The sequence below is a fragment of the Schistosoma haematobium genome, chromosome ZW, assembly GCF_000699445.3.
Source record: "Schistosoma haematobium chromosome ZW, whole genome shotgun sequence".
Classification (NCBI taxonomy): Eukaryota; Metazoa; Platyhelminthes; class Trematoda; order Strigeidida; family Schistosomatidae; genus Schistosoma; species Schistosoma haematobium.
The window spans coordinates 71,172,172-71,301,997 of NC_067195.1; the positions used below are offsets into that span (position 1 = coordinate 71,172,172).

Here is a 129,826-nt window from a genome sequence, read left to right on the forward strand (position 1 = left end):
TACCCGAGCCGTCTATTTCATGTCAGGGATCGAATTTCGGGCTCAGATTTTTTGGTCGATACAGGAGCCGAAATCAGCATTATCCCATTACAGCTCTCTCAACGACGGCACCCTCAGAGTACTAAATTGTCTCTAGTCGCAGCCAATAACACAGTCATTAAAACTTATGGCGAGCAATCACTTATTTTAGATCTCGGTCTCCGGAGACGTTTCACATGGGTTTTCATCGTAGCTGAAATCAAACAACCCATTATCGGGGCCGATTTTCTCGGTGCTTACAACCTACTTGTAGATATGGCAAAAAAGAAACTAATCGACAAAAACACAAGCTTACAGGTCAGTGGCACAACTATCTCCAGTTACGAAATTCATGGAGTCCGTATGTTAAGACCTGAAAACAAAATTTTCACCGATATCCTATCGAATTATGAAAGTATAACCAGAGCCGATTACCAAAACGAATGCTCCACACATCGTGTCCAACACAGTATTACTACTACAGGACCACCTATTCGCGCCAGGGCGAGAAGACTCCCTCCAAACAAGTTGCAGTTCGCTAAGAGAGAATTCGAACATATGATGCAACTTGGGATAATCAGACAATCTAACAGTCCTTGGGCCTCGCCGCTGCATATGGTTCCCAAGAAAGATCAAGACTGGCGCCCATGTGGAGATTATCGCCGATTGAATAACCAGACTATCCCAGACCGGTATCCGATCCCTCACCTGCATGATTTTTCTTTAAATCTACATGGAAAACAGATTTTTTCAAAGTTAGATCTAATCCGAGCATACCATCAAATACCGATGGCACCTGAGGATATCGAGAAAACAGCTGTAATCACACCTTTTGGCTTGTTTGAATTCTTGAGGATGCCTTTCGGACTAAAAAACGCCGCTCAAACCTTCCAGAGATTTATGGACGAAGTAACTAGAGGTCTGGATTTCGTATTTGTCTATATCGACGATGTTTTAATCGCTAGTTCTTCCATTGACGAACATGTTCAACACCTACACACGCTTTTTGAACGTTTCAAAAGTTATAGTGTTGTAATCAACCCTTCGAAGTGTATATTTGGCGCCTCATCTCTGGAATTCCTGGGACACCACATTGATTCCCAAGGAATTAAACCACTTGAAAAGAAAGTCAAAGCCATCTCCAGCTATCCAGAACCAACCTCAGTAAAATCACTACGCCGTTTTCTTGGAACATGTAATTTTTATCGACGATTTCTACCAAATTGTGCCGATGTACTACAGCCATTGACAGATTTACTGAAAAACGATAAATCAGGTACCAAGAAAGAAAATAACCAAATATTCAAGTTACCTTCCGATGCCAAAGTAGCATTTGAAAAAGCTAAATCCATGATTGCTAATGCTACCATGCTCCAACACCTAAATACTGACCCCACAACACTGTTGATCCTATGCACGGATGCTTCACAAAAAGCCGTAGGGGCAGTATTACAACAGCGGGTAAACAACACGATTACCCCCATTGCCTTTTTCTCCAAGAGATTATCGCCAGCACAAGAACGTTATAGTACTTTTGGACGCGAACTCTTAGCTATGTATTTAGCAGTAAAACATTTCAACTTTTTGCTACAGGGTCGTGATTTCATCATTATGACAGATCATAAACCCCTTTGCCATTCTTTTAGCACATCGTATGACAAACACTCCCCACGAGAAGCAAGACAACTTGATTATATCTCACAATTTACCACAGACATCAGGTTTATCAAAGGTCACTCGAACATTGTTGCAGACGCACTATCTAGGAGGGATATCAATACGATGGTACTCAATCATGACATCAGCCTTAAAACCTTGGCTAAATTACAAGCAGACGATGCAGAATTAAGTCTGCAAAGAAAAGTCTAGCTTAGACCTCAAACCTGTACCTATTCCCCTTTCAGACGAATTCATCATGTGCGACACTTCAACAGGCAACAATCGTCCGTTTGTCCCACATGCTTGCCGACGAAAAATATTCCAGCATTTGCATGGTCTTTCACATCCAGGCATCAGAGCAACAACAAAGCTCATTACCGAACGTTTTGTGTGGCCTAAAATCAACTCGGATGTTAAACGTTGGACACGTAACTGTCTCCAGTGCCAACGCAGTAAGACGCAAAAACACACCTACAGTCCAATTGGGAAGTTCCCTATCCCTGACAAACGCTTCCAGCACGTGCATTTAGATTTAGTTGGGCCTCTGCCACCATCAAACTCTTTCACACATATCCTCACCGCAATAGATAGGTTCACAAGATGGGCCATAGCATGTCCCATTAAAGACACATCGGCAGAGACAGTGGCTTCAGTTTTCCTCGACCGCTGGATATTCAACTTTGGCGTACCATCAACAATCACAACAGATCGCGGTCCCCAATTCCAATCCGTTCTATTTAACGAGTTCACTAAACTTCTTGGAGTAAATCATGTTAAAACGACAGCTTATCATCCGGCAGCTAATGGCATGGTTGAAAGATTCCATCGCCAACTAAAAAGCTCTCTGATGGCACAACCGGACCCTTCAAAATGGAGCGATGCTTTACCACTCGTTCTCCTTGGGATTCGCTCGTCTGTAAAGGAAGACATCGGATGCACGGCCGCTGAACTAGTCTATGGCACGACATTAACGTTACCAGGACAACTGGTCAAGAATGAAACCACAACACCAGGAGACCCTTCTCGTTTTGTAAGCAGATTACTACAAATGATGCAGAGCATCAGAGCAATACCACCTCGAGAATACGACAACCGAGTCCATCTCGATAAACATTTAGAAACGTGCAAATTTGTTTTTGTCCGAGTAGACGCGGTGAAAAAGCCACTGACACCACCATATGAAGGCCCTTATAAAGTAATAAAACGCACTGACAAATATTTCATTATCAACAAAAATGGGAACCATGAGACAATTTCTATAGACCGAATAAAACCAGCTTCCTACGAAGTCCCTCATGACACAGAAGACAATACTGCGAACAAACAATCACTCCCATCTATTGCTAAGAAACAAGAGGAAGAGGAAAAACTTAGCACTACACCCTCTTGTTTAACACGTTCTGGGAGACTTATAAAAAAACCAAAGCGTTACGTACATTTTGCCATATAAAAAAAACTGAAACAATCAAAGCAAACAATTATCGAGGACCTACACTATCAATCCCATCTAAAAAAAATTTTTTTTAACAGTGTATATGATTGATCACATCTTCCCACAATTATTCGTTTTGTCACTTTTTCAAAAAAAAAATTTTGTCACAAAAATAAACGGTTCAATTTTGTTTGTGTGTGTGTGGGTCATTAACAGTTTTACACATTATCATTGTTAGCTAAACAAGACATTAAATGACAGTATATTCTTTTTTTTGTGTTTGTTATTCTGTGACATCACTGTTATTTTTTTAACTTGATAACACACGGTATGTCTCACTAATATACATATCATACGCATCTCCACATCTTTGTTGGTTATAACTGTAAATATTATTTTTTTTATATACATATCATATTCTCACATTTTTGTTGTTATTATAACCAGTGTTACCTCCGGACACTCTGGGGGGAGCTATGTGGAGATAACTCTAACAAGCTTATTTTGTAAATAGTTTTTAATATTATTTGTATTTATTTTGTCAATTTTTCACCGTATGTACATTCATCATTAAATGACTGTACGTGTTGTTCTAGTCATTGACCTTGAAGACACTTTCCGTTGAGCTACTACATAGCGTGACATATTCGTGCTGGTTAACAAATACATTACTACTCACGCATTCCTCGTTCTATCTTCATTTGTGATTGAGTTAATGGAAGTTTAAATCAAATACTATCTACATTTATAGACTATAATCGGAATATATCACATCCTACGTTGGACTATATCGCTAGAGAGTTCACCAACCTGCTCAGAGTCATCAAGCATTTATAATTGTGGATTTACATTACTGGACTTAATCAGAACACGCAACGTTTGGGCAATTTAAGTAACGTCCTTAATTATTATTGTATTTGTAACATTTAACTTATATATATTAATATTACTATTGATTGTTATTAACTTTGTTGATACCTTTTGCGTTTATATATTGTCTGGTCCACCACAATCGTTAGAAAAATCAGCATCTATCCAAACCACATCAGGTTTTCGATCATGATTAGGTTCATTTAACATATTTTCCTCAGAATTGCAAGTAATTTCATTAGAAATATGTGAATCATTAGGAAGTCATACCTGGTACAATACCATGAGAATTCTGATAAATCGGTTGATTAGGAACTGTTGTTTCACAAGAATTCTGGATTTCATTTAACTCTGAACTACTTTGTGACTCTACATTGTCTATTGCAATCGTTGATAAAGATAAATCATCATTATAAATACTCGACTCAGTAGAATCAGAATTGCAAGTCTTAATATTAGTTGCAATAAGATGAATATTAGTATTACGGACTGACTGAATATGTCCAATATCACGACATTTGAAGCACTTAGAATTACGAAATTGACATGAATTAAAAGAGTGGAGCTTGCAACAGGACAAACACTGACCAAACTTGTCCCCATCCTCGTGAACTGCATCCAAACTTAATGAATTGTCTGCATAACATTGAGTATGCACTGGGTTGGGATGACGTAGTAATGTAGTGGTGTTTTTTATATCCTTATGAATCATTTTACGAGATCGTCCTCCTTTACCGCATTCGAAATTTGTATAATTAACATAGTCTAGCGGCAGTTCCTTGAGAGTTGTATAAGGAAGCGAGATAGGCTTTTCCAGCATAGTCGGAATTCTTAATAAGCTGTATGCTTTGTTTCCAATGAATGTGAGGAAGTGTGCCACAATATTAACATCCTCATCATCTTCCTTGGTCATAGCCCAGATTTAGAACCTTTCAAAGTAATCTTCAAAAGCTTCCGAAGTTGAATGAATATCTAACTTTTCCATTACAGGCTCCATCGCGACGCCAATATAATATTCAAATTACTGTATGAACTAGGAATTCCAGGATTAACGCAATTCAATTAAGAAGACACAGGCACAAACGAATGTATTGTATTTAGAATTCGAAATCAAGCATTCGACCAGTACAAAGGTATCATTAGTCCATTCAAACACCACACAGGAATATTCATGCATTCAACCAGATACCATGGCTCAGCCTCGCATACGTGGTTATTCCGTACAACTTGTCTTTATTCACATTAAATATATTATACAATCTTCAAGCTTCATATTGTTAATTGTTACGATACGAGGAGTCGGCGTAGACAATGATGTGACTTACAAGTAAGTAGGTGGGTAGGAAGTTGTCACATTTATGACAAATCTAGAATTTTAAGATTACGTCCATCATTATAGCAGTACTAATAAAGAACTTAGACCATAATCCTACAGAATAATAAAAGTAACCAAACAAAAAGCGCGGCGAATTGTAACAGGTCTGAAGTAACAGAAGAATAGCGGATGTTGCACGCCTTACCGATTTCCAGTGTGCCTACAAGTACCGTGTTACAAACCAATCAGACAGCTAGAACACTTATCATGTGCTAAATGTTCATGTAGTTGACTAAAGTCATAAAATATAAGATTACGACCATATAATTAATAATTTGAGAAGGCGTATGTAAAAACAGTGGACCATGACTAATCACGAAAAGTGTGTGATTGTGTGTGATTGCGATTTTAAAGTAAGTAGAAATCAAAAAGAATATATAGCCTCATTGAAAAAGTGGTTCAAACTCAAACGGACGTGAGGATAGGAACAGTCGATCAAGAACTTAAACCATTGGGTTTAGTGAGGGAGAACCATTGTGTATCCCATCACATATTTAAATAAAAACAGAAAAGCCACATATTCATGAAGTCACTAGTTTGCCAATGAATTAAATTGGACGATAAGCGGTCCGTCAAGAAGATTTCCTGGATTGAATGAGAAATCTAGGGAGGAAATTAACAAAGCCTCTTACAATCTGATAACCGGGTTATTATTATCCTTAAAAACTAGTGACAGAAGCACAATTACCTATAAATAGTGGAAACCTATTTCACAGAGAACTGCATCATAAAGGGAATATTATGTGAAGTACTAGTTTCTAACATTTAAAGTTGATAAGATAGACACACTGATGGATATCACAGCAATAGAATAGAAAAATCTCCATTCTCAAATCCATACCGACGGACTTTCGAAAAGCTTGGAATGACAGCGAAAAGATTGTGATAGCATTCTAGATTTGGAAAACGTTCATCGCTCAATCGACCCACAGTACTCTTTGATACACACATTTCTCAGAAGCGGCCGTATTTGGCATCCAGGTGGCAATTAGTGGCGAATCAATGTAAAAACCAACTAGGACACATACCTTTAACCGAACTTCCGCGACCGAACGGCTATCCTGACAGATATTATCATATCTCCTCAAAATGACGTCAACAAGGCGAAAAACTGGATTTATACAACTACTAAAAGCTTTTCTAAACCCGTTACAACAATCCTTGCTGTATTTATTTGTTGACGACGGAAAATATTTTCAACTTCCTAATCAGATCTTGCCATAAAATTACCAGCCGTATGAAACCTAGTGACAATTATGAAGATCACGTAACATTTCACTATGTAAATCATCAACAGTAAATATATAGATTATCGAATCTCTTTGAAAAGGATATTTAACGTCATGTTAAAATCTGTAGTCTAGAAATCAAGTGTTCGGACAGACATATTAAACAAACAGCTTATCGTTACCTGAGCTTCCATTCTGGAGAATAATAGAGTAGTGCGCTTTATGTGCTTCAGAGTGTTCATAAGAAAAAACGGATAGCCAATCACATATAGACAAGTGCATGTCCCACTGTATAATAAAAGTTACAATACTAAAATTAACGAGAAACAATGAACTTGGCAAGCCACTCATCTTTGTCGAAGAATAAATTTCGCAGTTCTAGTGGTTTTTTGTTTGTTACGGTAAATTTCAACTAGTGCTGAATTACTTACCTACTTACCATGAATTTGTTTTGATAGGTTAATTCATGACTTTTCTGCGCGAGTTCATGAACAGGACTTTTGAAATAGTCGTTCGTTTCCAATATGCTGGTTACCTGTATATCAGAAGATAAGAATAGTGTGAATATCCAGTTCGATCAGGATAAGGCTATTGAAGAAATTTGTGTTGCTTGCAACAAGTGTGTCTCAATAAAATTATTTTATTTGTTATTGAAGTGTTCAAGCTACTGTTCGATTCCTTACATATGAAGAAGTATCACATGGACTCACAGAAACGCTGGACTTCGTTTACAATTCCGACGTTCTAATTGTTGATATGAGTGACAAGGTTCGGAGAATGAATACGTAATTTCATTGTTTATACACAGACACAACAAGGACATTTGAATTATCAATTAGGAGTTAGAGAAAGTTTAAAACTGTTCGATAATATAGTAATCGTCAATCTTTCGAGTCATATTTTGCTTGATGACCTACGCGTATGTTTTAATCTTTACTTAACTGGTTTTAGAGTATTTTAAGTAGCAAAACGAAACTTCTTCCATATGTTATTAACGAAAATGGATTTGCTGTCTTAGTTGAAGATAAGTTCCTACAGAATGCCCTCATTGATAATGACATACTCAAAAATCAAATATGCGGCGATCTTGGGCGTTTGTCTGAAGAGCTAGAGGAAATACTTTCAGAAATGTGCAGTGGTGACCGGTAAGTTCTCCGAAAATAATTTTTAGACTAATTTTAGACTAGCGCGTGATAAAATTAGACTTAAAACATATATTATAGTCAGCAATAATACATTCATGCTTTCACAGCTCATGTCAAGCATACTCCTTACAGGAAATTGCTCATAATGTCTTTATACATAAGTTGATCATGCCTCTAGACATCGTGTCATTCATCAACTTGTATGCTGCAAAACAGATAACTCATACTTCAGAAAGGCACTTTGGTACCTTAAAGGTGGACAAAACTTAGCGAGTCGTGTCCACATACATCTTTCTCTAGTCAGACATTGCATGTTTACAATTATCATTATAAGTACATTCTATAAGTTCATGTTTTTAAATAGTAGACTGACCGAGATAACTCTTAATCTGAATCTTGAAGGAAGTTTATTATAATAAACAAACATGCCTTCACTTCAGTGTTTTTATTGCGAAAAAAATCAAACCGTCGATGAATTTGTAATAATGCTCGTGAAATGAAGGCGATTCAAACCCATCTTGCTAACTAATATTGGGAAAACATTTTTTCGAAACACAAAAATTCTGATAAATTCGACGTTTCCTCAACTCTCAAAAATTGATTCGACCGACTTACAGCTTATAAAATATATTGTGTCAAATTTGTACAAAAGACAGAAATCCTGACCATATTCTACATCTCCACCATAAAATAACACTAAATTACCTGTGACAGATATCCAGTTTTAAATAAATTGAACAAAAATTTTATCTATGATAGCTTGCCTATGAATTTATCAATACAACCAATAAATGTATAAAAAAAACTTTTCGTACAACTGCTATAAAAAAACCCGTTATGTAATGGTATTCGATAGCTGAACAACAACGTCTAGTTCACCGAAGATGTAAAAGGGCACACTCAACAATTTTAATTAAGTCTATAAGCGACAAGTTAAACAACTCAGTCACATACCAGTACGTTACATGTTTTTTGTTTGAAAATCGCTCTATAATTTTGCTAACTGAAAGCAAAAGGTCGTCTAAACTTTCTAACCACTAAAATACACTTATCATTAATATATTTATGAATAGCGAACATATAATGCCTTAATTTTTTGTGTTTTCAAGGGCTCCACTAAAAGATAAATTCATTGAGGATCTTCGAAGGGATCGCGATTTGTACAAAGGGCAAGAACTCAGAGAGGTTAGTGTATTGCTTACAGAAAAGAGTATTTTAATGGAAATACACAAACCACAATACTGAATAGGACTCGTTTGTAGTTTTAAGTTGTACAACAACTAGATGTTTACGTTAATCAAAAACCATTACTTTGAAGAACTAGGTCACCAAATATAACACAATTGCAGGTCATAATATATTTTAATCGGCAACAGGATGCAAATTAATATCATTGTATTTCATCCCCAATAATAAATGTAAGATCTCTTAAAATATAAATCAACCTATGTCTCTCTCAGGTAGAAAAACAATAACTGTCTGTGCATTTTCACCTTTTTATCAAATTCTTTGATATTCTCGTTGCTTCATCAAGCCTTGATCAGTAATAATTTGGCACTTCTTAACAGCACTTTAAAACGCTTCCTTTGATGTCTTAATGAAAAGAAATCTGCATAACAAACGTAGTTTTCAAGATGGACGTCTATCTCTCATAAACATTAGGGAAAAATTATGGACTTTAAATAAACCAATGAGTTTATAAATCACAGCTAGATGATAGTGGCTTTACTACAAGATACTGATTATAAAAGTTTGGTTACTAGTTATTTTAAACTTCGAGATGATCAACATACCTTTATATCAATGAAAGAATTAGGAAAGTTATTCGATAATTCATTTTTAGTCCGAATCGTTTGTTGCAATGAGACAAGCACAGATTTTATGCAACATTTGGCAAATTAAAAACTAAGTGTTCCCAGTGTTCTTCAAGAAAGAGATGATGGTTCATAAAACGTACAAGTAAAGTTGATCACGGAAATAACACTGGCGTGTGAATTTAAGAGAACATAGCATCGAAAAATTATTTGAAGCGCAGGAAACAATTTGTCTCATGCAAAGAAAAAATTGTTTTGTCTGAATTTGAGCGTAACATATTACTTACTTACTTCTGCTACCCCCACCATGGAGCATAGGCCGCCGACCAGCGTTCTCCAACCCACTTTGTTCTGAACCTCCCTTTCTAGTTCTATCCAACTGTTGTTCATTCTTCTCATGTTTGTCTCCATTTCTCGACGTAATGTGTTCTTTGGTCTTCCTCTTTTTCTTTGGCCTTGAGGTTTGTTCTCTCCCACAATAAGTTGCTGCTGATAATGTCTGGTCAACGAGTCAGAAGCATTTTGCGTAAATAACTATTAATAAACACTTGTATCTTCTGGATGATGACTCTCTTAGTTCTCCAGGTTTCCGCCCTATACAGTAGTACCGTCTTGACATTTGTATTGGAAATTCTGACTTTGGTATTGGTTGACAGTTGCTTTGAGTTCCAGATGTTCTCCAGTTGTGGATATGCTGCTCTTATTTTGCCGATTCGCGCCTTCACGTCTGCATCAGATCCACCGTGTTTATCAATGATGCTGCCCGAATATGTAAAGGTTTTTACATATCCCAAAAGTTCTCCGTCAAGTGTGATTGTTGCATGATGTGTTGTATCGGAGAATCTTGCTTTTTCCTTTGTGTATGTTGAGACGTACTGATACTGAGGCTGCTGCTACACTGGTTGTCTTTTCCTGCATTTGTTGTCGCGTGTGCGATAGAATTGTCAGATCATTCTTGAAGTCTAGATCATCCAGCCCCATCTTAGATGTCGACTATATCCCATGCTTCCCTCCAGATGTTGACGTTTTCATGATCTAGTCGATCACCTGACACCGGTCTTTACTTCAAACGAGTCTGTGAGCTGTAATCTATGCACGATTTTCCGTCGTTGGAATTCCGTATGACACTGACTATTTTCTCAGGCACGCCATAGTGTCGAAGAAGCTTCCATAGTGTTGTCCTGTTCACGCTATCAAATGCTTTCTCGTAGTCAATGACGTTGATGTAGAGTGATGAATTCCGTTCAATTGACTGTTCCACAATGATCCACAGTGTTGCCAAACCCTCCTTTATCCGAGCTTGGGACCGGCAGTAGCCTAAAAGGGGCTTTAGGCGGAATTGTGTGTAACATCAGCCTAGATTAAAAAATTTTTCTGAACCATAATTTGGAAAATATCGTACTCATTGGCTATTAATCATTTAACAGCACAAAAGAATGCTCAGGATTTTAGAGTATGAAAACGCAAAGATACATACATGTGAGCAATAGGATTATTAAACCTTACAGTGACTCAAAAACTGATAGAACTAATTTTTTTATTATCCTGTTATCATTGTAATCAGTAAGGTACTGAAAAAGTGTCTGAAAATACAACAGAAATAGACAATACCCATCGTTCAATATACTACAAATAATAAATTTATAACATATACACTCATCGCACAATGTAATTCACTAAGACTATGATTTGTACAGAAAAGGCAGACATGGATTAATAGGCGCTATACTATTAGGACTGTTTAGTATAATGTAGGCTGATTTCCCAAGCTGCAACAAATTATTCGTGTTTAGTATAGTGTGAAGGATTTATGCTAGTGAAGATTAAACAAATTAAAGGAGTCCATTATAGCTAATCAAATGAAAACAGATGATTATTGAGCCATAAATGAAATTTAAATGAGCTTACAGGTTCACTCAAGCCAAATGTATGAATGCAGCTGGTTTGTATTTACAAGCCATTTTTCTGAAGTAACTTGACTACATAAACAAAAATAAATAGACAATTATTACTAAAAATATTTAATATATAATAAATGTGAGTGCATACATGACCAAAAAACTGAATTAATTTTCACTCAAATTTTAGTGTCAAATCATCCGTTACATTTTATTCTATTTTAAAATTTATATCCACTAGTCATGTAGGAGAATTCATTGATTATATCACAGATATTTATAGTTTTATATTAAAGTCTAATGTGAGGTATAAAGTTGCTATTGAACAATGGAAAAACATGAGCTGCCTGACAGGTTTTCTCATGAGGTCTATAGCGACCGAACACCAAATAAATCTACTCATAATCTAAACTCTGTCACACTTCAGTCACCCTGAAAGGCGGTAATATCTACCTTAAATAATGTGAATAAGGGATTCCAACACGGACTTTATCTCTTATTTATTTTCATTACCAACAAATAAAACACTAATAAACTAAATTCACTTGATGTTGTTTTATTTACATCTTCCCATTGTTATTAGGACTACAATTGATCCGTCTCTTGTTGACATATACGCATCCTGTGCGGATTGCCTTGGTATAGACTACATCGAGGCAATCTGCATAAGAATGTGTGTGTCAGTCAATAATGTATTATTCAAAAGCTCTCTGATATTTGTTCATCGATGGGTCACTTAAAAACTGAAAGAATTCTGGCGTCGCGTTAAAATCCAGAAAATAAACACTTTCCACTTTTAGTATGTATCAAAGAGCCGACAGAATACAAACTTAATAAACTAGTGATTATTCCTATTATTATTCAAAGCCTTGTTTTTATAAATGGCTCCTAACTTTTCATGAATATTTTGGCAGTTTAGTTTATTTATGACTAACAATCTTAGTGTCTCAATCCACGTAGTTATTAGACAGATGACTTTAAAATCTATTTAATACCATTTATTCCCTTATGCAAAAACTTGAGTTTTACTTCAATGCTTTTACGCTTTATTATTTACACTGGTATGTTGAATGGCGTTCTGAAAATAACGTAACAGCAATTAAAAAAGTAATATAGCAAAATTAAATCAGCCCCAAGTCTCTGGTCACATCAGATTTATGGGTCAGACAATGTACTAACTTCGTATCTACGGGAATATTTGCTACTGTACATGACCACAGACAAAATAAAAGATTAAAAAATGATGGATTTATATCATATTCGTTGTTTAATACAACTATGCAACTTTTATGTATATAGTCGAACTATCAATATTAGGACTACTTTGTACAGTAAATGGCAGTTGATTATGAACATCACAAACTTAGTAACTCTTACTCCAAATAAGTCATTTTTGCAATGGTTACTTGGAACAATTGTTGCAAACGCAACGAAAATCATAGATATTATAAGAAATGAAAATCTCTAATACCGAAAATGTTTAGTATGATAAGCTAATAATCATATAATTATTTTACGTGAACAGCAATCAATCAGTAATAGATTAAGTTAATTAAATATATGCAGTCAATAAATCAGATTTTATGAAATTAGAACTGTGTGTTTAAAGGTAGTTGAAAATGCTGAAGAAACAAGTCAAAATTGGCGCTGGAAAGTTGCTAAGATTGCGACCCATTTAATTGATGACCTAGAACTACAAACTATTCTAAATTTTCCTTTCTTTCTCTTTAGTTATAGTTGCTGCGATACTGAATGAATTGATTTTGATATAGTCTAGATGTGTCTTGCTAAAGTGCCTAAAAAGATTAGTATGTATTTCATATCATATATGTATAAGGTACCATCTTAGTAGATTAAATCATATGTCTTTCTGTATGTCTCAGTATTCTAACCAAAATAATATTCAGTATTTAAGTACACCTAAATGTTTTTCATGACTTTTCCATTCCACTTTGTTAAAAACCTACTGAAAGACAAAAAAGGGTATGTCTGGTCAAGATTTCCTGTTACATTTTGTTCCCGAATACTAGATGTATTCATCATATGGCTCCACTACATCGCTATCCAAAATCTGGAAGCTGACTACATTTTCTAAAAAGTAAAATATTTATTTCAAAAACATTTTAATTAATATCTGAATTCTTTCATTTTACAGAGAAGTTTATGGTATGAAAATAAATTCACGACAAACAGGATAATTAACTTGAAATAGTGAAAACTTGATCAGTTTGAATGATATTAGTGAATACAATAATGCAAAACTAACAAGAGCAGATGGATGTGAATAACAGTTATTTAAAAAACTATTTGCACATAAACTGACGATACTAAGGTAATAATAGGCAGTGTTTATTACATAAAACGTAATAATTTATCTATGAGCTTTCGAACGAAAGTAAATCTATAAAACGTCAGTTGACTTTCATAGTAGACATGGGTTAGTACTGTAAAGTGAAAATTTAATAAACTTTATTCAAGAAGAATTTCTCATAAAATGAATGCTAAACGGAATAACTAATATAATCGCGATCTTGCAAAGTCTCATCAACTGATATATCTTTAAGTTACTGGGGGACGTCATAATCGATTTTCTGAGATTATTATTCTAAATTTTATAATAACTTATAGTAATCAGAAGTATACACATGAATAATATCTGTCAAATTTCAATTCGTGAGTTTTTATAATTTGATCCTATTCAAATAATTTTAAATGATCTCAGTAAATGACAATGAATCTTTTTCCTCCTTTATGTTAACTAAAACAAACAATTTTTAATTTACCTGTCTTTATTTCTTTCAGCGTCTTCGAGTAATGCGCCGTAGATTGGATTATCCAGGGATGCTTTCATCGGATGTTATTCTTAATCTGTTACTATCATACAGACAGTGCGAGGTATAAAAATTTAGAGAAATAAACAACTTAAATTAGAGAGAAAAAACTAACGAGTTGGTTTGCTTACTAGTCATACAATGTCAAATAAAACAGATAGTATGAGATTTAAAACATTTCTTTGAAATCTGTTTGTGAACGAACAAATAACATAATGTATTCAGCTCGCAAAATTGCAATTAAGCTGAATTATAAGTGGTTAAAACACGTAATAAACCAGGCCTTAAACGCAGTGTTTTCATTCGACTTAGTCTGTAATCTATCAACCACGTTTGGGAGATGTCTGATGAAGAAATGTAATTGATGTTCATATTGTTTCATCACATTGTCAAAATGGCAATATCTAATTCACTGTAGAATCTCAGCAGCAATAGGTCACAGAAATGACATTTTTATTGATATGCAATGTAATTGTGTAATAATATCGTTCTAAAGAAATGTTCTTTTTCAGTAAGCGGTGATTTGTACTATTAAGTAATAACACAATGTCTGAAACGACATTTCGGTATTCATTTGATCCATATATTTTGAATTTTGACTAAGCAGATTCCAGAAAATAGAACTACTGGCCAACTGACTTAATATATTATTAAGATATTAAGACATTCACTCATCCAAAGAGTTTAACCAAAGTAGTACAACCGAGTTACTTATCAGAAAGAAAATGATCATTTAGTGATGCATTAAAAGCATTAAATGATCTAAATCATATTCTCCCGTCTTATCATCTATTTCATTTGGTTTCACCAGTGTATTGTTGATGTGGCTAAAAACTTTGATTTTTATGATACACTCGTTATTCTAATTTTTGGTTGAAAATGAACTATTTTTTCATTTGATCACAGTTTGAGACAACAGTATTGTTTAAACTAGTGCCTAATTATATCTAAGTTTGTATTTTGGTGGTGAGTCACTAGAAAAGACCTAGAACAGACCTACCAATCATTTCGGGTTTATTCTCAGCTTAAGATTGAATGCTTTGTGAAAATATGATTATCCAGTATGATAATCTTTTTATATACAAAAATATAAGTGAGAATTTTTAATGTATTTGTTTTATTTGAATACTGATTCTACCTACAAAAAATTTTGAATCGTGTCCAAGTTAAAAGAGTAAGAATGTAGCATCATTTCATTCGTTAAAGTCTTTATCGGATTTATCTTGTTCATTTTATAGTCTAAAATATTCTTGGTTTATTAAAAATACCAAAAATGTTTTCATGCTTTATCAGTATGAATTACTATCAAAAATGATGATCAACCTTTTTAAAACTATTTCATTCATTTAATTATCACATTTTTCTAAAAGTTAAGTGTAACTTTTCTTCATTTTTTAGGATTTCGATGCTATGGTCACTTTAATAGAAGAGATAAGGGCTTTAAAATTAAATCAAGATATTTTGAATGTGTGCATGATCCAGTATCTATATGCTTTTGCTTTGCATAGACGGAATAAAAATGGTGATCGAGATGCTGCATTAGCTGTAACTGAAGAAGTAAGTCACATTTTTTGAAGATAATACAAATTTACTCTTTAGTGTTGAAATGAAATTAAGAAATAATGAGCATACTTTATTTGTGAACAATCCTAGTTAAAGACATTCTTAATTATTCTGGGATTATTTTATATCGCAATATGGAATTTACAGAAATATACAGGGAAAAGACCTCTTTAAGAAGGATAACTGCATTGGTTTTAAGTCTAAGTGAACAACTATTGTACTTATTCTTAAAATGATTCTCAAGACAAAATATCGAGAGTGTAATATACAAACCTAGATCAAAAGATTATCAATTAGTTTTTAAATCCTAAAGACTCTTAAATGAGGTGTCGCAGTAACACCACATGATATATATACATATATATATATATATATATATATATATATATATATATATATCAATGGATTATAGGATATGAAGAGAAAAAACATTTTAAGAGAATAATCCCATAACCTAATAGTTATGAGGATCTGCCACAATAGTGTCTTTATAAACACTTCAAAAAAGTGAGTTCAAAAAGATTTGTGAAAGATGAAGGTATATGCCGAAGCCCACGGAAGGTGGACGCTTAATATTGTCGGCTGACTGAAGTTACACTTATACGTTATTGGATGTCAACTCACTGATCTAGAGCATCTGCTAGCGAGACTGAAGGTTCTGTGTTCGCCTACGATAGTGTAGTCCTAGATGCTCACTGTTGAATACTTTCATATTGGGATGGGACGGTTATTCAGTCCTTCTAGGATTCGAATGATTGACCAAGATCGGTTCGTAATCTTAATAAAACTGAACACTCTCCATGACTAAAATTTTTTTATTCTTCCTAACAAGTTTACAAGGACTTTTATGCTTGGATTTTGATGCAGTCTCAACAGATATGTGATATTTTCATCTAATTAGTTCAGAAACTTGAAATCTATAATCAATAATATCTTAGACTAACAAAAGAAAAGTGTTTAGAGAAATGTAAACACTTTAGATTTAAATGTTTTCCAATGAAATATGTCTAAATCTTCAAAATAATGTGGAATTATTTCTTTAAAAAGATAAAATTGACGAGATTTTCCGTAGAAATATTTATTTAAAGAACAATAAGTCTTACAGAATTCACTTAGTTACAATGTGCATACATAAACTGGTATGATAGATTCTCATAAATAACAAATTATGAGCATGTGATTTAAAAAATTTTCACTTCAAATTCTCTAAATGATTTGCAAATGAAATTTATTCACCTAGACATTATGTAGTAATTGAAATATAACTAAGAGTAATACAATGGTAGCTCAATAAATTTTTTTTGGAATGCATTCATTGAAACATATTAAACAAGTTCAGTTAGGCTAAATGTTTGTTGGAGTTTTTAATATATATATATATATATATATATATATATATATATAATGTTTATGTGAATGAATATGTAAATATTGATCAGTCGAACGCTGGAAATCTATCTGAAATATTCTAATCCAAAATTCATTAAATACTATATCGAATGGTGGATAAGCTGTTACCCGTAATTGAAGTCAGACAAACTCCTGTATTTTTGAAAATAACAACAATTATTGCTATGGCTTTGTTTTATCTTTTTTTTGTCCTCTACACGTCTTTCATGTACACAATAATGTTATTAACAAAATATAGTTTTACTATTGGTTGTATACAGCAGTCACATATTGATTAGTTTAGTTTAGTTACAATAAGAGATAATGTAGTGTCAATATGTGACATCTTTTTTTAATTCTGAAGAAAACATTATGTGAAAGTGTTGTTTTTTATTTCTTAACACCATTCGCAATAAAATAATTCTTCATTCAGATGTAATTTTAGAGATAACTAACATTGATGTTATTGTTGAATTCCAGTATTGTGTATTCTTTACCATTTTCTTTGTTGCAAAATTATCGATCAAATGAAGTAATTGTCTTCTGTTTACATGTGCTTATCTTCACTGGTGAAATCTGTATTTATAAACCAAATACCAATTAAGTGTTCTGATTATTTTGTTTTGATATTAATCTTTCATAATGGTGGGTAAATTTTGTTTATTCCAAATGACACTTTTCACTTTCATTATCATCTAGATCTTGAAAACATGTGGAAAACCTTCTGCCGATATGTACGGTCTGTTTGGTCGTATTCAAAAAGATCGCTTTATGGATTCTCATGGTGAAGATAAAGAAGCTCTAGATTTAGCTATTCAAGGCTACCGAGAAGGCCTGAAGATTGATGCAAATGAATATCTATTAGTAAATGTTGCCACACTTTTAGTAATTAAAGGAATGGATCTGGAAACAAGTGCAGAGATGCGTAAAATTTGTAAGTTGATAAATATAAAATTTCTCAAGTTAATTTCTCAATTTCACAAAGCATATATTTTGAAGTGTTTAGTTATATATACTGAAGCTTATAACTCGGCAGTCAAAGTTTCTCATAATACACTGGAGAACTTTCTATTTAAAACAAACATTTACTTATTGTGTATTTTTTAAATGCCTTATAACCAGTTACTTAGGAAGATGTAAACTTACTGAATGTATGAGTAGTAGGAATTAAAGTATTATTTAAGCCTTTATAAACTATATACGATATGAGGAATCCCACAGTTTAATCCACGGTAAAATCTGCAGTAACAGTGAAAAGTACTGACGTATATTACACAACCTACTGTTTTGCTATCACATGCCAATGTATAATCAATAAATACCAGCAAACATGGTTACGATGGATATAACTAACTGGTTTACTTATTGATGCTGTAACCTTGAAATTTAACAACACTTTAAGTATTGACTGATCTTTGACTAAGATTCAATTCAGATGTCATGTATAAAGTTAAAATGAAACTTTAAAACAACAATCTAGTTACGTCATACAGAAGAATCAGTGTGATGTATGCTACTTATGTTGGCAGATATAAGTAGTATGAAACACCATCAGAAGTGCAATGCCTAGTAGCAGAATATTGAGAAGATAGAATTAAAGAGTACAGGAATGTAAGCAGAAAGTAATTTTAATAATAAGAGGATTGGAAGAATCATGAAGTATGTAAAGGATAACTGAAATAAAGATGCGAAAATAGTGTATTTAATGTATAGTTTTCGAATTTACTCAAAACACTTTGTAATTTTGTACTGAATAATAAAATGGTCCTTTCCGCTTGAGTTCTCGTTTACTGCAAGAGTACTAAAGAGAATAGTAGATATGACTAATTAAACTACCGGAATTTAAATTCTTTAATTACTTTTAGCCTTATAAAGTAGGCAGCAATAAGTTAGTTCCTCATTTTGAATTTGTTTTTTTTTACACTTTAAACAGAGATATAACTAAAATAAATTCCACATCACGGACGACCTAAAAATTTAAATGTTTAGGGGATTCTCATCTTCTAAATCAGCATAAATTTATCAGCTTTTAGTAATTTAGAAAAAAATAGTTGTCTATTTAAGTACAAATTACACGGAAAGGGTTAACAGTTGGATTAGTGCAATAAAATCTTAACCACTTAAAACTTCGTGAAGTAGTGCCAAGTCGACTGAAACCTAAATTCAATGTAAGCTAGCCACTTTCAGTAGTTCTAGAACCAGTCCAATCAAAAGATAGCTAATTATTTATTGAAACGTTTTTCTTTCTTACTATTTAGGTAATACACTGAATTTGCGTGTTGGCCAAAAAGGAAATATCTCCACAATCAATGACTATTGGGATGTTGCCACATTATTTGAGGTACGCGTAATAAGTGAAGACTATGCTGGTGCTGTTCAAGCTGTGGAACGAATGTATCTTTTAGATCCACCTGACTGGTATGTTTCATTAAATCAAATATTCCACCTAAAATATATCTTTATCATGTTTGCTACTTTCATTCAACGAAATAACTTGGAGAATGCGCAGAAAAAATTACTAATTCAATAAATAAAGATTTTGTATAAGTCGTTTATTGGTTCGGAATTCCACTTACTATCAGAATGAAAAACATCATAAAAATGTAGAATAGTTTGCTTTGTAAGATGTGAAGAGAGAAAAGTGAATAGCGAACCTAGTTTTGTCAGCGATGAGCCGGAGATAAAGTAATCTATGGTCTCCAAATGTTCGATAACTATAGGTAATTTCCATATACGCATATATATACTACCTAACTTGCATAGTTTCATCACTTTCAATTTTCCTCATGAATAACATGTATCATTTGTGATACATGTACAACCAAACTACTAATATCAGTAGTAAAGTTAAACAATTACCGTGAAGCAATTAATGTCCTTTAATTGCCAACATTGACCGCTGCTCAATGATCTATCAAGTGTAAGACTTTGAGTCCTACAGAAGGTTTATTAACAGTCGAATAACTTAGTGATGGCATTTGAGACGGTGAATCCAAGTAGGACCATCAGTTATTTCACGATATCAGGCATACTTCAATGACGAGTGCCAAATACCAGGTTCAAGGTTTCCTGTTGACTACCTACAATCATGTAGTACTAAGTTATTTGATTGTCCTAGATATAATTTTGTTATATTCTCAAACATTTATTTTTACCTTTCAAATCGTTTGCGAAATCACATGAAAACATCTTTAGATTTATTTATTAGGCTTTTAATAATCGCTTCATAAACATATTTGTACAGATGTATATATGCGCATCAAAAATTGATTGATTTCAAATATCATAAATTTTGACTATAAAAACATTTTTCTGATTCATATATACCGTACCATAAACAAAATATGGCAGTTGACACAATTGCACAATTTTATATACATAAGTATAAATAACGTAGAAATGTATTGTAAACCTGGGGAACAAAAAACAGCTTGTATTGGATATTGTTAGGAAGTTTCTAATCTTTAGGCTGAAGCATTGATCTTTGGAAGAATGTATGCTATTCTACTAAATAATGGATGTGTAATGGATAACATTTATCTAAATATTCAGTCATTACCTGTTTAGAGTAATTGAGTAATTTGATGAATAATATTTCCGAGAACTCAGTATGAACTTAAGTGCATTGATGAGATCAAAAGTAATTTGGTATTTTGATCAATACGATTGTGAATGTTTGTTTCTTCCACTTGATAACGTAATTATAAATTTGATCACCTTAATAATATCCATCTGGTTCACCGATTATTTTGCATGTTCTCAATACACAGAAGCATTTGTGTTATTTGGATTCCTAGAAATCGAAAAAAACTTAACTATGGTCCACGCTACTACTATATAAATGAAACAGCTGAAAAATGCTTGTCAATAAATGTTGTATTATTAGCAGTCCTGAAAATCATTTGGCAGATTAAAGCAACCAACATATATAAATTGAAATCTACTCCGTTTCACAAGCTAATGGTTATTTGCGCTCAGTATCTAAGTTGATAAGCCGATGGCATTTGAAGCATACTGGAGTGGCTGCGAATTCCAGCGTGAAAATTCACTCATGAATGCAAGAACATTCAGACGATAAGTTCGAAGTAGCATAAAATGCGCCTCCCATACTCTTCTCCAAGTCACTATTCATCTCTGCCTAAAGTTGTGTATGATGATAAAGATATACATCATGTACGGAAGCGTTTGTTGGCATTTTTTAAGCTAGGCAGTTTAACGATGATTTTAAAAAGCAAAACCGTGAAGTTTTCCATATTTTTTGGCACTTAGCTCATCTACCTCAGTGAACAAAACAGCTAAAATCGTAATTTACTTCATACAATTTCAAAAAAGAAAATGTAAAGTGGTAAATTACACTCAGACTAACATTTTATATCAAATGTTTGTAATAGTTTCAAGAAATATTACCCAACACTACAAATTTACTTATCTTTAGGTTTTTTAATTATCTTTTATAATGTCATGATTATTCCAATTTGATATTCATGTTGTCAAATTATATGAAAGAACTGTTTCATCTAGCACAAGAATATCTAGAATGGTATAACTATATCGATCATTCAAAGACTATTCATAAAGATTTATCTAAATATAATGAACGATATTTTATAAAGGTCTCTGTCTAACTTTCTGAGTATCTGTAGTTTAACAAATAAAGATAGTCTCATGATATTAGAACTTTGTAAATCATTTGATAAATCATCCTTGTACTTCACTCAGGTAATAAGATTTTTTATTTTGATCACAGATACTTATTGACTCTAAAATATTTTGATTTCTCTTGTAATTGGTTTAATTTTTTATAAATTGACCAGTTAATTAAACTAAGTTGTCTACATACAAAATATCATACTGAAGAGACATCAAATATTTAATAACTGTTCAGCTAACTAATGAAATATTGGGTAAAACATGGTAGATGTTGCAAATGAATACTACAGTAAAGGTTCATTAATCTATCCTATGTTCTTACAAATAGCTATTCGTTTTCTCAAAGGTTATTTGTAAAACTAAACAACGTGATTAGAATAATAAGAAAATGGACATAATATGTTTTATTAATTTACATAGTAAATAATGTAAGCGAATTGAAATACAAAGTTTTGTTTAACTCAAAGCACCTGTATATTTATTGGAATTATAGAACTATTTAACCAAATTGATTAATTTCCTCTAACGACTAACAGCTACTATCTGTTCATTAATTTTCTTCTATTGATTCTAAATTTTCTATAATATAAGACATTCTACGTTTACGATATTTAGATGCTGTTTTCAATTTCATTTCCAATTATTTTGATTCATATTTTTACCTAAATGTTACATATTTTGTTCAAAGTTAAGTAACTTCATTATTGAAGGGTTCATATGAATAAGTTAATTTTCATATTTACAATGTGGATTCAACGTGTAAAATAAAGTATACACTTTATTTAAACAGTTTTTTTCTTTTTCTATTTTCTCACTTCTTAAAATCATTTATAGGGAATTGGAATCTACATTGGGTAACATAAAAATGATCTGCAAATTTCGTAAACCACCAGAAGAGAACAAAATTGCAAAACCACAAAAAGTAAAAGAACAATCTTTTTCACAGTTTTCTTTTTCAAATGAACACAGAATTTTGGTGTGAAAGAAACAACAATGATTGATTATTTAATTTTAATTTATTCTGAGTAAAATACTTAAAGAATTTATTATTTCATAACTTACTAAAAACTCTAGAATACAATTGTTTCACTCAGCTTAAGGTTTGTACTTACAAGTGAAGTTATTATTTACAAACCACAGTCAATTATTATAACATGTCATACTATAACTATCTATTAGATAGCTATACCATTCTCAAAAAAGAACTCAGCTATCCCTCCAATTAAATGTTAGGTACCGATAGGCATTTTAGATTGATCATGTAACATAGCTTCAAGTAATATACCAAATAAAAACAAGGTTTAAACACTGATGGATAAAGATTGAAAGTGTATAACAAACATTAAAAAAATTATTCTTCCATTTTTGAGGACTTTTTTTAATATTTCTATGTTTCATTAAACTATTTAGCTAAATTATACTAGCTGTTTATCTTCTATATAATTTAACCTATAAGTAATCTCCAATATCATATTAATAAAATTCCCCATCTTGGAAAATGCTATATCCACGTAGAGACTACTAAAATAATATTAAAAATGATTTAAATAAATATCACTTTGTTATCTGGTTAAGATCAAAGCTAATTGATGTGTCCTGTACATAGAGAATAAAATTGAATAGTTTAAATTTTAGTCTCAATATACTTTTACATATTTACCAGGCTTATTTGTGCAATTAAATTAGTGTTACGGATTCATAAAACTCGTTTATTTTGTGCATTAATATTTTAATATTATTAATATATGTACGACTGAAATTGACACAAAATAAGCTATTGTATTACAAATAACCAACTTTAATACATGGATTGGAAGATTTTTTGAAAGATTGAAAGTTACCTGTTTCCATAGTAATAAGTAATGAACACGAATTACTAAATTACTTGACAATGAAAATTTACAGTTACTTTATTTGGTAAACAGTTTGACTTATATAACGAGTATAGAACTGTATGGAAGATAATAATGTCACAGTAAATTAAAGACGTAGTGAGTTTTAAAGGAACTGAACTTCTGATTTTTATTGAGTCGTTCATTTTTTTACACGTTCCTGAGAAAATAACTCAAACTAGTACTTGACGGTATTCAGCAGAAATAGGAACGCAGAAAAAATTAAGAAATCTTATTTGAAAATAATCTCATATTGTAAGTAACTACATTACAACTGAAAATTCTTTAAAAGATAACTAATTGCATTAATAGAATTTTATATAATTAATTATACAACCCTTAAAAACGAGACTAAAATTGCTCAGCGACTTTGTAAATGATCCTTATAAAAGGGGACAATGTGATTGTAATACTTTACTCAACTGTCAAGGAATAGTGACAACAGTACCTTATTTATTGGTTGTAAGGTTCTCTTCCAATAACATAACTCTCTTATTTCATACATCTTGATCTTTTGATAAATTTAAATAAAGCGAGAAGAACAAAAGTTCCACTTTTTTCTTATGTCGCTTCAAACTAAACTTCATTAATTATGGTATGTAATAAAAATTTTCCAAATCTTGTTTTAATCACTTTATTTAGACAAATCTCTCATTTCGTACGAAAAGCCTTAACTCACTATATTCTTCATACGATTTCCCGTCGTATTTGGATTTTTAAATCGACTTTAATTTATGAGACGACTACCTTTACATTATGATGAATAATCGAGCAAATTAAGCCGTATTGCAACATTCTAATTTTAAATAGAAACATTACTGATGACGTTTATGTGATAGTTTGCAAATCATAAGAAACAAACAATAAGTTACTGCAAACCAGTGGTTTGAAGCATGGATAGACTTTAGCTGGAAAATAAATGAATATTAAGATGTATTGTTTCATTTATGCCATTGTAAGTCTTAACAGCACCACCCACGACCAAAATAACTAAATCACGTTTTCAACTACCTAGTTTTCAATGCATGTCTGCCCAAAGTCCACAGTGACTTAAGTGATCTGCAAACGGAATAATATCCCCAAACATTCCATATAAATAACTGTATTTTATCAATTCTAAAAGTATTTATCTCTGTCATGAAGTCTACCATTAAAATATATGGATCATTTAGAAAAAGGAAATTCACGTAAACACCTAGTGGATACACTACGACATATGGTCAGAATTACTGTTTTTTACGACGTATATCCGTTTTTTTACACTACTTCTGTGTCTTTTTGTTACGTAATTGTGGATTGTTATCAACACATTTACTACAGAAATACTTAAATGCCAGAAACTTTATCAAAATCGATAGTATTCGGTTTATAACTGCTAATAAGTTTAAAGAAAAATGAATGAAATTGAATGTTTAAGTAAAATGTATTCTAGACGTAATTAATTACTGTTCTTACTGACAAATAGTGAAAAATCCTACATATATATTGCTTGCCTATTTAAACATAAATGACACAGATATTACATTAATTTGCTTGCATATCTTTGTCCAACTTTCAAATTAGTTTACAATTATTTTATCGTAAATTACAAAGTTCTTTCTCACATACTAACACCATAAATAAATTACTGATTAAAAGAATAAAGATATTTCTATCTAATTATTTGGCATAATAAACCACATAGTTTATGTATATTTGATAAATAATTAATAATTAGACAAATCAGAAATAATACTTCTTATTAATAAATAAAACTAATATATTTGTAATATCCTAATGAGTAGAAAAGTTAAGTTGAATTTTCTACTCATTGGGATATTACAAATATATTACTTTTTATTTATAACAATCTACTCAATCCTCAACTTATTTGAAATTATCAAGCTAAACCTTGGTGATGATATCTACTTCTAAGTAATGAAATAAATTATATTATTGAACAAAACATAAATAATTTATCACCAATAATTGTGTTTGGCGACAATAATAAGACTTCATATCAAAAATAGAAAAACAAATCTGTTTCTACACATATATGTCTACTGTTAAATGAATGTAATCAATACTATCATATCTATGTACACAGTAAACTTATTTGAAATAATTGTTTAGGTATTATGTTTACAAGTAGTAGTCAGTAGTATCATTTTTATTAGAAATTAATTAATGTTATGAATTATTTAAAAAATAAGCTTTAAAAATAATGTATTTGCCAAACATCTTTCATAATGCTACTTAATGCTTTCAAATAATGTGCTTTTTTACAATGGGTAATTATATACTTTAGTTTGTAGAGATCATAATGTGGTGTTTTAGAAATATTTCATTCAGTTTCTACCTTATGTGTTTGCATATATTTTATCTTTATGAAGTTATCATTGTACTAATTTTCATGCAAATTCCAAATAACACAACACTGCCGTTCAACATAATAAATATCTCATCAATAACATTGTGTAACAATTTAAATTTTAAAAGATATTCAGTTAACTTCTGTTTCAACATATTCAGATAAATCCTGGTTCTATAAACAAACTCATTTCCCTTAAAGAAATCAAACCACACAGCGATGATTATATATTCAAACATGTTACATTATTTTGTTGAATGTCTTAGACAGTGTTGTCAACTGATTATGATTTGATTCTGCAATATTACTAAACCAGGAAGACTTTATGCTAGTAAAATCATATACATGTGTACTGGAATTAAACTAAAGGGTTTGGTTTAAAACTGTTCACTCAAATAATTCTTGTATATTTCTTCAACCAGATACTGAATCTTTAGGTAACAAGGATAAAACCAAGTTATCTTTGATGAGTTTACCCACTCAACTTTAATACATTTGAAAAAGACTTTATTCGATATCATAATGACTATCTATTAATTGCTCTAACACGCAAGTCCAGAAATTCTTCATCTTAAAGCCACACATTTCATATAAGCAAAAAACATGATCTTTTTTTCTTGAAGATAGAAAAACAGAATGAAAAGAATAATAACCAACTTGTTGATACTTTATCAACTGGACTGACATTTTTTTTAATGTTGTAAGATGCTGATGAAACCTACCTCACTGAGTAAAATAAGCAGTTTGGGAAATCAAGTGGACAGAAATACAACATTCAAGGAATTGTGTATTCAATAAGTAGAATTTAAACGAAAAGTTTGGTAGATTATCGACAAGAACTGATTATAAGTAGCGAGTGAAATAACTCATTCCAACAGTCACTAGTATTATCAACCAGTAGCACATCATGGTTTAGTTGCTTTTTAAGATAACAGCCTCAAGTGACTATTTAGCTTATCATTAGACCGAGATGCCGAAAAGCTTTTAGTACATCCTAGTAAACAAGTTATTCAATCAAGAAAATTAAGTTTTTTCATAAAAGCTTCGATTCGTTAAAATCCTCATTATCAATATTGTGTAAATAAAAAAGATTCCTTTAACCCATACTGATGATATTCATAAACTTATGAATTCAATTATATTAAAAATACTTCACTAAAGACTTAACCAAGGTTACCAAAATTTCAAATTTTAAGTTGCCGCGAATAATATAACTTAGCATAATGACGAATTTTCCTCTGGTGACATCGTTAGAAATAGGTATCATAATTAACATAACACCGCTGCACTTTTATCTGTGATAGAAAAAAAGGAAAGAGATTGATTATCATTTCGTCTTCATGATTTTATGTGCTCGCTACACACGTTAATTTTAATTATCTCTTCATATTCCGTTCACTTTATAGTTATTTGACTTTTGGATGGAGTTTCTATCTACTGTGTGTGATACTGATGAGAGCGATTCATTTTTAATTGCATCGGGTAAGTTAATGTTGGAAATTTAACAGAATAATTATACCAAAAAATAAGAATATTGATTCGGCGTTATATCTGGGGGGCCTTTCTTTTATGTCTGACATGTCCTCGCTTCTATGTCTGTATAGATTCTGTTAGGTTCTCAGTCTTTCTGCTTATACGCCACGATCGGGAACTACTGCAGTTCTTCAATCCTACTGCTTATATTTTGAAACGGTAACCTCTGAAATTCCTATGATGCAGACTAAGAACACGAAAAACTGGAGCAATTAAGATTTGTCGACACTGCAAGAACATGTCCCTAACTAAGTTCCGAAAACCACATACAAAATCACAACATTACACATACCTAGAAATATCACATATTTGCGAAAATACTCTCAGTTAATGTTAAAACACACAGTGAACACAGTTAATCTGAATTGATACCGAGAATACGATTGTAATACTACATGGAAGTTTACACTTGTCATATTGAACGACGTTTATACTGTATTGATGCAAAAAACTTATTGACCTAAATACTGTCGTCTTTTCATCTTGTCATGTCAAGGAAGAACATTATTTTACTAGAAATTCAAAGATCTGGTCTAACCAGACCACACTATTTTCATATTGTTGAGTGCTTACATATTTGCTTAATCCTGTTACCCCTCGTGGAGAAGCATGGGCCGCCCATCAGCACTCGCCATCCAAACCCGTCCTGCACAATCCTTTCTAGTTGCTATTCATCCTTTTGATACCTGCTTCCATTTGCCGACGCAGTGTGTATTTTGGCCTTCCTCTTTTTCATTTCCCTTCCGGATTCCAAATTAGCGCTTGCGTCGTGATGCAGTTTGATGATTTCCGTAATGTATGTCCTATCCACTTCCAACATTTTCAGTCATTCTACAAGCGTTAAATCAAATTGTCCTCATAACCTGGTCCATGACTGGTTGTCCTTATTCGTCCTCGAATTCTTGCTGATAGACTCGTTCAGTTGACCTCCATCTATGTGACTGATTGACCACTTAGATATGTGTTAGTAAATTGAATCTGTGTCGATGTTTCTATTTATTGAAGATTTATCTAAACGATATTTTTCTAGTAATTCGCTGATATTGGTGGTATTTTCGGATCTATTGTAATCCAATTAGAATAATATAAACGACATATCATATCGCTTCACTGCTATTCTATGTTAACGTATGCATAGGTGAAGGAGGCGTTCACTATGTTTAAATAATATCAGCCAGTCAGTAACAACGTAGAACTTCGTATGTACGTACACCACTTCAAGTTGCCATACCACATTAGCACAGAGATGCAGTTGTCAATTCAAATCCCGTAGTGGTAGAGGTGGTAAGAGTATAAGCAGTAATCGGAAAGACTAGGGTCTGAAGATGTTATTCAAGGAGTAAAATGCAGTGAAATGAATTTGGAAAGAGGAAAAAAAGGGACATGAAGAATTCAGAAGATTAGAATTTGGGAGAACACAAAGTGTGGATGCACCTGCGCCATTACCAACGATTTTGAGCTATTTCATTCAAGGTATCTAACCAGCGGTTGCTATCATCTCACGGATCCCAACCAGCTAGTCTACACCTACCAACATGTCTCAGTCCACTTGTCAGTGACTTCATGGATTCGCGCCATGTTTTGGTCTAGCCACTCCTAGCTTTCTTCCGTTCTACATCTACACCATGAAACGTTGCACATCGGGGCAGTCGGTTGTTGAGCATACGTAACACATGTTCCAGCCATCTCAACTGATGAAGTTTCATTACTTCATCAATCCTTACCTAGTACTGTATTACTTACTCGGTGGTCCCAGGACATACGAGCAATGCTTCGAATACACCTATGATCGAATACTAGTAACCTACGAATATTTCCTACTCTTACCGGCCAAGTTTCACTGCCATAAAGTAGGACGGAACAAAGTGCTGCTCAGTGAACATCTCCTTTGGTTGGTAGATGGATCTCTTGCCTACGCAATAAATGACGGAAGTTGGCGAAAGGTAGTCGAGCCTTCTGTATCCGTGCTGAGATTTCGTCACACACCAGACCACAAGGACTGATGAGACTTCCAAGATAATTGAAGCGATCGACACGTTCAATTACTTCACTCCCTTTCATTCGTTCGGGTGTCGATGCAACCCAATCCTGAAGTACCATTTTGCATTTCGAGGTGGAGAATCGCATCCCGAACATGCTTGCATTGTTGCTTAGAGTGGTCAGAAGACTATACATTTTGTCAGCGTCTTCACCAAATAGAACTGTGTCATCGGCATATTCCAAGTCAACAAGTGAATCTCCCGGTAGAAGTTCAACCCCTGGAAATTTAGATGAAGAAAGTGTTACCTCTTAAAGCACGTCAACGACGAAGTTAAACAAGAATGGAGAGTGGGCAGCCCTGACGAATACCACTTGAGGTAATCAATTCTGATGACAGTTCGCCATAATCTCTGAATAATGTTTCTCCCAGCTGATGCAATTTGCTTTGTAGATAATGTTGCATCTGTTTACTTTTGCTGCTGTCTCATTCTGTCTGCATAAAATGTGATAAAATTATGGAGTTGGTTTATGAACGATATTAATTTTCAATAGTTTCAGATCCTATTTGATTGTGCTTGAGATGTTTTTCTTATGTGGAAGAACGATCTGTTTCTTGGTTCTCGGACTTGATCTTTTGATGATACGTGGATCCGCAGACACTTTTTGATTACGCTCCAGGGGTAGCCGTTCGACGGGTGATAGATAATGAGTTCATCTTTTTTTCCATGTAGTGATAGATCCTCAGCGAGTTTGACTCTTCTACATAATTATTCTGGACAGGTCTTCCTTTGATCTGTTAGACTGTTACTATTACAGTTTGTTATTTGGCCTATGTGGCTTGGCTTCCTATATGCTTGCGTTTCCAAAGTCGTTATGTCTGCTATGTTGAAAAGAATTTAACGATAGGATTGTTTTCTGATTCTTATTTTCCTATAAATTTGATCCCGTTAAAAAGGTTATTATTCATCTTATGAGTATTTTTGTGTTCACTGCTCTCTAAAATAACATGGCGTTTACATAACATATCCAAGACCTTGGTCCAGTTCCTGAATCTATGCATCTCAGCTGCACCGATTATTCCTGATATCGCTTGTCTCATTGTAGTTCTTTCTATCTGTTTAAAAATTTGACTGTCGACTTGAAAATATGTTGTAAGACATAGATCTGCGGGTTTTATCAAACTCAATAACTGTTTTTGAGTGTTCTATTCCGTTCCAATCCTTATTGAGTTGCTAAAATAAGATATCTTCGTAAAATTTGATTTCTGATGAAGTGAGTAGAGCCATGAGATCGAAATACATCATTATTTAGTATCTCCTTGGCTGTAAGTTTGTGGTTTTGAAAATATCTAAATCAATCGCATGAGCTGAAAATATTTTCCACCATTTCAATAATATTTAGTGGATGTCACAATGTAAGAAATGATCCCGATAACAGACAACGATGTTTCAAACATTTTAAAAACTTTTTTAGAATAGTTTGGAAACACGCCTTATTTCGTTTTAAAGATATTCATTTAAAGGCAGAAACTGTTAGAAATCTGAGTGTTCGCAGTCTTCTGACCATAATGTATCAAATGGATTATAAGATTGAAGTATTATTGTATTTGAACGTCGTGCTTCGAATAGTTGAAAATTTCAACAAAAGAACGTAAATTATTGTCAGTAAACTAATTCAAAATATCACCTTTTTGCTTATATACCAACTCAATAACTCCCAGTAACGTAAATCTATTACAAACATATATATAATTTTCGCAGTTTGAGTCGGAAACTAACTTTATCTAGACATCTATCGTAAACTTGGAGTCACTTAAAGGTCGTTTCGTTCCACCATGGGACTCCTCAGTAGCGTGCACTCACCATCGCTCGTACTGGAATAGAACGCAGAACCTTCAGTTCCGCCCACGAATCCCTAACCTCTAGACCAGTGAGCTGCTATCTGGTGTTAATTTATAACTCCAACTAATTCACGATTTTGTGCAATCCTCATTCATTGCCTCCAGTGTTAACTGGCTCAAATCCGACACAAATTGGACTCCAATGGTCACGGCTTTTCACTAAAACTCCAGGAGTCATGTCTTCGAAGTAGTTACTAATGAGTACATGATTATTAACAGTATGGGGGATTTGTGGAGTCTGTGAACTTTTGACAGTTTAAAGCACAAACTGTTCTTAGCCAGACCACCATTGAAAACCCATCCTGGGCAACATGACCATCTAGTTTTTCCGGGTTTTAAACGATGATTTAGCTATTGTCAATTCATAATTTAAACCACAAAAAAACTGCAGTCTCCGCAAACTCATGATGGTATATATATATGTATATCATTACCTTTTTCACCTTTCTAGTCCTTAAAAGACAACTGATTACAAATTACTTTCAGAAGTAAAATAGTTTCTTGTCATGATCTGATCTGTTAATCTTAAAGGTTACTGACTGTCATATCGATCATTTGAAAGAAAAAGACCATTAACAGTAAATTCATAATATAGATCAATTTTTAAACGTTTACTAAATATGATCAATACACTAACTGATAGTCATTAAAGATGTTTAGTTTATAGGATATCTGTACAAACGATTTACCTTTAAAATCACAACGCATATATCCATCACCTCAAATATCTTCTTATTTCCATCCAATAAATAAAAGTGTGAAAATTCCCATTTTGCCATTTGGTAATTAAAGAAGGAACGAATTGAGTGAAGAAATTTCTTTTCAATTAGTTTTTCATCATGGCTCTACACTAATATATATATATGGTTTGCAATAATGATATAATACTCATCGAGTGGATACGTTACGTAATAATTACATAATGACATTTAAATTAACATTGAGTAGTTGGAAGAAAGAGGATTATTAATATTCAAAGTAATTATTAAATCAAGAAGTTGCTACGTTGCGTAATATATGAAAAGAGAAGGAACAGAATTTTTTTTAATGGATGGACAATAGGATAGTAGTTACGTAAGAATCAAGAGATGAATGTTATAAAGTTCAAAAGCAACAGAAACAAAATTTTAAAAAAAAACAAGTGGAAGAAGTATGAAAAATAGTTCTTTTGAAGGAAATCTTATACTGATGGCCAGGGCAGAGAAAGTGGTTGTACGAATCTCTTTTGAATGCAAAGGTGAGGTTTGTGAACATGGATTGCGATGGCTTTCGCAACGTGCAAGAGGCGCGCTCGTATACCATGTGGCAAATTTGATGGGATATTGTAGATAACCTTAAAAGAATTATTCAATCCAACTTGATGACCTGTGTCAACCAAGTGAGAAAGAATAGAACTTTTAATCACTTTTACCTGTCCTTTGCTTAACCATGACGAATGATGTTCTGTAATACGATGACGGACTTGCCGAATTGTGTTACGGATATACACGAGGTTTAAGCGATGAAATTAGGCAATGTCAGTTACGTGAATCCGTTTCGTATTTACTTAAGACCCCTACGTTTTTAGATCAAATTAAAATGTCATAGCTTATTACTTGTAGTATATAATAAACGTTTTGCAAAACAAACACATTTCATTATTTCAATATTTGTTTTTTAGATGAAACAGAATATGACTCATTCATTAGACCATATGAAAGTTATACCAAACGAATAGTATATCCAGTCTTAGTAACTGAACAAAATTGTACCGTTATGAAACCAGCTAATATTCAAGTGAATATAAATGCTGTTCCAAGAAATCTCCGCGTTATCTTCTACGATCTAGACTATACAATATCTACAACCGTGCAATCAGTCGATTTACAAAATTGTGGAACTATGCGTCAACATTTTCCACGTTTCAATGAACATAGTCAAGAAGAAGATTTAATATTTAATGCCGAAGATATTATTGGTATAAGGTAAATGGAAATTCAATATATTATTCATTTGATTTATACATACTGGATTAATTTGTCAACTAATTTGTTTTTGAAGTAGGTAAAGTATTATCACTATTCAACTGTCTAATTTGGAATGTATCTCACCAAAAACAATTAACATTTATCAATTAATTTCACAGGTTGAAATCATAAGTCAATTGAAGCTAGACCACCATGGAAAACCTGGAAGCACTGGATGGCCGTTTCGTCCTAGTATGGAACTCCTCAGCAGTGCACGGGTTCGTGGATGCGCACTGCTGAGGAGTTCCATACTAGGACGAAACGGCCGTCCAGTGCTTCCAGGTTTTCCATGGTGGTCTAGCTTCAATTGACTCATGATTTCAACCTGTGAAATTTCCTAAAATCTCCACAAAACTCATTTATCAGTTAAGACAATAAATGTAACCAATAATTGCTTGTAATTGGAAAGGCAGTTATGGAGTATATTTTGTGATATGGGCATATCCAAAGAAGATCGTTACAAGTTAAAAGATTACAAATATTTCTTAGAAAGATCTTTGGTTTTCCAGTGATTATCACACTAATAATAGAGTGTTTTAAAATTCCAAACACCTTGGATATGATATTTGATTAGATTGGTAAAATATATAATGTTCCATCCATTCTTTATATTCGCTTTATTCAGTCATTAGTATATAATTCATAATACACCATTACATAAATAACAATAGGTTTCTTTAATAAAAAACCAAGTCTTTTTTTGTCATAAGCCTTTGAGTTTAAATTAATAAATATATCAGATAATTCTATTGCTGTACATCTTCAAATTAACTCCAAACTATTTGGATGTCATCTATACTTTGTTTTACTATTTAAAAACTTATGAATTTCTCTCAATTTCCAACATAATAACTATTAGATTTTATTATTCTTTTTAGCATGACAGAAAATAATAGTCGCAGTGTTTATTTATACACTACCTGTTCTTTACCAAACTACCGCATATCATTTTCCTGTGAAAAAGTTAAAATGCAGTAAGTATTAATTATTGATCTTACCTTAATTACTTTAACTCAAAAAAATTTTTTTTAATTCCCTGACTTTCATTCGGTGAACCAGTAATTTGATATGTAGCTATATAGACGCTAATATGATGACAAACAATCGAAGCAATGTACAAGCACTTAAACAATTGCTCTTGGATTCAAACAATGTCGAAACATGATTCATTAAGTTTAAATGTAGTAAACTGAATGTTTAAATTGCACTTATTTACACCGAACGGTTATGAAATCAATAATCTCCGTAAGCTTTAGGGACTCTACTAACTATATAATACAAACACATAAAAATGTTATGATTTCATTGCATATTTGAGCTCGACAACCTTTCAGTTAACTGACTGATAAAATCACTCGATTATATTAGGATTATAAAAATGGCCATTAATATTTTGACAAGTATCTCGTTATGGAGATTAATAAAAATCAGTTAGAAAGAGGAAATATTATTGTACTTGTTAAACATAGAGTACCAACCGAACTACTTTGAGTTGTTAGTCATCTTAGCTAATTTATTGATTGCTTATGATTTCCACATTAAAGCTGATGTCAGTTTGCGATGAAAACCCTTACTATAATACCCTAATCCTCTAACACTAACACTTAACCATGTTTTAATATACGCGTCATAACCTTTCTCGTTCTGAATTGCTTCACTGTATACTTTAGGTTAATTTTGTATTTTATTTGGATATCCTTTGACTTAGAAATAGCCATATGCTGTATTGACTTCCAAAATCCTAGAGTTTTATGGGATATCGTGAGCAGTGTACTAGTGGTATCAGTTAAAATGCCAAAGATTACAAATCTTATCAATGCTGATCCCTTTAATGATAGATATTTTTGTAAAAAACTTACCTAGGTAATCTATCTAAATCGTTAGGTTAAATATGTTCAATACCATACATTAATCCAATAGTGCTCACAACAAATATCACATTTTTTTCAAACACATCTGCATCCCCACTAACGGACAAAAACATCTTTTGGAGAATAACCTTCGACTTAGATATCCTATTCACAGATGTCTGCTTGACCTTCTTTGTTCCATATACTATTTAAGCTAACATTGACTTTAAAAAGGTGGTTCTTTATAAAAACGACTTTCAGTGAGTCGTTAAACATCAGAAATTCAACTTCCTTTGCACTCAGATACTACAAAAACATGTTATTATTTTCATCATTATAACCTATCCATCTAGTAATCCGCTTAATAGAACTTATTAATCCAACTGTTGATAATAATATTTACAAACTTTCATAAAATTCTGATCTTATCAATCTCAATTTCAAGCTTGTTAATTAAAAATCTAATTTCATTCATTCTTTTGTTTGCAAAATTTAAATAAACCAGTAATGACAAGATTTGCAGCATAAAATTCATTTATTCTATTTTATGACTTTTCATATTATGTTATTAAAAAAGAATTTTCCATATCTTAGTCCGTGCAGTTTATCTCGAAATAACACAGAAAAATATTAGAAACAGGAAAAAGATAAAACATATTTAACATTATTGTAAACAATGACTAGTACTTGAATGTTCAAAATGAAATCATATAAAGTAATGTCGAGAATAATAATGAAAGAACAAAATGAAAGACATTTTTTTAATAAATGAGTGATTATGTAATGAGGCCATCTTGTTATTATATATGAAATTAAATTAATCCATACAAGTGAATCTCAGTGCAATGGCAAAAATGTATAGAATGAAATAAAGAGATCATCTAATTGACCTTTATATCACTATAAACATTGAACCATAGCAATGTGGGGTTTACTATATTGTCTTTCTGTATACAAAGGTCAAGTTGAGAAGGCTTGACAGCATTGACAAAAGAGAGTAGATGAGGCGTTCATAACTTGTTGGTTATTTTTTTATGTTCTCAATACGTTAACTGCCCATTAGGTCCCGGGTAATCGCATTAGTAAAAACTTCCTTTAAAACTCAGTTGTGAATGGATATGGATATGTAAATGCCTTTCTTTTAGTCCTTCCTATAAACTTGGCATCATAAGTATACATAAATTCAAAGACATATTTGAAGATAATCTCAAAAACATATTGAACATTTTTCTGATTGGTTTAAAAAACATTTGGTATTGGATACTAAAAGAAAGTTGGGCTATGAAGAAGTTCCTTAATAGCATCGTCTTAATACAGATGCAAATAGATTTTTTAACAATTAGATTATTGGGTCATTTTGTAAACACTTTTCAATAATTCGTGACAAATTTCTGTGGACATTTAATTTCTTTAATGCGAACAGTTTCTTGCTGGTTCATATCAACAGAATACAAAGCATAATCTCAGTTAAAAAAGGTTTTCATCAAAATAATGTTTATAACTAACAAAATAAAAACTTCAGTATTTCAAGCATTGTCACGTTCATTTTTCTTTTCTGAATATAATCCAATATTTTTTTCGAAAACTTTGTTCTTTATCTATTAATAAAGTTTGCTTAATATGTCAATTTTTTCAATTATTCCATTTTTTATTCAAAGGTTTTATACGGTCTTACGTGATTGTCTTTTTTCAGAAGAGGAAAATTCTGGTTTATTACTAGACGAACATTCTTCTGAACCATTTAAAGTATATTTTGATTTTAAAAAGTTGTTTACTTCATTTATTTTTAATTTGATAATTAGAAAATAATCTAGTTCAACCCACAACATAATTTGTCATGAATATAAAATGTATCTATAGATCAACTGACACACAGTACACTTCAAATTCTCATTTCATTCAAACACTGTCTAGGTCATCCAAATAATTCAGAAAAAAAACATGTTTGTTTGGATGAACATATAACTTTGTTTATGTAATCCGTGCATAAATAATGAAATATGTATAAGTAAATGTTCATTAATAGAATTAACTGAATTAAGCAAAGAATGTGAATTATACAGAGAATATATATGACCTAGTATTAAACTTCAGTGATTGTAAATAGAATGTTGATCTTACTTCATAAGAACATTACACATCTTATCATAAAGATAATAAAGAATAAGTATCCAACTCAGCTACATTTCATTACAGTGTTTTCCAACGAAACAGTTCTAATCGTTCTTGTTAATAGGTAGTATAAGTTATTACACTGTAAACATCAGTAAAAGGAATTGTTTTCTGGTCTCAATAAGTTTACCTTAAAAAACAGGTTTAAATAGGCATTCACATCGAACTAAACACGTGTTGATATTAGTTTGTGTATAAAATAATAAAATCTGCGTACATTAACCCTTCTTGAGTTAAACCTACAACTAAATATCAATCAGAATGATTACAAAAACAACATGATACAAAATAAAATTTAGATGTAATTCATCGACCAGATCTTGGAAAAACGGAGTCAAAACAGTTTAATACAAATAAATGTTTACAGTTACATTTCAGACTTCTTTAGTTACCAAATACTATTGTGTTTAATATTTTAAAACTAAATCACTAGCTGTCCTTATGCTGATTTGCTCAAAATTTGATGAAAATCATCATACTATTGTACTTGCGGTTTATATTTTCCTGCTGTTTATGTGAGGAGTTAAAATTTGTCAGTACTTATTATTGTGTATTTGTCATGAGAAAAGAATTCTAGTCCTACATACAATTTGACATGATAGAATAGTATACTTCACAAAAACTAATGACATTTATTTATGATTTCAATTGTGGCACATTATAATACAATTGATAATTCCATTGAATTTGTTCTTTTTAATTTATATATTTATAGTGGACATATGATTTGAATGATCGTAATGAACGTGAAATTCTAGGTAGAGGGAGTTTCGGCGTGGTTTATACAGGTTGGGACCTCACAAAGCAAATTAAAATGGCTATCAAAGAAATTGATGCAGTGAATATAAGGTATGATAAATTATTATTGCATCATCTCATTTATTTAATAGATAATGTATTTTCTTCGAGTTCCAGGTTATGCATAGATACATGTAGATCCAGATACATATTTTAAAATCCATGTTTCAAACCCATGGCCTTTTAATGAGTATTTCTTTCATGAACAGGTGGAAAACCCATTTAACATCATATTACTACATCATTACTTGTAAAATAAGTGTATTGTATTGCTAGTAAATTGATTTTTTTTGCGGTGTGGTGTATGTCACTTAGCTACTTATTATATAAGTAGTGTGTAGCAGCAGTCGGAAGTGGAATACCTAGCAGCAGAAGATTGTAATGTAGAGAAAAGGAAGGAAATTGGAGAGCGATCGAGATAACAACAGAAATAAAAGAATAATGAGACATATAAAGGCAACGCAAAGAAAATGTACAAATGATGTACTTAATTTATGATTTTCATATTTTGCTAATCGACTGTGCATTTATTCATTAAACATAAAACTGGTTTACCCCACCTGAGTTCTCGTTCTCTTCAATGGTAATCTACATGAATGAGATTTTTACACACAACGTTTGTGATATTAATTACTTTCAAACAATCATGATGAACAGATGTTAATTACATCTAGAAATCAACAGTTTTCAGATTACACAGATCTTTCTTTATGCAACTCTATCTAAAGTAATCATTACAAAACATCAGTTTATGATAACAATTGTTGATATTTGTCGAATCAATTTTCAATTAAAGAATAACTACTACCTACAAACTACTATATAATCATGAAAAACGTATATTACACTATCAATAAATAGATTTTATTCTCCTTTTTAAATGTTTATTTGTTCATTTATTCAAGTGTTTTTACCTCTAAACTTCTACTATAATCTCTTTTACAAAATATAACTGCCTAAATGCAGTAGAATAGTACTAAATAACAGCGATATGAAAAAAGATGGTAAATTGTTTTCACTAAGAAAATAATTTGTTTATACCACGTGAAAATAGAATAAAATTGTTTAATATTTTGATTTTAAACGTATGTAGAAAATATAAGAATTTTAACTAAATTATAAGATAACCTTTGTTGGCTACAAGTAATCATTTATTTGTTTACAAACATAAAGACAAGATCAATTGGAACAAAATATATGTGAACGTTTCACAGACAATGAAGTCAATACACATTTAACCTTCATAACTAAAAACAAACGAAATAAACAAACAGAATTAAACGTTTCTTGAACAAATTCCAGATAAAATGTATATGACAAAAAGAGGTTTTTCATAAACGTGATGAAGAGTATCTAAGACTAGAGAAATATCTTTTTATTAAAGTATAATTTATTATTTTAAGGTGTGATAGATTGGTTAATGAATAAATAAGCATGAATAAACTATCTAATATTGTCATTTATGACCTGATCTATTTAAACATGATTTATCATGCTTAGTATAGAAACTGTGTATTTTAGTTGACAGATTTATGTTTATCATAGATGGAAACAAAAAGATAGATAGGAAGTTGAAATTTCTTAACTTATGCGTTACGTTACTATAAGCAAGTTATTTGACGTTTGTCATTAGACAGTAACCAAATCATTATGTGATTGAAGTCTTTTTCCACCTTACCCTTCCAAAGTCCAATGAAGTCATTTTTTCTTTTAAAAAAAGTTATTTCTGTCAGAATAGATCTATATAACTGTTGTTATGGACTCAATTATCAACAAATTATTGTACTTAATCAAGCCACTTAAAATGTTCATGAGAAATCACCTTAGTTTCTTAATAATATCAGTGTATTTTGTTATTATTAACCACTGGGGCGATGTATATATATATATATATATATATATATCACTTCAGCAGATAACTTCACTAGAAACTCACCTTTTCATATATCCTGGAGTTGAAGATAACAGATATGTTTGCTAAATGAGCATAACGTTAAGAAATTTTGTTTTATGTAAATATATGTCAATACTATTGCCTATATTAATCGTTTTTGGTTTTTCTCTACGGAATACGTTAGTACTTGTAATTTTGATGCAAACATTTCGCTAAATAAAGTAATTTGCTTCATAGCGTTGAACAACTAAACGATTCTTCTATATTTTCGTTTTCATTCAGGGAATTTCAACCGCTACATGATGAAATTCGATTACATTCAAGACTTCATCATAAAAACATTGTACAGTACTTTGGATCTGTGGATCATGAAGGAGTGTTTATGATATTTATGGAACTGGTTCCTGGCGGTACGTCTTGTCCAGTGTAATTGTAACTACTTTATTCTAATTAATTTAGAACCCTAACTAAATTGACCTTATAACTCTCTCTGTTTCATATGCTTATCAGCATTGATCAAAAAGCTTAACGCTATATTTAATATTCACGATTATGGTTGAATGATAGATACATTTCTTTAAATGTTTCCGCCTCAATAACTCTTTTTAATTTGATATCACTAACGAATTGAACATTTTTTTGTGAAATGAGTAATCGAATGGTCATTTCAAGTGTTGAATTGATACTCTTTTCTTTGTAGCGTCATTAACATCACTTGTCTCAAAATATGGTGCTTTGAAAGAGGAAACAGTGGCAAATTATTCAAAACAAATATTGGAAGGTCTACAGTATTTAGTGAGTATTTTTTACTAAAACTATGTAATAAGATTCACAATATGCCTTGAATTTAACTTACAAGGAATCATCCTCTACGAACTAAAATATACTCCCACCTCAAGGTAGGTCGCATAAAACAGTTTTTCGTGATCAAACGCAGCTTCAAATCATTAGTTTTACGTATTTAGTGTATTCTGAGACATTCCGAGTTAGCTAACGCATTTATAAGTCAGGATCTGTAAGTTTGAATGCCTAATGTGATATAGACGCTTGGCTATTGCCTATATCCGATATTCAGTATCATATAAAGTTAGTATTGTATGGATTCAGCTCATGACCACTTGTTAAACTTAAAAGAAACACTCGAAATTAATAATTTTTAATTCAATTTGAATAGGTTTTTACGTAGTTAACTAATAAAACAAAACGACAGGTACATCTTAACACAGTTAATAATGGGATATATTTACTCACTGTCGATATCAAAAATTAAAAACATTATATCTACCAGATCGCTCTAATGTTTACCTATTTTAATAATGATTCTTTCATTTTTCATTCGTCCATTGATTTTCTCTACAAGTAATATTTATTTATGTAGCTAAATAAAATGACAAACTAATGTATAAATTCTATAATCCCGAAGTTTTCTAGTATGATATATAACTTCTCAGTACAGTCTGTTTGAGAAATTCCATTATTTTCTAAGCATACTCATTACTTTTCAGTAGTCTGTATCAGAAATAAAAAGAACTGTGTAGTAATTATTAATACAAATAGCACTGCTTAGCCGAAAATCTCAAATAATTAGTTGACTTTCAGCCCCAAACGGTGGACGCAATTTAAGAAAGAATAAAATTGTTCATGTTCATTAATTACCTGTTCTAACAATTATAAGTAATTCAGATGATAAAACAGCTCAATCAACAAACTATTGTGAAAAAATGTCACCACCAGTAAATCAATGAACATTGGTGTCTGATTTTTCATGTTACGATCTACCTCGATACAGTTTTTGCCTTATTTATTCATCTGTTAATACAGAATAATTGAATAAGAAAACTTACATTCATATATCAGTGAAACTTAATATCTATTTTACTAGTGTTACCTAAATACATTTTATTACTTTAATCATATCAATATAGCATAAACGGTCTTATTCAACTATTCAACCAACTTTATTATTTTTAGCTTGTAATAAAATATATTTATACCGCTCATTTTCACTACTAATGATTATCACCATATTATATTTTATTAAAAAAGCATGCAAATCGAATTATTCATAGAGATATTAAAGGAGATAATATTCTCGTTAATATGTATAAAGGTGAACTGAAAATAACAGATTTTGGAGCATCAAAAAGACTAGCAGGTTTGATTCCACGAGCTCAAACATTTAAAGGTAGGTAAATTTCATGCCATAAATATTTGACAAAAATTTCATTGAAATAATGAATGTACTGACAAAATTAATGTCACTGAAATTTCAACCTTATTAGAATGCTTTCTTAGTATATGCACTTGTATTCAGACTAACAGTCTCTTAAATTATATTTTATACTAATTTGTTCAGAAATTTGTTTATTCCACGGATGAACCTTACCAATAAAATTCAGAAAGTACTAAACAGCTATTTTATCCTAGTATGGGACTAAGTAGTGCTTATCTACGACCAGCGACTGGAATCAGGACTTCCCGACTTCATGACGAGCGCTTAAACTTTATATCTATTGGGTTACATTGTTAGCTTTATTCAATTTAGCATAATAACCCATTATGTATTTTGCAAAATACAATTTATGATACAAATAATGATGGCATACTATAAACTATAAAGAAAACAAACCGCAGCCTCTTGATTATCAGTAGATTAATGAAAGCAGCTATTCAGGGAGTAATGAATGTGTTCACAATTAAAATTATTGACAAGCGAGCTATTATACTACAACAAAATTATCAAAGAAATTAGTGATAGGAATTATGTTCTTGAAGTTTTACAACCCCCAATTTATTCAATCACCCACTTGTCGATCAAATTCGCCAAGTTTAATATTGAAATATTTTTAATCATAGAACTATGTGCCTTTTGGTAAATCAAAAATTTCACTATGTATTTGATGAGCCACAGAAAAACTATATCATTTATTAAGAGAATAATCAAGTTTTACTATCTGTGAATTTATTATATCTATTGACAACAGAATAAAAACAGATAAACAGGGATCTTGAATCATCATCATCATCATCATCATCATCATATGATGTGAATAACTATGGAGAGAAAAAACTTATCTAATAATTAATTCAAATGTAATTTATCAATCAGCTGTTCGAAAATAATTTAATCAATCGTTTGTCATTCCATTAAAACGAAAAACATTTAAAAATGATTTTGCTGACATAAATTTTAATATTAACCAAATTTCTGAATCATTGTTCTTTATTTTATTCACTATTTGAAAAAAAGCCAAAGTAAATTCATTTTCTAGGTATCAGCTTCTTGAAAATTATTCGTATTGATAACCAATAATCAACAATGCTAAACAATTAATTAAGGTGACAAAGTTTATCAATTAGTACGTGTATATACTTACATATCCATATGTAAGATCATTGGAATGTATATCAAGAAAACAGGTTAAAGTATTATATACCGATAGCTTTGAGTTAACCATTCGGAATTAAGATAATAGCTCGATTATTTTGCTCAAAGTTTTAAGTGCAGAGATAGACGGAGTTTGTGTTATTATAAATGAAGTGAAAATCAACAATATTTGGTTTTTGGAATATTTTAAATCAATTAAAATATCTATGATACAACGATAAAATGAATTTTAAATGGTGCTTAAATTACATGATATACCTGCTTCTATGGCAAATTATGCTTTTACCAGAACTTACTTACTTACATATGCCTGCCAACCACCCCCTCAAGGAGCATAGGCCGCCGACCAGCATTCTCCAACCCACTCTGTCCTGGGCCTTCCGTTCTAGTTCCACCCAATGATTGTTCATTCTTCTCATGTCTGTCTCGACGTAATGTGCTCTTTGGTTATCCTCTTCTCCTTTGGCCTTGAGGGTTCCAGGTGAGGATTTGCCTTGTGACGCAGTTGGGTGCTTTCCTCAATATGTGTCCTATCCACTCCCAGCGCTTTTTCCTGATTTCTTCCTCCACTGGGATCTGGTTTGTTCTCTCCCACAGTAGGTTGTTACTGATAGTGTCTGGCCAACGGATCCGAAGTATTTTGCGTAGACAACTGTTAATAAACACTTGTATCTTCTGGACGATGGCTTTCGTAGTTCTCCATATAGTAGAACTGTCTTCACATTTGTGTTGAAAATTCTGACTTTGGTATTACTTTTACCAGAAACAAATTAAGTAAAAAGTTTATTATTTAAAATTCGAAAATTAATAGTAGTTGTTGAGTAGTTACAAAAGATATGAGTTTACATAAGTTATGGATGATTGATAATCACCCGATGAACAAAAGATTAGTTTCAAATCGGACAACAATAATTGATAAAGACTGTCTGATTAGGGTTCTCGCGACTTTCGTAACCAATAGTTAGCAACGTTGAATGATAAGTTTCAGAGTCAGTCACAACGATGTCGATCAGTTTACTCTTTGTCATATCTTCGATCCTGAGCTTCTACTTCTTGAATTCATTCTTTCTTCCCGAATCATATAGTCTATGACTAATTATTCCTACAACCACTGTCGTGTATGCTGCTTATGCTGACAGATATAAGTAGTACGTAGCAGCAATAGAAAGCAGAATATTAAGACGGGAAGAAAAGGGTGAATAGGAAAGCAATCAAAAGAGCAACAGAATTATATAAAGGATAATGCACAAAAGCAGTACAAATGTATGATTTTCATATTTTAGTAGGCTATTGTGTGATTTTGCATTGGACAATAATTCGGTTTACCTTACATGAGTTTCGTTCATTACATTAATATAACTACTGTTACTATTTCTACTACTAATACTACTCTGTAATTTGTCTTAGTGATTTAGTCTTGCTTTAGTGACGTGGTATGGGTACATAAGGCAATGCATTTGCGAACTGGATTGACTGAATACTTGATGATTTTGTGCTCAGGAAAATCACTTGGTAATAAATCGATGACTGTTTCTTTCTGGACGCATAAGTTTAAGCTTATTACTACTTAGCACTTTAACGAAGAGCATTTGAGTTGTTTCTATCTATAAATTATTTTGAAAGTATCATAACCGTCTACAACACAATTCAATAACTCTAGTTTGCGTTCAGAATAACCCTGTCTATGTTGTCGTAATTGACATATTTTACTGTTTTTAATGTCCATTATTTAAGGTACTATGCGCTACATGGCACCAGAACTTATCAGGGGTTGTTGTGGATTTCCAGCTGATATATGGAGTTTTGGATGTACTGTTGTAGAAATGTTGACAGGAAAACAGCCGTTCAGTGAGGTAATAATATGTAAACAAATATTCTGAATCAATTTATAATTTGATGAAGATAAAAGTCTTTCCAAGCCAACACATAAACCAAGGGTATAATTCAACTTATTCAATATTTGCTGTGATTAGTAAGGTTTACTCACAGCTTGTATGAACAAGTTCAACATGGCGAAATTCCAAGATCTCATTAACATTTATAGTTTATATACAATCAGATAATGACAATTTTTAACTAACATTTCTTTGAAACTGTTCACTTCTGATCAGGTATATTCAGCCCATAAAGATTAAATTTGTAACCACAGCGCACAAAACTAGTTACAATACACTACTTACTGAATGTGATTAGAAGTAAAGCTTTAAGTAGGCGTTCTGTACTTTTGTTTACTTAACAGACAAATGTTCTAGTCCCTCCCATCAGTGTATAGAACGTAAAGCATTGTTGGAAATCTCCCTTAGTATGAGTACTCCGACTAGGCGTCAAGAATGTTTAGTACAAACCGAATACGTGAAAATTTACATCACATAGTACCATTCAAAAAAGTAGTGTGCTCCAAAGTGAAAGGTCTTTCATACTAAGAATAGGCGGTGTATGCTCGTCAGCGGATTGGTTATACCATTATACAACCTTTGTTTAAAGAATAAGTAGTTTAACGTATAAAGCTGTAAAACCAGTGGTGATATAAACCAAATGAATGGTATTAGTACAGATCTACATACCCTCTGATTTTCTATTAATGTTAAATCCAAAAGTGATTAATGTTTATTTCTTCCTTGGTAGCTATCGTCAATCATTTTTACTTAACAATTTATTCCCTTCTGAGTTTTCTTCTGTTTGACTCTGAAGTGAAGTCGTAACTTCTTGTTTTGTCGTTTTTAAGACTTCTTTAAATAACAGTTGGTTTCTGCTATGGTCTCATCTGTAAGGATATTGGTAATCAGTACATTTACAGGTGACAATTAATAGATTGACTCCCTTTAGATCATAAACTGCGTATCATTTAAAGTTCTATGGTTGAAATTGCATCACTAGTTTCCATGTCATTTGGTTATGTTCTGGTCTTCTTTGTGATGTTTCTATAGATTAAGCTCATAACATAATCTAAAGATAACGTCAATTCAATTCGTAACGTGTAGTTTCTAACGAAATATATCCAAAAATCTACTACTTCAAGCCATACAGTAGGATGTTAAAGTAATCTTACAAACACATAAATGAGATGTACAGGTAATCAAATAATATCCGTAATACCAAAGAACAACTCTACTTAATCCTACTTAGTTCTCCGGTCAAACATTACGTTCCAACTGAATCAAATGGCAGATGTTAGGTAGCAATTAACCGTTTCTATACTTACGTAAACGTTAAAACTTATAGAAACTTTATTTATAAGAAAGTAGCATTTTTGTTTTAAGTAACCCATCGACTTCTATGAAACTCATACTTAAAACAAGATCCTGATTTTGTTAATCAACTGTTCAATTTCAACCATAAAAATGTAGTGAATGTGATCAATTTTTGTGCTTAAGACTGCATAACTATTTTTCTATAAACTTTCACATCTTTTATAATTACTACTTGTATATAGAATAACGAAAGGAAATCTGGATCTCAATATTTTACTTCTATGTGCGCTTTTGGTTTAAATCTGTTGAAGTTACATATAAACACAATTGTGAATCCATCACTCATACTAATTCCCATGCTTGTTTCAGCATCGCTGCTTGAAAATGTGGGTTAACTTTATCTTCTCATCTATAATCGAGTTAACATTAAGTCTACATATTCGACTAAACAAATATGAAGAAGAAATAACATGACAATTTAAACACCACTTATCCAAAACTGAAAGCACATAATTTTCATAGTCATTCCACTTACTTTGAATGTCTTTCTTTGGTTTATGTACATTATTTATAATTTCATCCACTGAAGACCAAGTTTTCAAGTAATCTCAATGATAGGAAATAAATTTAACAAGTGCATAAAAAATAAAACAAGTGAACATGATGTTACAATATGATGAATACGTACTAGTGTACTAAAAAGTAATATGGACTACCGGAAAAAGAACACCGATTGTCCATAATTTAGAATAGTTTGTCACTAATAGTACAATAAAAATAGATTACCAAAGATCAAATATATGAACCCGATGAGATCTCTGTTCACCAACGAAAAACCGGATGTAACGACAATAGACTGTCTTACTATACAGAAGTAATGTTTGATCTTTTACATTATTAGGCTAAAGGAATCCAGTAGCATATATATTCAATGCATTCCACACTTATGATGAGACCAGAAAAACAATTTATATCTAGAGTTTTTCAAAACCATATCAATATAGCTGTTAATGGACTTAAATAACATTGATGACTGAAGTAACGCTGAAGTAATCACCTCCATTTGTTGAAGTAGATCTTAATAAGTTCGATAATTTATGCATCTTCATATTCTGCTTTCTTTCGTGGATTTGGTGGGCTTTATTGATACAACTGTTACTAGCTCCAATTTGCCGATCAGTCAATATTCGACATCTAGACCAGTTGTCTCATATTTTTCCCTGAGTTCACACAGTTTATCTATTATATTCAATTATGTTTCTTAGTGTGAATTTTTGCATTATCATCCTGAAATAATACTTGATTCATTCATACATACATATTTTGAATAGTCTTGAAAATTAACGGAATTTGCTCCCTTTTAGTTTTGTAGGAATTTTCAATACTTCTCTCTATTTCACTTCTTCGACTGTCTTTCGTTTTTTGTTCAAATTAGCTTGGGAATGCAATGACTGCTCTCTATCGAGTTGGTATGGATTTGCAACACCCCAAGATCCCTGATGGAGTTTCAGTAGCTTGCAAAAACTTCATACTGAAAACATTTATCATAGAACCATCCAATCGTGCTAGCGCTAATGAACTGTTATCAGATCAATTTATCCTAAGGTAATGGAAATTTTCTCAATATAAACCGAACTAGATTCTCATCAACGATTTATTAACACTACATTTGAAACATTAAGCATGTTGTTATATATTCTATCTACAAGTAAAGTATTTTGAAATTTTAACAATATCATTTTATTATATACATATATATAATACCATCTCAGTTTATAAAGCTGGCAATTAATTTCATACAACATCTCACCACTCTATGATCATTTATTTATATATAAGAGATGTGACAAAAAAGAGGTAACATTTAAAGCAACATGATTTCTGATCAATATTATGCAGAAATTATGTTCTGAATTTGTCTGTTCTTTTATTGACCTAATTCAATATGTTTCATATGTTTGATATTTGCATTAGATTATCTTTGCTATATTTCGTGTGCCAAGATTTCCTTGTTTTTAGTTTGGCTAGCATGTTTAAATCTTTGTTATATTTGTTATGTATGTGAACAGCTACATTGTGTTATCGTAACTACTAGATTGATCCCTGATTAATTTGAAGTGTTTGGTTTTGAGCAACCTGAGACTTCGACCGAATGATAATCAATAGAATAGTTATTTCGTGAACTAAGTAGATAGCTACTGCATGTTTTCCTAGAAAGCTGTATAATATTTTCAAGGTTTTTTAACTGATTTTGAAGTGGTTGAGCGCGTTTACCACTTCTCTTATCTTAGAATTTTCACCAGCTCTGTTGGGTTGGTGTCTAAAAGAAACTCAGGATCTATTTCTCAAATCCCGCATGGCTTTTACAAACTTATATCACTTGCATTATGAGTCCGATATCCGCCTGACAACAAGTATGCCTATAGGCTTCACAGAAGTCTTCTCTGTGTTACTCTGTAGCTTATAAACATGGTCTATGACATGTAATGACATGCATAGGCTGAAGATTCTCGATCATAAGTATCTTTGAAAAATTATTCGCGTTTCCTGGAACGAGCGAGTGGGCAATAATGAAGTTAAGCATAGAGCACTAGGCGATGGCGATAAATCTGTTGATGAGGTAAAGAATGTTCATTTACGGAGATGCCTATGACAAATGCCACGTATGCCTGACCACCTCCTTCCTCAATAAGCGGCGCCCATCAGTGCAGAAGTAGGTTTAAAGAAATCTATGAGAGGCCAAACTATGTCAGCATTAATCCATGTACACATTGACTGTTAAGTTGAGCTATGTTGGTATACAAAGACTAATTTGGTTGATTCTTCTCCATATATAGAATCAGCTGATAATTTGGTTCATTTCTTCAAATAATTTCCATAATCTAACCACTTTTTATTAAATTTAAGACAATTAGTCGCTTTTAATTGATAACATTAGAAACAATTATCTTTTCATTGTTATAGATGAACGTCATTATTTCTAACTGTAATGCGTTTCTAATTGTTTGTAGTAGCTTGAGCACAAATCCCCTTATACTAAGCATGTGTTTCTAAAATCTACCATAGATCCTAATATATATAATATGTGTTTAATCTTTTGTAGTATCACATTCATTCAGAGTAAACATTTATAAAACCAAAAACCAATATAAGTTTGTTTTATTTAAGTAGCTTAACAATGAACTAATTAGTTTTTGTTGTTTTTATTTGTATTGGAATAATCTTTTGATTAGAGTTCCTTGTTCTTTTGTTAGCAGGATTCTCCTTGAAAATTCTCCTTTTAAATAACAGTAGGAACCATAAACGTTTATGTTTTTTTAAGTCGTTATCTTATTTCTGATCTTTTTATAAAATATCCACTTAGTTTTTGAATAGTTTGTTTAAAATTATCTTCAGCTACCTCCCGTGATTGTTCATCGCATACTTCCACTACTGCCTCTTCAGACTATATGATACTCAGGATTTTCCGAAAACAATCTTGTACGTATGACAATTTTTCATGTATATAGAAATTAGTTATATTGTTCGTGATTGTATTCGATCACAGGTTGAAGACATTACCCTATGTTGCACCTTATATATCTAAATGGTTATTGTTCGACAAAACTATGCGTTACTCATTAAACCCATACATACTGACATACAAGACTCAATCATCACGTTAATTATCTCAATTAAATATAAATTCACAGGTTTTTCAAATAAAAAAGGAGAAAACTTACGTAGCTGAACTAATGTTGTTATAATGAAAGCATATACCTTAAAATAATAAATCGTATTATAGTACAGGGATGCTTCCATGATTCATCTAACTGTTGTACACAATAATCCGTTTAAGCACTAAAGTTTATACATAATCAGCATTGACATTTCTATTCTTTAAAATATGCCAAATTTTTGAAAATTAACTGTAAATTTTAGCTATGACATAAATATCCCTATTCACCTCATCTACTTACGAGTAGTAAAATTAGTTAATTGTAATAATTGAGTCACAATTCTTTATTTCTGGTCGTCGCGAACATTGTACCTTCAATTTGATGTCGAGGATTCATGTCTCAGATTAAAGTGCAAACTGCTAATATTTTAAGTTGTATTTGGATAAAATTAGGTATGCTTGGTGGTTATCAAAGGTTGTCTTTTCATTCACTGATAAAATCTTTGTTCTTGCTCTTTTCAATATGCCTGATTACTTCGAATAATTATTTTTCGCAAACATTATGTACTAAGTTGGCTCTAAATGACTAACAAAAAGTCACTGATTCAACTAATGACTCTAAAAGCCTTTGAAAATCTCTGATATATCAATATGGGTTACAAGATATAGGTGTCAATTAATTCACTTGAATCATTTCAGAAAATGCCTATATTTTATTAAATAGTTTTGTCACAGACATCCTACTAGAAGTAACATTTTAATGGGATAAAAGAAAAATAATTCTACTTGAAATGATACTCTATCGATTTCTTATCGTTTGCAGAAATAGTTCTACTAAATCGAACTTCCAAACAAATGCGACCAACTTAACACTGTGTAACAATGGGAATTTCACATCCATTCTTACCAGTATATGTGTTCCTCGTTATTCTGTAGTAATACTGCACCTCATGTGGATGGAAATAATTAAATTTGTTTATATTTGCACACTATACGTAATATGTTTCTCGTAATCAGATTGTTGAGCTCCTAAAGAAATATTTAAAAATCATATATTAACAAACTTATATCAGGTATTCATCTCTAAATGATAGAAAACATTTTCAAAAGTTTTTTCTATAGACTCTACGTTTTTCAGGAGAAGTAAAAATAGATATTTTACTTATTTCATGAGTTGAAATTCGTAGGAGATATTGAGACTAGCGTAAATATTGATCATTATTACGTAGACTTGATGTCACCTCAATCAACATAGTTGCATCCATTCTCTAGTTTTGTCTTGAATCCTAATTCATTTGTATTTTTCATTACTTGTTTTTTTAATTACAGTTCGGTAATTTTGTTTGACATTTTGAAAACCTCCAGCATAATTGTTCGTATTCTTCTCTTAAAAATCCTTTGTTGTCTTCTTTTGATCAAGTTTTTAAACTTGTATTTGTGTCCAACTCAATATATATTGATAAGTACATCCTTAAAATAAAATTTACCATGTCTAAATACTAAAATATTTCAGTGTAATCTTTATAACTTATTATTACATTATGATCAATAAATTAACTTTTCTCCAACCGCTTGGTTAATTATATTTACAGTTTTACAAAATTAAGACGACGTAAACCAGTGGGACTAACACACTCTTCAGGTAGGTAGTTCGTTTACTGCTCTAATATACTATAGTGATCATAACTGTATTTAGTTATATTTTTAGGCTTTTTCTTATATTGGTCAGTATTTTATTCTGACAGCGACTCAATAATCTAAGTAATACCACTTCGAAACTTCAACTAAAACTACTGTTTAGAACTTTGGACAATATTGCATTTACAGGTTGCCATTATTTACAAGAAGTAAACTTCCCCAATTCTGTTGACATTATATAAGAAGTATATATATATATAAGGAGTATATAATTAGTTCATATAAGGGTTTCTAAGAATTCCCTAATTAACCAATCTCCCAATTAAAAAAGATGAAAATTTTTTAACTCTAAATCAATGAAAATGTTTGTAGTTAAAAAATACATTTGCTCTCAGTGAATATGAATGAAAACATTACAATAATCATCTAATAATGATTTGAAAACTATGCGTAAAATTTTAACTCAAATTACAATAATAATTTAATAAGAATTTAAGTCAAATAGCTAAACTTGAAAATAAAACCTTTGAATAATTTATTTTAATGATGAGAAATGGAAGTTCAAAAGCAACCTGTCAATGAGAAACTAGTCAAGCAAAAGTACTTTATTTGTTGTTGTTTTTTTAATTTCAATATGTAACGTTTGAATTAATACTACTGATTAACTGCTAATGGTAATACATTCATTAAATATAGATTTTTTGTAATCAACAGTAAGCCACATTTCGTGAGGGTTAATAATATCGCCTAAATGATCACATAAACATATAAGGCAATGCTTAAATACGCAATCTACAGATTATTTACTAAACCATCGTTTTATTGTTCTATTTATAAACTGATTATAAACTAAAAGCTAGGTTTAAACTTCTTGACAAAAAATCAAAACTGGCAAAGACAAATAACTGATTGAAATTGAAAAAAGATATCGGTTTCAACTTACTATTTAAAGATTGGTGTTTTTAAAAGTAGTTATGTTTCTTACCTTAGTAAATTGATGATGTTCCATGCATTTAAAAAAAATTAACACTATATTTCAGTAGAAAATTCTTATTTCCTGAGAACTTGTCAGCATCGACATTAGTATAATTTTTAAATTTTAAAGCTATCAGGACAAAATAAGCCAATTGTTGGAGTCATTAGGAAGAAGATCGTGTATTAAACTATGTTTTCTTTTATTTGATATTTGTTAAGAATGAATATCTACGAGTGTAACATGACCAATAGAGAGATACTTTAGCATAGAGCTATTCAGGGTATGGTTAACCTCCTCCAAGACTATTATAGTAACACCAATTCATTCCTCAGCAGTAACCAATATCAAACCACTTAGAGTACATATACGTTAAGACTGGATTCCTAGAATTTAATTTCACTAAAGACTTCACAATTGATATATATATATCACTACTCAGATATTAATTAGTAAGAAGTAAGTATTACGACTACAACAAACGTCAACTAAAAAAAATTAAGATAATAAATTTCATTCATCACAAAGAAAAAAACACAGTAATTCCAGTTGAGTGCTGTTCATTAGAAATTTACTAATTCACAACTGAACTATCAGTTTCTAGAATGATGATGTTAGAAACTGTGTGAAACAGTTGACTTCATCTTAAAACCATTTTGTTGCTTTTTATAACAGAATTTTGTATTATATTATTAGATAGTTGTATATTTATACATTTTGTTTTACTTAATACTTCAGACAGGTTCCGGCCGTCAAATAAATTCTATCAACCTAACTGTAAATCATCTGAAGCAGTTCTAAGGTAATTAGTTTTAAATGTCAATATTTATTAACCAAAAGCAAATAATTCCCCTCTTTTTATTCACATGCCATAAACCGGTTTAATTTGATGAACAACAGGAGTATTACAAATATTTCAGTATCTGTTTAGGAAATAACTGAAAATGTTATCTTATATAAAGTACACTATTATTTCGTATGTAAACCTTAAGAGTTAATTTTCACAAACGGATGTTTATTTAAGCAATCATAGAGTACTAAACATCTGATTTTCTATTTGACTCTTTCAAAACCAACACTATTAATTAATTCTTTAAGAAAATCTAAATTACCTCTTCATATAGTACTTTCTCCAAGTAAACTGACTACAAAGTATACCTCATTTAGTATTGTATATATTTATTCAGTGCTTTCTAAATTGTTAAAACAGATATATTGATAATCTTATTGCATAAATCTTAAACATATAATAATCTCATTTATTAAATATAAGTAATATATAATTATATTTATCGATTATTGAGCATCAAAATGGAATCAGAAATTTATTATTCAATCTTATCTCAAACTAGTAATTAGAAGTACAAGTGTTTTAGTTCTATTTTATATTACTTCATACAATTAAGTAAACTGTGAACTAGTTGATATTATCTAATCAAAGTAGAATAAAACTTATCTAAATAGTTTAATAACAAACTACCTTAAGATAATAAAATAATATAATAATAGTTCAGAAAATTACTATTGAACTTAATAGGTAGATCAATAAATAAAGTAAAAATGACTATGTGCATTTGGAATAAGTCCATTTATGAAATATTTTCTTAAATACAGTTAAACAGTTTGTAAATTATTTACGTAATGCATAGGTTTATACCTGTGTTTTTCTTCAGTGGATAACTAATTGTTACAGTTTATATCATGGATTAATATTAGTTAAACAGAAAGCATTGAACACCTGTTTCATCTTATTGTGAAACTTCTGAGCAATACACATCTACGATTCTACCACAAAAGTAGAGTCCACGATGTTTGGTCTCGTTCTAACGCGCTTAAGCTCTAGACCACTGAGACGACATCCAGCGATTTTCATGTCTAATTTAGATCAGTTCTCGACATTAAGCAACCATCTTTCATTACTTGTAGTCGACAACCATCTCACACACAACATAGCTCAGCTACATTGAAAGGAACATTTAACTCTGTGAATAGGATATTTTACATGAAGCAACACTAATCAATGTAGCTTCATTCTCATAACCATGTCATTTAATCACTAGAATTTAGACCGAAAAATACAAGTGGATTTGTTTTTTTTTTATCATAAACAACAAATAACAAGTTAATCAAACATACATAATCATAATCCTAAATATGGCATACTCTAATTTCAGATCTTTGTCAAATATATCAAATCAGTCAACTTCTCCAGTGATTATATCTGGTTCGGGTAAGTTATGTAATGTAATATATTATTCAGTATGAACACTGAAGCAAGATACTAACAAACTTGGATAAACTACATCCATTTATTTGTTCCTAGCAAAAGTTTAAGTGTTTTGTTGTATTTGTAAATAGAATAATATATAAATAAACTGAAAAGTAACTTTTGCTCACCAGCTTCAACCGTATGAACAAACACTGAAAACAGGAATCACTAAATTGTCGACCATTGTCCCGATTCAATTTTATTCTTCAACTTCTATCCATAATGCCCTATTCGATATAACCATGGAACCTTATAGTTAATAATGATAAGTTCCATTAAGTTCAGTATTAATGGTCAACACTTATCTTTATTTTGTTTTATAAAGTTATAGGGCAAACATCTCAATCTATCATCATTAAAATAATCATTTCTTCAGAATATCAATGTGAAATAATTCAACTTGTTAACTTTTGAATAAAAAACAGTATTACAAAATATTGATATTTTAGTAGTAAACCAAGAACATTTTATAAATTCATGCTGTGATATTTATGTGTTAATAGTCATTGAGACTTATATAAAACTAGATTATGTCTGTATACAAATACAAAAATGTGCCAACATTGTTTATAAGTACCAGCATTCGTATAATGTCATTATAATTGTAATTTATCTCTTTGTTTAGTTACAAAATTCATAAAGAATCTACTTATTAAAACCAATTTATAACTGCCTGTTATAAATTCAAGATTTTCCATTGAACTTGGCTATCCATTTGAAACATTAATTTGAATTTAGAACCTGATCAGAATTTTTTGGAAAGGAAATTCTTCATTCAGTTTGTGATTTTATTTAGCTAAAGAATGCCATACAAACTAAGTCAGAATCAGTAATCATGAGAATAAATGAGTTGACTTACGAAAAAGAATGTTTTGAGCAGGCATATAAAATATACTGTTTCGATTACATTTATCAGTATAACGGTCTTTTACACTTAGTTTTCATTCAGGAAAAGTAATAGAATAATATTACTATGATAATTACGGACTTGTAAATTCATTTTTTAACTATTTTATTGTCTTATCAAGTTTTAGTAAAAGCACATAATTTGCATAATGCACCACACATTAGTTTTTATTCACATTGAATTGAGTTGTTCCACAACTTTTAGTTGTTAATTATTCGAAAAGTTAACATGTTAGTTTAAAATGTCTCTTACAGTATTCATGAGAATATTAACTAATACCCAAAATGCAAGTTTGAGAACATAGCGATTTCAACACAACATATCTGTTGGTTAAATAAGAAATGACCATATTAATTCACCTGTATTAATTAATATTACGCTTTAAGTAAACTACAATATTATGTATATCTAGTTTTCCTAATAATATTTTTAGGACGAAACGAGGAAATGTTATTTTATAGCTTCTCATCAGCTGCAAACAGTCTATAACTACAACAGATAATAAAAATAAGAGTAGAGGCTTGATATACTCCTTGGTTGATGAATTTGAGGCGAGAGCTTGAAGAAAGACAGCAAACAGGAAGAATATAACAAAATTCAACCGTTCACACTAATGAGATTAACACATACCTGCAGAGTTAGGCAAGTGAATTCATAAATATTAATAATAGGGAACTTCAACTCTATTACAAGTTGATATTCATTTAAAATCATTAAGTCATATCAGAAACCATGGAAAAGAGATCATGTTTGTGGTTTATCAATAATTCATAGTTTTTCATTATAAAAGCTGCAGATCATGAGCTAATCCATACATAGTGGTAGTTAACTCGAAACAGTTCAACGTTACAGAGCTTTCTTTAGTGTTATAAATTTTCAATTAATATTAGTCACTCCTGAGTTGGATGCTACACATTTTGAGTATGTCCACCCATCACCTACTCCGGGTTATCATATTCACTGGAATGTCAAGCAGCTTACAAAGCGATTAGGGGATCCCATAATTAAATAAGGGATCAATTAATTCAGCTGTCGATCAATAAATTAAACTACGTTTGGAGTTCCAAACTTCCTGGTTCTGATTCAAAAGGCGATCTTGAGTAACTGTTAGTAACCTTGGGTAATATATTCCAAAATCAGTTTCTAATTTTCGTCCTTATCATTATTTTTATTATTCATACTCCTTCATCCCATTAATTTACTATCAGATTAAATTCCTATGTTTATTTTTCTACTATCATTGATACTTTTTCGATTCCTTTACATTTCTCCTTGTTGATTTCTTCTATAAATGTATTGGTGAAAGTTGTAAAAACTTGGTCTGATACAAGATATTATCAAATCCTGTATGTTTTTTAATTGTTTATTAAGTCACTGATGAATACTATCAATTGAATTTTTACATATTACCTTATTGAATAATTACTTTGTTTTTAAAATCAAAATAGTAAGATTCTCTATAGTGAGTTAAGAAGATATTTTCTTCTTTGATATGTGTATCACAGAAGTTTCCAACATAAATAGTCATGCAAATGCTCATTCTGAATAATCAAGTTCTAGGCTACAAATACACCTAATTTATAGGCTCAAATAAATTATAATCTATTACAATTTAAAGTATATTAAGTTAAAGAAATATATATTTGACTAATTTTTTTTATCGGTATTTTTCCCCTGTATTTAATTTGTAAAGTTTTAAAAATATGTCTTACATTAACTGTCCTACTCTATTTTTTCATCTTAAGGCTCATGGGGAAGTAAAAGTAATCGTTTGCTAAATGTAATTCACAACAGTAATTCAATTTTGTCAGAAAGTGAAAAATCTGACAATGATGCCTCTTCCGTATTTTCAAATGAATCCTTCCATCAGTTTAACTTAAAAAGTAAGTCATTATTTATAAAAAAAAATATTGTATTATAAGATCAAATTATAGATCAAGCAGAGAATAGAAATACTGATGGAGAGAAACATTCCACAGAATCAGTAAATCATATTTCAATTTTACCTGTCAAAGTAGAAAAACTGAAAATACCAGGTGTATATATAACAAAGGATGAAAAACGCAAAGCTCCTGTAAACAGTGCTAGTTTTGGGAATTCAGAAGATCCATTCAATTTTATTAAACAGGTATTGTTGGAACAAATTGTGTTTGCTGTGTTTTTTTCTATATTTCATACACGAGGTCGTTTAAAATACTCAGAGAGCTTAACAAAACTGAACACTGAAAGTTTCTAAACAAGTAATCAAATAACATTTAGCAATGAGTTTAGATTCTAATTTTAATTCAAGAATATCTGAGAAAAGCTATTCGATTAAGGAATTTGCAAGACTTCATTTAAAATGGTCAGGATATGTTAAGCCCATACATTTACTACCCACCGTTAAGTCCTGTGATCCAAGTTGTATAAAAGTACATTACTTTTCACAATTATAAACGACAGTCATAACTTTAATAAAACATTTATTAATACCAGTTCAACTGATGCGAATGCATCATCACTTCATCTTCCGAATAAACATTTAATGACTGTGTCTCCTTTTTTCTATCTATGATCTTATATTACAATTTACATGTTGTTTGGCAAATGATGCGTGACCCTTGTATTTTTGCTTTTGAGTTATTGTAGCTTTAAAGCACAAACTGTGGGTATTTTATACCTTTTTGTTATTCTTTTTTTCTACAAAATCTGCAGTTGCTTACTTTAATATTTCTCCATTAGTTTGTTTACTAATAATAATTTTGTTATGAATTAAAAGTTTAAACAAATGCTAATCTTCAAAACTATCATATAATTTTATTACTGTTATTTAATCTTACCAAGATGCTACGGTATTTCGAAGAAAGCCAAGATATTGTACTATAGTGACACCTCAACGTTTTAAAACTGTATATAAAAGCATTTAAATTGCTTTATCGATAGCCAGACTTGTGTAAAAACCTGTTATTAGTGTACTCATTGCTTATATCTTGGAATGTTTAAAGAATGTTAGTTATCTAGTTATAATGGCGACTTATGATAAATGAGACTGATGAAGTTAATCACTTCCCGATAAAATTATACGCTGTAAAATCAGATTTCAAGGGTATCTGACAAAATAATTCATGATATAGCTTCAATAATAACACTTTCTGAAGACTGCACAACACTGAATAACACATTACATATATTTATGAGTGACCCAATCTCAAATGATCCATACTCTGAAACGTTTTTTTTATTTTAAGGACTCTGAAGCAAAACGACGTTTGTCAAATGCATTAATCTCCGAGAAACAGTCAATTGTTGATGCATGGATAGACATAGTTTGTCGGTGTACACAATCAAATGTTTCAAACAAAACCAAAGATGAACTTATATCGGATTTAGGTAAACGAGTAAACAACTCTGAAACTAATCGAGAATCGAACAATGGAGTTGAGAAAAAACTATTAGAGGTAAGTAGTTACGTGATAAACTCATTACTTCTTAATATTCTATTTTACAGCCTTAGGTAAATACATACTGATTGGTTGTTCTTATTTTTTAAAATAATAAGTCTGAAATAGTAGTTTTGTAACTCAAATAGATGAGTTTCAACCGTTGACTCACTTGTTCAAAGTGCAATTCACCTAATTCTGGATGACACTCTAATCGAATGCAATTTGTTTGAGAATAGATAGTTAAATTTTATAGATTTGACCGAAAACATAAACTTAACAATTAAGATGTGATACAGTTAGCGTTTTCTTTCTTATACGAATGGAACATGAACAACGATTGAAGTGGAATAGTATGAATTCAATATATTTCATGGAGCCTTATTACCTGTTAACAAATTCACTTGGATCATCAGAGTACAACTATTTATATATATATATAATATTCCTAGTCATTTTTTTAGAAAAGGGCTATTATGGTTACAATTATGCACCATCGTTTCATTTTTCAATTTCATTAGGTATACTTTGTTAATTCAGCTAGGGACTTAATCAGATGACGCAAAAACTACGGAATCTAAAAGATCTATATTATTCTACTTGATTTGTTTTATTTAGATAAGATTCTGGCTCTAGTAGTTGTTGTGAAATGAGAAAAACATAGTTTAATAACGACCAGTGTTACAAATTTTTGCAAGTTTCAAGCAACAGTTCATGATGTGATATATATTTGTAATTCAGAATACTTGTTATCTTAAAATAAGTGCTACACAAAACAAATCGAAAACGTAAATTTCATAACCATCACATAACAGGCTATAAAAAAAATACAACCTTGAATTGACAAGAGTTTTTTATCAGTCTGGCAACAATGTGAGAAGGCAGATAGACTTTAATTTATATATTTATGTTAATGCCAATCGAAAACAGACATATAGTGAATCACAGAAAATCAACTACACAAAACATTTTGTAAAGACTAATCGAACACATAATTTGGAGATCAAGCATATTTTCCGATAAATAAATCCAGAAATATGAAATTCTGTCAAAAAAAAGATAAAAAGAATTGAAATGATAAACCAGTGACGAGGTGTAACTACAATTAAACTGTACCTTTAAAATGATATGCCTGTTAATAATAGTAACAAAGAATACAAAACATAATGTTATTCATACGATACAAAAACTGTTCATTATTTAACATGATAAATTAATTACGCATTTTATAAGAACTAAATTAGAATCAATGGTCATGGAAGTAGTAACATGAAACCAATGATGAATTGTTTTGAAGTGTGAGATTAACAAATTTCGAAACAATATATATAGGCAAATAAAATGTATTAAGGTTTTTTAGATAACTACAATAAATTTCAAAGTCCTACATTTCATTTTCGTTGGATAAAAATAAGATAGCAAAAAAAGGTCTCCATTAAATTCTATTGATTGCACTTTCATTTGCTTCAGAAAACTTTAGACTAAGTTAGATATCTCGTTTATTTTATTCTTCATCGATAATTACAAATATGTTTTCAGTTTAATGATCTATATTATCACTTTACGTTAAGCAGAGACGAAAAACCTGTTCGAATTTCATGCAGAAATTCAGAATCATTGTGTAAGGTTTAAGCAAAGTAAAAGGGATTTACTCTTTAGGTCACTAACTCTCACTTGATAGCTGATTGAAAACAGGAACTCTGATTGCCCTGAACTAGATATACATAATATGGTTCGTCGTGAATAACATCAAGGCAACTCCCGATTAAAATATGTATGACAGAGAACCATGTTACAGAGATGATTTTGAACAAATTCTCTATTTCAAGAACATGTCGACCGAAAATAATTTACTAACACACGCTCTTAGTTACAACTAATAATAATAATGTGAACACAATTGGGAACCTAATCACTCTGGAATTCTGTTCACATTATTATTACTCTTATTATTATCCTTATCTCCTCTTACCCCGTTTCCAGTCTAGTTGCCATTTTATTTTTATATATAAATGCTCTTAACAAGTATATGTGTGATCAGATTGTTCGAAATGCACTGCGCCAATATATCACATAATTCTGATAATCTTCGTCTTCTTATTACATTATCGAAGTTTATCAAGGGGACTAATTGCTTTAAAAATACACACATTTAAATTGGTAAACACAGTGGATGTGACGCAATCGTTTCCTAAAGTACATGGAAACGATTGCGTCACATCCCACTGTGTTTACAATTTAAATGTGTGTGTGGTCACACATACATAGGGAGGAGTAATCGTGATCTCAACATTAGGGTGAGTGAACATGTACCCAAATGGCTTCAGAAACAAATACAATCAAGTGACCCAATAAGAGCAGAGGATAAACACCCATCATCCTCTATTGCTAAACATATAATTGAAACAGGTCACAAGATTGATCTAAATTCAGCTTTTGTAGTGCTGTATAAAAGTGTAAAGGGGCGTATACTAAGGTTCATTGAAGCCTTAGCCATACGAAAATTCAAACCCCTTTATGTGTTCAAAAACAGTTTGTTCTTACCTTAAACCTACCCTGGTAATATTGACTTATTATCCAGAGTGATTAGGTTTCGCTTTGTGTTCACATTATTATTATTATTATTATTATTATTATTATTATTATTATTACTCTTATCATTATCCTTATCTCCTCTTACCCCGTTTCCTGTCTAGTTGACCTTTTATTTTTATATATAAATGCTCTTAACAAGTATATGTGTGACCAGATTGTTCGAAATGTATTGCGCTAATATATCACATAGTTCTGATAATCTTCGTCTTCTAATATCATTATCGAAATAATAATTCAATTTTATTGGAAACACTGTGAATCATGGTCAGTTATTTAAATGGTTAGACAAAGTGATACTTTGGCAATCATGTTACAGAAATTGTAAAAGTATTTAACGGGAAGATTATGAGTTATACGGATCCAATAATGAACTCAATTCACTGTAGGCAGCTCGTCAATAAAATTAATTCATCTTCAAAGTGTCATACATTGGCTTCTTTCTAGTGAACTAATTACGCGCTAACTCATTAGTATATGGGGTTTAGTTGCTACCTTAATCCTAACGTTTCTAAGTAACACCGAATGGTATGGGTTGAAACACTAAATATGAGTGTTTTTGAAGGCTTTTTCAATATTTCCCGATTGTACAGTAACTTTAGTTTCAGGATCAGTCCCGATACTTCTCAACAATTTATTTAAGTATCAAAGTGAGCAGATAAAATAATCTTAGTCGAGGTCTAAACTGGCTTTTGTAATAGTCTGTTCATGAATATTACACTGACTTAAAACAATTTATAGTTTAACCAGTGTTCATATTTTTAGTGTCTTTTAGATATGATAACTGATAGTTTACACAGTGGAATTTGTTGGTCTCAACTTGTTAACTACCTTAAAATTCCAGCAAATAAATGTACAACTGAAGGATTGACTGACTCCATCAACGGCATATCGGGCGATACGAATAAATTCGCAGTGTTGTCAAGTTTGAAACGTTATTCAGTGGCTGGCGAAGATTTAGGAGGACGATTTTTAAAATTGCTACATTCTTCAAAGATATCTGAACAGAATAATGCATGTCTTCCAGTGGGAACGCCATTAGTTTGCAATTATTTGCGAGTAGCTTTGGCAGCACTTCCAAGTGTTATTGCTGCACCTTTGCTCCGTCAAGTGAATCGTCCACATGAAGTATTAGCATGGGAAAAATTGATCAAAGATGCTATCACTTCAGCAACCAATCAAATTAGCAGTAAGTATGTTTGGAGCACGTTGTACCAGGACAAATTTCTTTCATCAGCCGAAAAATCCCCTAACCTGTACAATACTGTCTGAATTCGGAAAAGTTATTAGTATGGAGTTCCCTTTCCCTTATGACTCGGATTCGTATAAATACAAAACTGTTCAATACTATCTAGTCCCCTCTGTTTCTACAGATGGCTTATCAATAAAAACTACTTTGAAACTACGATATCCTTAAATATCCTAACACAATAACAATTTTCTTCCAAGTATTTTTATGAAAAGAATATTTTATATATGTACCCCAATTATAATACTTATGGATGGTTTAATCCTGTCTATCATATTGGAATGTGTTCACTAATCTAAGTGACTTTATGTTAGAAATGTACATACTCTTGGACTTGATCGTTAAAAACTCGATAAAGTAAAAAGTGTTTGCTTTTGAAAGTAGATAACCATAACAATAGCAGATTCCAAACAAGAACCCATGTTACTGAGCACAGTTAGGTTCTTACCTAGTCACCGTAACTAAATATTTTATCCAGAAATTACATATGGGCATATGACTCGATGCCAATGTATAGAGAGGAGCGTTGAATAAAGTAGTATTTTATACCCAAACACGATTAGAAAGACCATGCTCAGCAAACTGATTTTCATAAATTCATTCTTTGTCTAACTTACTAAAACCCACCACAAATTAATTAGTGATTTATCATATGGAACAAACTCACCAATATCATAAAGAAAAAAAATCATAACTATCGAAATTGTGGGATTTCTTCCCCAAAAGTTTCATAAAATCTAGACCCAAAGCTTTCGATTTATTGATTTCAAACAATGTATGCTGAGATATCATATAATTTATCTTGTTAACCAGATAAAATACTGTGACAATCCTATGGTTTTCATCAAGTAACACTGGTTTCAGAAGCTTTATAGGGGTTATACATGCATAACATACAGAAATGGATTCATTTTGGTGATTAAATCGAAACGGACAAAATGAAGAATTTGTTAAACTTTCTTGGTATTTAATGGTTTGCAAATTCTGAATGTTTTTTTATGTAAAAAGAATTTCTTTAATAAATAACTTTGCTACAATTGATGAATATTTTCCATTTTCCTAAAGATTTAGCCCCAATAAGTACAGTTCACTTACGTCGTCATCAAACATACTCAGCACAGCATAATCGTAGACTAGTAAAACAAGTCACCACGGAAGCTGATCTTGACTCGCCAACATATATTCGTCAGTCGACTCCTTCGAATAGACCATTCACCATGGTCTCTATGTCACCTAGCCTCTATTATACACCAAATGATTCAATTGTGGATGAAACAAAGAAGGTTACAAACAGTTTATCTTTATCACAGAAATCATTAACCTTTTCAAACGAAGCAATTCCTGAAGAACCAATGGAAATTATCCAGTGCGCACGGAAATTCGCAGATGTTCAATCAAGTGCTCCTTTGTGTCATGTTAAATCAAGGACTAGCAAAACACTAGATGAATTGGTAAATCACGAGAATTCTGCTAATGGTCTAGTAGACAAGTGAGACAGATTTTATTATATTCTCTGCTGAATTTGTTTAGAAATAATACTATTAAATTACTAAACTTAATGTAAGTGAACAGTAACACTAAACTATAAATTTAACTAATGTTTATGACAATTATATTAAAAAATAGTAAACAACAGTAAGAAAGGTGTGCTGAAGATAAATCTAGAACTAGTTAAGTTCCGAAACTGGAATATAAGGAAAAGCAAAACAATAGAAATGATCCAATTCATAAACTTCCATACTTCTGATATCAAAAGTATAAACGGTAAATTTACCAAAGAGGATGACAGAAGAATTGGAATATTTGATTGCTAAATAAGCCAAACATTTCATACGACTGAGCGGAAAATAAATGGTACATGATATTTGTCACTAATATTAACCGAATTTATCAGCTCAACGTAATTCTGTGTTAAATTTTTAAAGTAATGTCTGCTTTCATTAGATGAACGATCAAATAATTATTTAGAACACTCAGGGTATTATCAAATTGTCAGCATGGGGAAGTGGAGACGATTGAGTAACATTAAAATTACAAATTGTATAAGACAGAGAACTATTCGAAACCTGGAAGCACTGAATGACCGCTTCGTTTAAGTATGGGACTTCTTAAAAGTGAACAACCGCGACCTTGAAGCCAGGAGTTGAACCCAGCACCTTCGGTCTAGTAAGAATGACTAGCCTCTAGATCACTGAATCGGGACCCAACGGTGTACAAATCAAACTTCAATCAATCCGCGGTATTGAGCGACCCTTTCCAATCGACTTCGATGGGCACATTCGTCACATCTGACACGGCTGAACTCCACCGGTCACAGCTTTTCACGAGGAAATTTACGCATTTTTTTGTCAGAAGTCATGACCAGTGAAGTTCAATTGTGATTTCAGTGAAATATCAGTAAATTTTGATTTCACAATTTTTTCTTCATTTTTGAAGTATAATGTTATCAGACGTCTTGTCAGTGTAAAAATACACAAAAGCAGATTCTCTACTATAAGCTTTTGAGTATTTATTTTGCTTTTTTTTTACAAATAATCAGGACGTTCTGTCTTATATATATATATATATATATATATATATATATATATATATATATATATAATCCAAAAACATTGGTATCTATACAGTTACCACTATAGATCAACTTACCGATCGATGAATAATCTACACCAATAGACTGTTCCTTATTTGTAAATTATTCTGTATTCAGATTTTGGTACCATATTGTATAAGTGTCTCAAAATAATTGCCACTATTAAATACACTACATACACTACTTACTAATGAACCTCATGTATAACTTTAAATAAGTAAATCTATGATAATACACATAAAATCACAGTAAAACGTAATAGTAGAGTCAAGCAGGAAGTTATTTTTATGATCTTTAACATAAAATCCAATTGGAAATATCAATATATACAGTCTTTAGGGAAATTGTCACTGAACCATGATTGTGTGGTTTGACTCCAAATAAAAACAACCATCTAAACATTCGACTTATGTGTTCCAAATTGAAAGAAACCCTAATACTACATTTTAACTACTAGCAGAAATTATAGTACTGGTGTATAAAAAAGACTTCTAGTTCTGGGGAAATAGACAACAGGACGTCAAACGCTCATAGAACATAATGATCGGAAACCAGGAGATAAAATAATTTCTAAGATAAATATTCAATTAAGTGTATATGAATATCAGTTTTTATAAATTTTACTGAATACTGACTGAAATTTCTTGTTTCTATAAAACCAACCTCATATAACTTCGACTTGCACACCTTTCGTATAAATATGCATACACATTATTTTTTATTTTCAGTTCAATGTACAATATCCTCGGACATAAATGCAAGTTTTGAATAATAGTATTTATTATTATATTTGTGCTTTTATGTAGATTTTAGCCTAACACTAACTTCTAAAAAATACTATAAATGTCAACATCAAGCTTCAATAAATATGGTTTATTGAAAATTTCTTGGTAGATACTTATAAGTAGAGTTAGTTTACAATAAGTTTTAAACTATTATGGTACACAAATTTTACATCGAATTATCAATACTTCTTCACAGTATATGCGTATTTACAAACGTAATAATTATAGAACTTGAGGAGTGTATTTTGACCTACTGAATACAGATGGTTTCTGTTGAATGCAGTCGACGCATAACTAGACCCCACTTTTATTAATTCTTAATCTAATTTCAACCAAATTTATCATCAAATTATTCCTTATGATGCTTCAAACCAAAATTATAATCAGACATCGTTATACATAATTATTAAACGAGTGCTCAGTGGCAGAGTTAGAAATATGAGTATATTTTGCAACAGAAAATCTCTTCACTGAGATACACAAGTTTTGAATTTCTTGATCCACGCAACTGACTACTCTCATTCAATAATGAAAAATACACTTTCTGTAATCGATATAATTCCATGAGGTTATTCTGAAATTCTAACTAAAGCAAAGCTGAGTTATGAGACGATTCAATTCAGAAACGGACTATCTCCAACCATCCCCACAAAAATGATCAAATAATATGATTTAAAACCGCTATATAATGCAACATGACAAAGAAATATGTAATATATATTTGAATCGTTAAGCACTGGACAAATCTACATTCCAACGTGAAATATAGATACCAAATGAAAGTAGTTTCTGAACATTTTGATAGTCCGAATACAAATGAACCGAGCATCTGTTTGTCAATGCACCCATTTTGATAGATTAAATGTTTTTTGGCATAGAATTTTGGTTAGTTACATTGATTTACTAGTAAAGAGACGAGTTATTATTTCATAAGGACCTTTATTTCTGAAATAAACCATTCTTTAGTTGACCGAATAAACATTTGACTCTTCTTAATAATGGAACATTACCAATTTTCAAATATAATTTACAGATTTGAAAACTGGATTCAGTACACTAGACGATTGGTTTAAAGACCTCCGGATACCTGATGAAGACCGTGCCAAAGTTAGTAGCTTATTGATACTTATCCTAGTCTAATTCACATTTTCCCCCAAAGATATTAATTTCATTCTTTTAGCACAGACTTTTGATGAGTATCCCCCAATGTTTAATATGGGAATGTTTTATTCGTCAGCAGAAATAAACAAACACTCATGGAGTGACTGGCTATAACGCCGTCTGCATCGCAGTTTAACTTTATCTGAGAAATGACAGAAATGTCTGGCATTTTCAATCAATCATTTTTTCGATTGAAAAAGTTCTTATAGATAAACCTGACAATTGAAAGATCCTCAGGAAATGTAGGGATTTACGGAGCGTTTAATGCACTTAAGCACAAAAACCTAGTTTAAGAATATAAAGCGAAGTTATTGAGTCCGTTTATGAATTGTATGATCCCAACGAAGTGGTTAATCACGATCTTTTGTCACGTACATGAAAAGGTAGCTTGTTATTTATCAACAGACTAACAACGGTAAATAGAACCAAAGACTACAAACGGACATGATGTCCAAAGATCAGACTGGGAAGTCAGATCTTAAGTGACTAGAAAATAAGTGACCTACAAACGTACAACTTTAATAAAACCTCCGACTTGACCTCCCTACGTGAAACAATCATTAGAAGTATGTCAAGTATCTAAAATACTTAACCACTAATATTGGTGTAGTTTACTTTCAGCCGCTAAATAGGTATGAATTCTAATCATAAAACAGTGACGTTAAAAATTTTGAAGACAAAGAAGATTGGCATTTTCAGCCAATAAAAAGTAATTGCAAATCCCAGATGAAGTAGAGGCAAAAGCATCCTATAACTTCACTGTAATTCTAATAAAAAATGTGTTTCCAATAAATAACGAAATCACTAACATTTAGTGTGACATAAGTAAAATAATTAAATCTTTTTCAGCTTCGTCGAAATCACATTGTTGATGAAGAAGACTTCTTAGATGCTATAACGAAAGAAGACTTGTGGAAAATGAATTTAAGGTAGGTTTGGTCATGAATGTTGAAGCATGATTCTAGATGTAGTTAGTTTTAGAATTACAGTTAAAGCAATTCTATTATATCATCGTTGAGAAAACGAGGTTGAGCAGAAAATATAAGGTATATTTGAGCAAGAGATATCATGTAATCTGATCACATATATACTTGTCAAGACACACAGAAACTAACATGATCAGTCAGATGAATGGTCAAATAAGCACAGTGATAAGTGAAAATATAAGAGGAAGATGAGATGGTACACCGCCAAATGCATCAAGGATTATCAGGCTAGATTCGGGATGAGAACAAATGGTACTTGTAAACGTGAGGAAAGTTTAAATTATCTAATATCAACTCGCAAGTAACTAGACGACTTTAACTTCGCAGATCACCTGACCATTCTATCCCGTACACACCAACAGATGCAGGTCAAGATAACCAGTGTAGCAGCAGCCTCTGCATCAGTGGGCCTCAACATACACAACGGGAAAACCGAGATCCTCAAATACAACATGGAGAGCACCGACCCAATCGCATGATGGAGAGACCCCGGAAGAGGTAGAAACGTTCACGTACCTGGACAGCATCATCCATGAACAAGGAGGATCAGATGCAGAAGTGAAGGTGAGGATTGATAAGGCAAGGCAAGGACAGTATTTTTAAAGCAATTAGTCCCCTTGATAAACTTCGATAATGTAATAAGAAGACGAAGATTATCAGAATTATGTGATATATTGGCGCAGTGCATTTCGAACAATCTGATTACACATATACTTGTTAAGAGCATTTATATATAAAAATAAAATGGCAACTAGACTGGAAATGGGGTAAGTGGAGATAAGGATGATAAAATAAGAGTAATAATAATGTGAACACAATTGGGAACCTAATCACTCTGGAATTCTGTTCACATTATTATTACTCTTATTATTATCCTTATCTCCACTTACCCCATTTCCAGTCTAGTTGCCATTTTATTTTTATATATAAATGCTCTTAACAAGTATATGTGTGATCAGATTGTTCGAAATGTATTGCGCTAATATATCACATAATTCTGATAATCTTCTTTTTATTACATTATCGGAAGGACAGTATTCCTACATTTGAAGAACATACAGAACTCAAAACAATTGTCAACAATGTCAAAGTCGGAGTCCTCAATACGAACGTCAAGACAGTTAGTTCTACTGTGTGGAGCTGAAACTTAGAGAACTACCACAACCATCATCAAAAGGGTACAAGGACTCATAAACAATTGTCTACACAATATACTAAATGTCCGTTGGACGGATATCGTCAGCAACAGCAACTGTGGGAGAGAACAAACCAGCTTCGAGTTGAAGAGGAAATTAGGAAAAGATGTTGGAAGTGGATAGGACATACATTACGGAAATCATCAAACTGCATCACGAGGCAAGCGCTAATTTGAAATCCTGAAGGGAAACGGAAAAGAGGAAGGCCAAAATACACACTGCGTCGGCAAATGGAAGCAGGTATCAAAAGGATGAGTATTAACTAGAAAGGATTGTGCAGGACAGGTTTGGATGGCGAGTGCTGTTGGGCGGCCTATGCTCCTCGACGAGGAGTAACAAAATTAAGTAAGTATAGGAATAACTAGGCTGTCTTCACATGAGTATGAAGAAAGAGATTGAGCTAAGTTAAAATCTAGTATTTATTGAGTTAGGAGAATCTAAAAACTTTGATGGATAATAAATAAACTATTTTACTACTGTAACTGAGTAAATGAAAGCATGATACTATTAAAAAATGTCATATAATCGTGGAATTATTTGCGATGTGCTCGTGACGAACGGCATTTGAAACACCATTCGGCAAGTAATACAGCATAAGCATGTAAAAGCAAAACAGTACTAACAACAGGCTTTACAAGTGTCCAAATTTAACTGACGGCACTTTTGTTTTCACAATCATTTCAGTGGTGGGACAGTGCTTCGCCTTTGGAGAAACATACAGAAAATCCGTTCAATGGAATAATGTCTTCATGAAAAATTTCATGAACTCTGGTTACAATTCTTCTACAGAGCCTATATTTTTACAAAGAAATTTTATCTCACACCTTGATACCAAAACCTGAAATGTGCCTTTATTTTATAGTAGTATTTTAAAACCCATAATGCTCAAATATCAAAAAAAAGTTACACCGGATGCAGCTTAAAATACTGTTTTGATTTTTAATAAATGTCTTATCATTGGTAAACTATGAAAACATAATAGAAAGTCTCCCATCAAAGATGTTTTATTTAGGCAGTAAACATATATGATGTTTTATACACTGATATATTTTTAGCATTAACACATGGAATTTTAGGTTATCATTCGATTATGATTTGTTAATTGAATGGAAATATTACTAGAACGATAGCTGTAAAGGAACTGCAAATCAGGGAACAAATAGTACAAAACACTAGGAAATAAACATTGAATCATTGTTATACGATGCAGAAATCAAGGTAAAACAACCTGAAACCTAAGAAAATTTCACGTCATTATTGAATATAACAATTCATGGCTATTAAACAGTACGTGTTAACGAGACAGAGTTGTGTAGTGGTTGTATTTCTTCAACATAATCCAAGCCTAAGCTCTGTTCTGAATCAACAGTTTGGTCGACTGTATCATCAGCCACCTAGAAAGAAAAAACAATGAAATATATACACGGTTGAAGACTTTGTATTGGGGTGAGATGGGATAATTCAGCAAAACAATAGGCATAGACTGATGATCAATATCAAACAATAATAAACATGAAAAATGAATTCGACACATCAACTATTCCTATAAAAAAAGACACGAATAGGGTTAGTCTCTTGCTATCGAGAGAAGCATGGTAATTTTCAGACATGGCCAATTTACCTGCAAATCTCAATTCATCTGTTAAGGTCGAAAAGTTGAATAATCAGTTTATTCTTTAGAATTAGTATATTACTGCTCCTAATGGAGAAAATTTGTAGCTCAGGTGGATGATTTTGATGGAGTTTTATTCTCTGAGCTGGACGGTTTGGTCGTGAAGCTTCCAACCAAAACAAAGAAGTAAACAATGATAAATTTAAGGTCCATTGGAACCTATCAACATCTAAGTGTACAGAACAAGCTGTGAAACGCATATGGATAAATTCGAACACTTCACTTCTATCTGAAGTTTGTGCTGATGTCGTTCAGAAGAACGATGAAAGCTCCACGACCAAACCGTCCAGCCCAGATAACAAAACTCCATCAAAATATTACTGCTCCACAATAAGTTTTAAGATTCAAACAATCAAATCGTCTTTAGGACTTACTGTAAACATCCGCCCGCTATACAGTCAGAGACAAACCACATTCATGACCAACCGGCCAGATATTATTACTACATTAGGTTCCGGTACACAGGTATGACACTATCCTTGACCTAGGGTATACATTCGAGATTCAGGCCAACACACACATCAAACACGATTCGGTGATTCAGAATCGATGTTGCAACATAACATCCAATTACAAGGATAGGATCTATCGAACCCATAGGAAACATTTGTCATATCAGACAAGCAAAAATTTACAAAAACGCTAAAGATTCTACGTTTAGTTAAAAATCCGGCAAGAGAATCCAGTGAAATAAAGCGTTGACACTAGATGAACTTTTTTTTAGGCACATTTAATAGGTATCACCCATGATTACTGTAATTTCACCAAAGCTACCATTTTAATACATTCTTTTATCAGGCTTTACATTAAAGGGAACCAATATTACTTTATACTTGATCCTGCACTGTTCCAGATGGATTGATAAATGCAAACTGTAAATGTTAGACACAGAAACAGTGTTTTATGTTCAAAATGTCCTTAATTTGGATTTTCACTAAGATTCTGCCAGTCTGTTAACTGTATAATTGAATTGGGTCAAAAATGTGGAACTGATCTATAACAAATACGTGACGATACTTCACTGATGACAACCACATGAACTCCAGAGGACAAGAGTTTCAAAACAGATATCACACTTCAAGAAAATATAATTATATGCATAAACATCACAGTATATATGGTATTGTACAATAGAAAGCGACCAAATATAATAGGTTTGAATTACGTGACGTTGCCAAAACACAAGGTTCACAATAATATCGAGGTATGGAAAGCTTACGGTAATAGATACTGTTATAGCAACACCAAAAGGTGTTGACCCTAATAGATTCTCTACTAGTCAACAGGTATGAATGTGAAGGGTATTCCAGGATATACACCAGAAAGGTATTGCATAACCACAACCACCCTCAATAAAATATCGTAAATACGTCTACCAGTTTGAAATGTTAAGTTGAAAAGTCTCCCAACACGGAAAGATAGGGATACACGCCATCGCCTCTTCGTCATATCTGCCTGCGCTCCCACTAACTACAGTCCGGATAAAGTAACAGATAGGTTTTATAGAAAGCTTTCTGCTCTCCTAAAAAACCAAACTATCGGGCGTAGTGATAACAGCAGGAGACTTTAGCGCCAAAGCACTTGGTTTAAATCGAAGTGAAAGACGCTTACGTGGGTTTCACAGTGTCGCAGCTCAGCGAATAGGCAACGACGATCGGCTGCTGTAACTATGTTCAGACAACCATTTATTCCTATTAAGCACCATCTTTAAGCATTAAGAGACATTGTCAGCCATGGAGACCCCCGCAGTCGACTCGGCGATAGACGTAAATAGACCATATCGCCATCAGCCATTGTCGGAAAGGCTCGATAGAAGACCGCCGCTCATTCTGAAGAATATGTCTAGATCATGCTCTGATACTGACACATGTTTGTTTGTGACAGACTGAATGCAGAAAAACCATAGCAAGAAAACTCCTTCAAGTTCAACTTAACGACGAAAATGTCAAAAGAATATTTCATAAACAAATGGGGAAGCAGTTGGGTGATCGCCAAAGTGACCTATGTTCACCTTGATGTGGGTTGGGATGATATCCAGACAGCTGTTAAAATATCAGTGATATCTGTGGGTGACTATAACCAAAAGATTAAGGAAAATCAGTGGATTTTAGTATCATCTACTTAAATGATAGATGCTCAAAAACTCATCCCATTAGGCTTCGAATATGATGTGGAGCAAAGACAACTCAGAGTTTACGCAATGATCGTGAACAGTGGTGCGAGGATAAGGCAAGAGCGACAGGAAAGACGGTGGCGATATGCATCAGTTGATAACTTTTAAGATATTAAAGAAACAGGTATTAAATATTCGGGAGTCACCAGGACTATTTCTGAAAAATATGAAACAATGATTCACTATCAACCCTGGGGACTGCGACGATGGGTAGGAGAAGTTTAACTGCTTTACATTCACCCTTCAGTTACCTGCTTTTACCAAGCAACCTAACTGGAATGTCAACATAAACCTCCAACTCTCAAAGAAGTGGAGAAATTCAAAACTAATCTAAAAGAGACAGCAGCAGGCCGTGATGGATTAGCCCCTGAGATTTTTAAGTATGGTGGCCCAGTTTCAGCAGTTAGATTGACTGAGTCCTTAGCTAGAATCTGGAGAATGAACTTAATCTCATATAACTGGTCTCAATCGCCTATCGTCCCAGTCTATAAGAAAGGACAAAAATCCTCTAGTGACAATCACAGAAGAATCAGTTTGGTTAATACAGTGCCTAAAATATTACCCTCAACAATACTTTGACGGCTATCTAGAGCCCGTGAAGAGCAAACTCGAGAAAACCAGGTTAGTTTTAGACCTGGATATAGATGTATGGAGCAAATATCCGCGCTTGCCCAGGTTCCGGTGCACGAACATACCCACCGACTCACAACCATAGCTACATTTCTCAACATTAAGGCAGCATTTGATTTTGTAAACCGAGAGATTTCATGACAGTGTCTGACATTGAAATATGTACCATAGAAGTACATTACCTTGTACAGGCTCTCTATTCGAACACTACTGGTCGAATAAGAGTTGTCATCAGAATTTATTACTGGAAATGTTCTTCCGGGTTATCTTTTTTCCTCACTTTTGTCTTCGTCACAGAAATGCTTTTAGAAGTACCTCTCTCGTCGTCTAACTTTCAGGGGTTGATATACCAGGAAATTAACTTGTTGACCTATAACACGTAGGTAATATAGTTCTATTTGATGAAGACACTGACAAAATGCAGTCTTTTGACCACCTTAAGCAACAATGCAACCATAATTAGGATGAGGTCCTCTCTCTCTGTCCAAATGTAAGATGTTACTTCAGGATTATTTATTTATTTGAACACATAAATATTGATAAAAGGAGGCACTATATATATATATATATATATATATATATATATATATATATATTCATTCCCAAGTCACAGGCCGAGTTTAGTGCCCAGCAATCTGCCCTGTTCTACTTTATGGGCGTCTGAACCACTGCTCATGTATTTTAGGACCATCAAGTTAGCCATCCAGAAGCTAAATGGAATACAAGATAAGGATGGCTAATTTATTGAGGGGGTAGTGAATTTCTACCGACTAAGATGGTCAAGACATCTGCTACGCATACCCAACAACCGAATACCTCGATGGGAAATGGTGGTTGATGTAGAAGGTTGGAAAGAAAAGTTGGGACGGCCAAACCAAGACATGGAATCAGTTCATGAAGACACTGACTATTGGACAGGTTAGTCAGCCACATGACGAGACTGAAATTCAACAACTGCTATACACTTAGACGTCTGTGATTGTATCAGAACAGAGAAATTACCTAAGCTGATAAGTGGTGTTATTCAGGAATGTCTAATCTTGTACTCATGACAGCTGTCACAAATTTTCCATAGAAATACAGCTTTCTGTTTCGCAATTCTCATAGATTGTGAAATTACTAAGATATAATCTGACAAAGTTTCGCTAATTTGCACTACTGTACCAGGTTTAGAGAGACAATTTAATCACTTATTTTATCTGGATGGCTACCATGGCGCAAACATAACCGGAATAAATGGTATTAGTAAATTTATGTTGATTTTATTTTTAAAGTTGCATCATTAAGTCTAATAGAAGGAACTACATTACAAAACTCAATGGAAATTTACCGTATATAACGTGTTTATTTAAAAGTGGCTGACGATTAGAGAACAAACAGTTGGACTACAAACATATTCACTGTTTCCCAATTGACGAGTAAGCAACTTTCAGTTCAGGTGGTAATTAGTTATGAATCAACAGTGACATTTATATTGCTTGGTTGGCTACAGTTTAAACGAACATGATGTTAGATAATTAGTTATTTAATTCGTTAGGATCCGTATAACACTTAAAACCGTTATGAGCTGACTACGTGAATCAGTCAAATATTTTCACGGTGGCGTAAGTACACTTTATATGCTTTATATTTGAAAATTATCATTCCACAACAATTTTTTATAAGGAGGGATGAATTCGTGGAGATTGTAGAATTTTCATAGTTTGAATTACGAACTGACCTTAGGTAGACCACTGGACGGCCATTTCGTCCTAGTGTGAAGTTCCTCAACAGTACGAATCCACAACTTCGCATTGAGGAATCTAAGCGTTGGATACCGAATGTGATCTAGAGGTTAAGCGTTCTCATGACAGACAAATGTCCTATGGTAGTGAATGCGCACTACTGAAGAGTTCCAGACTAGAAAGAAACGGCCGTCCGGTGCTCCCAGGCTCTAAATAGTTGTTTAACTAAGATTAGTTCGTCACTTAAACTATGAAAATCATTTTCTACCTTATTAGTATACATCATCATGTTTAAAAGTACTAATCTTTTGGTACTCTAGATGAGCTTTTCTTTTGTTTTGTCAGTGTGATAAAAATGAAATAATATATTACCGCTTCATGTCTAACAGTATCAAGTTTTTATCTAACTTGTTGTTCTGTGATATGTATGTGTACACCCACCAATCACTGCATAACAATAGTTATGACGCTGAACCATTACCCTCATTAGAACAAAATAACCCTCTTTGTGGATGTATTTAGAGCTAAAAAGTCAGTTTCGATGCACTAATCGCTTAACCAACTGGGGTAATCCATTAGCTGGGTTTTTATTAACTGTTCTAATCACTTTGGTAATTCATGACACTTTAATATATCAGGTGTAAGTGGTGGAAAATATAACCGTTTTCCTTCTGCATACTTTTGTGGTCCCTTATTTTTATTACCAATGGTAATAAGCCTCCCTTTAATCTCATTTGAAGTACTGTTTCAATAAGTCTGAGAGATTGTGTTGCTAAAGTAGTACGTCAAAACTGCTGTTTTTGCCTATTACAAACCAAGATATCCATTTCCCAGTACTACAAAGTGATACTATTAAGACGTGACCTGAGTAACGAAATACAGGTTCGAGTAATATTCTTTGAATTACACTGCAAGTGGGGTAGAGATATCACCTAACAGCTTTAATAAAGTAGAGATCCTATAGCTTCGAGTCTAATTTTTAGACTTAGGAGCTAAAGTTCTAAAGTATGCAGAATGGCCTTAAACCCGCACCATAGTCATAATGGACAAAGTGGATAAAGTAAGTGGTAGCTCTAGTGACAGAGAACGACTTACATTTTAGGATAGTAAGTAAAATTTAACTACTGACTTTCAAATAAAATCACTTACTGACTCTTCGGCTCTTAACACTTCTTCAATATCATCATCATCATCATCAACATCTGATTTGTCGTCATTTAAAGACGACTGTTTTTTCACTGGTGCAAACACTCTGACTATGGATGGTGAACTCCCTCCTGAATTCGCCCTTCCGGGGGATTCGACCTTCGCAACATTATTCAAAGCTGGAGAATTCGGTGTTAAAGGTCGCGGAGAATCTGTAGACCCAATTACAGATGTACGCATTTGCGTTCTGCTGCTGTGATTAGTGACTATTTCTTGAAGGCGAGTTTCCTGGGAAGTGTTTATAGTTTCTTTAACTTTTGACGAACCATTAACGTCGCGATTTGGAGTGTTGAGTGGTTCATCTGATACCTGGGATCCAAAACTAGTAAAATCAAATAAAACAAAATTAATCTAAATTTTAATTAAAACAAAACATACGTTATAAACTAGGAATATTTCATACACGCCGATATAACTAAAATAGTCAACTAGTTTATCTATTTGGTAAACAATCTAATAGAGTATTCTGTATGCGGTAGGACTATGTTACGATGATCTAACTTTTATTTAATATGAAACTTATTCGAAACCTGTTCAATCAATCTTCACTAGTAAAAGTCAAAAAGTATTTCAAGGGTGAACATAATAAATGAAGGTGAAAGCCTAATACACAGGCATATACATGATTAGTAAGTTAGATACTATAAATATTTTATACTATATAGTTAATTAACCTCAGTAGAATCCAGTTCAAACAGTGTGAGAGATTCTTACTATTTCTATTATAAATATCACTTTTAAATATAATATGTTTGCAACAGTCTTTTTCATTGATTTACCACTGGCAATGAAAAAAGTTTCTTCTTAATACGCTAGAATGTGAAGTAGCTTTGTAGTGAGATGTCTCATTTCTAAGTTTTCAAACACCAATTGGTTTATAAATAAAATAATATATTTGTAACATCCCAATGAGTAGAAAAATTAGATTTCCTGACGTTTCGTGACTCAGCGTAAGTTACTTCTTCAGAGAATAAATAACCAAATCACACTGACCAAAAAGTACTACACACCATATTACATAAATATTTTAGATATGTTGAACTGAAGTATGACCGTTGAGCTTAAGTACTTTATCATTTTTGAGGTTACAGGTCTGTAAGAATTTTTACCAGTAGAATCTGACATCACACACTCCAAGAGATAGGAAGTGAAACCCAATATGCAAACATTTATGTTTACGACTTTCAAAATAGAGACATGAAAATGAATAAAACAACAAAGACTGAGAGAAGGGACTGTGTAGTGGAGAAACTTGTGATAAATTCAAAACATTCTGTTCTTCGCTTTAAGCTGTGGTGATGAACATGTATCTTTTGAACTTGAAGAAAACAAAATCCTTAGTTAAACTCAGACTGAACGAAGAGGAAGTCCTGACTTATGGACGTTAGGTGGTGTTTGATTAATCAAACTCAGACTCCCAAAAACCTATACTACATACAGCAGCTGTACAGCACAACACATTCAAGCCAAACTTATATTACATATTAATGGTTATCCGTTACGATATGTCTTCTGAAATATAACTCGATGGTAAAAATTAAGTACAAATGATTAATTACTTTTAATTCAGCTAAGTACTATTTTATTAGGATAAACGATCAAATAGTAACAGCTTTGAATAATCCATACAAGCATATAAGCAAAGCACAAAAACTAAAACAATCATGCTACCATGAAGGCATGAAGCAACCGCGGACGTGTAAAATAGCAAGGAACAGAAAAAGGCTTATTGAAGCACGTACATGCAGAAGATTGAAAACATGATATAAACAGTTAAAACTGACAGTTAATTGAATCTAGTCAACACAATTACTGGATATACTCATTATACAAACTAATAACACTAAATATTGCAAAGCCTTCTGTGAATCTAGCAGTTCATACTCTAAGGATATTGAGAATTTAGCATTATTGCAGTCCTACGTAAAGATATATTGGTTCATTAAAAATATTTTAGTCAGAAGACTTTGAGGAATACTGTTAACAAACCATAGATGAAAATACATGGAAATCTCATATGACCTCTAAACCTTATCTACAGTAAAAAAATACTCACAAACTTTTCAGGCAGAAAGGTATTTATGCATGTAACTTTCAGGTAGAATTATGCGTGCAGGAAATAGTGCTTTCACAATGGAAAAAGAAAGATTAACGTAATAAAACTAGGTTAAGCAGGAATAGGATGGGATTATTAAATGCTACAATGTAATGCATTTCGTATAGAAACGAAACAAGCACGTGTTCATAATAATGATAATACCTCGTTTTACGACTCTGTAAGACAGGTATTCTGCTTGACCTAAAATAAGAAACAAAGTTTATATGAACGGAAAAAAATTACCGACACCAAAAATTACCAATAATACAGTTCCCTGAGAACTTACTTATTACGTGAATTATTTGATGCTGAAGTAGATGAATCTGAAAGCAGGAACAAGAAGACAATAAAAGAAACGAAACAAACACTAAAAACGTCAACAGTAGTAGAATTTTTACTCAAAAGGAAGAGGTTAGTCACAAGTTAGTGCATATGACTTGACGCTTAAAGTAGAAAACTCATTTGGCAAGTGCAATCTCTTAACGTTAACTGATCCGTTTATTGACGGTTTCATTTACATTTTACTTCAGTAAAATGTCACACCATTAAGGATCAGTTTGGCTATTAATCTTCACACTTACTGGTTAAATATTATTCTAAATGTATATTACCACTATTTGTCCTCACAAACAGGTAGTTTTGACTAGGGTAAGCACCAGTAGGTTAAGTCGTACAGTCGATAATACTAAGGTGTGCAGACAGTTTTCACGGGTAACAAGCATCTCACTTTGTCGTCGACGTACTTTTAGAGATAACACTTTCCTCGTCTAGATTTCCAAGGGTTGAACTTTTACCAGGAGATTCACTTGTTGACTTAGAACATGCTGATTACATAGTTTTATTTGGTGAAGACGCTGACAAAATACAGTCTTATGACCACTCTAAGCAACAATGCAAGCATGTTTGGGATGCAGTTCTCCCCCTCGGAATGCAAAATGTTGCTTCAGGATTGGGTTGCATCGACACCCGAACGAATGAAAGGGAGTGAAGTAATTGAACGTGTCGATCGCTTCACTTATCTTGGAAGTCTCATCAGTCCTTGTGGTCTGGTGTGTGACGAAATCTCAGCACGGAAACAGAAGGCTCGAGTAGCTTTTACCAACTTGCGTCATTTATGGCGTAGGCGAGATACCCGTCTATCAACCAAAGGACGGGTTTACTGCGCAGCAGTTCGTCCCGTCCTACTTTATGGCAGTGAAACATGGCCATTAAGAGTAGAGGATATCCATGGGTTACTAGTATTTGATCATAGGTGTCTTCGAAACATTGCTCGTATATCATGGGACCATCGAGTAAGTAACACAGTTGTTAGGAAACGGGTACTAGGTAAGGATGGCAAATCAGTTGATGAAGTAGTGAAACTTCATCAGTTGAGATGGCTGGGACATGTGTTACGAATGCTCAACCACCGACTTCCTCGACGTGCGATGTTCAGTGGTATAGGAGTAGGTTGGAAGAAAGCTAGGGGCGGCCAGACCAAAACATGGCACAAGTTCATGAAGTCACTGACAAGTGGACTGAGTCATGTTGGTAGGTGTAGACTACCTGGTTGGGGACCGCGAGATGATAGCAACCGATGGTTAGAGACCTTAAATAACATGGCTCAAAATCGTTTGCAATGGCGCGTGTGCATCCGCTCTTTGTGTTCTCCCGAATTCTAAACTCCTGAATCCTCATTGTTCTCTTCCCGAACTTATTTCACTGGATTATACTCCTTGAATAACATCTTCAGACCTTAATGTTTCTGATTACAGCTTATAATTTTACTACATCTAGCACTACGGGATTTGAATCGACCACTGCATCTGTGTGCTAATGTGGTGTGGCAACTCGAACTGATGTACGTACGTACGAAGTTCTACGTTGTTACTGACTGACTGACATGCTCGTTTACCATGGATGGATGGATTGGTTAGAAAGGGTAGTCTTAAAATAGCAAACAATGCTTTTCCAACGATAAATTACGAGGAACAAACAACAAGGACAACTCACTGACTGACTGACTCACAAAAACGTCGTGTGACTGGTACCAAACAGTTTCCCACTTCACATTTATGGCATCACTATGTGCTCTTTATTCCCGGTTTTTACTTGATTAGAACCTTTTACTTTCGGTTATTAAACGCAATAATTGCTATCATTCCTATGCTGTTGACTTGTTCTGTAAAACAGGGTATGGGTGACCAGGTAGGTATTCCCTAGCGAAGGTGTGTGCAAAAGAGTGCACATCAATAAGGCGAGAATTAATAAGAGCCATCACTAAAAGGATAATCTAATGGTGTAACGTAGATATTATTTACACAGATGCCTTAGAAATATTGCTCGCATCTGCTAGGATCACCGGGTAAGTAATAGTGAGGTTAGACGCAGGGTATTAGGGAATGATAGTAAGTCAGTTGATGAGATTGTGAATCTTCATCGACTGAGATGGTTGGGACACGTGTTACGTATGCCTAAACACCGATTACCACGAAGTGCAATGCTAACCGGTGTTCGGGATGGTTGGAAGAAAGTTAGGGGCGGCCAAACCAAAACGTGGCATCAGTGCTTGAAGTCACTAACTTCTAGTCTGAGTCATGTTGGTAGATGCAGACTACTTGGTTGGGGTCCGCGTGACTATCGTAACCAATGGTTGGAGACTCTTGGTGACATGGCTCAGAGTCGATCACAATGGCGTCGGTGTATACACTCTCTATCTTCCCTTAAACTAAGAGATTAAAATCGATTCATATCTTTCTTTCTACGAACTAATTCTTTCTTCCTGTACTATATCCTTATTGCAATCTTTCTTTTATATATTACCATCTCTGAATTAACTACTTTTATGAATCCGGTGTCCATCTTGTTGTGTTAATGAGGTATGGCAACTTGGACCGATGCATATATGTGCCTGGTCCTACGTTGTAGCTGACTGACTGACTAACTGATAAACTTTTACAACAGACTAATACGCTTAAACATGTAAATTCAAGTTTAATGTACTTCCATGTAAATAGTCTAGTATTGCTGTTACCTTCTGTTACCTTTTGACATGCTGTTATTACACCACTAGGATGGATTGTCCAATTTTCAATCCATTTATTCTGTTCCTGTTTTAGACCGTCAATGAAAATGCCGTAGCCACTATATGATGTATCATTTCGCTCGGTGAAAATGTCGGTACTTTATCCTGCTGATTATTCGCGTATTTAACTTAATTTTACATGGACAATTGCACACTACTAACCTAGTCTACTGTATGACATTACGCAGTCTTGACATGCTGTTTTGATGATTAATTTTACGCGAGTACCTCCAATTAATCGTCATATTTCTATACACCCTTATTAGAATACATCAGTTCAATCAAGATGTACAATGGAACTTCTCGTAAAGGAACTACAAGGGAATGCCACGATGAAACCGTAACAAGTAAGGTGCCGTAATAAATTAGTCTATCTTACGAATCTATCGCATGAAATAAACGATGTTTACGCGTACATTTTCTTACCCGTTTCATCCATTTTCTGGCTCCGGAGATGTCTAAGTGTTTCAATCAAGTTCAGCAGCACTGGAGAGCTGCTTGGACTGCGTTCAGTAGGTAGAACGGCCATCAACTTATCTCGGTCAAAAAGTTCTAGATGTTTCTACAAGCTAAATATCATAAACAACACCAAACCATTTGCGCTTCGTCCATTAGGACATTTAACGTATTTTCAAGTTTCATCATATTCATAAAATCCACCAATAGGGACGCAATGATCAAGCCTTGCTAAAAATGAGTGAGATATGGAGTGGGTATACTATACCATCTTCTGTAGACCATAAGGACCGAATGGACTGATTTGAAAGCGGTATTCCTTCGGCATAGTTGTGCTTTTCCAGAGCTAAGTACACTGCTGCCTTTAGCTGAGCCTAGTAACGAAACGTTATCAACATTACACAGGTACTTCAAGCTTTGGTAAAATACCCTCTTCGTTTAGGGACCTGATGAGAGCCTCCTTCAAATTGATTTCTTCATCTCCCATCTTATCAAGAGCATACATGAGAAACAAAATATCTGAGGTGATTTCGTATCGCGTCCACAAGTAATATGCTTAGAGGTGAGCAATCTAGAAGGCAAAACACGGAAGCCATTGTTAATTAAAGCTTAACTAGTCAACTGAAATACATATATTTGGTGCATGAAAATGCTTCTCATTTGATTCCATAAGTGTTATGTATTTTACTGGATGGAATGAAAGTTCAGTCCTGACAAACTGAAACGGTAACGTGACCATTTGAGAAGAGTGATCATCAAATAATTGAGGTTTAAACCACACAACCACATATAACTAGTTTTAGACGGAGCAGCTTTTAATCAATTCGAAAAAAATATGAGCACGTGATCAGTTGAGTATTAAACACATCGTTCTTTCGAAAGTTCCAGCGAAACGCTATGTAGAGATGGATGTTTAAAAACTTTTATACAGAAAGATATCACTTAACTCTGAGCACAGTCCTTCGAGTTTATTTCATAACCACGCATCGTGAACTGACATCTTCCGAACAAAGTGTTGAAATCCCCAATTACTGACACACAGTAAACTTATGACGACCATTAAGAACCGAAGGAAATTTACCAAATTTGTAAATGCTTACAGTCAAAGGGACAGGCCAACTTAGCAAACGACAACGCTCAACCTATTTATTCGTTGTGAAGGTCAACAAGGAGAAGATGCAAAGCGCCGTCTCAAATTTCAAAAGACAGACGGTTCATTGACTTACATTAATCCTTGGGATTCGTACTGCGCTGAAGATTCAATCAAACTTAACGTACGAGTAGAGAGGGGACGGTTTTACTTATTTTACTAGTGTTTAACTGTTCACCGCGCGCTGTTCAAAAGGAACAGTGATATTTTTCCTTTGAGTAATTTTTATGGTACTGATCGTTAAATTAGGCATGAAGACTACTGTTTTTGCTTTAATTGAATCTTTTGGTCGAAGTAATTCTCAAGAGTACCGCTTTTTCTCTAGTTCAACTTGTCGTTTGTACTCAACGAGTACAGATACATAAGATACGAAAGGCATTGGTACTCATTCTTCGTCGCTGAATATATCTTTGAGCATTGTTTGTATCCATAGGCGTGAAGGTCTTTCTGTTACTACTGAGGTCCAATTTTTTACCGTTTTTTTATTTTATTTATATATAAACATAAAACAAGTCTATGGCGCAATTGAAACGTCATTGTGGTAGACCAGCATGCTATTTCCCGGTCGATGAGGGGATGAAATGTGATAACGTCAATAAGTGGTATCAAAATGTGTGCACCGGACTCACACCGGCTGCATGTAAATGGTGCTGTAAGCCATTACCACGTTGGTTGTGTGAAGAATGTTGTTCTGCTATTTCTCTACTGATTCTAGAGGCGGTCGAGCTGCTAAACATAGCTAGGAAATTGGTAAACAGGTAGAAGTAGATGAACAGAACCCTGTTTTCGAGGAAACTTGGAGCGTTATTATGAGCCCAGCTTTAGGTGGACCTCCTCAAGGAAGCAGAGGAGCTTATGGATGTAGGCATTGTTACAAGGAGAAAGAAGGAGCTCACAGTCACGTCAAGGAAAAGAAAAGTAAGAAAACAGAATAAAATCTCTGCGTTTGACGCTGAATTAAAATCGGATTGCAAGGAGGAGACGGCTTCAGGAAATAAAATTCCACACTGTGTCAAGACGGACCTCGCTGAGTGGTCATTAATTTTTCATAAGTTAAGAGAATCTTCCGATAAGGAACCAAAGGCTAGATTTGAACACGATCTCAGTCATATTAAGTCCTTAATAAGCAAGCTATTCCCAGAATCAGTTTCAAATGCCAGTATCTGTAAGCTTTATAGAATAGGACAAAAGTGGATTCTGAAACTGGATTGATCCGGAATATACGTCCGTGAGGATCTCAGCCTAGCTGATCGTATTAAGAGACGGGCTACAGAAGCGGAAATAAATGAGCGTCGCCGAAATGGTGAAATCAACCTTTTTCCTAAGGGTTTTCAAATTGTCAAAGATCGGAGCAAAACGATCCCCAAACCACTCTGGGTGGTAGGGGAATGTTCTCCACAGACTTAAAGGTATGCTACACAAATCCTCGCAGCCTACTAAATAAACAGGTGGAGCTCAAGACAATGATGGATAAAGGTAAACCAGATGTTATTCCTGCCTCAGAAACATGGTTAACGTCAAAAGTATTAGACAATGAAATTCAGTTGACTGGTTTTTTATCCAGTAGGGCTGATAGATTAAACCGTAGGGGAGGCGGTGTTATCCTGTACACGCAAGGCACCCTAACCATACGAACAGTTGCGACAGTGGCACATGATTCAAGAACATGTGAGCTGGTGCGATGCAAGCTGAAATTTAGACAGCAAGATATTGAATTAATTGTAGTATATCGCGGTCCAGAATGCGTAGTGGATGATTTCCTACTAAGCAAACATAAGTCCCGATGTAAGAGGGATAAAAGCCTTATAGTAGGCGATTTTAATGCACCATATATAAACTGGGTTGATTTAGAGGTCAGGTCATCGATAACGTCATTCTATTGCAAACTGTTAAAAACCTCGATTGCGTTAGTTTCATTCCGAAACATTAGAAATCCCACAAGAAATGACTCAAGAAGTTCCTCTTCTTTTTTGGATTCAGTCTTCTTACACCGTGATGACGTCGGTCAAATGACTTTTCTCCCACCATTCGGGAGAAGTGACCATGCAGTCATATTATTCAAATTCATGGCTGAGATTGCCTGTCAAAGTGTTGCGCCGGCACGTCCCATTATATGGAAAGCAGATATGGAGGCAATCAACTCCTCAGCATCGGGTGGAAACTGAGAAATCGACTCAAGGGCTTCAGTACAAGAGGCATGGACTTATTGCAGGCAGTTGTACAATCGGGTAACTCAACCATACATACCCTGGATAGTTCCAAAGAAGAAGCACGCCCATACCTGGATAGGCCGTGATATTCGACGTTTACTAAGACAAAAGAAGAAATGTTGGGATGCTGCCATCCGCCTCGGCACACTAAATACAATGGAACGTTGCAGACCGGTGTATAATTAAAGCGTATAATTAAAGTTCGAGAAGCTCAAAAAAACCATGAAATGCAGTCGGCACAGTCTGCACTCAAGCAGCCTAAGAGGATATATTCGTACACAAACTACAGGACAAGGGTGCATCATTGGATTCTCAACCTAATTAAAGAAGGGAGTGAATCTAAAATGATAGAGGAAAATCAGGAAAAAGAAGAGGCTATTACAAACTATTTTTGGGCAGCTTTCACTCAGCAACCTCCTCGAGAGAAAGAACAAGACCAAAATAAAGAGTCAACAAACCACCTGCTCACCGTGGACTTCCACCAAAACGATGTGCTTAAGGCTCTTAGCACTTTAAACATGAAGAAGTCAACAGGACCAGATGAACTACACCCCCAAAATCTTGAGACATATTGCGCAATATACCGCGGCCCCGATGAATGTGATATTCAACATGTCACTTGACCAAGGTGTGTTAACTATGGACTGGAAGGACACAACCGTCACTTCCATTCATAAAACAGGGCCAAAACAACTTCCATCGAACTGCATACTCGTAAGCCTCACCAGTTTTGTAGTTAAAATATTGTAAAGAATAGCCAAAAAGACCATAATGACATTTGTAGAGAACAATAACCCGTTAAAAAGCGATCATGGTTTTAGAAAGGGTTTGTCTTGTACAACGAACCTCCTTATAGCAAGGGAATATTGAATAAAGGTGCCAGACAACGGAAACGCAATGAATATTGTCTACATAGACTTCAGTAAGGCTTCTGAAAAAGTGACAACTAAAAGACTGCTATTGAAGCTGGAAAACCTTTATATTGCCAGACCCCTCTTAAAATGGATTAAGGATTTCCTAGAAGGTCGTAGACAGAAAGTAAGAATACATCCCAAGTGCTCCATCTGGAGACCAGTACTTAGTGAAGTACCTCAAGGTTCCGTCATAGGTTCTTTACTTTTAATGCTGCATATAAATGATCTCCCAAGTATAGTACAGTCCCCAGAGTTATTATACACTGACGATGTAAAAATTTGGCGAGTAATAACTGGAGCCACAGGCGCATGTGCTCTTCAGGTACACTTAAATAATATGATAAACTGGTCTAAAGAGTGGCTGATGCCTATCAACGCGGAAAAGTGTGTCTACATACACTTGGGAGACTCAAAGGTTAGTATGTACAACATAGGGGATGTGTCATTACCCGTAGTCCAGTCTCATAAGGATCTAGGGGTGACAGTGAGTAATGATCCTAAAACGACAGCCCATTGCCGGGAGGTCGCAGCTAAGAGGTTTTGAACCCTCTGGGCTTTAAAAAGGACATTCACTAAGTTAGATACTACCATGTTCACCACAGTATACACACCCTTAGTGAGAACTAAGCTAGAGAACTGCGCTCAGGCTGCAAGCCCCTGCTTAAAAGGTGACTCGGACATACTAGAAAAAGTATAGAGGGCAGCTACCCGTGCAATTCCGGAACTCCGGGGTTTATCATACAAAGAGCGGCTTGAAAAACTGGACCTCTTTACTCTGTCCTATCGCAGACTAATGGGAGATCTAATTTTGATGTACAGAATACTGAGAAATGATTTCGGACCTAACTTATTCTCTATTTTTCATCCCATTAGATTGAGACATCTCAGAGGATATTGCAGGCGAGTAGAAGAGCCAAGAACGAACAAAATACCCGTGTCATACAGGTTCCCACACTGAGTTATCAATACTTGGAATCTGTCGCCCGAAGCAGTGATGTCCCTACTTTCAGTTGACTCATTCTAGAGAAGAGTGGACACCCACAGAAGCATACTAGAAAAGGAATAACATAGGCCGTAGGCCTTCTGTCCTTACTATACAAGTTCGAATCTGAACTCGGTGGAAAATCCAGACGTTCAAGTGATCGTAAACGAAACGGAAGGAACTTAAGCCTACAAAATTTCCATTTCTAGCGGCATTACTTCACCGATACCTTCAGAAAGGGACCTAGGTATGTGAAACGAGCGGAAGAAAAGTATTAGTAAATTAGCATGATATGATGTTTATTGCCAATAATATATCACGCTCCCTTTTTGAAAGACTCGGGTGTTTCTTAGACTATATTAGCAGATAGCAACCTACAGGAATTCAGTGCTTGTGGTGAGTACAATTTGTGACTATAATTCAACTTACTGGTCGGTATACCTAGTTCGAGTGACTCGCCTTTTGATAAGCACTAGAGTTCTGTTGTTTTTTTGTAAGGGGGGAGGGAACGATGTAGTACCGTACTCTTAATAGGATGAATGAGGCGGTTAGAAATTACATCGGAGGATGATTTCTATACAGTTAACCAAAAGTGCTTTCCGTGTTTACCATTGAAGTGCTTAACTTAAAGACACTCCTTGTCAACTTTGTCTTAGGATTTAAGACCATTGGGTACGCGAACACCTAGATCTTCAACTACTGATCCTTCATAAGGGAAACTACCTAATTTATATGTATAATTTGCTATATGTCTCAGACAGACTAATTTTAACCCATAGATACCCTAATGAACTGAAGAAATGCAAAAAATGAGCCGAATGAGGTATTACCCAAATGGAAAACTGTGTGCAGTTAACTGAAATACCATCTGAATTCATTATCTTTATACTTGATGGGTTAGTACGAACGAATTAAATAAGAACTAGAACGTTTATGTTCCTAGATGAATATTTTAATAATTGACTCGTACATACGATACTAATCATAAGACAAATGGATCCTGGTACTAGCATCACTAGTGATTGTATTGGGAAGGAAACAATGCTGACAATAGAATACAGGGCAAATTTATTGTTGTGAAATAAATTCAAGACTGCATTTAACTTACGTATTCTGCATTTTATTGAAATTAATCCCAAACACTAGGGAGTATCAACTAGTCAGCATGTCTCGAATGCTCATATATCGACATACAAACCGAATATAATTACCAGGGAGATTATCATTAGTTTCTTGATGAATGGTTTTATCCAATATTAGATGTTTGTCGCAATGACGATTCCTTGGTACAATATATTTCAACAAGTTTATCTTACAAAAGAAAGCAAAAATAACATAACTGCATGCATACGAGTTACTGTCTGAGTCAACACTAACAACTTATTCGTCGCACAGTGTGTTTGCCGGATAAGGTATTGTACAGGTTTTATGAAATTGCTGGCGTACATGGATTTCAATACACTGACATCTCGTTCTATCAAAAAATATGTAAGGCGGGAAGAATAAAGTGGGTGGTTTGTATCTAATAGGATGACGCCTGCCGAAAATTTGCAAGGTTCAAGATGTCTATTAACAACCATATAATTAATGACATTAAACGTTTAACCACAGTACCTAATAATTGCCTTCGAGAGTCGCCGCAATACAGCAGAACGTTTTCCCAAAACTCTGGAGAAGAATGGCGAATAACAGAGAAGAATAATGGATTATGTGCAAGAACTTGAAAATCCTAAACGTAAATTAATAGTAATCTCAAAAAACGCGTAGTTTTGTGATGCTATTGGTTTGTAGAATTATGGTCTACTATGATATTAGTACTGCTCTAAAAATGGACCCAATCCTAAAATCGTACATTTTCATGATGTAAGTGCCTAATTTATAAGATCATACGTGGAAGTCACATCATTGTCTACACTGACTCATCGTATCATAACGATTACCAATATATGATGAAGAACACATTCAAGCTGGAGATAGAACAATATATTTAATATAAGAAAACGTAAGTTGTGGAGATCCACCACGCCTGCGAGGCTGAGATACACCAACCCTTCAATTAGTTCCACCTTCCCGGTTTCTCCATCGTTAGGGTTTTTCTCCGCATTAAATATTGAATATCTAGTTTCCCAATCGCCTAGTGCTCAGCTTTAAAGATTGTGTGGCTAGGGACCAATGCAACTACAGGTTCACAATCGCACGATCTTTAAAGCTGAAAATAAAATTATTGAGATTCACATTTAACATATAACACTTAAGGAAGGTCAGAAATAGTGACCGGTTTGGCATGATACAGCCTTGGAAGAGTGGTCATTCTGTGCAAGTCACATCTTCTCACGTCAAATATACTATTCTATTCTCAGTTTAAATGTGTTCAGAAGTGCCGAACGTCTTATTGCTGGCTGTCAAGTAGGACGAGTCAGTATAGACGATGTTGTGACGTCCACATAAAATCTTATAAACTAGGCAGTCACATCATGACATCTTCAAATATAAATATACTACTGCCAAAAAGGCCATAATTTGACTGCTTCTTTATGCATAAGACATGAAAGAAATTAATGAAATCGACACTGACAATTTTTTTAATAAAAGGGATCATGCAATAGAGTAGAAGGCAGAGGTACAATCTAGAAATGCTCATCGAACGTACTTGTTGCCCTTTTCCAAGCTAATCACAATGTTATAACACTGAGCAATAGCAACATCCAGTGTATTTCTTTCTAATTTGTTAGCAAACTGATACAGATCTGTATGCTCACTTAATGCAGGTTGAAGTGAGATTAACTATAACACATCGATCGTTTTGAGGGAGGACGATGTTACTGCTGAAGGTCTGAATTTCGTATTCTTATTTCTGGATGACAATAATATATTTTAAAAGAACATCATATTACATGAGGATATATTCCTTGATGTTGAGATTGTGTTTATCTGTCTCCACATTCGCAGCGTAAAATTACTGCAGAAGGATTCGTCTAAGCTCCTTGTGGATGGACGAAACAGGACGTTGGTATTTTACCTAAAAAGTAGGTTTGATACTTCATCAGGTCCTAAGAATTGGGATGAGTTAATTAACTGAAGACGTCCTCGTGCATCAGTTTCAGTAAAAGTAAAAAATAACCATCCTTCAAACTTGTGATTGTAAGATGCATAATATCAGAAAATTGACGTACAAATGACTCATTCAAGTCAGCATTATTCAGAAGGTTATCATCACTAATGCGTCTTTAACCTGCAATCTCTTTAAATAGTTACCACATACTTGAAGATTTTTAACACGATAAGACTTTTTGAGTGAACACTGAGTTCAGATGTCTAGTCTATTGATTTATTAGACCATTTAGCTGTCAGACTTCACTGCAGTTTTTTCGTTTTATCTTCATCCCTGGTTTTTCTGGTTTACGGTGATTTCCAGCGAGTTTCTCTGTTGTGACATACAGTTGTCTCATGTTTCCTTCTCTTGCAGCCTTTTCCGCCGTCGTTGCTAAATCTTCCACATATTTACGTTTGTCGATTCTGATGCTCCTCCTCACTTGCTTGTCTACTTCTGTGTATTCAGCTTGTACCTTGGCTTTCTCTGCTCTTATTCGGCTGGTGTTGGTTGCTGCCTTCCTGATCCGCCTTTCTTGAATCATATCCAGTGTATCAACAGTGATCCATTCCTTGTGATGGTGCTTCTTGTGGCCCAGGACATCATGACATGTTGAAGTGATTGTCTCTTTGATCGCCTTCCAGTTGCTCTCCATGGTGGTTCCCTCTCCATTGAGTAGATCATGAAAGGCCTGGAACTTATTGCTGAGGGCTATCTTGAATTTGTTGAGTTTGTCATTATCCTGGAGAAAAGCCGTATTAAACTTTTGTGATGTTGTCCACTCCGTTTTCCAGTGCTTCTGAACTTTCAATTTCATCTTGGCGACCAGCAAGTGATGATCTGATGCTATATCAGCTCCTCCCCTGGTTCTCACATCCTCCATCGTCCTCCCGAACTTTTTGTTGATGCAGATGTGGTCGATTTGGTTTTGCGTAGTGTGGTCCGGTGAAGTCCATGTGGTTTTGTGAATGCGTTTATGTGAGAATATAGGGCCTCCTATGATCAGTTTATTGAAGGCACATAGGTTTGCAAATCTCTCACCATTTTCATTCCTTTCCCTCAGTCCATGTCGTCCCATGATGTCTTCATATCCAGTGTTGTCCATTCCGACCTTGGCATTGAAATCTCCCATCAGAATGGTCAGGTCCTTTGTCGGGCACTTCTCGACGATGGAATGCAGCCTATCGTACAATTGAGATTCCCATCCCATAAGTGTATTTTGTGCTTGTTTGGATAGCATCAATTGAACTGCTTGTGTATGTGTGGCATTTTATTTTTCATGGCCGGAGTATGACAGAAGCTCCCCTGAAGTTAGTCGTTGTTGTCGAACTTGCGTCCAATCTGTTTCACTGGTCTCAAGAACCTCCAGGTTGTACCTCCTCATTTCTTCAGCAATTCGGAAGACCTGCCCGGTCTCCCGAAATGTGTGAGCATTCCATGTACTTAAATAAATGGTTGCTCTGGTTGTCTGAACGTGCATCAGCCTTTTGGCTTCCGAAGGAACTCGGCTTTCATCATGAGGCGTCACAGTTCTTCTCAATGAAGACCTGATTCCCAGGGCAGAGTTTAAATAGTTTTTCTGGTTAGCGTTTTTTAGCGGGCTAGTTTTCTACGGGATGGGGTCGATAACCTCATCCCCAACCCTCCTCCTTTACCCGGGCCTGGGATCAGTAGTAGCCCCATGAGGGGCTCCAGGCGGAGTTATCCAAAATTAAATTGACATCAATTACGTTTACAAACGAAGCTACACCACCACCACTCTTTCTTATTGCATGATAGATCCTGACAATCAACATTGAAACCATGGAGTGATACTACAGAATTATAGTTCAATTCGGTATTACTGTACCCTTATTGTATTCTACTTATACCGACAGGCACATGTAGTATGTACCACCAATCTGAATTTGAATGCCTGTCAAAAAAGTAGGAGACCACTGAACCGAAGAGAACTGAAAGGGAAATAGAAATGAAATGTTACAAAAACAGAATCCGTAGAATCATCAAGGATGCAAAGGACAACAGATGGATGGTGCGCAAACGAAGTGTTCAATGTATGGTTTCAATATTTTAGAAAGACTTCCTGTAATAATGTATTAAAAAATAAACTGGTCTTATCTACCAGGCTTTTGTTCACTCAACACTTTTCATTTTTACTTTAATAATAGACCTAATCCCAAAAATTGTAGATTTGTCATGATGTGACTGCCTAGTTTATAAGATTTTATGTGGACGTCACAACATCGTCTATACTGACTCGTCCTACTTGACAGCCAGCAATAAGACGTTCGGCACTTCTGAACACATTTAAACTGAGAATAGAATAGTATATTTGACGTGAGAAGATGTGACTTGCACAGAATGACCACTCTTCCAAGGCTGTATCATGCCAAACCGGTCACTATTTCTGACCTTCCTTAAGTTTTATATGTTAAATGTGAATCTCAGAAATTATATTTTCAGCTTCACTGGTTATGTGGTTATTAACCAATACTGCCTACGATACTAAACAATCATAATATAAATCATTTAACCAGACTTTTGAGTTGTGATCATATCACCATTACGATACGTGTTGAGGCTTGGAAGGAATTTAAGATAGTCCCCTTTCTCAATTAATAATTGACCCTAGATGTTAGCGATTTCGGGATAGACATCTGTCTCACGTCCATTCTTTTCAACTCGCACTGTCAGCCATCGCGATGTCCCTAATTCTGCCTTTTTGTATCCTGTAGAGTGTTACGTTATAAAATTTTATATACGCTCCTGAATAGGTTATACAATTAATAGACATGATTGATTTATCCAAAGAAACGAAAAAGATAGCTTGTCGAAATATCAGTATGGTTGGAACAGATCGTCCAGATATTCAGGTGGAGCGTTGCAGTGAAACTATAACGAGGTTCAGAAGGTTCCTTGATGACTTTTCGAAAGCGGTTCGTGTCATAAAATAAATATCGGTGTGGTTATCAATAACTCATACAAAGAAAGACCGATATCTGTCTGATTGACTGTCATGAACTGTTAGACCTTTGAAATTTTGTTCGTTTGTCCGTTTATTTTATTTTGTTTCCATTCTTTTCATCTGAATAACTGAATTCTGTCCAATGACCATACTTGTTTTCACCATTATTATCACGATTAATCCCTTGATGTATTATATATTCTCTTCTTCCCTCTCTCTCTTTTGCTTCTATACAAATTCTAATCTTAAACACCAAAAGTCTACAAATAAAATCACATCACTTTGTGTTACCCAGAATTAAACTAACTTTTCAGATTTGTTTTATCCTCACCACATATATATGACCAATACAAGTTGATATTTGCTTATCCTTTGCAATTGATTGACACTTATCACATCATTCTAAACTATTACTGTATAAAATTTTGTGGGAATATCACTCGATCCCTCTGTCCCTTTGAAATAAATACAGTTGCTCAACATCCGAAGTTTCTTTTACGCTTAAACAAATTAACTTTTTAGATCCATTTCATCTTTACCACGCATATACGACCCATACAAATTGAAATTTGACGTTTATTCTCTGAATTTTATTAAGAATTTCATAGCACCATTCAAAACTATTACTGTGCAAACCTTTATTCTACCGTCAAATCTCAATGTATTAATTCACCTTCTTATTTATTTATTCCTTTTAATAATAATGATAATATATTTCTGCATGAGCAGGTACACGCCATTTTTACAAACATGATCTACAAATTACAACATCGTTTTGCTTACAGTAGAGTCATTAAATAGATGAAATCAATAGAAGTAAATAACAGTAAATTCGTGCAGATATCTTGGAGCGTGAATGATTAAGCTTATGCTTTAGTACCACACTAAGTACAGTCTTTAAGGTATTTTATTCAAAATGGCATCGCGTCCACGTTACACACCAGATCCAAGCTCGCCATAATTGTATTAGGATTCTGGTCGTGCTAAGCATTTATACAATACATACGCTAAGCAATACTTGATATTTTGCAATGAAACAGACAGAGGTATGACAAATTAGTAGATTAAACTCGTACTAGCTGTTGTTGTTGAAGTGTGATAAGAGCCTTCAGTAATAAAGAACAAGGAGTTATGATATTTAACAAGGTGGAGTATGTACAAATGATCGAGGGGAAGTCAAAGTTAGAATAAGGAAGGCTGTTTACTAGAACAGAAAGTTCATCAAGAGAGTAAAGTGCTAAGAAAACTGACAACTAGACCTTTTATTGTCTGAATTTTTTAGTTTCTTTCTCATCTGATGCCAGCCACACAGTCTTAGTGTAAAAGCCCGAGTTAGATGTTATAGGTTGTCTTAGTATAACAGCTAATCCAGCATACAATTGGAAACGTTAGTCTGAATAGTAAACGTAGGGGAACAACCTCAATATCACAGACTGATTGACTCATTGCCAATCATAAAGAGCCTGATACAAACAAAATGTTCTGTAAAACATATATTACTGTTTATCCTTATTCTGCTTTCACAAACATGACTGTTAAATTATTTACATATTTCATGTTTCTTTCCTTTATTTTCTCCCTCTCTTTCTTTAGAGTCAACTAGATATTCTTTTAAATCCTACAGAACGTGTTCTAATACAGTGGGTATTATTGAAACTTTTGTAATACTGAATTTATGAATAGACTCAAAATGGCTTTTTCACAACACTTATGTACCAATAAGCTGCCATGAACAATAATAATAACATGATCACGTTATATTAGAAATCAAAGTTAGTGAATGCTTATTGAGCTAAACCTGTGATAAAATAAGATAGATGTATATGTAATGACTGGGAGACATGATCTTGGGTAATCTGTCATAAGGATATCTCATTAAACGAAAAAAGATACATCTTATTAAATAAAAACTCCAAGTATGAGGAGTCTTGATGTATGGTATCAGCTCTTGAGTGCCTACTTGATTACCCGTAAAATAAGTAGCGAAAAACTTATCGATAGGCTCAGCGAACCCAGATAAACAAATGTATGTCAGAGGAATATGGGAAAACAGTCTCGTAATTTCCCTTATTATTTGACATTAAAGTAGGCCTGCATGTAAATTCAGTGATATGAAGTGTGTATTAAGAGAGATGTACAAAAGCGAGGTCGTAGCGCCACTTCTGTAAAAAACACCGACCTTAACACTGAACTCGTATTTTTATGTATTCAACCTCACTCCCCTCTTTTACACGATCAGCGTGTCTCATAACAAATGTACCTAACACAGTGATATATTACAGTAAATCCTTTAGCATTTATAATATTTTGATCTTACCATTAAATTGCATGTATCGTGTGACATTTCGTAGTTTGAGAAAAAATTATTTTTTGAGAAGTGCGCCAACCCATTTATTACTTGATTACAAATATGTGACTAGACCCTATTCATCTAATCCATTTCCTGAAGATGCAAGGATTAACTTCTGAAGCTATGAACAAATATTTGTCAGACCCTGTGATCATGCTATTCAGTTTTCTCTGAACACCTACGACTTTCAGTTTTTGGCTTTGGGATACTATCAAACGTCTTACAGAAACACTTGCTATTCATGAACTCCATAATGATAACACCAAGTTGTTTTTCTTCTCCCGAAGTTTGGGAACTAAAATATTTTGGTAGGCTGAGAGCTGAAGAGCATTTTACGTTCAAATTCTATGCCGAATCCGAAATGGGCTTTTGCTGATTTTTGAAAGTGACACTGAAGAAGCCCTGGTATTGACTGGAAAACAACAAACAGTTCTAACTGACTGATATCTTGAATATTATTCATGAAAGTATTTAAACCATGCGTACAGTAGTACACAACAATCGAGTAACTGATATGAGGGAAATGTTTGCCATATATTATAGAGTCGTTCACATAATTAAAGTAGTTCCTGAAAAGAAGCAGACCGGGCACACTACCATGAATTGGTTCAGTGGTAATAATGAGAAATCCTCAAATGCTTGAGTTCAGTTTTATTAATCACATCTTACTCTAAGGAAGGAACCAGGCCAACATATTGATGGAGTTCCTGTTCCATGATATTTTAATTTCATTAGAGGACGTCCATGAGGAACCCTGTTAAAGGCTTTCTGTAAGTCAAAGTATATGCTGGGATTATAGATCTACCATCTTCATGTTTAGTTGTGTATTTGGAAAACTCAAGGTGCTAGGTCATTAGTATTCTTAACACTTCAACCTTTATATGCACACTACCTTCTAATAAACCGCTTTCCTTGTACCAACCTTGACTTCCCTTCCTTCATGTGAGCTTACTCCAACTTGTTAAACATCACAACTCATCGTTCATCATTACTACATTCTCTTATATGGAGCCTCTGACTTCATTTTACTCTAACAAGAGATAATATGAATTTAATCTAATTTATTATATCTCTGTCTGTTCTACTACACAGTGTTAAGCAACGTTTGGCGTTCATATCCAAGTGTCTTGCTGCTCTTCTGTTTCCCTTTTTTTCTCTTCATAATCTTGCTCTAAGGGCACAGTTATGGAACTTCTGACGTCTGGAACAAACTCGACGTACGCGTCTCAAGGTCATGGTTTACAGCAAGCGCTCTACGAGTCTACTTTATAACAACTATAAACTCAAGAAGTTGGGAAGCATGCTGTGCGCCAACAAATGTTGTAATTTATATATCATGCCCGTAAAAATGGCGTGTACCTGCTCATGCAGAAATATATTATTATCATTATTTTCGAGTGCAACGTTACAAAATCATGCTGAGTGATAAAGATGAGGTTTAGCTAGGATGAAGTCAAATATTTGGTTTCACATCACATAATCAAAATTGATGAGATGAAGGAGGAATAGCTAAAAGGACGATAGACAGCTATCAATGATTTATAGTGTAATTTGTAATGAGGAGAGATGTGACTAGTTCCCCTTGTGTCTGGATAACGACTACTGGTAACAGAAAAGCTCCGAGCTTCCATCAGTGAGAGTGATATTCCTCAGTCACTGTTTTACAAAACACTGAAGGCATACTACCAGTTCTTGAACAATCAGAGGGCTTTAGTAATTTTATAGTATTGCTAATAATTTCAAGATTTGGACCAATCATCATCAGGTTTTCAATCTGTACGCGTGATGGTAGGTTCAAAATGTCTAGATGTCGTTTCAAAGGTATGGCCATTGAAGATTTGGATACTAAAAAGACACACTAGAATCATTTTTCCTCGTATAATTGAGGATGATAGCCGACCTATCTATAGCAGTCACTAGACTTGAGGTGCGGGAGTGCACCCTCCTAAAACCGTGTCGTTGTGATATAAAGAAGTCCATAGATAAGAAGTAGTCACGTAAGCACTTGTATATCGTTGAGTTAACAACCTATAGAAGGGGATTGCCGTCCGGTAATTTGAAATACAGTCGTGATAACCACCCTCCGATCTCCAAGTATCTGGAACCACTCCTTGGCCTAGTAAACGTGAGAACTGCAGACTAAGGATCGTCGTCAGTATGAAGAATCAGTAGACGTATCCCTGTTTAGATTTCGCAATTTCTGTCATACTAGTTTAGTGCCTAATCTTACTTCTAAGACTGAAGTCCAGCTGCAGTTCAAGCCGTTGACAGTACGGGCTGTAGACGACAATAGGAATATATGGAAATACTCAGTCTGGAGTGACAAAAAGTGCATACAGTCACCAAAAATTATAACTTGCCAATGTCACTGAACATTCTTGGAGCAGAAATAATGAAATTTCATCACTTGGTTCTTTTGATATGTGCTTAAAAATGTCACAGATATGTGGTGCTTGCCTACGCCGTTGTCTGTAACACCCTTTATAATCGAAGGGTCCTCAATCCACTTAAATCGGGTCATGAATAAAGGCGTTCGACGATGTTTTAAAGATAGACGATGCGTGAAGAAGTAGATGAATCAGACTGACTCACTGTTGCGTGGGATGAGTCCCGCGGTGTATCAATCAATATACACGGGAACAACTGAAGGACATTAACGGAATATTGCAACTTTGAAAATTCGACATTCATTAAAAAATTCTAACAGTAATTAAAATCTCCAGACAATGTTCACGAGTTAACCGCATTTTATAATTTATAAACGATGTGCTAATAGAAATGATAAACAACAATTAAACAGAATATATTGGGATGCAGTGAATGGCAGAAGTAACGTGACATATAATAAGAGGAGACAAAAATAATGCTAATGCAAGAAAGGAATATATGGTAAGAAATTCACACAATATCACACGCTAAAAAAATCTTATATTACAGTCGGAAATGTAGCTTTAGCAACTCTAAATGCAACTGAGGGCATATTAGTAGGAAGATAGGCTTTTGCAAATGTGAAAGGTCCTGATTCAATTTCTCGAGAGATGGATGTATATTTTCTCGGATGCTAGTGTGACGTCCAATGTAAAATCGCATTATGAATGACTTCAGAGTAAAAGGATCTTTGTTCACCAACGTACCACTTATAGAGACTATTGATTTTATATGCAAGCAAATATCAGAAAAACAAATCAACATTGGCTTGCCTAACGATAGCCTAAGGGAACTGCTCCTAAGATGCACTCTGAATGTACATTTTGTCTTCAACGATACTTATCATAGACAAATAGACGGGATAGCCATGGGCTCGCCTCTAGGCCCAATTTTAGCTGATCTCTTCCTAGCAAAGCTAGAAAATGGACCTCTCAATGAGACTATTAAGAAACTTGATTTGTATTGCCGATACATTGACGACACCTTCATTATCGTAGATCAAAACACTAGTAAAGAGGGACTCCTAGACCAATTCAACAGTGTTCACCCAGCGATCACTTTCACTGGTGAAAGCGAGCATGATAAGAAGCTGAACTTCCTTGACGTCACACTAAGCAGACGAAGTGACGGCACATGAAGTAGAAGCGTGTATAGAAGAAACCCCTCTTCATGCCAATATACTCACTTGTGCAGTTTCACACCCATCCGTTACAAGAGAAATTTGGTCAGATATCTCACTAACAGAGCAAAAAAGATCTGTACAGTAGATACTCTAAGTCAGGAGCTTGAATTTATCAACAACTCACTGACCGAGATCGGCTACCCCAGAGCTTTCATTAAGAAGTACATGTATGATATAATAAAGAAGTCGGAGATTTCGACTGTTCGTAAGAAACCTTTATACATGAAAGTGCAATTCAACGGGGATGTGGCTAGTGACACTCTGAAATATAGGTTAACTAAAGTAATAACCAGGACATTCTACGCAGCCAATCTTGCGTTGACCTTCTCTTGTCGACCAGCGATGTCTAATCAAACGAAGGATAAGTTACCTGAGTTGGCCTCTTCCATGTGCATTTACAAATTCAGCTGCTCCTGTGGAGATAGCTATATAGGGCGTACTACCAGGCAACTTAACCAACGAATGAGTGAACATCTACCAACTTGGTACATAAAAGGCCAGATAAAATCTATTCGCAGTTCTATATTGGCACATCTCATTGATAGCGGTCATGCTGTAGATAAATCAAAATCATTTCGCGTTATCTATCGTATACCTCCATCATTTCCCGACGGAGTCCGTTCCCGTCTTCTACATATAGCTGAAGCCATTGGAATTCGTACATATAACCCCAATTTATGTGTACAGAAGAGATACGTGACCCCCTCATCCCTTCCATGGCCGGTTATAACGTAACTAACAACCTTTTTAAATTTTATTATTATCATTATTTATTTTATCCTATTTGTGTTATCGTTAACCTCATTTCCACATCCATTATTTGTTTGTAATTTTCCGCCTCTTCGTATTCTTCACTATCTAATTATTTACACACACCTTATTACGTAATGACTTTAAAGTTTTGTGATTACTATTCCTAGTCTATTTACCCATGTTTGACCTTCTATTGCCAACGTTTAACTATTGATAAGAGTTTTGTTATTGTATTTTATTATTCTTACTATTATCAGTTCATCTGTCTTCCTACTATAAACTTGTACTTTTACCTATTATGTGTAGAGACTTATTCTATTTCATTGTGATTACTGACCCATATTGCCTTGATTGGTTTAAAATTTTCGTGTAAATATTCATGTATATTAGAGTAAAGCCTGATGACGATGTAATCGAAAACAACTGTTCGCTTATATGTGTTGTTCTAATTTTCACAATAGGAATTCTTTCACACAAACCTTGAGAAAGACACAAGACGGAAAATTAGACTGTATTGATATATCATACTCTGTGTGAATGGTCAAGTCTTGGTATTTAAAAAATGTTTGAGTGTATTTGAAAAATATAATCCATACAAAACAAAAAGCGGTAAATCTAGTCATTATTGAGTATGGGAATCCTGAGCACAATCCAACTGCCTAACTAAAAGGACCCCAATATCAAAGTACCAGATGACGATTTGAGATGACCAGAAGAACCTTGATAACAGCACCGACCTCCCTCTCAGTCTACAGGATAAAAATGACGGGATGCTCTCAGATGAGTTGAACAGGATGTTCAAACTTCCCAAAGTCAAGCCACTGACAGTTGCTTGGCTTACTCGGTGGGAGAATTCCAAGAACTAAGATCATCCAAGACTCCTTTGAGTGACACTCACCAACCCTGTTGACGTAGATGATGTTCTGACGGCCAATTACCTTCTGAAATCAGAAGGGGACTTAAAAACAATGCCTGACATATCATATTTTGAGCGCAATCTCATCAGGGACATCCCTGAAGAATCTCGCGAGACTTTCGTTCGCGGAAGAAATATCACTGTGCAAGGTGTCCCAGAAAATACAGATTATGATATTATAGAGTGGAAATTCATAAAGAAGTTCTTTAAGCTCAAAATCATACTGATTGAACAAGTGGTGCGATTAGACAAGAAGAAGGCACATTCTGGGCACCGGCTAGTAAAAATAACCTTCACATCCTTTCACTTGGCAGCAGACACTCTCGAAGTATGTCGTGCCAACAGATATCGGTTACCAACTGGAATCCATATGCACCTGGACAGGCCAAACGATGCAAGGGTCAAGCGTAAAAGTGAATTGTAACTAACCATTCCACTTGTGAACTGTCAAAATCAGGAAAATGTAGAAGGGTAGGGTTACTTACTTACTTACTTACTTACGCCTGTTACTCCCAATGGAGCATAGGCCGCTGACCAGCATTCTCCAACCCACTCTGTCCTGGGCCTTCTTTTCTAGTTCCATCCAATTCTCGTTCATTTTTCTCATGTCTATCTCCATTTCTCGGCGTAATGTGTTCTTTGGTCTTCCTCTCCTCCTTTGGCCCTGAGGATTCCATGTGAGGGCTTGTCTTGTGACGCAGTTGGGTACTTTCCTCAATGTGTGTCCCATCCACTTCCAGCGCTTCTTCCTGATTTCTTCCTCCACTGGAATCTGGTTTGTTCTCTCCCACAGTACGTTGTTGCTAATAGTGTCCGGCCAATGGATCTGAAGTATTTTGCGTAGACAATTGTTAATAAACACCTGTATCTTCTGGATGATGGGTTTTGTAATTCTCCAGGTTTCCGCCCCATACAGTAGAACTGTCTTGACATTTGTATTGAAAATCCTGACCTTGGTGTTGGTTGACAGTTGCTTTGAGTTCCAGATGTTCCTCAGTTGTAAATATGCTGCTCTTGCTTTGCCGATCCGCGCCTTCACATCTGCATCAGATCCACCCTGTTCATCAATGATGCTGCCCAAATACGTAAAGGTTTTTACATCTTCCAAATCTTCTCCGTTAATTGTGATTGGATTGGTGCATTCTGTGTTGTATCGGAGAATCCTGCTCTTCCCTTTGTGTATATTGTGACCTATTGCTGCTGAGGCTGCTGCCACACTGTTTGTCTTCTCCTGCATCTGTTGTTGCGTTTGGGATAGAAGGGCCAGATCATCTGCGAAGTCTAGATCGTCCAACTGCATCTTAGATGTCCATTGTATCCCGCGCTTTCCTTCAGACGTTGACGTCTTCATGATCCAGTCGATCACCAGGAGAAAGAGAAAGGGTGAGAGTAAGCAACCTTGCCTAACACCGGTCTTCAGTTCGAACGACTTTGTCAACTGTCCTTCATGCACAATTTTGCAGTGTAATCCATCATATGAGTTCTGTATGATACTGACTATCTTCTGAGGCACGCCGTAGTGTCGAAGAAGTTTCCATAGTGTTGTTCTGTCCACGCTATCAAATGCCTTTTCGTAGTCAATGAAGTTGATGTAGAGTGATGAATTCCATTCAATTGATTGTTCCACAATGATCCGTAGAGTTGCGATTTGGTCTGTACACGATCTATCCTTACGGAATCCTGCCTGTTGGTCACGAAGTTGGGCGTCTACGCAGTCCTTCATCCTGTTTAACAATACCCTGTTGAAGACTTTTCCCGGTATTGAGAGAAGAGTGATGCCCCTGTAGTTATCGCACTTGCTGAGATCGCCTTTCTTCGGTATTTTGATCAGAAGTCCTTCTTTCCAGTCTGTTGGTACTTGTTCCTCATCCCAAATCTTATTGAAGAGAATGTGGAGTATCCTTGCAGTTGCCGCTACGTCTGCTTTTAGTGCCTCTGCTGGGATGTTGTCTGGTTTTGCTGCTTTGCCTTTCTTGATTTGTCTGATGGCCATGCTGATTTCTTCAATTGTTGGTGGGCCAACATTGATTGGGAGGTCCGTGGGTGCTGCTTCGATGTTGGGTGGGTTCAGTGGAGCTGGTCGATTCAAGAGTTCTTTGAAGTGTTCTACCCACCTGTTTTGTTGCTCTTCAATGTTGGTGATTACCTTGCCTTCTTTGCTTTTCACTGGTCGTTCTGGTTTGCGGCGATTTCCAGAGAGTTTCTTTGTCATGTCATACAGTTTTCTCATGTTTCCTTCTCTTGCAACCTTTTTCGCCGTCGTTGCTAAATCTTCCACATATTTACGTTTGTCGGTTCTGATGCTCCTGTTCACTTGTTTGTTTATTTCCGTGTATTCAGCTTATGTCTTGGCTTTTTCTGCTCTTGTTCGGCTGGTATTGATCGCTGCCTTCTTGTTCCTTCTTTCTTGAATCTTATCCAGTGTATCAACAGTGATCCATTCCTTGTGGTGGTGCTTCTTGTGACCCAGAACCTCATGATATGTTGAAGTGATTGCCTCTTTGATCCCCTTCCAGTTGCTCTCCACAGTAGTTCCTTTTCCATTGAGTAGATCATGAAAGGCCTGGAACTTGTTGCTGAGGACTATCTTGAATTTGTTGAGTTTGTCAGTATCCTGAAGAAAGGCCGTATTGAACTTTTGTGATATTGTCCGCCCCGTTGTCCAGTGCTTCTTGAGTTTCAATTTCATCTTGGCGACCAGTAAGTGATGACCTGATGCTATATCAGTTCCTCTCTTGGTTCTCACGTCCTCTATAGTCCTCCTGAACGTTTTGTTGATGAAAATATGGTCGATTTGGTTTTGTGTAGAGTGATCCGGTGAAGTCCATGTGGTTTTGTATATGCGTTTATGTGGGAATATGGTGCCGCCTATGACCAGTTTATTGAAGGCACATAGATTTGCAAATCTCTCACCATTTTCGTTTCTTTCTCCCAGTCCGTGTCGTCCCATGATTTCTTCATATCCAGTGTTGTCCGTTCCAACCTTGGCGTTGAAATCTCCCATCAGAATGATCAGGTCCTTTGTTGGGCGCTTCCCGATGATTAACTGCAGCCTATTGTAGAATTGATCTTTAGCGTCTTCATTGTAGTCGTTGGTAGGCGCATAACATTGGATGATGTTCATTGAAATACCCTCTTTCTTTGTTTTGAACGAGGCTTTGATGATCCTTGGTCCATGAGATTCCCATCCTATAAGTGCATTTTGCGCTTGTTTGGACAGCATCAATGCAACTCCTTATGTATGTGGTGCATTTTCTTCTTCATGGCCGGAGTATAACAGGAGCTCTCCTGTAGTTAGTCGTTGTTGTCCAACTTGTGTCCAATGTGTTTCACTGATCCCAAGTACCTCTAGGTTGTATCTTCTCATTTCTGCAGCAATTTGGAAGGCTCTCCCGGTGTCCCACATTGTACGAACATTCCATGTACCTAAATAAATGGTTGCTCTGGTTGTCAGAAGGGGCATCGGCCTCATAACTTCCGAAAGAATCCGGCTTTTATCATGAGGCGTCATAATTCTTCTAAATGAAGATCTTCTGTCTCCCAGGGCATAGTTTAAAAGGTTTGAATATTTTTTCTGGTTAGCGTTTTTTAGCGAGTTAGTTTTCTACGAGATGGGGACGCTGACCCCATGCCCAACCCTCCTTCTTTATCCGGGCTTGGGACCGGCAGTAGCCCCTGGAGGGACTCCAGGCGGAGTTAGGGTAGGGTTAACCAACCTGGAAAACGCCTTGTAGGTCGGTTGCCTGGTCTTTCACAAAAGGACTAACAGGACTAAAAAGCCCACTCGTTTTAAATGGGAGGCACTAGTCAATGCACAAATGCAGTTAGAGAGGACGGGCTTTATTATCAGATTAAGCTAACTGATAAACTCGTATCCAATCCGAAAAGCCTATTCCGTTATTCAACCTCTCTTCGACAAGCCAAAACCAAATTTTCTCAGTCTTTAGGTCTCACTGGCCCAAACAACGATGGTGACGTCAATGAGCTTCTGGAATAACAGTATTTTCAGAAGTTTCAACTGCCCCATAACGATGGCAATGAATCTTTCGTGTCTATAGGTAACCCTCGTGCTATTGATAGAAGAAACCAGACAAGTAGTGAATAGTTCTTTATTTCGATCTTAGCGCAGTCACAGTGGAGCGTGGGATTATCTGTTCAGACAAACAAAGGCTCTCAACATTCAATATAAGATAATGGGGAATATAACGCTTATACAAAACAAGGAAGTGAATGAATACTTGAACAATACTGTTTTGGCATATGCTTGGTTGTTTCAGGTCAACTCTTAACCAACCAACCTAAGCTGTTACATTAGCTTCCCCCTAGAATCGACTTCCGTAGGAACGTCGGTTCGATTAACCTAACTATCGAAAACACCTTAGTTCTATTTCTCGTCCCAAGGGAAAATTATCAACTCCCTCACTGTTTGACTTACAATCAGTGACGACTGACGCTGTCAACGATAGTCCATGGATGTCTCTTCTTTACTAGCTTGTCATCTTATTTTGTAGCACGTGATTTCTTCTACAACTATCGCCGACGGTTTGCTGCGTGCTTTCAAGAGAAAGTGTGAGAATATGGAATAAGAATATCTGAGGAAGTGCCGCGAGCGGGCTACCCAACACCATGTTGGTGAGGTACGATTTTTCCGTGCTCAGACCGGCTATCAGGTGTTTACTCACCTGCCTCTTGAGTCGCCCTCAAGTAAAACGTAAAGAAGAATCTACTTCAAAGGTAATGGTGAAAATCAAGCAAACCTGAAGAACTGCTCCACTGCCTGCATAAAATAATAAGATACAAAATGGAAATACATAAATGTAATTGATAGTTGTTCGGTTCCATGTAAGTGCTTGGTCTCCAGAACGGATTGGTATTCTGGAAGGGAATAGACATAGTGTAGATATCTTGTGCACGAAAAACCATGAAAAAAATACTCTTTTGCAATGCATATATGTAAAAGGGTGAACTTGCTAGAAGTTGGACTCTTTAACAAAATCGTTCAAACGCGTGACCTTGAGCCTGTGATGACCGCGTTTTACAACTAGGTGCGTAACCAAGGGTGCATCAGAGTACTCCACAAAACGGAAAAGAATACACGGTTAAGAAGCAAAAAAAATTGTGTAGAGTATGCGGATCAAGTACAGTTGTGTCAAATACCCTTTTCTGGTTTGATTTAGGTATGCATGATATATTGAAGCAATATTTCGTCAGTTCATCCAAGTAACGAATTGGTTTGCACCTCAGAAGTGTGTAAGTCCTATTACTCATTAGTATTATGAGTGATTAATTGGTGTAAGGAAATATTGAAGTCACTTCCTCCGTGGTCTGATGTGGCTTAACGGCTAAGCACGCGGTCTAGCATTCAGGAGGGCAGAGGTTCGAGTGAGTGTGGGGCCTGCGTTTTTGTTCACCAGACCCACCTTCAATACGATGTTTGTTGCCCGTAAGTCGCTCACATGTGAGAGAAAAAATGACAAGAGGACAGATTGATATATCAAGGTGCCATATTGGAAAAGTATAAGTTCTTTGTTTACATGAATATTATTACTATAGAAAAAAAACTACAAGTTTAGTAAATTTCCATTTTACGTTATATTTAAACTAACGAATATATATATATATATATATCAGTTATTGACATAAAATGTCTTTTTTATAACGTTAATGTTAAGTTCCAGGACTTTGTATGGGCCACTAATAATAATTGGTTTAACGTTAGCATAGTCGTGATATTCATATTGTCAGTTCAGTGTTATGATTACTAAACAGTTCCCTTATAAGTTGTTTAAAATTAGGTATGTGGAATCAATGCGGCTGACATAGTAACCTTACAGTAACGCACTGTACTATATCTTCACGGTTATTGATTCTTAAATGTCAGAAATTAAAAAAAATCTGAATATTGCCAATAAAGATGGGTTATATGATCACACTAAAAAGCATGCTGCAGGGAAACTGGTTAAGTCATTACGTAAGTTTCCTAAACATGAAAAAAATGATGAGAACTTTAATAAGCACTTGACCATGGTTTAATCCAAAATGTTGTCTAGAAAACTACTTATTAATAGTAGTATTAATCGTATCAAGCTACTAAACATATCCTCAACCGAAAACTTTTAGAAGTAGTTCATATGGTATATATTGTATAGCCAGTCTACGTGAAAAATGTATATAAATATATAAGAAGTACAGCCAACATAGTTAATTAACCAGAAAAAGAAATTATAAAACTCGCCTGGGTTGCTTTTAGAATTCGTTGTATTTGCCAGTGTTAGTTGTATGAGTTTGATTAAAATCCTCAGCCATCGTTTCGGAATACCTAGCTTATGTGTCCAGTATTTTAAAAAAAATATTTAACATAACACGTATATATCAAAGGTAAAAGGTCTGGGGAGTTGTCGGTGAGGCGGAATGAGGAAAAAAAATTATTTTTAAGTAGATGAAGGGTGTGATTAGCTGCGTGGTTAGATTTTATCCTGCAGCCGAAACTGTCAACATCCTTGACTGACTAATTGGATGTGCCCAGCGAACCGTTTTAGTCATTTGCAAAGATTTATTATCTTTACATTTCGATTCCGTAATGGATTTGTCAGTTAAACGATCTAACAACACGTATGGTGGTTCATGATCTAGATAAGCCGGCTTTAGCCTATCAATACTTACTGTGTCGATGTTTCCATGTTTTTCTATCACGAAATATTTAGATTTTCTTGAGATGACTTTGAAAGTACCTTCAAATGGAGGACTGAGTGGTGCTTTTATTTTGTCATATCTTATCCAGACGTGCGTGCAATTGCTTAGGTCTTTAGGTATATATACGGCGCGCGATTGTTCACGAGTATTAATCGGCTTAATTTCAGACATGTGGTCCCGTAGTTGATCTACATAATTTTCTAAATTAAGTTTTTGACTGTTAGTATTAGGGTTCACCTGGTAGTCTCAGAGTTGTTCCGAAAACCAGTTCCGCAGCTGAACACTGTGCGTCAGTTTTGACAGATGTTTGTATTCCCAACATAACTAACGGTAGGAATTCTGTCCACTGATTGGGGTTTGAGTGAGATATAAGGGCGGTTTTTAGCTGACGGTGAAAACGTTCTACCATCCCATTAGCCTGAGGATGATATGCAGTGCAGCGTGTCCTATTGGAGCCTAGAAGTTTAGCCAAGTTATTAAATAGTTCGGATTCGAATTGCGCTCCTCTATCCGTCGTTATTGTTATGGGTGTACCAAAAATGGTTACCCAGTTCTGCATGAAAACTTTGGCTACTGTTTCCGCTGTGATGTCCGCTATCGGGATGGCTATAGGGAATCTGGTAAATCGATCTATGCATGTAAAAAGATAATTGAAACCGTTTGAACGTGGTAAAGGACCTACCAAGTCGATATGCACATGGGCAAAACGTGCATCTGGTTGCGAGAAAACACCTATGGGTGAATTTGTGTGACGATTAATCTTTGATTGTTGACATGCTGAACACTCTCTAACCCATTTGTGTACATCCTTCTGTAAATTCGGCCATATATATCTGGCATTGATTAGTTTTGTTGAAGATTTTGCGCCAGGATGAGACAAAGAATGAAAGTTATTATATATCAGCTTTCGCATATTTTTGGGAACGAAAGGTCACGGCATTGCCTTGGTCGTGTCACAATAAATTAGAATACCATCGATAGGTGATGGGAATTGTTTTAAATTAAGACTTGAATTGTTTGTTTTAAGTAGGTTTTGTAATTCTAGGTCCTGCTCTTGTTCGTGTCTCAACGTTTCGAAGTTTACTGTAGACTGCTGTAGCACGTTCATTTCTAGTCTGGATAAAGCATCTGCCGCCTGATTGTCCTGACCTTTGACATGTCGGATATCGCTTGTGAACTGTGATATATAGTCAAGGTGTCGGACTTCTCGAGGTGAGTATTTATCGGCTCTCGCTTTTAATGCATTCGTTAATGGTTTGTGATCCGTAAAGACTATAAATTCCCTACCTTCTAACATGTGTCGGAAGTGTTTAATGGTCAGGTAGATTGCAAGAAGTTCTCGCCCGAAGGTAGAATACCTTGTTTCGGCTGGAGCGAGTCTTTTCGAGAAGAAAGCAATTGGTTTCCAGGCGTTTTTAACCGGTTGGTTAAGGGTACCGCCTACTGCTTTATCTGAAGCATCCACCATCAAAGCAAGTGGGGAAAGAGAATTCGGATATATCAACGTAGTTGCTTGAGCCAGTTTATCTTTAAGCTGTTTAATAGCTTCGATGGCGTCAGAAGACAGTTTGAATTCTTTTGGTTTTCCTTTAAGTGAATCTGTCAAAGGTTGCATTAATTGTGCACAACCTGGTATGAATCTGCGATAAAAGTTAATTAGACCTAGAAAACTTCTCAGTTGTGTTAGAGAACTAGGTATGGGGTATTGTTTGATGGTATCCACTTCTTTTTTGATAGGTTTAATCCCTTCTGGGCTTATTGTGTGACCGAGAAATTCTAAAGTTTGAACACCGAAAACACACTTACTTTGATGTATGTTTATTCGATGTTCATCCAGTCTTTTCAACACTGCTTGTACATGCTGTTCGTGTGATTGCTAATCGGGGCTGGCAATTAACAAGTCGTCTACATACCCCTGCGCAAATGGCATATCTCGAAGTAGGTTATCTATGAATCTTTGAAATGTCTGTGCCGCATTTCTCAGGCCGAATGGCATGCGTACAAACTCGAATAAGCCAAAGGGTGTAGTAATAGCTGTCTTGGGAGTATCTTCATCAGCCACCGGGATATTGTGATATGCCCTGACTAAATCAATTTTAATGAATATGTTCATACCCTGTAAACCGTTTGTGAAATCTTGGATATGAGGTATTGGGTACCTATCTGGTACGGTTTGACGGTTTAGGGCTCTGTAATCCACGCACGGTCGCCAGTCACCTTCATTCTTCTTTGGGACCATATGCAAAGGGGATGCCCATTGACTATCAGAGGGACGGATAATACCCTATTGTAGCATATAATCAAACTCGGCCCTAGCGATTTTGAGCTTATCTGGTGCTAGTCTCCTGGGTTTTGCAAAAACCGGTGCACCTTCGGTTTTGATAGTGTGACTTACTTTTAGTTTGTCTTTAGAAGGCTGTGGGTTTGGTTTAGTTAAGTTTGGAAATTCTGCGAGTATATCTTGGAATTTCGCTGTTGTTACTGGGGGAGTTTGAATCAAGTTAAGAGAGCTGATGTGACTTTCTTTGCCTTTTGTGTAATACGAAGTTTCTTTTAGTGTTAATCGCCGTTTCTTGGTGTCAACTAGAAATTCGTATCTCTCTAGAAAGTCCATCCCCAGTATTGCCAGATCTAAGTCGGCTACCGTGAAAACCCAAGGGAATTGCCTCCTGAACCCCAAATCTAGGGTTAAAGTTTTCTGCCCAAATGTCGCGATTTTAGTTTTATTTGCAGCTTGAAGTGTAATTGATGATGTTTCTCGACTAATCTCAGTTTTATGTTGAGGGATGATGCTAAGAGCAGCGCCAGTATCCACCAAGAAATTCAAGCCAGAGTTTCTGTCTCTAACATAAAACAAGCGACTGTTTAGGCGCCCCTCCTCAGTCGTCGCGACCTGGGGAGGGGTTACTCGTTTCCCGCTGCCTTAGGATTATGCTTAGGCCAGGCGCATGGTTGCATGCACTTGGTTGAGTTGACACCAAACTTCCAGTGGTACCAACAAAACTGCCCAGATTGTCTGGACATTTGTGACCTGTTTTGTGACTTGGCTCGTGGTCGTTGTGGTGACCTGCTCCTGTTTCTATGACCCATTTGCATTCTGGTGACAGCCTCAGTGAGACTCTTAACACTCGCAATGAGTCCTTCTATTACGGGGTCTTTTGCTGATTCTACTTTTTGTGTGTGATTTATTGTGCCTGATCCAGTTGGAGAACCTCTTTCCATTATTCTGTCGGCTATACGCGCTAAATGAGATAATGAGGTTTCAGGATCTTGTGCATCCAAACAGTGTTGGACGTAGCATGGGAGAGCTTGTATCCATCCTTGTTTTAGGACTGCTTCACCCACTGTGTTATCACCCACTAAGACTTGGAGGTGACGTAAAAACTGTGACGGCGACCGATCACCTAGTGTTTCACCTTGAAAAAGTCTTTGAATTCTTTGACTATCTGATAATGATAAACGGTTCATTATCTCTCGTCTTAAGATGGTGTATGGTTGTGGTGATGGTGGATCTAAAATCAAGTCACGGACTTCTTTGGCAACTGGAGGAGGAAGGATAGAACACAAATCTCTATAGCGAATCCCTTCAGATTTGATATTGTGTCTCGTGAAATAATGCTCTAGTTGAGCAAACCACAACTCAGGATCACTACGATCAAATTCTGGAAGTCGGGATTTCGTAGTCATAACAGTGTCTATCTCCACTGGTGACAAATCATCCAGATTATGGGTTTCTATTGAGTCTGACATGAGGTATGTGACAAATATAGCAATAAAGTTAGCACGAAAAAATGGTTTCTATAACACGAATAACTTAAGGTAATTAAAAAAAAGAAAAAACTATTTATATATCCAACTTAGATTACGGATAATCAGGTCTACTTTTACGATTGAGTACAAAAAATATAATATTAATAACAAAAATGAGGTTAAATTTGTGTTCAAAAGGGCTCACCAATTTCGTGTCTATAGGTAACCCTCGTGCTATTGATAGAAGAAACCAGACAAGTAGTGAATAGGTCTTTATTTCGATCTTAGCGCAGTCACAGTGGAGCGTGGGATTATCTGTTCAGACAAACAAAGGCTCTCAACATTCAATATAAGATAATGGGGAATATAACGCTTATACAAAACAAGGAAGTGAATGAATACTTGAACAATACTGTTTTGGCATATGCTTGGTTGTTTCAGGTCAACTCTTAACCAACCAACCTAAGCTGTTACAAATCTAGCTTCACCTTCAACTCAACAGGACTCCCAGAAGTGAACCTGAGCACCGAATTGGTGTACCGGAAACTGCAGTACCCAGTGTGATTTTTTCTCAGTCGCTAAGCTGGGGCACGCTATCAGAAAATCAGAAGCTGTCTCACGTAGCACCGATTTTCAATGGGGGTTTACCGAGCGAACCTTATAGCCACCATCCAATAGCACTTCTCATGATACCCTCAAAAATCATAAAGGCCCTGATATGCGACGGTTTACGTGACTACTTACTATTCATCTAACTTCTTTTCACCCCAACATCATAGTTTTAGGAGAAGCAACCTGCTGATGGCGTTGGACAAATTGACAACCATCCCTAATAGGGTCAGTAAGATCAAGTGAACAGACACGAAGCCGCCATTATTTGATCGGCTTACTTCGTTTCTAAATAACTGAACTTTTGAGGTCAGGGTAAACTTCACTTTTTATAAGGCTATAGCGTGTCCTAGTAGGGGAAACCTGACATATTCTTGAGGATTAAGTACAGTATCTGACTGTAATTTACTAATTCTTTTTTCCCATCTAATACAACTAGGTTGTTACTTGTAAACATCAGTGATCTATTACTACTAGATGCGGAAGTCCGTTAAGCGAAAGCTTCTTATATTCCGTCAAGAACTATTTGAACTTGTAGATTGCTAACGTAGATGATCCGTGTTGTGTAACTGGGGGCTTACTTGAGTTAGACGGGAAGTGTGTGACTAACAAGACAACGTTCAAGTCACACACGTGGACTACCCTTTCTTTGTATCCAGGTACTGTGGCTCTTTTGATGAATGTACAATGCAAATGACGTTGTTACAAAAACATACTAGTAAGAGTAGGTACAAGGAACAGAGTGCGGCAAATGCTGCATGAGCCGGTCCATGGCGTGCAATCAACTGATGTATTTTGGTTGTCCTTGACCCTGACGAAGATCAGTTAGCTGCTCGACATTCAGGGACCCGACTGCCGAATGATCTGGCGAGAGTTCAGTGACATTTCACTGGCCCAACAAACTATTTTGAGCGTACCATTACGTTAGCTATTGAAGCCTGCCCGTATTATTAAAATCAAAATTTTTTAGGTATATGTTTACCTAAAAAATGATATATTCCATAACTTTTTTTGTATTTATTTGATCTGTCGCATTTTGGTAAACGGAGTATCTGAAGTGTGAAACAGACCAATGCAACGTAAGGCGCTAAAATACAGTTATATATTTTTGTCAGTGAATGTTGATTTCTGTTCAACAGATGATGAAAAAGGTGGGTCTTTCTACATATTAGTCACTAATTGTAAAAGTTCAGTGAAAATTCAGTTGGAAACGAAGGATGGCATATCCAGGTTTCTGGTCATTTCTGTTTTCTTTGTTAGACAGTAAGAATATTCAAACATTGTTTGAAGATTTCGTCATGATTTAGCAGTGTCGATTCAAAATACTAGATTTACTGTACAACATGATCCTTTCACTACTACAATTTCTTCGGAAATCACTAATATTAGTCAAAAACCGCGTAACAGATATGAGATTCTCCTCTTAACTGAATGTGTCGCCATACAGTCCATTATAAATATCACGGTGGAAGATGAGGTTTGTTAACAAAGAATTTTTTGTCTGAAAACTGAACAAGTCATAATGTGTATGTATCTTATCAAAAATATAGTTTTCGGTGCAACTTTTTCTACTTAATATTACCCTTAACTTAGTAACCAACGATTTGACAACCTAACTGGAATAACGTTTTTATGGGGCTGATTGTTTGGTATTGATTACATATTGATAACATAATGCATAATGCAGTATGCAACCAAAAGCGTAGTATGAACACTTCAGTCGATTTTAAAACATCTTACCATAATCATGTCACTTTATTTAAAACAAACCGGTAACTCAACGAGTTCAGATCATGTTAGAAGTAAGGATTTGTAGATAAAGTAGAGCTTAGTGTATAGATCCTCACCCTTTTTTAACTCTACGTAGATAAATGCAGACAAATTAGTCACTTGTCAGTCCAAAATATTTTACTCCGAAGTCGTGATAGTAGTGATGTACCACATATATATCTTTAGAGTTGATTAACATCTTGTAATTAGCATAGGTGATTTGAATCGCTGAAAAATTCCTATCATATTAAAACAATTATATTAGCGAAGAATACCCTTTTCAATAATTTATCAGGTTCTACAATTATATATCCAAATTAATAATGCATAAAATCGGCTAGGTTTATGGCGAAATACCTCACTTACAAAATGTAACATATGAATTAAGGGTTGTTTGTCATATGAAATAAAACCAAATGGTTAATGTTGGGGTGACTAATACGAAGTGTTAACTTAGATAAGCTCATATGTTAAATGGAGTTGCGAGATAAATGACCATATTTATTCTGATCAGGATCTCCAATTATTTGTCTTCGGCTCTCCTTTCTAGGTTCTGCCAAGCACTATTTTGTGGTCTTAACGTCCGCCTCCAATGTTCAAAGCCATACATTCCTCTGTCCTCTCTTCCTTTTCCCTTGAAAATTCGAAATGCAGTTTGAGTATTTGAATATGGTATATCCTGTCCACCGTCAGAGCCTGTCCCTCAGCTGGGAGATGCTTTGTTCTCTGCTATATTCTATTACTGTCGGTGGTCTCCGGCCAATACACCTAGAATACTTTGAATAAGCAGCATTTTATTAGATACCTGAACGCTTTTGATAATGTCTGTGGTAGTTTGCCTGCTTATATTAATAAAGGTTTCCATCCCCTTCAGAGCTTTATAATTAAGTGTATTTTTGTTGATGCTAATGTAGCAGAACTTCGAAATCTTACTTTCCCTCTTGTAAATGTTGAGGAAACTTCTGCAGAGGCTTTTACTTAGCTGGCTATCTTTACCTGCATTCGTTGTTGTGTATGGGATAGAAGAGCTAGATCGTCTGCGAAGTCCAAATTCTTTAGCTGTACCAAAGTGCACGCTGTAGTCCATAATTTTCTTGAGATGTAAATGTCTTTATAATCCAATTAGCATCAGAAAAAAAAACGAGAGTAGACAGGTTTGTCTTACACCGGTATTCTCCTGGAATGCATCTGTGAGCTTCCTTTCATGTACGATATTTCGATCCAGTGTCTCGTGGAAGTTCCGTATGATGGTGACGATTTTCTCAGATAACCCAGTGTCAAGGAAGATTCCATAAGGTTCTATCCAAACTGTTGAATGTTTTCTCATTACAAAGGAGTATATGGATAAGTTCCACTCAATCGATTGCTCAACGATGAACCATGGTGTCGCAATTTGATCTGTACAGGATCGATCCTTACAAAAGTCAACTTGTTGATCTCAAAGTCTGGAGTGTAATCAATCTTTCATTTGGTTCATCACTCGGTTGAAAAGTTTTCCTTGTACTGATAGGTATATGACACCTCCGCAGTTCTCACATGTACTAGGATCTCCTTTATTCGGTATCTTTCTAGTCTATGAGTATTTGCTCCTCATCCCAAATCTTTCTGAAGAGAACTGTGCATCTTTGCAGGTACCACTATATTTGACTTCAGTGCTTCAGCTAATATGCTCTCTGGTCCCATCGCTTTCTCACTCTTGACCACACTGATCTCTTTTGGGGTTACATCTTTAGGGAGGTCTGTATGCATTGCTTTGGTGTTCGATGGAGCTGGTCTGTTTAAGAGCTATTCAAATTACTCTATCCATTTGTTTCACTGCTCTTGAACCTCAATGGCTTGGCTATTTTCCTTGTTCTTAAATGGTCTCTTTGGTCTACTACATTTTCGTGTTAGCTTTTTAGTTGTATCATATAGTTCTATACTTTTTTATCTCATCCCTTTTTCTATCATAGTCTTTATCATCTTTGCTGCCATCATTGGTAGGCATGAAGCACTGTATGACATTTATTGTGATCCATTCCTCCTTTGTTTCTAAGAATTATTTAGTGATCTTGTACCCGTGTGTTTCCCTTTTTTAAAGCGTCTTTGGTGCTTTATTGGGTTTCATTAGTGTAGCTCCTGATATGTGGATTTTCCCCTTCATGATCAGAATACAACAGTTTTCCTATAGTTCGTCTTTTATGTCTAGATTGTGTCGAAGGTGCTTAGCTCACTTCGAGCGCAGCTAGCTTGAATCTACTTATTTATTATGCTATCCATCCGTGTCTCCCATACGGTCCGGACATTCCACTTATCGCTATTAATTGTCGTTCGGTTTGCCAGAAGCGATAAGGTTGTTAACCATGCACTCAGTTCTCTTCCTTTACTCAGGCTAAATTTATGACAGTCTAATTCCAAGCTGACTTTTTCTGTGAAATTATCAATCTTCCACTTTTCCCCTATTATCATAGCAAATTAGTTTTATACCACATTTTCTGGTTACTGAAGTTTGCGAAACAATTAGAATGAAAGCTTAAAAGAGAAGGTATTAGATTTTCATTTCTTTAAAACTACCTCATATATTACTACAAAACCACAATTTTACCGAGTGATATTTGCTTAAGTACCACTTACACTACATATTCAAAAGTTTAAAGTAACATAAGTGTTTTGAGTGTTCATTCTTATTAAAATAGCTCCTCCTTAAAACTTTAAGCACCAAATTAATTGTTTTGTCACTCATTTTAGATTTATTGTAATTCATCTCAAAAGTAAATAACGAAAATAAAGTTGTTTTTATTGCTTTATAAAAGATAAAAATACGGATAAATTATTTTCAGGATGAATTTCACAGAACATTGAATTCTTTATACCATTGTCTTTTTCCATATGTTTTGTATTACAGAGAATATCTATATCTCTGTGAAGTGCCTTTACAAAAACTATTTTTATAGTGATATAAGAATCCAATTTTTATACTAGGATTACTAAAGTCTCAGAGGATTTATTGATTGGGACTTCAAACCTCCAAATAATAAGTCATAAATTTAAACTGAATCCAACAGCTCTCTCCTACACTCTGTTACTGCATATAATTAGTAGACCAAATCTATTCGGTGTTTACTTGTAAATTTTTGATGGGGATAAAATTTTTTTTCATTTTCATAGTGAACCATGTAACTCTCCCAAAATAAGCATAAGCAATTAGCACATCACAAAATGTGAAGACATACTCCTACAGAAATATATAAATATATCATCTTGAGTGTTGTAGCATATCTTAACTTATTCATATTTAATTCGATTCGAAATAGATTGGATTATCCCGTTGTTGATATGGTTACTGAAATATGATCAGTCTTGTTTGGGATATGTGCATCCTGTGCGAATTGCTTCGATATAGCCATTGTAACAAGAAATTAAATTTCAGTCGAAATATCAACAACGAGGTAGTCCGATCCAATTCGAATTGGATTTAAACTCGTAACCGTTGCACAAGTGAGTAACTATCCTAACTCGGTGGTTAGGTGGATAACACAATGGTGTTTAAAGTGAATAGTGCTGGGTCCGGACTCTGGAGTGTGCATCATCTTGGGAATCCATGTACATCCAGATGATGAGTCCCAAATAGGACAAGACGCGCGTCCTGGATATGATTGCTAGCCTCATCCCATCCATTTTTATAGTATTCACGTTCAAGCTTTATCGTTTCTGTATCGTAATGTGAATATTGTTCACTGAATGGATCAGCCTAAAAAAATAACGAAATGTAATTTAATTGAGCCGTCCTTTATTTTTCTTTCATTTTATGAAGGAAAATAACATAAGTTCAACTATGTATCTCAATAGAACCTTGCAAAATAAGATCATTGTGAATGGCACATGTGAACAAAAAAGACAGGATTTGACAGTTTCATGGTCGCCAAATGTCGATTTCTTAGACTGGAAACTTATATTTGTGTTTGGAGAGGATTCTGAAAGATATGATCTGGAAAGCATAGGTATTACTTATACAGTTGATAAAGGTAATTAACACTTTGAAAAGATTAAAGCCACTTTAAATAACTTTAGTTGTGTTTTTTTCTCTTCCCTTAAAGATAAATTCAATCAAACATTACATTAAAAAAATATATTTAAACTTTGGAATGCCAATAATAATATAAGTGTTGTAGCTATTGAACGAATAAGTGTTTATCTTATTTGCTAAAGATGATTACGTAGGCAATGTGTTGAACTCGAAATAATGTGTATCTAGTTACTAACTATTTAATTCTAAATTTTTCATTAATACTAATCTACATACTTCATGTTTTGTTAGTTTATCATGCTAACACCGCCCCTATTAGAAATAAAATGAGGTTAATCATTTCAAATGCAATTTTATTATACAGGCAATGAAATTGATGCTAATACAGATAGAGGTTTGTTCACGATTCCTGTCGGTGGATACTATGAATGTGCCAATCATTTACATAGAGAACTATTCGTGGACGATAATGATAATATAAAAATCAATATTTATTTTTTAAACTCATCAATGGAAGCATTCAGACTTGAAAATCGTTCAGAATTTATGGGTCTTGGTGAGTGTACAAATATAAAGCTGTTGTAGTAGACCATTTAACTATGAGGTAAAATCTTCCGAAGCTATTTTTCTACAATTATATTGGCCGCATGTTTATTAAGTATTTTGGTTGTATCATTTTCGTATTACCCTTGTTCCAAGCTTTTATTTCAACAATAGAATGGTGCTATAGTCTTCAAAACGTTGCTTAGGATCGATTATCTGTGTACACGGTACTCCATTTTTCCCATCATTAAGGTTGTTGTTCCGTGATCTGGTTTTGTATGCATATAAATGAATGTCTGAAATATTATGGCGATCTTGTACTGGTGATCACCGCTTCTGTGTTCTTCCTCTTCGTTCGCGGCCAGTTAGTATTGAACCAATCGTCAAGCATAGAGTATCAGTTTCCCTCGTCCTTGCTGCGTATTGGTAGCTTAAGATCGTCTACGCTTATTGGTCCGTTGTAAGACTTAACAAAAGCATCTGAAAATGTACCACTAAATGACTTTTCTTTTAAAAACTAGGTTTTTTCCTTAAGCAAATAAATATTTTTCTTACCAAAGTTTTTTTTTTTATAAATAACATGTGTTCGTTTCACAGACACTAACATCTAATTAAAGTCATATTAAACGTGCCAGAGTTGTTCTTTAATGTTGGGATAGTAGCATAGTTGTCGTAAATCTTACTGGGAATTCTGTGGTTACACAGGTGTACAACTAGATAATAAGTTCAATATTTTAATATAATGACATTCATTTGTTTAATAAAAACATTTTTATCATGACGTAGAATATACAAACCTCGGAAACTTAGTTTCCCATAAATTGGTGCATAAGAAATGTATTATTATTTTATCGCTATAAATGTTACCTAATATTTATAAAAAGTTCGGTTTTCTTCACTATTCATTTAGTTTATCAAAGAGAACAGAAAGTTCTCGTCGAAATCATGAAGAAATAAACTAAATGAAAACGGTTCTCGGAAATGCAAAGTGAAGCAAAAAAATAACAGAAAGTCTAGACTGATTTTAATTCTGATCATTAATGTATCAAACTGATTTTCACATTCCTCCAAGTTCTATATCACATACATATGCGGTCTTATTAAGTATGTTTCCACTAGTCCCAACCCCGACTGTTGTTGCTACCTTGACGTGGTGGTCGGGCTTGCCTATCGTGATGAAGCAACCGAGCTATACTAGCTGGAACAACCGTTCCTCAAGGTCCTACCATGTCAGACAGGTCGGTTGAAGAGTGGTAAGACTAAAAGCAACAAACTCAAGGGCCGAAGGCGAAGTTGTACTGCTGACTGTATAGAGGTGTGACAGCAGTAAGGTGTTTCTTTCAGACAACCAGCATGACAGCGATGCTGCCTGGTCCTACGTTGTAGCTGACTGACTAGTTCCAACTAGATCTGTTATGAAGTCGGACTGTATTGTTAGTCGTACTAATTTTCCATTTAATATAGATCACTATTTAGAAATTCGATAATTTAACAATCTGATTTTCTTAGGTACGAACTGGAAAAAATCCCGAATAAAATGCTCGGTATGTTTTATGACATTATCTATTATTGAACCATCATATTAGAAATAATGTAAGCTATGATATATAGAATGTTTCTGCGTAACAATAGAGAGAATCTATCTTAAATAGAAAATTCTGGTGGTGCTATCTATGTTCGCTGAGTTGAATGGTTTAACTGTACAGCTTTCAGTCTCAATAACATCTTCAACGTTCAAATAAACTTGAATTAACCCCCAGTGATTTTGTCCAGAAAGATAATGGAACCTTTACAATTAAATGATCGACGCTCATAGGACACGATATCACCAAATTATTTCGAAATAATTATTTATAGATTGTCTAATTTCTAATATTTTTACACATTTTTAGCCATAGACTGTCCATTGAGTATCATATGGTTAAAGAAGGTTCCAACAATTGTATGTACCACCCTACTTCTGATAGGTCTTGCTATTCTTTTAATATATTTGTGCAGTCGTCTTAGCAAACGATCAGCATATGAGACAATTAGATAATTATATATATCTTATAATATATTTCAATGAAATGCTTTTACACAAATCATGAATGGTTCTAGTTTGAGATTTGTTTATTTTCTGTATCTCGTCCTTGATATTTTTGTATGATCAAGTGTAATTAATTATCATCTTTTCCTTACATTTATTAAACAGATTATTTCTTTATTACTTTATGAAAATAGCATATATATTGTAATAATGTACCTATACATCGATGATAAAAAATTTGGGAACTTATCTATTTTTTTGTTTTTTTTATGATAATACCTATTGTTCGTAATGGAAAATCTTACTTGTAATGACATTTGGAAAAAAATTATTACAAATGATGCCAATATTATTATTGGTGCTAATTTTGTTTCCTTTCGTTATTTTTCCCATTAGATAGTTTATTGTAAGCTATTACTCAATTTCCTAAACATTCTTTTTCCTTACTGTTACTTCTATAACATACAAATATATGACCATTTATTTATTTATTATTTATTTAAACACATGAACATTGGTACAAGGAGGCACCAAATATATATATGCCACACTTCGTCATTCGATTTGTGTGAGAGCTGGAACACTTCCCGGAAGCCCAGACTGAAGCAGGTGGTTTCCTTAGGGGTCACTCCACGAACCTTTGACCTAGAGGTCTAATCCACAAAGTAGTGTAGCAACATTAGGAGATGCAGTCCCACGGTAGGCAGTGGCCAACGATAGGTTCATATGCCACTTTTTCCCTCAGGATCCTGGAGCCCATTGATTGGGAATCAGGGTTTTCCAACTCGCCTTTGTCGATCCTCTATATCCACCGACCCCGTTAAAGTGCCAGGTATTCGCTTTTCGTCCTCTCAATTTCGTAAACAATACTTCCGTCGCGAAACGGCAGTGATCAGGGCCTCCCTTACATAGGCTGTATACGCGTGGCCATGTGAGAGCATTTCAAGAGGGAGAGTGGTTATGCGAATGAAAATTTCTTTCATCTGACTGGAAAAATAAACTCGACGCATGAAGGCAATGTCACTAATATCCGTTTGCTCCTAAATACGTGTTAATAATGGTAATCAGGCGATCATGCATGTACCAAATCTGTCCTTTGAATACCAATAAATAATTGGGGAAAATTACCTTGTAACTCGTTTGGAAAATCCTGTTTCGAAAACTATTTTAGAACCAGAAAACTCGATTCGCAATCTTATGCTGCTTAATACGACTAGAACAAAACTGTCTACTGCAACCACACTTGGAAACTAAACCATGCTTCAACTTTTTTACCGTATATAAAATAACTTGAACGTACAAAAATATAGTAGTAGTGTTCACCACTTAACGATTTATTGTAATCAAAATTCAGTCAAGTGAATAGTTCGTTAAGGAAACTGGTCCGCTAACGAGAGTGAGTATCCTTAACTTATATCAGTAAGTGAAAGAATCCACCATAAAATGTCAAAATTATCATTGTATTATATAAGATAAAAATGAACTATTGATGCCTAAACTGAGAAACGAGCCAATGTCTTTTTGTTGTACATCTCTATTGGGACGTATTTCTTTAATCAACTGATTACATAAAAGCCTAACGCAAGCTACAAATAAAAACACAAACTGCCATATTGTAACACCTGAGATATATTTTATCTAACATTCATGTCAAACAAGATAATTACAGTATTTCTACCACCATATGAACAATAATCTGAGGCATTTGGCAGTAGAAATCTATACGACCGAACTACTCAGATTCATGATTGTAGTTGTAGGAGTTTAAGGTGAAATTCAAAACTCAATAATGGATAGATGTAACTTGTTGGGAGCTAGATAAGAACTCATCAAAATTTGCCAAATTTCCACAACTTAGATGAAGAAAATTGATAACTATGATACGATTAACGCAAAGGAATGAACTTGAGCGATCTCTAGAACAACGATGGGAAAACTAATAATTTTTTTGAGGAAGAATTCTAGAAAAAAAACTTAAAGTACAAAACACATTGACAGGATTGTCGGGGTTATCTGTTACTTTTGAGTTTGTACCATACTCAATCGATGGAAGATTTCTGTATTTTGGTTAGATGAGCTTTCGGCTGGTAAAATCGATGAATAGAATGCTAATCGATAGGTCGGTTCAATAATATGTCGTGTCCGAGCCATGATCACTCATGAGGTCGTATAATTGAATTAAGCCTTAAATGATTAGACAACCGACAAGATCAATGGCCAGGTGAATGGTTTTTCATGTTACAAAAACATGTTTGTATTCAAAGTATGGACACACAATAAACATGGTAAAATTCCTTAGGTGATTGGAATAAATTGGCTTGTAGGCCGCTCATTCCTTAAACAGTTAGAACCTGTCAGGTCTAGTCTTTGAACATTGTATCACAATCAGGTTTGGGATATTATATCCTATATTTTTGCGTGAAATCCATACTTTCATCATAAATAATGTTAGTTAGCGATAAAAACAACCATGATTCAAAACCCTTAACTCTTACCTTATAGTATTTTTATTTAATATTATAAAGAATTTACACGAAAATGGTCCATCAATCATGTCGAAACTCTATATTCTTGTCATTTTATTACTATTTTATCATAAATTACTTCAGAATTGAACACTTTTCCTCATTGGCTGAGAATCGGTTCAAGGTTGGTCGTATAGTTTACTTCCAGTCAGTATGCAATATAAAACTTTAAAAAGTGTCTGTTCAACTCATATTTACAACTAACATAAAACTGAAAGCTTTAATGACTGACAATTTACTAATATAAAATATCCTTCGAATTATATTCAAATTGTATGTCAGATAAGTGCCCTATTTAAATCCCACTCCAAACTCTAATATTACTATTAGCGAAAAAAATTTGAATTTCGTTACTGCTTTCTTGTGGAGTAAATGAAACAGTTGAATGAAAATTCTTATTCATGAATGGGTTTCACCGGATTATCATAAATGATAACCATAATCATATAACATTAATTCTACAACATCCAACCATCGTAAAACAGAAAAGAGAAGAAAACTGATACATGCAAAAAAGTTTTGATATTTCATAAGGAATAAAATTCATTATAAGGATAAACTCTATTAGGAATTTTGTTTTTGTCAACTTAAAATACAAATAAAATTACTTACGTCTGTTAGTCCTCGTGGAGGAGCATAGAACGTCCATCAGCACTCTTCATCCAACCCTCCCATGAGTAATTCTTTTCAGTTATTTCCAGTTGTTATTCATCATTTTCATATATTCTTCTGTTCTCCGATGAAATGTGTCCTCTGACCTTCCCCTTTTCCCATTCCCTTCACGATTCCAAGTTAGAGCTTGCTTCGTGATGCAGTCGGGTGATTTCCGTAATATATGTCCCATCCAATTCCATAGTATTTTTCTAATTTCCTCTTCAGCTGGAAGCTGGTTTGTTCTCTCCCACACAATTTTAATAGTTAAAATCATAATTCAATTGAAGCTAGACCACCATGGAAGACCTGGAAGCACTGAACGGCGGTTTCGTCCCATTGTGGGACTCCGAGCATTACGCATCCACGACCCCGCCTCGCGGGATTCGAACCCAGGACCTATCAGTTTCGCGCATGAGGCTGTGCTCACTAGTGATTGGCTTCAAGAGTTATTTCCTGGAGTTCTAATGAGAAGCAGTGACCAATGGAGTTCGACCGGGTCTGTTGTGGGATAGTAACTCACTGATGACAACGGTATATGTGTTGCTCAATTCCGTGGATGCGTACTGCTGGGGAGTCCCGCGATGGGACGAAACGGCCGTACAGAGCTTCCAGGTCTTCCAGGGTAGTCGGGCTTCAATTGAATCATGATTTCAATTATTGAGATTTAAGTAATTGTGTCTCAGCTGAGTAATCGGAAGACTAAGTGTGATCTAAAGTGTTTGGGTTTGATCCCTGGTAAGTTAGAGGTTGTAAACTTCTGAGAAGTCCCATACTGTAACGGCATACTTACTTAATTCATCCTGTTCTCTACTGATGACTTCACTAAAGTCAGTCAGTTACACAAACTACAAAAACGATCTCCACAAACCATTTATACTAATATCTACTTGGTTGCATTTTTCGTTTATTCTCGTGTATTGTAAGCAGTCTACATAATATATGTCCGTAATAGTGTAAAATCACAAAATAATAGTTTGAATGCTATCAGTTCTCGTAATTTCGATGTCTTAGTGGATAGAAAATAGAGCATGTCATACATTAAATGAACCGAGTATGTCCTTCGTAGTCTGTGGGTTAGAATATACTTGTAGTTGATTTAATGCTTTAGAATAATGCCAAACTTAGTTTATCTAGAGAATAAAAAACCGTAGGCCTAACTATCCAGGTAGTCTGCTCCAAATGACAGAATTATGTGAGAAATTGTTATTTATACTGGTCTAACATTGTTGTCTCTGAACAAGTTGTCTTTGACTGCAGTAAGGCATTTTCATAAAATCCACTGTTGGATTTGAAGAAGGTAACAATTAAGGTAATAACTTAGAGTAAAATATAAAGTTCGATGTAGTCAGCTATGTTTCAAAGGATTCGAACTATAATTCATCTCAAGCTGTCTATCAAAAATATCTGTTGTGCTTACAATATACGTAAAATCACTTATCTTAAATAAAAATAAACTTCCAGTTCACTTTACCTGTGGTGTATGCTACTTATGTCGACAGACATAGAGAGTATATAACATCAATCAGAAGTGAAATGAATGGCAGCAGAAAACTAAGTAGATCGAATTGAAAACAGAAAGGAAAATAGGAAGGAATCGTGAATTGGAAGAATCATACAGAATATAAAAACAGTTGATGAAATATTTGAAAATGAAGTATTTTATGTATAGCTCTCAAATTTTACCAAGCTACTCTGTAATTTTGTATTAAAATACAATTGGTTATCTCAACCTGTGTTTTCATTCACAAAATACCAACAGTATATTGACCTACTGCCTTATAATTAAGGAATGTTACAAAATGTACACTTGTCAGTTATGTGATATATAGTAGTTGATCGATATTATTTTTGGTCAGTTCGTGAGAACAACTTAGGAAGGATGAAACTGTACAAATGACTTATAGATTAGTATTACATGTGATAAACACTATTTGTAGAATTGATTGTTAATAAGTAATATTCAGTAACTTATTATAGTTTATTGTGAAGTTAGAACGAATGGATACTAAAAAATGTAGTTAACTGTCTTGTGGAATATTCTTTTTATTTCAAGAAATGTCTCCATTATCACCTTTTAGAATTAGTACTATGACGAAAGTCACGTACTATAGTAGTCTTTTTATTTCAATCACACAATCTATGTTTACTTAAAAGTTACGAAATCCGTCTTCATTAAACGTCTGTTTTAAAAGGAAATACTGAATTTCTTCAATGCGTACTCCTCGTTCCAAGAAATAGTAAATTTCCTAAAGACTGATGACATTAGTGTTGCAAATCGTGAATTATTCACTGACACCCGCATTATATATATAATACATAATTAGCATACAACTATAAATACTGATGTACAGCTTAAGTCAATGATTTCGTTATAAAGAAAATTTTCTTTGCTGAATTATTTATTTATAAATTATGAACAATTCTTAATTCATGTACCTTAACTTTAAATGATGTATACTTACATTAAACATGCCCGCTTTTTGTATAATTAATTTGGATATATAATTGTTGAACCTGAAGAGAATCGATGGACAAGAATATTCTTAGTTCATATATCCACGTTTTAATAAGAAACACTACTCTACTCATAACTATACAATAGCAGAATAATTTATTTCATAGGCTTTAACGTTTTAGACTACTCTGTTCATAAGCTTTTTAAGCAAAGATGAGTAGTGGCTAGAAGTGGAATCCAGGACGCGCGTTTCGTCCTATTTGGGACTCGTCAGGACCCGGTACCGATGGCGTTTGAAGCGAATGGTACTGGCTTCAAGTCCCGGGGTGAACACCAGCTCTGGAACGCAGGTGCATCCAGCTGACGAGTCCCAAATAGGACGAAACGCGCATCCTGGATTCCACTGTTAGCCACTATTCATCTTTGTTTAAAAAGCTTGTGACTTAAGGCTATATTGAGGCATCCGTACAGGATGCACATATGTCAACACGAGACTGATCAATCTCAGTGCTAAATAACAATGGGAAGATACAAGTAAAACAATACCATGTGAATTTACTCTGTTCATAGGTAATTACAATAACAACTTAAAGTATCCATACACATTTCATAATTATCCAATCATTCAGAGAATGACGGATTGAAGAAAAACTAAATAATTTACATATTATCATGAGTTTCTTTATTTATTGTCATTGAATGAGTTAAAATACTAGTGTATCTACTTGTCGATTAAGTAATGAGTATCACTATTTCAAATTGACAAGTTCGTATAACCGATATTCTTGAAAAAAAAAACAAAAAAAACAACACCAACACATAATTTTTATTCTCATATCCACTTAACAATAGTTACTAATTTGAAAACGAATCCCCTATGAAGATATTGTGTCTTGCATGTTGAAAAGATCATAAACTAATCAAGAGCTCATGTTTATGAAATTCCAATTAACTTTTTCACAGGTATCTATGTAACATTAAATTACTTTTGTGCAACAACAAAAAATCTTTTCAAAAATGTATCTGCTATGATGTAGGTATACAAGAATTTACATTTGCACAAAATTGTTTCTTTATGTTATTTATATAAAGTTTATGATTTTTTCTTAGAAAAAAAAGTATAAATGATCAAGGATGTATTTACAAACACTTTCGATACATAATTTAGACTAAACTGATCTTGTCTTATAGATGAGTCATTTTATAACACTTTATTTTATATGCGCAAAACTAAAGATCTCTTTGTTATATCTTAACGAAGATTAAAGTATGTGTAACTCCTGAGACCTATTTGTTAGATCTCGATAAGAATAATGAATGGTAATTTTTGAGATCCACTTATGGACCAATACTATGAGTATATTTTTATCGTGTAATTGTTATGTAATCATATTCATGTCCCTCTCATTATGAGTTTGTTTTGACCTATGAACTATTATTATACGTTTTACCATTCTTGAGTTATGGCCTGTCTATTAATTAATATCCCTCATTCACAGCCACTTTTGGCCAAATATTGTACAAATGTTATTTTCTATTTTATGGCACGTTGTGGTCTGTTTGATTGGTAATATAAACCCCGTATGTTTGAAATAAATGATTCACATCACAGAGGTTGAGATTAGTGTTCTGGACTCAACTGGCTGTGCTAGACAGGGAAGCAGGACCAATCAGGACTCTGGGTCGCTCGCACGTGTTTTCTGCGTCACTGGTTCAATCGATAATTCGCTGCTCTCTAATTGGCGGTATCATTGCGTTATACAATAAACAGGGCACACAGGTTTCATAAGATATAACACTCTTAATGGACCAATATTGTTCTACATATTCTTATGGTATAACTATTCAGTAATTAGATTATGTTTATCTATATTCCCCCTATTATAAGCTTCATTTTGGTCTATAGTTTATTATTGTACGATTTACTGTTCTTAAGTTTTGTTCAGTTTATTGATTACAGTCGCCCATGTTCACAGCCTCTTTTGGCTTTAATGTGTATAAATGTTACTTCCTATTTTATGGTGCGTTGCGGTCTGTTTGACTGATATATAAACCGGGTATGTCTGAAATAAATGATTCGTAAAGCGGAAGCTGTTATTAGTGTTCTGAACTCAACTGGACGGGCTAGGCGAGCAATGGACCGATAAGCTGACCGGACCGGTTGGACGTCATTGGTTTAATACAGTACAAGTCGTATTTCGATTGGCAAATAAATTACATGACAACAAGCCGGACTTAAAATCACAAGACTCTTAACCATATTATGGTTTTCAGATTCATATGAATATCCTTTTTGTGAGAAACTCTTCATCTGTCAACAAATTGTCTAAAAAAAATTTTAAAACAAAGCTATTCTTAACTCTATTGCAGAACAGATGAATTGTCAAGTGAACGAACACCTTTCAAGTAGGTTGACATCAAACGAATTAAAGTGTAATTCACTTTTGATTCGATGGTACAATTTCCTTTTTTTAAATTCTATCTTCAAGTCAATTACTATTTAGTTTAGCTAAAAACATTTCATTCATTATAAGCCTTAAATGATATTTCACTCCTACTTCATGAAACTATCCGT

At 34.2% G+C, this 129,826-nt stretch overlaps 3 protein-coding genes across 6 annotated transcripts; 2 read left to right on the forward strand and 1 right to left on the reverse strand.

Annotated features, from left to right (window-relative positions):
* The first annotated feature begins 7,077 nt into the window (after window positions 1-7,077).
* MAP3K5 (Mitogen-activated protein kinase kinase kinase 5) lies at window positions 7,078-71,237 on the forward strand. Its single transcript, XM_035732654.2, has 32 exons — window positions 7,078-7,202; window positions 7,240-7,351; window positions 7,392-7,502; window positions 7,535-7,728; window positions 8,838-8,913; window positions 14,243-14,335; window positions 15,670-15,828; window positions 17,923-18,157; window positions 19,482-19,641; window positions 22,708-22,795; window positions 27,522-27,597; window positions 33,189-33,492; window positions 34,413-34,508; window positions 37,043-37,130; window positions 38,272-38,405; window positions 40,531-40,658; window positions 40,949-41,043; window positions 42,295-42,433; window positions 45,371-45,489; window positions 48,263-48,432; window positions 52,078-52,127; window positions 53,835-53,898; window positions 55,271-55,326; window positions 58,018-58,155; window positions 58,195-58,400; window positions 59,500-59,709; window positions 63,049-63,472; window positions 64,598-65,021; window positions 66,854-66,882; window positions 67,944-68,017; window positions 68,921-69,000; window positions 70,938-71,237. The coding sequence occupies exons 1-32, from the start codon at window positions 7,108-7,110 to the stop codon at window positions 70,993-70,995; spliced, it is 4,485 nt and encodes a 1,494-aa protein (XP_035586091.2). The 5' UTR covers window positions 7,078-7,107; the 3' UTR covers window positions 70,996-71,237.
* Window positions 71,238-71,241: 4 nt separating this feature from the next.
* MS3_00004303 (uncharacterized protein) lies at window positions 71,242-84,505 on the reverse strand (the record flags this gene model as incomplete). 3 transcript variants are annotated; one of them, XM_035732653.2, is made up of 7 exons in its annotated part: window positions 83,686-83,847; window positions 83,540-83,650; window positions 83,415-83,507; window positions 83,247-83,382; window positions 80,043-80,079; window positions 77,602-77,980; window positions 71,534-71,647 (listed from the first exon to the last, which is right to left on the reverse strand). In XM_035732653.2, the coding sequence occupies exons 1-7, from the start codon at window positions 83,779-83,781 to the stop codon at window positions 71,534-71,536; spliced, it is 966 nt and encodes a 321-aa protein (XP_035586090.2). In that variant the 5' UTR covers window positions 83,782-83,847. The 3 variants fall into 3 exon arrangements, with proteins under 3 accessions (XP_051072360.1, XP_035586090.2, XP_051072361.1); XM_051212208.1 differs by lacking the exon at window positions 71,534-71,647 and adding an exon at window positions 84,377-84,505 and having other exon boundaries at window positions 75,328-77,980; window positions 83,415-83,650; XM_051212209.1 differs by lacking the exons at window positions 83,247-83,382; window positions 83,415-83,507; window positions 83,540-83,650; window positions 83,686-83,847 and adding exons at window positions 79,919-79,957; window positions 84,377-84,505 and having other exon boundaries at window positions 71,242-71,647.
* Window positions 84,506-113,021: 28,516 nt separating this feature from the next.
* MS3_00004304 (uncharacterized protein) lies at window positions 113,022-122,553 on the forward strand. 2 transcript variants are annotated; one of them, XM_051212211.1, is made up of 6 exons: window positions 113,022-114,420; window positions 114,458-114,532; window positions 114,577-114,746; window positions 118,833-119,043; window positions 119,410-119,601; window positions 121,481-122,553. In XM_051212211.1, the coding sequence occupies exons 2-6, from the start codon at window positions 114,487-114,489 to the stop codon at window positions 121,624-121,626; spliced, it is 765 nt and encodes a 254-aa protein (XP_051072363.1). In that variant the 5' UTR covers window positions 113,022-114,420; window positions 114,458-114,486; the 3' UTR covers window positions 121,627-122,553. The 2 variants fall into 2 exon arrangements, with proteins under 2 accessions (XP_051072363.1, XP_051072362.1); XM_051212210.1 differs by having other exon boundaries at window positions 114,458-114,746; window positions 119,410-122,553.
* Window positions 122,554-129,826: the final 7,273 nt, after the last annotated feature.

Excerpts from the sequence above, each read along its gene's own strand:
- MAP3K5 (XM_035732654.2), top strand. The coding sequence starts at position 7,108 with ATGCTGGTTACCTGTATATCAGAAGATAAGAATAGTGTGAATATCCAG. Across the intron at positions 8,914-14,242 it reads AAGGGCAAGAACTCAGAGAG|CGTCTTCGAGTAATGCGCCG; the intron begins GTTAGTGTATTG and ends TATTTCTTTCAG. Across the intron at positions 65,022-66,853 it reads GCTAATGGTCTAGTAGACAA|TTCAATGTACAATATCCTCG; the intron begins GTGAGACAGATT and ends TTTTATTTTCAG.
- MS3_00004304 (XM_051212211.1), top strand. The coding sequence starts at position 114,487 with ATGGCATATCCAGGTTTCTGGTCATTTCTGTTTTCTTTGTTAGACA. Across the intron at positions 114,747-118,832 it reads ATATCACGGTGGAAGATGAG|GAAAATAACATAAGTTCAAC; the intron begins GTTTGTTAACAA and ends CATTTTATGAAG. Across the intron at positions 119,044-119,409 it reads TACTTATACAGTTGATAAAG|GCAATGAAATTGATGCTAAT; the intron begins GTAATTAACACT and ends TTTATTATACAG.